Raw genomic sequence first — 144,179 nt, forward strand, 5'->3', positions numbered from 1 at the left:
GTTGGTCACCAGTCCGCGGCCTAACGCAGCGTACTACGTAGGCGAACAACACGCGAACGCGAAACGAAGCGGTGCGGCGAGGCGCGAGCTATATCAATCGTTTGATACCTATAGAAGTGTCCTACGTGGGCGATCTCGTTGCAAACGCGAACGCCTTGGGCCCGCCGCACCGCGTCGCGTTCGCGAGTTGTTCGCTTATTACGTAAGACGCAGCGTAAGAATAAAACACGGCCAGCCAGCACTTTTGGCACAGTGTCAAGTGTTAAAAATTGATCTCTTTTATTGACTGCTAGTGGACGATGATTTTGACTGCAGTAGGCACGGGGGCGTAGCTCAGATGGTAGAGCGCTCGCTTAGCATGCGAGAGGTACCGGGATCGATACCCGGCGCCTCCAACTTTTTATAATTCCTTCATTTGTTTTATATAGTTGTTTTCATAGATTCCTCAGAGACGTCATACTGCAACAAACATGCGCTAAGCAAGCGATGTGTGCCGTCTTTTATGAGGAGTCATAATTATGTAACAACACGCACTTGCACGCTCTGTACCGACCTTTATTCATCGTCTACACGGTTTTGATTTCAGATCTAAATATTTCCATATTTATTGGATCCGGAATGCAAAGGACTAACGGCTCGATTCGGGAAATGAATTAGAGATTAACTAGATACGATATAGTAAAGATATGTGACGTTCCACGGCAAAAGGTTTATGGCAGCTAGCACCGCAATTCGGGAAATGAATAAGGGATTGACTAGATATGAAATAGTAAAGATATGTGACGTTCCACGGAAAAAGGTACCTTATGGCGGCTGGCGCTTACGTCGCATAGCGCCGCAATAATATTGGAGCGGCGTTAATAAAAGCGTAAGCGCCAACCGACAAATTCAAATTCAAATTCAATTTCTTTAATGTCAAAATAACACATGTCAACAAAATCACAATAGAACTACGAAATATACAACTAACACTAAACACTCAACTACGAAACACTAACACTAAATTAAAAACACAACCAGATCAAGGAAAGAAGAAGAAAATAGCTTAAACATCACAAATACATCACAAATGTCATTATTTACGAAATTATTTAATGTTAAATTTACTGTAGAATTCCTTAACCGTAAAAAATGCCTTATCAATTAAATATGCTTTCAACTTCTCAACAAACAGGTCATACGAAGACGCCTCTTTAATCTCACGGCTCAGGCTGTTAAAGATTTTAATTCCAACTACCCCCAACGAGTTGGATGTTTTCGCAAGCCTGACAAAGACAGACTTAATATCCCTATCAGTTCTCCTTTGTTCAGGTCGACGCATCACATATTCACTTTTGTGCATATACATGTAGGTACTTCGCCACTTCAAGAATATATAACGAGGGTACCGTTAGAATTTTTAATTCGCGGAAATACTCTTTAGTCGGAGTAAATGGCGGCACCCCAGACAACATTCTAACAGCCCTCTTTTGTAGCAAAAATACTCTGTCCCTATCGGCTGCCAGCCCCCAAACGTCAATACCGTACACTAAGATTGAGTTCACATACGCATAATATGCCATACGGAGATTCTTACATGATAGTGCAGGAGCAAGCCGAGACAGTGCAAACGACGCTTTAGTAAGTCTACTGGTAAGTGCATCAATATGTTTGTCCCATTTCAAGCCACAGTCAAATTCGACACCAAGAAACCGCGTGTTCTGCACCTGTGGAAGTGTAGTATTATTTATCGTTATGCCAAGGGGTGTCGGATATAGTCCTCTTAGCCAGAAATGCATTATAGATGTCTTATTTAAGTTAATCAAAAACCCATTTACTTGGAACCAACTTGTCAATTTTACTAATGTATATAAAATGTTCTCTCTTAGTTCATCAAAGGTCTCACCAGTAATTATGGCACATCCATCATCAGCAAACATTATAAAATCGCCATCTTGAAATAAACTAATGAGGTCATTAATCATCACCAAGAAGAGGAAATTTCCAACCGCTGAACCCTGAGGGACAGAACAGTCATCAAGGGTCCTCATCTCAGATTTAGTTGCCCCCCCATCAACGGACACAACCTGTTCCCTGCCCTTCAAAAACGATTTAATAAAATTTAGAAGACTACCTTGTACACCGTACCTTTGCAACTTATGTAATAATAATCCGTGATCAACTAAATCAAACGCACGTGACAAGTCACAAAAAACTGCTGCAACCATTTTCTTTTGGTCGATATACTGAAGGACACGCTGATAGACCGCACGAGCAGCATCTACCGTAGACCTGCCGTGGCGGTATGCATACTGGCGATCGTGAAGTAACTTGTTAGTTTCAAAGTAATCCATCAACCTATTACAAAGGCCTAGCTCAGCAACTTTCGATAGAGCCGGTACTAATGATATGGGACGAAATTTTTTTTTCCTCTTTCAATCCCTTGCCCTTGTAAACTGGGCTAACTTTGACTATCTTCAATGAGCTAGGATATTCCCCAATAATAGCACATTGATTTAGCAGGGCACAAAAAATATCCATGACATTATCAGGCAATTTCTTTATAAGGTTTGCCGACATATCATAAATATCTGTCGAATGTTTGGATTTTATGGCTTTTAACAGTTGTTTAATCTCTGAAATCGTGAAAAGGAAAGTGTCAACTTTGGACACTACTAACTTAGTAGCCTCGTCCAAAAAGTCAAGCGCTTTCCCCACATCTGTTTGCCTACACTCTGATTTATTCAAGTTTATATAATAATCATTAATTTTATCAGCCAGTTGTTTTTGACCACGATTAGATCCAGTATTGGCCATCAACAAAACTTCTATTGGATCCGGTTTAATGTGATTTTTACATGTTTCAGTGTTTATAATGCGACAGAAGGTACCTTTACCCGTGGGACGTCACATATCTTTACTATATCGTATCTAGTTAATCTCTAATTCATTTCCCGAATCGCGCCGTTAATCGCAAATAATTTTAAGTGTAATTACATCTGACTGGCCAGTCTTGGAGTTTGTTGTTGGCACAAATAATATGAGATTAATTGCGAACGTTAAAAGATGTGTTAAAAAAAATTTGAAAAAGTGCAGTCACCAAAATATCCAAAGCTATCCAAGCGTAAAAAAACCATAACGTTTAAATAGTCCCACTAGCCAACCAAGAATGGTTCTAAAGTGTATTCATCCATACGTGTCTTATCATGTAAACAAACAAACGTCAAATCCGTAGAAAATCTAAACATCGTAATGTCAGATGTTTTTGAGGTGATGCGTTCGTTATTAGGATTATTGATGAAAATGTTATTAGAAATTATATTTTTCTGTGGTTATTTGGATGATTTCAATACTTTGCGAGTTTCTTTAAGTTATATAACAACATTTTAAGTGATGATTATTGAGTAATTCCAGAGGAAAGTGTGATAAGTCTTCGAGAAGTGTTTGTTCACTAGATAAGACACGTATGAATACACTGTATATATTAGTCGCCATGGGGTCGTCGGTCTTACAAATGACAGGTGCAAGCGACCCCACTTCGAAATTCCTATGAAGGGACCCTTTTGTATACCTGCCCTTGCACGCTGCCCTCTTTTTTTACTTTACCTATCTGCAGTGGGTAAAAATGACAGCGGGTAAAAATATCAGAGTGGGTATTCGATATGAATATGACGCTTGCGTCTCTCTCAGTAATATCGGGGAACGCGTAAGAGTGAGCCAGATAGTCGCTCGCGATATCGGGAGATGCGTTTTTTTTACAGATAAATTCCTGATATTTCATAGTGTTACTATTTACTTTAATGGGACTTAATCGCGTATACTTGAGCTTTAAGTAAGTAATAGTGAAGTGAATGCTAGAATTCATACGGGCAGCTTATTGGTGAGTAGACTTATACCACACCCCGGACACTGGCGATCAAATGCATGAAACAAACGCGTTCCTACGCACACAGTCTAACCTCGTGTAGGTGAACGCGTACCATGCTTGTGTGAGTGAGATAAGACGTGCTAGGGTTTCCGCCATTTTGTTGTGAAGTTCGATGACCTCAATGACTCAAAACTCATTGCGCGAATTAGGAAGAAATAAAAATCGTATTATGTTGTAAGGTGGGTATCTAGCTCGATTTATACAATAGTTTCCTATTTGAATCAGTATAAACGAAGTAACAAAATTTCTGTATGAAAATTCAGGCCACCAAAATATTACGTAAGTTGAAAACATGATTTTTTGTTCATATAGATATTGTGTTGTTTTCAGTGTGTTCTGATAGGTTTTGTAAATATTTGTTTAATATTTGAATATTTTACGTGGCCTCCGCTCTGCGCACCGCGTCGTCCGTCCTTGCCAGCCGGTAACTGTGAGGTAACCGAGAGCGGGTGGGCGGCACTTTCAACGGGAGGCAGGGAGTGTCCATACTGTACGTTAGTACTATTTATTATACTGTGCTTATACCTTGGTAATATTTTGTATATTTTTTATATTTCGTTATCTTGAAATTGGTTATGCCTTATTTTCAGTTCCCACTTACAGGTACGAATGTTCAAGGAAACATAATAATATAGGTAGGCTACAGTACGCTCCACAGCTAACTAGTTATGCCACTGCTGCAGCTGTTGGCCGATGTGCTTGCACTCTCCACGCGGCCGTGCGCAGACCCAAGTAGGTACTCATTTCTTCAGCGGTAAATTGCCTCGCGTAGCGTCGCGTCGTAAAATTAAGATACGTCAACTAATAGATCTAGAAACGATATGGATAAGATATGTCACTGTCAAAAGTGACGTTTTTGTTTGAAGAAACGTCGCATTTGGCACTGACATATCTGACACTGACGAAAATGTTACTTTTGACACTGACACATCTAATCCATATCGTTTCTAAATCTATTAATTGACGTATCTTAAAGTTCGAATCGGACAGTCGGGTAGAATGTGTCACGTTATGCCCTTGTTGTGTATTAATTTACTATTATTTTCCTTTATTTTAGGTAAATATGAGTTCATCAATTCAGGAAAGAAAAAGCGAGGTATTTGGTCTGAATCCAATATGCGCGCCGCAATGGATGCTGTACTAAATAAGAAAATGTCTCAACGTCAAGCGGCTAAATATTACGGCATACCCCAAAGAACGCTTACAAATCATCTGAAATCCGGAAAATACACCAAACAGATGGGAAGACCCAAGCAAACTAAATTAAAATAATTACCTATTTTTTTTTACTTAAAAGAATGGACTGTGTGCCTTATATGTTTTGTGGTTTTTATATCATTTGGTTGTAAAGTTTTTATCGAAATTAATGTTTTAAATTGAACTTTTTGGTTTTGACGTTAACCTATTGTAGTTGGGCACTCGAGATAAAAAACCGGCTGAGGGCGAGTCGGACTCGCGTTTCAAGGGTTCCGTCCGACACATTAAGTCTGCCTTACGCTTGACTGCACATTTTTAATAGGTTTTCCTGTCATCTATAGGTAAAGAACTATTTTGTGTATTTTTTTCAAAATTTTAGAGCCAGTAGTTTCGGAGATAAAGGCCCACCCCTTCATGAATATTTATTAAATGATAATTTTTTGGCTATTTTCTTAAATAACTTCTAACCTATTTTATATAAAAAAAATATAAGAATGCCTTTATAAAAATGCCTTTTGTTCCATTGTATTTTAAATCTTTATTTTAACATATCAAAATTGCATTAGCCTTTGCAAGTTTATTTTGTAGTCCACTAAATCTCATTGACATCATTGACAAATGACATTATAATAACTGTCTATACAGGTGAAGATTACCAAATATACGGGGAAGGTAAATCCAAGCGCCTCTTCTATCAGAACTACATATTCACTCCGCACTACCACAGGATGATAAACAACGTACTGAAGACCAGATGGTACTGTCGCCGGCAGCACAAGGGCTGTCGGGCTGTCATTTATACTGTTGGAGATATAATTACGAGAACCAGGAATGAGCATAACCACGATTCACCTTGAATTAATAAAAATAAGCGTGTGGCACATTCCAAATGCCCATAGTTAAGTACCTGATTAGCGACCTTAGCACCTCTGCATACACATTTGTATGCTAAGCTAATACTTTCGCTGACTGTACCTACCAGAAACATGAACAATGTACGACTTAAGGTTTGTATAAAAATACATTTGTAGACTTAGACTGACTGCCTTTCTAAGACAACCAAGAAATTTAAAAATCTTAGTTCTATACTAACTTTATTTTGCTGAAATGATAGCACTATATTTTGAGTTCCTAATAAGAGTAATCCTATTTAGAAGAACTATTTAGTAAGTATTTTCTAGTCTCAAAACTTACTACTTAACAGGGTATTACAAGTTTATTTAAGTCAAATGTATATTAATATTGAGTTATAAGTTTGCAAATAAAATGTACATAGTGTGTGTAGGAAAAGTACTTCTAAAATAAATAATTTAAACTAATAAAAATATTATACGATTAATAACTTCGTTTTCAATGCTTTCACCTCAAACTCCGTAATTAAATGCACATTGCATACACACACATTCAACTGTAGTGTACTGGAAAAAGTAAAAGGCAGAAATTCGTGTAGTAGGGTAACATAATCATCAACATTGTAATTGTTAATAATTTTATTTTTAATCTCGGGCACTGTAATAACGATAATAACATCAATAACTGAAAATAATAATGAAATTATTTTCTGTCAGCTGCCGTATTCATCACATCACGCAAAGGCCTCCAACAGATCCTGTACGCTGGCTACAAGTTCTCGACGCGCACCAAACGCGGGAACACGCCGGTCGTCACCTGGTTTTGTTCGTCACACCACACGCGCGGCTGTCGCGCCTCTCTGCGCACTATAGATGGCAGTATCATCTTTGCTAATTCTGAACATAGTCATTGACTAAATACAAATATGAAATTGTATTATGAATACTAAATAATTTAATGTCAAAGATGTAGGAATAAAAAATACAGTAATTTATAAGGTGGGTGAGACTAAGGAGGGTTTTGACAGAGGGGAGTTGTGACAATGAAGATTTCTCGAAAACTATGATTGTTAGCGAGCTGGAACTAGCCGGCCTAGCCAAGGTTACAATCGCTATCGCTTCGACAACTAAACGCTTTGTGTCTCTCTATTACTCTTCCATATTAGTGTGACAGTGACAGTTCCGTTTCGATCGCTACGGAGCGTAAGCGACTTTTGGCTACGCGGCCTGCGTTCTTAAGGGATAAAAGCATTCTGTTATGCTGGTTCCGGCCTTGCGTACGTCTTGCTAAGGTCTGGGACCCCATGATCCCGAGATATGAAAATTCATACTTAACAGATAAATATTAATACTTTAGTTTAAAATTGTAACCTATATACCTACGTATAATAAAATTCTATTATTTAAAAGTTTGGTTTTATAAAGTGCATATGTTTTTTGTGATATAAACAATGTACCGTTTCGAACTCAGTCTATAATCGATAGCTGAAACATGTTTATACCGGTAATAAACATTCTGCACTGCTGGTGACAATCGCTATCGCTACGACAGCGAAACGCGTTGTGTCTCTTTATCACTCTTCCATATTAGTGTGACGGTGACACTGCATTTCGATCGCTACGGAGCGTAAGCGATTGGCATGTTGGCTACGCGACCTGTTTATTAAAAAAAAGCCATAGTAATTTGAGCATTGTTTAAAGTACTTCTTTTTTTAGATCACAACCGTTGGATTGGTACACGTAGAAAAATGTCTCTAGAAGAAAAAAGAGAACGTAAGAAGTTGTCTGAGCGTGCAAGATTAGCAAGAATTAGAAGCGACCCAATACTGCTTGAACAGTACAGAGAAAAAAGAAAGCAGAGATATTATAGAGTAAAAGCAGAAGGAAAAATTATTCCGATACGTGAAATGCCACCACGCGTTCAAAAAAGATTAAGACGTAGAAACAGGGAGTCTGTTTCTAAATACAGGAAAAAAATTAAGAATAATATAGTTATAAAGTCTGTATCGTCCTTGGTTTCCTCAGAAGAAGAAATTATCACACCTTAGTGCTGTAATATTGTTAAACGTTCTTAAACCTCGAGCTGTTAGTACTTTTCTATCGCTTTCGTCTTTATGAGTAACATTCAAACTGAATATATTGGTCATTAGCATGTAAGCTTTATCTTCATATTTTCTGCAACCCAAAATATGTTTTTGCTTTGCTAATACTTTTGTGTTTATTAGCAAGATTCATTATATTTGTCAGTAGCAAGTAGAAATTTGTTAGTAGGTACTTTTCTATCGCTTTCGTTTATATTAGTAAGATTCAATATTATATTTGTCAGTTGCATATAAGCTCATTTATATATTTTCTGCGACATAAATTGATTTGTACTTTTCTATTGCTTTGATGTGTCATGTGTGTAATTGAGTGTTTTAAAACCATAATTGCACTTTTTAATAAATTTCTAAATAACATGTTGATATTTTAATTATTTAGTCGTATCAATTTTATCCTTCGCAATACCCTACAAACTCTGTCTTCCACGTCCTTCTCTGAGAAAAAAATATTTTCAGATTATTTATCGCCGCAGTATATCAAGTCGATACGAGGGAAGCGTTTGATACTGTTTAAGGGATATACTTACTTCGAGTACCAAAACACTCGAGGGCTGAAACGCCGTTAGATATGTTCCACGCATTACTCTAAGAGATGTAGGGCCACTATAACCATGATAGACGATGAGGTCATAGCGATCAATGATAAACATAATCATGAACCACCGACGAAAACATACCCAAGATAAATATTGAGAAAAATAATAAAATAATAATCTGAATATAATACATACCTATACTAGTGTAGTGTAAGTAATCTGAGATTGAATCACCACCATGCGTTGTATTTCTAAATGCTATAATTTTGGTTATGCTTTTTAGGAAATGAAATATGGCCTGGTAACCGCATCTTCGTTTAATTCTTACACAATGTGATACATTTATGTTACTGCAATGATGAAATGAATTAAATAAAACTAAAATTCAAAAGTGGCTTTTAAACATCTACCTAAAGCGCTTATGATTATGGTTACTTTTTAAGCAAATAAAATGTTTGTAATTATTTTGTGTATGTGTTATTTTAACTGCTAACATATACATGAACAACTGCCATTATTGGCTTTGATTAGTGTGTACTCTGTTTATTTGGTTCATTTTATATTGGTTCCCTTACTTGCAAAACTTGATGGAGTATTTCACCATCGCTTACGAACACGTATTCTTTTTAACTTTTGAAAATAGCACGAATCTGATGTTTGGTCAAATAAAATTCTTTCTTGGCTTAAAATATAATTAAGTATAAACCAAAATTTGGCTTCCTAACTTTTTCTAAAAATAATAATCAGTGTAGCGCTTCTAAGTGACACTGGTGGAATATCTCCCACTTAAATAATAATAATAAATAATAAATTGGGCTAAGGCCAAGCCCCGCTGCCAGCGGCAACCTAGGTTAGGTTTTATATAATGTGTTTATATGTATTTTTTATTGTTTTGTAAGTGTTTTTATATTTTACTTTTATATTCATATTATAAATAACCTAACTTAAGACGAAGAATAAATAAAGAGATAATAATAAATATTATAGGACATTTTTACACAAATTGACTAAGCCCCACAGTAAGCTCAAGAAGGCTTGTGTTGTGGGTACTCAGACAACGATATATATAATATATAAATACTTAAATACATAGAAAACAACCATGACTCAGGAACAAATATCTGTATCATCATAGAAATAAATGCCCTTACCAGGATTCGAACCCGGGACCATCGGCTTCATAGGCTGGGTCACTACCCACTAGGCCAGACCGGTCGTCAAAAACTTGCTGCTTAAGTTTAAATGACACTAGCACTTACTTAATACTTTTACTTGTTTCAGTAAAATTCATCACCTCCAGAAGAGGGTATCAATTGCTTCTCCTTAAGGACTACACCTACTCTGCTACATCGAAACTGTCCACCCCTCCGAAGATCCGGTGGATCTGTTCCACACACTGGTCTAAACGTTGTCGAGCTGCTGTTGTGATGTTGGATGAAAAAACTATCAGCGTAAATGATGCGCATAACCATCCGCCTTCAAACCAATAATAAGCTTTGTCATTAAATAACCCCCTCCAAGACTAGTTGGCTGTATTTCACCCACTTCATTCAAGTTCACAAACTTTACTTAGATAACTGTTTAAAGTGACGTTGTTCAGTATAAATTATTATTAATTATACTCATCACTGATTAATAATGATAAATGTGTGTAAAATGTTAGTAGTTTTCTATCGTGTTATTAAGGAGCTATTATGTTAAAAATATATTCTTTATGTTAACTCTTTTAATTGAAATGTATGTGTTACCTAGAAAATTGTTTGTTATGCTTAATATCCAGCTCTTCGATTATTTTCTGTGTGTATGAGTTAGTTTGTTCCTATGATTCTGAAGTCCTATCCACCTTTGAATTAAGTTCATATAATTTACACATGTTTTTTCATTAAAGCACATATTATTGCATTTTTTTTTTAATTTTATCTATGGCATGACTTAGTTGGGATTTGCATTTTTTTTCTCCCTGCACGTAGCTCATTTGAACTAAAGTGGCAAAACCTATAGGTATATGCGAGGGGTTAACAGAAAATTTTATGTTCTAGTGAAATTCGTCACGTCTAGAAGAGGTCATAAACTGCTACTTTTGAAAGATTATACCTATTCAGTTACACGGCATGGCTTTAAATCCTCGAAGACCCGTTGGGTGTGTTCGACACACTGGTCCAAAGGCTGCCGGGCTACCGTAGTCATGTTCCAAGACGAACTCATCACCGTCAACGATGTTCATACTCATTTGCCTTCAAGAAGCAACATATCTTAATGCTACCTATAAATAATATGGCTAGTGCGCACTGTATCTGAGCGAACTTTAATATGATAGGTACTTATCTCTATCTTACTCGGCTGCTACTGGCAGTAAGTCGAGTAGCCACAATATAAAAACTCCCCTTATTTGCTCCCATGTTATTATTATATTAGTAATATTCAATAAATAAAAATAAAAAAAGGTCTGTTTTATTACTTTAAAAAAATACATTGATAACTATTTCACAGAAAATATGTATTGTCTGCAGTGCTTGTTGTCACGACTTCAGAATGTGGGTACAAAAAGGTGTTGATAAACCAGTCTGTAGGTCATATTACATCCTTCTAAAACAAGACAATTAACAAGGCTCTAGCGAATTAAATAAGTTTTAATTTTATATGTAATATGAACCGTTTAAATAATCGCACATTTTTCAGTTAAATTCATCACTTCACAGAAAGGGAACCAACTGATTCTCTTCCAAGGTTACACGTTCTTCGAGTACCGACGTCAAACTAAAGATACCAACATACGCTGGAAATGTTCCACAGGCGCCAAACATAAATGCAGAGCTCGCATGATGATAGACGATGGCCGAATTATTTTCTTAAATGATCTACATAATCATCCACCGCCAAGGTTGAACAACTGGGAGATTCCATAAACAGGATTTCGATTTCTTAAAAAAACTTGTATTTTTTATGTAGGCTATAGGCCATAGCATATTTTGGACAATTTTTTTGTCCACTAAAGAGGTAATTTTTATATTGATATTTTTTATATATTGATAAACAATAAGCTTTTCATTATTAATATAATTAATCGGCTGGTGGGTGTAATGACTGTCGGCTTAGGTATTGACATTTAAGTTTTCCTTTATTTTTTGAATAAACTGTTTATAAAGATGCTTTGTTTGATCATTTACAATGATTGTTCGAAATAGGATAGTCATAAAATTATCATCATCGTGTTAAAATTTTCAGAAGGTAAAAATAAAGTGACGAATTCTTTCAGTGGACTTCGTAACCTCCGCAAAAGGCAAGCGACTGCTACGCTACCAGGGCTACACGTATTACCGGGAGTACTTGTTGACTGGAGGTGTCAAAGCGCAATGGAGATGCTCAACTCATTGGTCACGCGGCTGCCGGGCTAAACTGAAGACAAATGCTGACAAGATCGTGCGACTTAAGGGCAGCCATAACCATTTACCACCTAATTATTATAGTAGGAGCCCTTGGGAAAAGAGTGTGGAAGCTGAGTAGCGAATAAGAGATAAATACTACTTTACTTCCACATAACTTGCAGCAACTGTGAATAATTTATGAAACTCCTAAAATAACAAAGGATTACCTTTATAAAATTATTATTTAATTTATATATTAATACATTTACAATAAACGTAACAGTTTTTTGTCACATTAAAATTAACCTGACCCCCTTGCCAAATTTTTCTGCAGGGGAGGTTGTCTCCCTGCAGCTGACTGTAGGTATTTTATTCGTTAAGCACTTGAGAGTTATTACACAGTAATATAAATAATTGACTAAAATTCCAGCCAAGTTCGTCACCCGCGAGTCAGGCTCGCGCTGGCTTCTCTACAAAGGTTACACGTATCAGGTGCACACAGTCGTCGGAATCAAGACGCGTTGGCGCTGCAGCCGGCAGACTTCGCACAAATGTCGCTCCGTAATCCACACCTTAGAAGACGAGATTGTTTCTGTCAGACATGAACACACACATCCACCTTGCTAAGGGCCAGTTGCACCAACCATAGTTAACAGACTGGTCAATGTCACGCAGCAGTGATCTATGAAACTTCCCATACAATAAAATTTAGCGAAGGCTTTAACGGTGACAGACGGTTTGGTGCAACCGAGCCTAAGACTGACAAGAGTTCGATAAAACTTTCTACTACCTACTTTAACTTTTTGTCACCATAAATAATAAGTATGAAATTTCTATGAAAATAATGACTGTTTTTATGAAACTTCCTCACGCAAAAGTCTGTGCAGAGTTAGCTGTGTCTGGCTACTGTGGCGAATATGCAGCTTTTCATGATAAGATAAGAAAGCAAGCCTCTCCTTATATACCTAGCTTATCTGATAGCTTACCTAAATAAATGTTCCAAATTTCAAGGATTTGAAGGATATATGTGGCGTTCCACGGCAAAAGGTACCTTATGGCGGCTGGCGCTTACGTCGCATAGCGCCGCAATAATATTGGAGCAGCGTTAATAATAGCGTAAGCGCCAACCGCCATAAGGTACCTTTACCCGTGGGACGTCACATATTATGTTCTAAATTTCAAGTTCTTAACTTTAGCGGTCTTGGCTGTGCGTTCAGGCACACAACAATACAACAGAATAAGTAGTGACCAACAAAGACAGAAGAACAAACAGAACAGTGTCCCTAAAGTGATTTTTAGCTGTTAAGATTTTTATTGTTGTATGTAGGTATATTAAGTAGTCTGTATGTATCTATTGGTCTTAATTAAATACATTACATATATCGGTGTTTTTTATTTTTAAAATACTCAAGTAAATATTTGAATCTCATTCCAGCCTTGATAATCACTCGTAAGTTGTAACTCGGTGTAGTTTTACGCAAATTGCGCTTCCGTTTGTCTAGTCCGGTGATAAGAAAATAAATTTCCAAAAGATTCTAAAAGCCTGTTCCTAACTATTTCAGTGTCCTACAAACTGTCGAAGCGGGGCAATCGTCAGCTGGTCGTGGACGGGTACTCGTTCTCCGCGCGACCAGAGATAAACGGGAAAGTCCGGTGGTACTGCTCCACACACGTCCCGCACGGGTGTAAGGCAATTATTTACACCGTTGGAAATGTTGTTGTGTCTATGAAGAACGAACACAATCATGGTTTTCGGAAAACAGTCAGTGAAATGAAGAATGAAGAAATAAATTATACCCAATATTAGGATAAAACAATGATATTAAGCTGAAGTTTTTTTATGTTGCATGCACTTAACTACTTTAATTTCTAAATGTCAAAATAAACAATTAGTCTTACACATTGCAGATTTTTCTTTCATTATTTTCTCTCATATATCTGAAACACTGAATATGAAAGAAGAAAATAACGTTGCAACATCAAAAGGATTCTGAAAGTCTCTTTCTATTTCAGTGTCCTACAAACTGTCAAAGCGGGGTAATCGTCAGCTAGTCGTCGACGGGTACACGTTCTCCGCGCGACCAGAAAGATACGGGAAAGTCAGATGGTACTGCTCCACCCACGTTCCTCATGGATGTAAGGCATATATTTACACCATCGGAGATGATGTGGTGACAGTGAGGAACGACCATAATCATGAGTTTCGGAAAACGGTCTGTGTAAGGAAGATGAGTGAAGAATTTTTAAATTATACACAATATAACTAGCCATATTGTAATTGTATTTAGTGTATTGCAATAAAACATTGACACAGATTTGTTGTATGTTGTACTTAAATAATTATGATTCCGTTCTGGTGATGGAAAAGAAAGAAAATACATATCAAAACACTTCTATTAGATTCTAAAAGCCTTCTTCCTATTTCAGTGTCATACATACTGCCAAAGCGGGATAATCGTCAGTTACTAGTATGTTTTCTTATTGTTTGTGTTGTTAAAGTATTCAATTCGACTTTTTATATTTTTCTCGGTTCAAAGGTTGTCAGAGACCATTTTTAAGAGATAAGACTGCTTGTTGTTACCTCTATTTAATTGACTTTGTTTATGTTTCTGTACATGTATGTGCGGTAACAGTGTGCGGTTGCAGTGTCAATCACATAATTTTCCTTTTTTTCAGTTTTCTTCACAAACTCACAAAAAGGTAACCCTCTCCTAGTATACCACGGCTTTACATACTATCAGAGACCGTTACCCAGTGGCAAATCAAGATGGCGGCGTTCCACACACGAGCGCCGCGGATGTCGAGCCACCGTACACACGTTCGGAGACGAACTGATAGCTTTCAAGGGAGAACTTATATAACCATGAACCTGTCAGGCAAGATGGAAAGATCCCGTTGTAAAGAGAAATTATTTGAATTCTTGAAACTTTTGCCACGAGGCACCAGGCTGCCGCCATTTCCAAAATATGGACTTTTGAGTTCGTCGCTGTCACTCTGTTGCTTATAACGCAAGAGCACGTATAAAATGACAATCGTTTCACTTTCTATTGACGATTTATTTCAACGATTGTCGCTAAAGCACTATTTAGACGATGCGAGAACTCGCATACGAGTTTCATTACATTGCTGTTTTTGATCGGTCGGTTGAATTGGACGTAACCAGCAGTCCGCAGTGTAACTAAAATCGCATGCGAGTTCGCGCGCCGTCTTTATCAGCCCTTATCCTGGGTTATTCTGCACATCCTAAGTACATTGTTAATCCACCTAATATTCTCGAATAATAGAGCTGACCGGATTTTTGGTATTTTTTGTGAAAACTTACTAGTACTGATGGTATCTTAACTACAAGCTGAGGATGTGAATTTAACAGTTACTTATTTTTTCCAGCTTATTTCACAAGGTCTCAAAAGGGCAAGCGTCTACTGATCTACAATGGGTTCAGCCACTTCGAGAAAAGGAAGCAAGGTGACAAAGGATGGTGGAGTTGCTCAAAACAGCAGACTTTGAAGTGCCGCGCGTCCCTTTGTACAGTTAATTATCAGATTGTTAAGGTCAAGCATACACATAACCATGCGCCTAATGCATTGTCATTTAAATAATTTTCTGAGAACCATATTTTAAAACTGTTATTGAAGGTTGTTGTGTAATGTATGGCTCACAACAATGTTATTAAAAGGAACGAAAGCGCTTTGTTTTCAAGGCATAGCGCGGTGCGCATTTCCCACTTCTATGAGACACTTGAGATCAAACGTTGGCGTTCTGAATAATAATGAATAAATTAGTTGTATATAGACCATCAGCTGTAATCTGCTTTTAATAACAGGTGGATCAGATCAATACCCAATCCAGATCTAATTCTTAACCTGTTATTAAAATTGGAATACGCCTGAATTATGAATGTGGCGTGGAATCTAAGAACGGTGATTGCCCTTGACGGAGCAGAAAACGTTCGTGAGTTTCAAGTTTTTAACACACTTATTTAGGTTTTTACGTTTACGTTTCTTATTTATAAGTGACCTTAACGAGATATTTCTGTATGTTTAGTGTTTTTCTAATTAAAGAGCGCTGGTGGCCTAGCGGTAAGAGCGTGCGACTTTCAATCCGGAGGTCGCGGGTTCGAACCCCGGCTCGTACCAATGAGTTTTTCGGAACTTAATGTACGAAATGTCATTTGATATTTGCCAGTCGCTTTTCGGTGAAGGAAAACATCGTGAGGAAACCGGACTAGTCCCAGTAAGGCCTAGTTTCCCCTCTGGGTTGGAAGGTCAGATGGCAGTCGCTTTCGTAAAAACTAGTGCCTACGTCAAATCATGGGATTAGTTGTCAAGCGGACCCCAGGCTCCCATGAGCCGTGGCAAAATGCCGGGATAACGCGAGGAAGAAGAAGAAGTGTTTTTCTAATTAAGTTATTTTATTCAAATATTCAATTCATTATACCTACTGATAATCATAACGGACATTGTGTTGCCAAGGATTTTGAATATGAATGAATTGTACTAGCTTACATTGTGTTTCCTTTAATTCCCTAAACCTAAACTTGATGATATGCATAAGCGGGGCTTCGTGATACCTTTTAATGTAATAATTATTGGTGAAACCAATAAATCTCAGGAATACCATATAGGTACATTTTTCAAATTCCAATACGTAATTAATTTATTCTATGAATATTGATAACTTTAATTATTTTTCAGTCAGTTTCGTCAGATCTAAGCGTGGCAAGCCTCTCCTCGTATACCACGGATTCACCTTCTACCAAAAATGGCGTGGGAACAAAAAAATACGCTGGGTGTGTTCCAACCAGCAGAGCACGAGGTGCAACGCGACAGTGTGCACGATGGGCGACGGCGAAAACCAGGAGATATTGGTGGTTAAGGGCTCTCATAATCATGATCCACCCGCACGTACAGAAGGCTATGGACATATGTAACTTGTCGTTTTAGGTGCAATAAATTATCAAAACCGTTTAGCAGTGTTGGCCGAAAGTTAATGCAAATTGAAAATGTTGGCCATTAATCATTATAAATTGAATCGTAAACTGTAATCGTCTGTTACGGTTTAAGGTTCAATTTATAATGGTTAATGGCCAACATTTTCAATTTGCATTAACTTTCGGCCAACACTGCCGTTTAGTACATGGATCGGTAGATTCAGGTGCAGAGAAAGTGCAAAATAATTCACGAGGTATCGTATTACCGTTTGCTTGTAAAGCGGTCGTGAATCGTGAATAACATCTGCCACACCAAAATCTTTTTTATTAAAAAAAAATGGTATAGTTACCCAGTGGTATAGTTTTTCGGGCTCGGGTGCTAATCCGTTAAACAAAAGCCTTTGTTTCTTTTGAGAGCGGTCTACAGGTCGTGCCAAAGCAACCATGTCGTTTAAAGAGCAACTATCGTGATTGTATTAAGGTTCAATTTCATATGACAGCTCATTCAGAGAGCAATCCGGGTGGTCTTGTTTTTGGATATAACAAAACGTGTTATCTCCGAATAGGCCGTTTCATGAATTTGAACCATATAATTAGAATGGTAAATTGGCGTTTTAAACGGACTTGTTTCCGTTACTTATGCCGGGGCTATTATCAGTAAGCAGTGTAACCACTGCATAAAGGAAACAATACCTTTGTTTAACAGATTAGGGTCCGAGCACGAAAAAATCACCTGAGATAATCCATACTATATCTGTACTTGTACTTGCAGCACTTAGAATGTGTACCTCTTTGTATATTAAATATCTTTATTACCAACTATGAGGTTTTTATTTCTCGTGTGGTACCTTTTTTATGATCAGTAGGTATCTATATATTGTAACAAATTAAAAGTCGTGTAAATTGTCAAAATAAATACTTTTTATCTCTGCTTCCCTCTCGCGCATGAGAGGAGGCCTGTGCCCAGCAGTGGGACGTATATAGGCTGAAATGATGATGATGATGATGATCTCTGCTTCTACTAGTTTCATTATCATTATATAATAAACTATTTTTTATTAGATTGTGACGTCTTTTGGCCTTATGTCTAATGTCTCCCTCGTGTTTATTGAAACTGAGATACTTACCCTCATCAATAAATACTAATATAATGTTAAATTACTCTAATACGTTTCACAGAACGAACAAGACACCGTTTGATGAAAAAACCTGGATTTGCCAGAAAAACCAGGAGAACGTGTGTCAGTTGCTATAAACAACTGGCAGCTGAACGAGGAAGAGCAACAGCCAAGGGACACGCCCGAAAAGTTACGACTTATTGTGATACCTGTCCTCACAAACCACATCTTTGTTTAGATTGTTTTAATGATTTACATTGACAGACTCGTAACTAATAACTCGACAGTCTTAAACTTTTAAAAATTGAATACTATTGTATTATTTCTTGTTCTCATTTTTCAAGCTACAAAAGCGATGGCATTGCTCCACCCACCATCGACATGGCTGCCGCGCCACGGTCATGACCATCTACAACAAGATTGTTAACGTCAAGAACATTCATAATCATGCCACTAAGCTGACTAAATACAAATTTCATAATATTTTTTTATAGTTTACTGTTAGCATTTTGTTTAAAGAAGAAAAGTGACATTTGGATGACAAGGCTGCTGATTTACTGCTGTGGCTTAACTACTGCGGCGTTGATGCGGGAGCTGTCACTGTCAACTGTTGTTGCCAAATTGATAGTACAGTCAGCATCACGAGTAGCGGATGAAACAACGCGCCAAAAGTATCTGATATTCCGGATAACTTTTCCAAATATAGATACTTAAATCTCTAAAATTTACGTTCAAAAGTATATATCCAAGTAACCATCACTTTTCTATTAAGAAGAGACTATTTTTTTTGTACTTCAGCTGTATTCACTACATCGCGGCGAGGCAAGCGTCTGCTATCATACAACGGATACACTTACTACGCCAAGGCCGCATTAGTCACATACAACCACCAGGTACGGTGGTGCTGCTCGACGCACGGATCCATCGGGTGTAGGGCTACTCTTTACACTTTGCATAATACAGTGCTACATGAGAAACGTGGACATAATCATCCACCGCGTAAGTAATTAGCTATAGATTTATGTACATGTAATGGTTGTACGAGTATGCTTACGACCTCAATATACGCTTCTCTAATCACTCGAACTCCGACGCTACTTTGTATGCTCCGCCGTACGCGTCGCTTGACGCTCGCCTCTAACGGCTCAGCCACGACATTGAGCAACTTGCGACGGCGTCAGCGATAACCAGGTTGGAGCGAGACAGCGATCGGAACTTTCGTTCCCACCTATGGTTGTCGCTGCCGCCGTCGCCAGTCGCGTAATGTCGTGGGCGAGCCGTAGCCTGTATACTAAGTGTAAATAAATAGGGTAGCGACTACTAACAACTTGTTAGGTATTTGTTAACAATCAATTACATGTCAATTAATGTAAATAATGATAATTCAATTAGAACATTAATTAAATAATTCACTATTAAGTTTGTGCACTCATAAAGTGTCAAGTACGTAGATGGTAATAAAAAAAATACGTATGAATTGAAGCTATTACTTACTAATCTAATTAATTTATATATAAGGATTTTTATGTACCTACTATGTTTCATTATTTAGTAGTGGCAGACTCGTATAAAGGGGCCCACTGATTAACAGTCCGCCGGACGGTGTCGGCCTGTCAGTTAGAACAAAATTTTGACAGTGTGAACAACTGACAGGCCGATCCCGTCCGGCGGACTGTTAATCAGTGGCCCCCTTAAGGTTTCCGTTGTTAGTAAGTAAACAAGTTTTAATTGATTCAACTCGATTAAACTGATCAACTGACCAATCAAGAAGTTTATTTTTGGTCCCCACTTCCTTGCTCACTTCTCTTCGTGTTACTACAATAAGGCTGCCTTTCCATTTTTATTTGTTGATTCCCGGTCCGTAAATCTGTACGCACGTTTACAATAATTTACTTACTTTTACTTACTAAAGAGCTGAAGCTAAACTAAATATTTTTACATTTATTAACTCTCTGTGTGGATACTAAGTCTAGAAGTCTATGAATCTAATCTGTAAATCTAAGTACATCTTGGTACAATGCCTCAAGGACCTATTTTAGATTTAAGCTAGTTATTAATTTTGTTTAGTAGTACCACTGTATATATATTGTATGTAAATAAATGTTTTATAGTACATAGTTATCAGTGTTCTTTACATAACCCGCACCAACATTGCTTCTCTGGTTGGCCTAAAGCTTGAAATGCCGCGTAGCATCAAGTCAGCATTTGTATCTGTAATATATTTTTTACTGTGTGCAATAGAATTTTAATAAATACCTAAATAGGTATTTATCAATAGGTACTTTGTTTCAGCGATATTCACCTTATCCCGAAAGGGGCGGCGCATCATCAAATATCAAGGATACTCATTCTACCAAACACAAAAATCGCATTTCAAGACGCGGTGGCAATGCTCCACGCATTTCCCTCGAGGCTGCCGCGCTGTCATCTACACGACCGAAGATGAAATACTGACAATAAGGAATGAACATAATCATCCGCCACGACAAGATAATGTTTGAAATAATTATTTTTTGTTGTATACAATGTAAGAAAGTTGTTTTCAAATAGTTACTCGCAATTAGTTGTAAAATTTAACCTACTAACAAAGGTAGCTTAAAAGTGGGAAATAATTTACCCACGAGTATATTAAATGAATATTCATCATCAGCATTTTTTTTTTATTTTTTTTTATTTTAAGTGTTTTACCAGTATTTTAACGGTATTAATAAAGCTTTGTATTGAAAAGGTATTCTTTATAATAACGAATGCAATAGTAGCATTTAAAGACGCGGTGGCAATGTTAGCTACCTACCCAGTGAAATTATACAGGATGATTCATTAGACGTGAGCAGGACTAATCCTGCACACTCAGTAACTGATAATTGATCGATCACCGTCGTATTTAGGAGAAACAACCACACTTTTTCCTATTTTTTAACTTTTTGGTGAGAGCAAATTTAATTCTCAACAATCATGGTCACCCTACAGGACCTAATTAATAAACATAAAACCTCTTTAACCGCAATGGCATTTTGATTACGAAGAAAATAAACTGTCAAACTTGAGTGAGATACGAGTTTTCAAAAGTAACCAGACCGTGATGACAGTGATGACATTCAATTTGACACAGAATATCGGTAGTTTAGTATTCGAATTTTAGGGTGACCACGCATGTCGTAAAAAAATTAATAACTTTTTTTTTCAACACGACTAGAAAATTAACGTTAACCTCACTAATACTGATACGAAACAGTTGCTTATAATTAAAGATATGCGCAGTGTTAGTCCTGCTCACGTCTCCTGAATCACCTGTATACTTGAACATTTAATCTTCATAAACAAATTGTCATAAGTACCTACCTACCTATAGAGATTATTCCTTATGATAATCTTAAACCACCACTGTTCATTTTATTTACTTTAATATAAGATTGCAGAAATCACTGAAGAAATAATGGGATATGTGTTTCAACGAGGTGATAAGAAAAGGCGCTGCGTTGGTTTCTAAAAGAACTAAAATAATTATATTTTTTTGTATGCAATATCAATGTGTCTGCAATGTTTCAATGAAAAACACTTTCCTTCACGTTTTCAATAAATGTCACTTTCTTAAAAATTACATGGCTGTTATTATAATATAATAAAGATTATTGAAAAAAATTAGCTCTTGTTCTTTATTCCATCATTAGGTGCTAATAAATCTATTTATACTTTCCTTCTTGATCTATCTAACATCTCCGATACATGTCCGATAATGATCAAACTATATTTTTTCGGTAAGTGTATGAAAAAGTATTGAGATTTTCTTGTCAATTCATCCATACATTTTTCAGTTTTAAGCTACCTATACAGCCAGTCTCGCGAGATCTTTAGTTCAGTTCAGACCCATTAGTTTATTTTTTGCTCCATACAAAATATATATAAAAATATGATATTTTAGCGAAGAAAAAGTGGAGCAGAGCGGAATTTGTAACATCGAAGCGAAATAAACGCCTATTAAAATACAACGGATATACTTACAACGCGCGCACAAACTCAAGCAAAATCAGTTGGCGGTGCTCCACGCACAGGAAGAAAGGCTGCCCGGCTGTTTTGGTGACGTATGATGGCGTCATCGTTTCCGTAAAGAGCTTTCACACTCATCCAGTCCCAATTGATCAATCTCTGTTGTTCGACAAGGAATTCAACAGTGTATCCAGCAAAAATAAACCCTTAAACGAACGCGTATTAAAGTACTGTGGATACATTTACAACGCGTACAACGTATACCAAAGACGCAGAGTCAGTTGGTGTTGCTCCACGCACAAGGGATTAGGTTGCCCGGCCATCATTGTGACGTATGATGACGTCATCGTTTCCATTATGAACTATCACAATCATCCATTTCCAACAGATCAATAATACTCTGTTTTGCGACAGCCGAGAGTTCGACAAAAAGAGACAATTGAATACCTATTTGTGTTGTATAACTATGTAGTTTTAAATATAAAATGTATTGTTATTGGTGCAATAAAGAATATTTACTTATTAACTTTCCATAAGTCAACCTAGTCCCGAAGTAAGCTTAAAAAGGTTTGTGTATTTTCGATGAACAGATCATCGAAATGTATAATCATCATTCTGCAGGTCTGTTATTATGTTACTGGGTGATTCTTAAATTGTGTCCAAAAAAAAATTTTTTTCATAAAGTTTTTATTTTTCACATATTATTACATAAGTATATCAAAAGTACATACAAAAAGCAATTTTTTGATTCATATGGTCAAGCTTAATACCCTCATTAAAGGTAAATAAAATGAGTATATAAACACGGTTGTGACAAAGTGTCCCTCAGTCGTGACATTTCGGCATTTTGGTGGCCAACTCGGCTATTTTGATTTATATAGTTGTTTTAACATAGCCTAAGTCACACTTATGGCTACGACAAACCTAGTGACAGCTCAGACGTTGAAATCCATCAAACTATAAAGGCTGTAGAGCGTGACAACGAATTCGATACACATCATACATACATACAAGCGAAATCATTTTTTTTTTTTGCTTTGGCAGTAGGGCAATAATAGCAAATCATCTGTAGCTAATAAAAATGCATTTCTGAAAAGTGCATGTACCTCTAAATTAATCAAACGAATTAAGAATGACACGACCACGTGTATATATGTCACGAACGTGGACTCAAAAGTCCGTGGCGGTAACAGATTTTTGAGGCCACGGTCGTAATAATTTGGAACATGTTCGATATTACATAAACATTTCCTTTGATTTTGCAAATGTTAAATAATTAGCTTAATCTCCAATGTATGAGGTATATCTTATGTTACAAACAATCACGTGAAACTGCAACTTACCTTTAAAACTCTAACACGGCGGTGACACGTTAAGGTTGACCGTTTTTTCAAATGAACACAAATAAATAATTTTCGACAAAACTTCTCCCTTCAGCCATTTGTAAACCTGACAACAACACAGTGTTGCTGTTCTAAAAAAACTTTAATAAGGCTGCCAGTAGTAAAGATAATTTTCTACCGAGTACCGCATGTTTATATTACCACGCGCGGTGGTGACGCAAAAACTAATCACAAAATGTATGTTGTTTAAAAGTATATAAAATCGTTATAAATCCATAAAATTTTTAAACAGTGTTGTAGAACAAGGATTAGTGTTTTATATTTGATATAAATTATTGCAAAATCACTTCATATTTTTTTCAAAAAAAAATCGTATATCACTAAATCTGGGGAGGTCACACTACACGGTCCGTGACATTTCGCACTTGTAATTATTTTTTTATATGTTTCTAATATTCTTAGGACAATACATTTTGTTGACCTAAAACTAGAGGTAAATTGCTAAGTATATTGATATAGAGTTTACTTATTTTCACAAAAATACATGCTATTCTTACGTGCTACACAAAAAATGCATAAGAATAAGAATTACCCTAGTACTATATTAATGTAATATAAGTATAATTTCTATAATAATTAATAACCTTATAAATTCTAAGAAGTGAAACACGTACACTGCCGTCCTAGTCTAAAATGCAGTTTTTCGACAAAAGCTAGTTTCGAGATAATCGCAAAAAACCAACCCAAACATCTTTCTTGAATTTCTACGAAACGGAAAAACTTTTTCCATTTTTTCTTTTTGTATGTGGTAGGTATATATATATGTACTTATTTTAGGTATTTATAGTATGTTTCTAAACAGCTCAGTTTTTTTTAATTTTATAAAAAACACTTTAGATTAGTATTAAGCTTAAAAATGTGTAGGTCGTACTAGTCAAGAAGGCGGTAAACATGCGTTATGCGGCGTTCTAACTTAGTTACGAAGTAGAAACTAGGTAAAAACGCCGTATATGTCATATGCTGCCTTTTTGCTTAGTAACAATGAATAATTCCCACTTGAAATCCTAAGTTAAAAGACCTTATAGCAGCTATTCGGCATTTTTGGTTAGTATACTAGGAAAAATTAAGATTTTGTCCAGATTTTCGACTAGCGTGCTAGTGTAAAAAAACGTATACCACCAAAAACACCGAATATACGGTTTTATAGATTAGTATTTATGGAAGAAATGGGAATAAAAAATAGACACGTAGTTTAAATGTTTATTTATATACGAACAAAAAACGCTATACTACTAGGTTATTATTAAAAAAACGAGATCCAGCGATTACTTTTTGGATTATAATCTTAATTACCATACAAAATTAACACATAAATTGGGTTATTCCCACTAGTTACCATCAAGTTGTTACCAGTGGTAACTAATGGGATTTGTTTCCCAGTAGTTACCACTGGTAAAAGGTGGGATTTTTTCCCCAGTAGTTACTACAATTTTGTTAGGGTTCAATAAAGCCTCTATTTTTATAGTATTCTACTTATACTGTTTTTATTACTATTTAATTATAACAACTTGATGGTAACTAGTGGGAATAACCCGATTTATATGTAAATTTTGTATGGTAATTAAGATTATAATCCAAAAAGTAATCGCTGGACCCCGTTTTTTTAATAAAAGCTTAGTAGTATAGTGTTTTTTGTTCATATAATAAAAGACATTTAAATTGTACTGTAAAAAAATGTTGGTGGTAACTACTAGGGAAAAAATCCCACCATTTACCAGTGGTAACTTCTGGAAAAAAACTTTCCAGTAATTACCACAAAACTGAGTTGGTGGTAGCTACTGGGAAGAAAGGTGGGAAATAAATTCCCAGTAGTTACCACTGGTAACAACTTGGTGGTAGATACCTAACTGGCGGGAATAACCCCATAATATGTACAAAATTTTAATGTGTACAGTCTTTCTGATTTTATTTGTATCATAGGCTAGATTTACTCGACTCTACTAATGACATTACATGTACTTCTAATGAGCATGAGCAAAGAAACTTAAAAGAGTCCGCAATAAGCTCAGCCGAATTATTACTTCCCATAAAAACGGAGATTCGTACTAATTTTAAAACAACGTGTTGGATTGTAATAAATTGCACATACAATAACATAAGGTATATCTATACCAGTTCCTAATTAGTTTATATTCCAACAAAAACTAATGAAATAGAGGAAAAATAAGTTTTGTATGAAAAACTTATATTCGCTGTATTTTTTTTATTATGGTATCTGAAGCTACACATTAATTACAGGCATAGATATACCTTATTTTTTAGTGAGTACAAAGTTTTAGAGCAATCTACCTAATCGTTTTAAAATGAGAGCGTAACTACGTTTGTATGGAGATCCCAGCTTGCTGCTGACTTAAATCTTAGCAACCATCTATCTTTGTAGGTGACCAGTTTTCGCATACACGTAACTCACAATAATACATAATGTTTTACCGAATTCGTGGCATCTCTAATAGTTATTTTAGTTTGTTATCAATAGGCATCGAATCATCGAGAGTTTCATCGCACGGTAAGACGTTAGCGAGTTGTGTAGTCTACATTAGCAATAAAATTAAACTCGTATTAATTCCTGCACATACTCTGTCATTTATTTAATTCTAAAACGCATTTTAGCGGTTGTACCTAATTAAAAATCAGATTCAAATTTTAATAAAATTATTTTTCTATTAGATTACAAACTCATAGCTTTTACTATTTTAACATACAACTATTACCTAATACACAAACATACCAACTTATTTTAAAATACATATTGTTTTTTTATAAAACCCACTTAGGAATTTAATGGCCTAATATATATATATAACTCTCAGTTGGTTTTTGGATGGACCCAGGTTCCATACAAAGATGCCCATGGTCCTTTGTCCTGGTTATCTAAATACTTAGGCGGAAAATGTTATACTGTCCATAAGAATTCTCATAAAATTTCCCTTTAAAACATTTTTCAATAAGATTTAAACTCTTCGTAATGTCAAATACCTACTTGGCTTATAGGGAATTAAACCCGATACAATTAGCTCTAATATAAATTTGATTTTATTTAAATAAAAGCAGTCAAACCGTCTAATGAAAAAATAAAACTTAAACAACGTTTGCTGTAGAAAAGTACGTATGAACAATTTCATCATCACAAACTACGCTAGAAAGACGTATTTGCGAGGCAATTTTAAAGTATATACCTTGACAAAAATGATAATACTCGAAGGTACTGATATTGATAACATATGATGGTAATGCAATAATAAAGTATTATTCTTACTTTGGCGTTCGGTCAATATTTCGCGCGCAAAATGCCACCTCCGCTCGCATACCGGCAGCCACAAGCCTGCGCTTGCGGCTGACGGCTTTTACTGAGCATAAGGGTGTCTTTCGGCGCGCGGGGAGCATGACGAAGGTTGGAGCATATACTGCGTTATAGACTAGTTAGACGCACTTTCAACCATTATAAAAGTTTGTTTGCGTTTAATACGACGTCCATACAAAATAAGAAGAACGTATAACATTTATACGTTTCTAAAGACTATTATGGTGACGTAAAAAAGTTAAGTGATACTAGGCTTAAATGACGTATGAGACATTGAAACAAAAATAAATACTATACGATTTTTTAGACTAGTATCAGATCTACAATTTTGCTAAAGATTCTAATCTTAAAGCGCGTATAGCGTCTTTTACGTATTTTTAGCCTAGTTTTTGGCTTATACGTTATTTTAGGCTAGACATGGTGGATAAGATTTTACGCAAACCAGAGCGTAAAAAAACGTATAGCTGCATATACGTTGTTTTAGCCTGGCTTTGTCAAATAGTCGCTTTTTAGACTAGGAACGCTTAGAAAATTAGTGCAAATACGGTCTTTTTACGATATTTTTCTCGAAAACTAAGCCACTTATCGGAAAACGGGCCAAAGTGGTTGATGCATCTCGATCTCTACATTACGAATATCACAAAAAGTCAATTTTGGCAAAATGTCGAAAAACTGCCTTTTAGCTTAGGAGGGCAGTACATAACGTACCGTACGTTTTTACCTACCTACAAAGCTTTATTTCATCTTTCAGATATATTCAGCTCAACATTATATCATCTCTCTTCGCCGGACCCGGTTTCGGTCTTGATAGTACAAGAAAATATAACTGATAATGAAAGTGTTGATGAAAATCGGCACCTGCCGGCAGTTGGCGATGCACAGCGTCGCTTGGACCGGCAGCCTGATCATTATCCCGTTCACACGGACATCCAGACCGGTAAACGGGACAAGTATCAGCGGCGGCGGTGCAAGCGATGCACCCAGCAGAACAGACGCACGGAGGTCAACATGCGCTGTTCTAAATGTCTGGTGCCGCTGTGCATCGGCAAGTGCTGGATAGAGTATCATACTTTACCAACACTATAAAGTATGATACGCTGCCGCTCCGGTCTTATAGACCGCAGGTTGTACACCAGCGAGCAGCGAGGCGACAAGCGACCGTTCGAGGTCGTTCATATATTTGCATCAGAATATTCGAATAAATAGATTTTTCGAATTATGAAGTTTTTTAATGAATGCAAAATTTTGTGATACGGAATGTTAAATATTATTCAGAATTAAATGAAATTTATAACTTGTCTAAGCTAATCCTATAGAAATTATACTGATTTTCCTGCAGATTTTTTTACCAAGAGCAACTTTCTCTGTAGCTCACACAAAGCAACACGTTACATAGTTAGGTATAATTTATAAGAATAAAAAAAATAGACCCACCAAATTTTTGCTCAAGTACCTTCTCGAGCTGTGGTGTGAGTTAGGATCATTGCAATATGCTCTAATCTAAGAATAAAATTTCCCAATTCTACATAAACCAAATTTAACTTCATTTGCAGCGGAATACATATGAAAAAAAATTAAATACGAAGTATTTAATGATGCTAGACAATCATAAAATGCATTTGAACTTAAACTGCGTCATCAACTCTATTAGTAGAAATGAAAAAATATTATTATTTATTTGGTATATTCCATCATATATCAGTTTTCATTAATATCAGGGATCAAAAATAAATTGTTAAATGTTGAATCATCGCAAGTATTGGCTACCTTTGCCCTTAACCACAATTACATACATATTCATCAACCTAAATGCTTGCAGGTTTAAGTGTAGCTGAATTTGTGACCTCGTCTCGCGGCAACCTCGTTCTCAAACTGAACGGTTACTCATTCTACTCAGATCGCAGAAAAGCCCGCGGACCGAAACGCCGCTGGCGCTGTTCGACTCACTGCAAACATGGCTGCCGGGCCAGCGTCGCAACCATCAATGACTGCATCGTGGCCATAATGGGCGAACATAATCATATATCAAATACAAGAAGAAATGAGCCCTAGCTTAGCCCTTTATCTGCAGGTGTTATCGTACCTCAGTCGTCATTAGCTTTCGAGTCTATTACGGACTATATAAGCAAGCAATGTCAGGTAGAGCGACGTTTCTCATGGTTATGTAAGCCAATATGGGAGCGACAAACATGACCACAAGCCTGGCCGGCGTAATGTGCTCGTGGCGAACAGATGTGTCTATGACTCATGGTTTAACCTCAGTCGCAACCGTGATAAACATGGTTGCCGCTGTACGAACAATAATTACCATTTTTCATCGTCTATTTCAACCATCGCATTATACGTCGGGAGGACCTACGGGTTCCGAACGAATTGACAAGAGTAAAGTCACTCCTGACTACTGGTAGCGATAGTGACAATTATGGTTTGGAGACGGATCCATAATATGGTAGTCGAAAAATATGGTAGTGCCGTAAAAAGTCACATGTAAAATTTCTAATCTAAGTAATAATGAATACTCTTACCATTATAATTATTAGAAAAAATATAGCGCTGTCCTTTATTGTGTAATAAAGCTATTACAAGTAGGTATGTTTAATTATCTTATCTATTACGACGTTCATTCATAGACATTCATTGACAGTTTTGGGTTACATAAATATATATATGACATTTTATATAATTGTCAATTACATAAATCTGGACTGTATTTTTAGAATACTCTATAATATTTTATACTGATAACCAAAACAAATTAAATTCATCGCCGGCGATCGGAACCATATTTTTTCACCTTTAGGTTTTTGTAATTAGTAAGTTTTATTATATTCATTTATTTTTCCATTATTAATGAATAAATAAAATTGAAACTTTTTTTCTCGAGTGCAGGCTCGTGCGTCATTCAAACCTAGTGACTAGTGAAATATTAAAAGTCTCCGCTACCCTCGTTTAACAAGCTTTGTATTTCCAGAAGTAGCCGAATTCCTGACCTCGAATCAAGGCAACCGTGTTCTCAAGCTGAATGGATATATCTTCTACTCAGATCGCACGCGCATTCGTAAAGCACAAAGCCGTTGGCGCTGTTCCAGAAAAAGTAGAGGTGGTTGCCGAGTTGTTGTCACGACCGTGGGCGATCACGTCGTGTTCATATCGGGCGAACATAACCATGCCCCGGATGCTATTAGCACCAAAAAAAGTAACTTGAAAATTAAAGATGAAACATTTTCATGACTTAAAAGCTTTCATTTCTAATATAATATTAATTAATTTATTTATTTATTTAAACTTTATTGCACAAAGTATATACAAAAATGTACAAATGGCGGACTTAATGCCAAATGGCGTTCTCTACCAATTAATCTTTTTTTCTTATATAAAATTAACTGACATCAACGTAACTATGCACGACTTATATAATTATAAACTAACCTATCAAATTGCTCTTGTGTTTAAATTTATTTTTAACCTAGTGTTAGTGTTATTTTGTGTTTTTTTTTTTGACATTGATATTACCTAATTTTATGAAATAAATGATTTGACCTAGTGTTGCATGTTAAATTGTTAATTATTGTAATTTTTATTTAATTATTAAGTAACATGTCCTATAGGTATTGTATGTCCTAGCAGGGTATCATGTACCTACTGAGACTAAAATGTAAGACCTTTATGTACTGATGAGCATAACAATGGATTAAATGAATTGGTTTCGGAGTTTAGGATTCTCTGTGACCTTGTGCCTACATTTTACTAAGTAGGTACCTACGTTTATTTTTTAGTTTCTAATACCAGAAAATTGAGAGAATTGACAGTAAGATTCAAAGATTACGATAAGTTTAAAATTTATGTTGCGTTCTGCGGTATTTTGACTTTCGAACTGGTTAAATCTTTAACCAACTTAACGACTACTGTAGCAGCTCTGGCTTGCCGCGGTGTGGAATTTTTGCGGATGATCTTCTTATTTACTTCATTAGCGTTGTCTTAGCAAGATACACTCCCTAAGAATCTTTTTAGAAAAATTACCATTTTAGGTCCCGTATTTGAAACAACATCGCGCGGCGGCCGAATGATCGTCATGGGCGGCTACAAGTTCCTCAGACAAGTGACTTACGGCCCCAAGACCCGCTGGTTCTGCTCCGGCCAAGGCCGCGGATGCAAGGCGGTTATCTTCACCGTTGACGACGAGATCATCGATAGCAAAAATGAACATAACCACTATCCGCCAAATAAGATTTAATGTGTGTTTTTTTATGTGGTGGTGTGTGTTCACTTGGGGTCGGCGCAGCATATCTTTAGGTATTTAAATACATGTATTGAGTTGTTAACAGTTGTTTGCCTTAAGTCCATGGAAGCAGCGTAATTGTGAATTTGTTCAAGGTTCGGCTCTCTTTACCACTATTATAAATAAATGAGTTCAAGTTTAGTTAAGCAACAAGTATTTATGAATAGTAGGTACGAGTATTACATATATATTATATTAAGCTAATTATCAGATGATTGAATGAAACGTAAAAATTGTTATAATTATTTAAGGGAAGCAGGGAAAATGGGGCTCGCACAATAACTTAATATTGATGTAATCTAGTCTGTAGAAAAACATAACGAGGTTTGTACGAAAAATGGTAGGGTAGGGTAAATACTGAGCATCAGCAAACGACGAATATCAATTAATACAGCTACAGATGACATCCGAACTTTCGGCTTATAAGCCGACTTTCGCAATTAAGTTGTAAGAAGGGTTAAGCCTTTATATATAATAATAATAAGGTAATATTAGAAAGAAAAATAGCTAATATTACCTAATAAGTAATTAAGTACTTACACTATCAAATTTTTTTTGGTTATATAATCTCTTTTTTTCATTTAGGTCCCGTGTTTCAAACAACATCTCGCGGCTCTCGTGTCATTATTATGGAGGGGTACAAATTCTTCCGGCAAAGAACCAATGGCTTGAAGACTCGCTGGTTCTGTTCTGGCCAGCGTCTTGGCTGCAAGGCAGTCATTTTCACAATTGAGGACGAGATCATCAAATATAAATATGTTAATGAGCATAACCACAATCCGCCGATCAGAAAATAAAGAAGGATTCTATGAGTTATCCCGTACAAACACATTTTATGTCGTATAGGTAACATAATTATTTTTGTTCAGTGTCTTAAGGCGATGATTATTCGTCTTAGCAGTTTTTTATCCTTTTTCACAGTAAATAGTATTGTTATATCTGTATCCATGCAAGTTGTTTGAAAATTTTCATTTATATAAATTCGTGGAATGCTCCAAAGCAGATCCTCTTTTTTAAATTTTTTTAGAGGTTCATTGTAATTCTCTCATGGCTACGGAAAAAAACACCACTGTGGTCTAGTCCTAAGTACCTAAGTATATTAAAATTTAATCTGTGAATCTGTGTTTTCATAAGCAACTTAAACACAACGATTAGTAGGTAAGTACTTACATAGTACATAATTTAGTGGCAATTCATTCGGATGTTTTCAGGAATATATTGCGGCTGGGTTTTTTTTTGTCTTTTATATTTCTAGTATTCATCTCACACCGCCCCAAGTCTTTCGAAAAAATATATTTAGTTTTTCACAACCTTTTAGGTCCCGTATTCACAATGACGTCACGAGGTGCTCGTATCATCATCTTGGGCGGCTACAAGTTCTTCAAGCATAGGACCATTGGTTCGAAGACACGATGGTACTGCTCCACCCATAACAATGGTTGCAAGGCATTCATCTTCACCTTTGATGACGAAATCATTAAGTGTAATAATGAGCATAACCACGAACCACCAAATAGGATTTAGGTTTTTCATTTTTTTTTCAGTGTACGAAAATCGTTAACGTCATCAATGTAACGTGTAAGGTTACTTTTTTATGTTACTAAGCTTACATTTCTCGTCTGTCTATCAGATAGCTCTATCTCAATAACCGATTTAGATAGACAGAATTTTTAAGTATTTTTGCTATTTTCTATTGCCACTATACAACATAATAAAAATAAAGTAAATTTTAAAATGTTTTTTAATAAACTTAGTCACACCGGTCAATAACCTGGTATACATACATTTAATCAAGGACAGTCCGGGTCAAAGCCGAGGCGTCCAACACTTAGTTTTCTATAGAAATCGGGACGTGATCACCCATAATATAAAATGAAGTGTCATACTCGGCCTGGACCCGGACCGTCTATTCTAGCGTGAGTGTAAGAATGACCCTCGTAAGAACACTCATTTCGTTTTATATGACAGTCGTATTCATCTCACTCCGCCCCAATAGTTTATAGAAAAGTTATGTTCAGTTTTCCAAAACATTAACATTTTAGGTCCTATATTCACAACCACTGCAAGAGGTGCCCGAATTGTCATCCTGGAGGGTTACAAGTTTTTCCGGCAAAGGACCACGGGCCCCAAGACTCGTTGGTACTGCTCCGCCCATAGCTATGGTTGCAAGGCCGTCATCTTAACGATTGAAGACGAAATCATCAAGTGTAATAATGAGCATAACCACAATCCACCAAAAAGGATTTAAAGCGGGGTTTTTTGTGACTTGGAATAAATATTTTCTTTTTCATATTTTTCATTTATATCAATAAGGCCCTATCATGAGCAACCTGCCACCTTAACAGTGACGATTCGTCAGATAGTGGATAATATTATTAACACCTTTATCACATAATTCACGAATACTCTCCTGAATTCCTGATTAGGTATTCATCGAAGAATCTGGCATTTTACTAATAGCTCCAATGTGAAAAAAAATGCGACTTACTGCTGATTTTCTTTTGATGACAGCTACTCGTATTATGTAAACTACCACTACACCACAAAGTTTTTTCAGTTTTTACCTTATGTTACAACAACACAATACCTTAATATTTCAGGTCCAATATTCACAACCACTGCACTAGGTGCCCGGATTGTCATCCTGGATGGTTACAAGTTCTTCCAGCAAATTATCACGGGTCCGAAGACGCGCTGGTACTGCTCCGCTCATGCTCTGGGATGCCGGGCCGTCATCATCAGTGTTGACGGTGGGATTGTTAAGCGGAACAACCAGCATAACCACGATCCTCCAGTTAACATTTGAAGCAATATTAAGCGTTACATCACTAAATAGATTTTGCAAGAGCAACAGGAAACACAGGGTGCATACCGCCCTCATCATGAGATCATGATATATTATGAATTATGACAACCTAAACCATGATTCACTGAAATCATTCGTTTCAGTGATCGTGTGATGTATGATTTACACTTGATTCGTGTTCGTGATACTTGATTTACACAGATAAACATGTCTATTTTTTGTTTTTCCTTATGTAAGTGCGAATACCTAGGTGTATACTATGAATTTGCAAATCCTGCAAACACACTTTCTGGCAACATATTCGTTAACGCTATTTAGGTGAGCAATATACCCATAATCGAAATAGGATTTAACGTATAGCTAATTATGGTCCCGAATGCGGTTAGTGAATTATGGGGCCCGAATTAGCAGGGTTCTCCTATCACACATCAAATTTTATATAAAATTAAAAATTAACAAAACAGGAAAAAACATTTAACTTTATTCACGTATAGTCCCAATTCCCATATACAATGTAATAAATTATTGCTATTTACGTACTAATGAATTTAAACGTAATAAAATAATATTTACTCATAGTCATAAGGTGCTTCTGTTGGTTGTGCCCAATAACCAGTAGTCCAGTACTCAGTAGTGGTATATTCCGAACGATCTGATCCGATTCCAGTGATAAATCGGATCCATTCCGAATGTCTTGTGATTTTGATAAATGTGAAGAGGTTTGATTCCCAAGGATCGTTGCCCGCAACTGCCAGGCCTACAAGCTCGCCTTTGTGCACTAGAGGACTGCCGGAGGCACCCTGCAGAAAAAAGATTTATTATATTAGCTCGTATTTAAACTGGAACCAGTTTTATCATGCGAGGCTTTGCCATGTTTTCTGAATCGTCACTGTGAAGTTTTGAAGAGAACCTGCAAGTTATAAGTAGTACAGTACACATGTCTTTCCCAAGAATGTAATCGTTGTTGGTTTTACGAAGATTAAAAAAAAACATTTAATTCAGACTAAAAGGTCCATACATGGTTAGTAAACATTAAAATATAAACTATCTAATTTAAACTTAAACTCACCTGACTTAAGCCGGGCATGTTGTGATCATAATCATAGTGGGTCTCCCGTACAGCACAGATGTATTCATAAAGTCTGTGCCTATACTGATACATGAATATCCGTGCTGCGAGAGGTAAGTGACTCATGCACTCTTCCGTGTATATTGGCTTGACATCTATTTTCAACAAATTTCCCTGGAAATAATTAAAAATAATAAATGAATACCCCCTAAAAGCACTGATGACAATTGAGCGATTGATCGCTCATGTCTTAAATATTGTATAAGAAAGGGAACAGACAATTGAGCTAAATCCTCTTAAAAATAAAGTGGATGTTGGTGGCTTTTCTAAACGACTCAATTTCTGAATAAGTATTACATAAAGCATAAATTTAAGCATAAAGCGCTGACCACTTTTCACGGACATGTAAGTACCTACTGTCCAGTGTAATTCAAAAAATATTTTTCTATGCCGATAGTTATGTTGATGTGTATAGTTACCTCACGTATTCCTTTCCCAGCGACGGTATGTGTAACTCCTACATAATAATCACTTCCGTAATATCCTTTGTTATTATCACGCGGTAATTCAACTGATTGAACTGTATCGCTAAAAGTCAAGGGTTCAGCTAGTCTCAGGAGAGCAATATCGTTGCTCAGAAATTGGTCGCCAATTTTAAAGTCAGGGTGGATTATGACTGTGTCGTATTTGACTTGTTGGCTGGTTTTAGCATTGTTTCCCCCTACCCACACTGTGCCGAATTTATGGTCATCAAAACTGAAAACAAAATTAGATTTGGTAGTGTAATAATGCAAAATTTATTGAAAATAAAGGCTCGTAAGGCCTATAATACAAAATTTCCATATTTATTTATTTGAACCTTGTTCTATACATAATATATTGTATACTTTGATTTTGGACTATGAATGGCATTGCAACGAATGTGTTAGTACATTCTAATGTACATTGAGCTTTAGAAGGATAGAGGCTATCAATATTAACAAAGTTACATATATTTTCTGATTTTTTTTGTACGCGACTTGCAAAATACACCTACGTTCCCTTCAAAATATTAGGTATATTTATAAAGTTTCGGAGTACAATGGCTGTAACATATGCACAGACAGACGGACGGACGGACGGACAGGCAGACGGACATGGCGAAACTATAAATGGGTTCCGTTTTCGCCGCTTGGGCTACATAGGCGTACTAGACTGTTCACAAAATTTTACTTACGCAACGCAATGCGCGGTTGTGACAAGCCAGGAATCCGAAATGATGGCGGCGCCACAGTCCCGAAGGGCAGCAAAGTACGGAAAATCTTTTATATCTGCTCTCTGGCCAAACAGAATTCGAGATGACAAATCTGAAATTTCGAAAAAATATACTTAGGGTTAGGCTGTAAGGTTGAAATCGTTTGATGAATAAATTTAGTTAGGTCAATACAGATATTATTTAAGTGTGGCTGGCCTTTACATTGGGGCCTGTTTACACATTGATAGTTTACTATTCATACATTTCATACTATTAAGTTAAAAACTTAATTTAATTATGTAACATTTCTCACCATTTCCTACTGCGTACGGAGTCACAAATAAATATAGAAAAACCACAAGAGACAACATTTTGGCGTATAGATCGTTGCAAACTATTTCATATTCACTTCGATTAGCAAATATAAGCGAGTCAGAAACATTCTTTGCATATTTTGGTGACAATCAACTTATGGCTTGTAATTTTTAAGTGATTATTTAGTTAACATACTGGAATGTCAATAGTTTTGTTTACGTTTAAGTTTTATACACGTGCAAGTAAACAACACGTGTTAGATAAGATAAAAGTACATCGAATATATTTTTAAATCGAAAATAATAACATTATAAGTACCGTCAAGTAGCCAACTTTGAAAAAACACTATTATCTAAAAAAAATACGAAAATTGTCTTGTCTACTACATCCATTATGCATGATTTTTTATTTACACTGATAATTTTTAATAGTAATTTTATTTCCCTTTTTGGCGATTCTGATGGCGGTTAAAATTATACCAAGATATATTTTTTAATTGATTCGTTATTTCTTTGTTACGTGTAAGGTCCTGCAAACTATAATAATAAAAGCCTATTAATTATTCTGTTCCTATTTTACTTTTGTGAGATGTAATATGTGTTTATGAGAATACATAATGAGCTCCTACTTTATTTTTTATGTGGATTACTACACTATTTTCTAATCACCCTGTTGATGGTTTTGATATTCGAATTGCCTTTCCAGATTCCGATGAAGACACTAATGGTTCAGGATCTGAACCGGATGAGTCAGATGGCAGTTACTGCGATGAAACCGATGATGCTCTTTCAAACCCCAACACACTAAATATTCAGCTAGATAAAAAAACAAAGCAAAAACAAAAGCATCCAATTCTCCCAGTCCCTTGTAGAAAATGTCATAAGCGATGCGGTGAATTTTCACCCGAAGAACGCATTAACATATGGGAAACATACTGGAGCTATAAGAACTTAGACCGTAAGAAATTTCTAAAAAATTGTGTTCAATTCAGACCAGTAAAAAAACGCATAGCGTATTCAACTAAGCGTAACGTAACTAGAGTGTTCACGATGAAAAAAGATGTTCTTCACATTTCTGTATGCCGCAATTTCTTTTTAAGTACCTTAGGTTATAAGCATGACACAATTATAACGTATTTGGCCAATTCATTAAATAAAAACCATGCTGTTAATAGAAGAGGTAATCGTTAGGTACCTAATAATACATCATATATTATTCATTCATACCGCTTAACGACTCCTTGAACTCAAAAAGATGAACAAGGATTTTAATTTGAAAAATCGAAATGTTTGTAAAGTAGAAACGTACCGCAAGCCAAGCAAGCGCAAGAGAGGTTATGAGTAAAAGGCTATAGACTCTCGGTTAATGTAGACACGTTTAAATAAATCATCAATTAAAATTCGTACTATGAATACATATTTTCAGTATTTTACATACATATATTAGACAATAGTGCGTACATTTTGTGTGTTAATTGACCATTAAAGAAGAATCCTAATGAAGGTCTAATCATTTCTAATTGCCCCTTGTATTCTCTACTCACACTTATACGCTATTAAAATGTTGCTATAAATCTGGACGTCTTTTTATACCCGTTTTATACCTTACATATTTACATTACCTATATTTATATAAAAGATATATTTTATTACTTACCACTAGTATCTAATACAATTTAATCTTCTCAGGTATATTCTTTACAAAATCGCTAAAAGGCGGCCGTGTCCTCAACCACAACGGGTTCAAATACCACAAGCATCGTCAAACGCGTGGTTGCCAGGTTCGCTGGCAGTGCGCGACCCACCAGCGACTAGGCTGCAACGCTGTGGTGTACACGGTCGATGACGTCATCGTTAAGTTCACTGCCAAACACGACCATGGGCGTATTGATCCAACAGCTTATATAGCCCCTGCTCCTCCTGGTTTAGGTCTCTTGGATCCAGCTGTGTTGCTCCATTGCGAACCTATAATAACAGAAGACAATTTTAATTCATAAATTCATAATGCTTAATGTAAATTATAGGTACTCGTGGACTATGATTTCGTGTATTTATAACTTTGTTTATTGTAAAATAATTACCAAACTATGAATTGAACGTAGGTAGTAAGGTCCAAATATGCTTAGAAATGTTAAATAAGTATCGTTTTTAACAGTTTTTACCTGTTATTTGGCTAGTGTAAAACATTCCCGCACCGAAAACCCCGATGTATGCTAATGATGCGTTGTCTTATTACAATTACGTATAAGTATAGTAACTTTCATAATTTTTATAACTCTAGGAATAAAATTGGTATTTAGGTGGTTAGCACTCCGGCTCCTAGGAACCTCACCACAAATAAATATACCTAATCTACATTAAATAAATGAATATTAGCAATATGGCGTAAAATTTAAACCCTTTCACACTTATAAAAGTATTAAGTAGGCAAACTTAAGATTCGGGACTTCGTAGGCACCTAGGTATCATCGATGTGACGTTTTAATGGTGTTTATTCGCACCAACGGGCCTTAAGGCCCCTTAGGTTCCCTTCTCACTATTACTGAGCGTAAGTGTGAGAGAGATTGTTACGCGTGCCCGAGATCGCGGATAGAATGCTTTTGAATTTTAATGTTTTGTAATTTTTACGCATATTATAAATCATTGTTTCAGAATTTACTCATCGTCGTAAGCGCAAGCCATTAACATCAGCTGAAAAACAAAGAAGGTACAGGGAAAAGCTGAAACAAAATCCAGAAAAACATGAAGAGAGAAAAAGAAAAAAGAGACTGCACTATCATAAATCTAAACGGCTTGTTAAAGATATGTCGCCTAAAGAAAAGAAAAAGGCAAATGCTTTATGGAGGCAAAAGAAGAGAGTACAAAGAAATATTATGTATTTACAAAGTAAATCTGCAGCCTCATCCAATTATGACATGAATGACCTGCAAGCTATCACTATTTATAAAAACCCTTTGCCCCCTTTGGTAAAAATTGAAGAATTTAGCGAGTGACATATGTAGGTAATATAGAAAATTCAAATTTAGCTGCTTCTATGACTTCTGAAAGATGGGGTATACAATAACATGATTGGTTATTACGAGTATATTACTACAAATAAAGTTAATTCCATATACAGCGACTACATAGTCACACAACCACAGCAATGTGCAAATTGAGGGTAGTACCTTCCTACTAAGTTAGGATACTGTATCACAAACGTTACACGTTATGTACTTTAGAATGGACGATACGGTTTTAATTTATGAATTTATACAAGTAGTCTATAATAAAAACAAATCCGACAGAAACACATGAAATGGAAGCGGGACCAAGTGGTGTTTGTTGCCTGATAGTGATATCTATCAAATGACTATCTTAAATATGTTATAATCGTCTTTGTGCTAGGTCACCTATTGCACTAACTAGTATCTACTGTTTGTAGAAAGAGTTTAATTTAATGTAAGCGTATTTTCGGTAGTGATTTACTGTTATTTGATATTTGATATTTATAATGCGCTGTAAAAAATTAGGTTAGTAGTAAAAAAGCTATAGGTACTAAAATTATAATGTTTAGAACACAAGATGTACTTAATTAGTTCCCTGACTTTTGGAGAAGCTACTGGTTTCTGATGCCATTTTTTAATTTAAGTAGTTCGATAAATATTAAGTACTTTTAACATTATTTGAAGGCTTTTGTTCGAGTTCGGCCACTTGCAGTTTAGAAGTTTAATAGGATTTGATTTTTCCAATCTAAAAATTTAAGTTGTTAAATTGAAGGTTGATAATGAAAACTAATTATTCAATTGAACATTTGAATGTCTTTCATTGTGTTATTTATTTTTCCTTATTCTATAGTATTATAGGAAAGGTAAAATCTGTTTGAAATGATATGTAGAATTTTTAAGGGATAAAAACAAACTAACCTGCCATTGGTATGTTTGCAGATGATCCTGACTATAAAATATGGATTTCACTGGATGTAAAAGAAGAACCTACAAGCTTTTCTGAAGGCTGCGAATCCGATGAATTATCTGACGATGAATCTGAAAAGTACAGTTCAGAAATATCGGATGACGAGAATGAGGCACTTTTGACTGCAGGGTGGAACAACAGTTGTGAGGGCCAAAATACAAACGTATGTAATTTCCAAGAACAGACTGGTATGAGGGAGCATCTGACCAGAAAAAGTCCAACTGACTTTTTCGAAATGCTTTTTACTGAGGAATTGTTACACCAAATAGTTTGGAATGTTAATCAATATGGCACCAAAATGCGACAGTCATGTGGTAACAAAAGTAGAGCCGCAAGATGGAGCAACATAACCGTGAACGATCTCAAAATTTTCCTGGGGCTCCTATTCCACATGGGCACATACATTTCAAACGATATGAGTAATTATTGGAAATCTGACGAAATCCATGGAATCCCTATTTTTAAAAACAGCATGGGTAGGGACAAGTTCCTTCTAATAATGCAATATTTGAATTTCGAAGATATAGATAACGCGCAATGTCATCAAATGCCACAAGGATCATTTATTGTTGATCATTTCAATAAAATTATGGAGAAAACATTTAAGCCTGACAGAATTCTATGCATTGATGAATCCTTGGTATTTCTCAAAGATCAATATCTGAGAGGAAAAGAAAGCAAGGACGGAGTTAAATTACATTTACTGGCGGACCAATATGGACTAGTTCAAAAAATGTTAGTACTTCAAGAGGACAAAGATATAAAAGCAAAAACTAAAGTCCGTGTTAATGAAATCGTTCATATGTTATTAGAGGAACGATTAAACGTTGGCCATTCCGTTTATATTAATAAATATTATAATTCGATTGGCCTGTCGAAACATTTGATGAGTCGAAATACACATACCACTGGCATTTTAAAGCCTGACGGAAAAGGGATTCCTCTGGACATAACTCAAAAACAATTGAAAAAAGGAGAAAAGATTACAAAATATAGCCCCGATGGGATCTCTTTAACTAAATGGATGGACCGAGCCGAAGTTCTGGTAATATCTACAGAGCACTCTGGAGAATGGGAAGAACGCACAACAAAGCGTCAACAAGTACGCAGAATACCAACATCGGTTTCAAAATACAACGATTATAGGGGAGCCGTAGAGCGACACAAACAAATGATGTCATATTATAACTGTCAGCATAAAACAACGAACTGGTATAAGAAACTGGGAATCCACATTTTGCAAATGTTACTGGTTAATTCACATAATCTGTATAACAGGTATGGGGAAAAGTCAATTCCCTTAGCAGAATATAGGACAGTTATAATAAGACATCTTTTGAAAAAAGATGAGCTGCCTGGTACAGGTACATCCAAAACAAATTTAACAGAAATGCATACGTTGATAAAGATCGTTACAACTCCACTTCAGAAAAGAGCTAGGAAACGTTGCGTGATTTGTTATAAGAACAATAAAAGAACGACTGTACAGACAACCTGCAGCAAATGTCCCAAACAACCGGGGCTTTGCATGGGGAAGTGCTTCGAGGAATATCATCAAAATCTAAAAGAATAAGACACAGAGACACGATAATTATTTGTTTTACAGAGGGACAAAATCGTTGTTTAACTACTCGTGCTGCTAATATTGATACCCGAGCAAGCGAAACATTCCCAAATTGAAGTCGAAAAGTTGAATCTTGAGCGTTGCAAAGGTTTCAAGGCATGAGGGTTAGACAAATTTTTCCACCGAGTGAAACAATTTTTTTGACCAACCAGCCAGCATAAGGAAACATCGCAGAATTTGCAACAGTTTACTTTGCCATACACATGTGGATAACATGCAACTTTCTCACCAGTTTTTGAATAATCTAGAGAGCATTTACCAGCTGGCGTGGTGAAAAATAATTCGATTTATTAATAAATGAATAAAATATTCTTTAAGCACTTATAAGTAGGTATTAGCGAGCACTAGTAGGAAAAATCCATATGTATTGAATAGTATTTGAATAAGTTAAGCGATTTGTCAATGTAGGTAATTGTAACAAGTAGTTTAAACATAGTAACTAGATATCATGCGTAGTTTTAAGTATACCAAAAAATAACTGTACCTTCTGGGCCATCGTGGGGGTTAGACGTTCCAAAACAGATAGAAATAGGTATTAGAAACCATTAGTGCGTATTTCATGTTTATTATCCCTTCGAGTGGCATTGTCCTCCTCGAGGTCTCTACGGTAAGTGGCGGTGGCCGCGAGACGGACAGACATAACAAGCCGGTTGAGTGGCGCAGCCATTTTGGAAAAATATACGTCAAGTGGCGGCGCCTCAACGGGTGATCATCGCGAATTTGGCGCGTGTTAGAAATATGAGCGTTTTCCAAAAAAAAATTATGAATGATATATATAAACTATATATCACTGAATTCGGCATAAAATGGGTTATTTGATTGTATACCAATGAATTCTATTCTATTTATGTGAATTATGCTAGACTTGTTCTAATCTCATATTACCAATTTTTTTCTACTTTCATGTAAAAATACGTATAATTACGAAATAAAACAATTTATTGTAGAAAAAGCAGTCTTTATGACAAAACAATACATTTAACACGATTCACACAGTTTATTTCACTTTTTATCAGTGCGTATTCCGTTTGAATGTTCGCGGCTCGACGACGGTCGGCGCGTAATGGGCGAGGTGGGGCAGGAACATCACGTCATTTCTAACAAACTTTGTTTTACGCGGGAATTAGACCGTTAGGGAATACCATCCTTGTTTATTGACGAATGCATCTTGCAAGAGTGAGCAAGCAAGGCATAGTTTTAACGGTTTTATTTTAGGCGCGAAATGCAGCGTCGCACAGATGCCTCGAGACGGTCTCTGCCAATTACGGGCTTGTTATGACCGAACCTTCTCGCGGCCTCTGCCACGCAGAGGCATATTTAAAAAAATGGCCGCGCCATTTGTCCTACCGTTCAACCGGAGGTGCTGCCACCCGAAGGGTTATATACTTAGGCAAATAGAAATGTATCACATTTTTCTCTAAAGCGATCTTATTATATTCTTGCAACTGAATAAAGGTTTTAATGTCAGAATTGTTAGTTTCTTTATGCCTGGTCGTAAATGATTAAAAATAATCATTAAATTAAATTAAATATAATTTAACTTAATATATTAAAAATATAATAATATAATATTTTATATTAAATTTAATTTTTGTTCATTTTTAAAATTGAATAAGAAACAACAAACTCTTGGCCGTCCTATCACAACTCCCAATGTAAAGGATTTTGTCATACACTGTTCATACAACATCAATGGTCCTTTAACACAGATGTGTTCGATATAGGAACAGTTTAATCGTTCTTTTTAGAAAATATTTTTACACGACCATGATCTCTGCAGGCATTCACTAACATTGTTTAAATTTTCAGGTCCTGTGTTCGAAACGACCGTTCGAGGAGGCGTCATAATGTTCTACCAAGGCTACAAGTACTATCAGAAACGGAAATCAGGACTAGCGTTAGAACGTATTGTGTGGATATGTGGGACTCACAAGAGGTTCAAATGCCCCGGCTCCGTGACTACTGTGGGTAGCGAAATTGTGAGGATCAATAATGTGCATGATCATGATATTGTTAGGGATAAGGTGAATTTGACTACCGGTACGGATCAATCTGCGGCAACATTGATTAAGCGTCAAGAATAAAACTGTGTTGGTGTCTGAAATTTGTGTATATCTGTGTTTTCACATTTAATGTTTCGCCAAACCGTGAAGCTGTTTATTCTAGAATTTAATAAAAATTAGATACACCCAAAGCCGTTGTGTGGATAACCTATGTCACATACTATGCATTCTGCTAATGAATTAATTAAATATACCCATTTTAGTATTTACTGAGTGTATAGTTTGTAAGTTTTTTTGCCTAATTTTATTTTGTAAATAATTAATAACAATTAGATTTGATAGAATATTATTTGTGGCTATTTTTAACTCCACTTTTATAGAGATTTACGTAAGCATGTATCCGTCTTAGGGCCACTTGCACCATTCACTAACGCGGGGTTAACCGGTTAAACCTGGAGTTACCACGGCTACCAATTAAATTTGATTCTGGGTTAACGGTTTGACCGGTTAACCCCGGGTTAGTGTGCTGGTGCAATTGGCGCTTATCTGTCTAACAGACGTGCCTAGCGGACAAATTTGTCAATAAATATATATACTTATACTGACTACCGGTTCTTTCACATTGAGTCCAAACATACTGTTACACCTAGGCTTCGAATATGATTGTAGGTACAAAATGCTTAGGTAATGGAACTGGTTTACCCAATATACCGGTAGATGTCGTTCTTGTTGACCAGCGAATATTCTACATCGCATGAACGTTTGTTCATTGTAGAATCGAAAAAATGTTAAACTTGTTTTTGTATTTACCTATAGACCTGCTAGTAAACTAAATATTCCGATACATACTTACGTCTGTTTATAATTTAACTCTGTGTCTTTTCGTGCTTTGCTGTCGAAACCTTAGTTCAGAATTGTACAATGATTGTTCTGCAACTAAGTACATGCATTTTTCTGGTCATTAAACTTCCGATATTATCCACATGTAAGGTAATTTTACTCATTCCAGGACTCTTACCAATGTTCCAACCGGCGCAGCGAGGTGGCGTCGTAATGTGGTACCAAGGATACAAGTACCACCGAAAGCGAGTCGCAGGTCAGAAAGTGGTGTGGCGGTGTGGTATGCGTCAGAAATTTCGCTGTGTCGGCTCAGTGGTCACATTAGGGGATGAGGTGGTGAAGATCATTAATGTACATTCCCATGATCCGATTTTTTGATTAGGGAAACAAAATCAGTTGCATATTGCACATCTTTACCCTTACCACGTGTCACTGAGAGTGTCAACACTGACATATACGCTCGCATTAATATGTCAGCACGAGAGAAAATTAATATTAATTACGTAGACGTTAGCGTATATGTCAGTGTTGACACTCTCAGTGACTCGAGGTACGGGTACTGGTCTAAGATTATTGTGAAAATTATTGATTATAAAATAGCCACGTCTGAAGAATAAATCCTGCACCCGTCTCTGACATTTTCTAGATGTTCTTAAAATTTGCGATATTTTATGCTCATAATATTATAATGAATACAGACCCTGTAAGGGCACAGATATAGCTTAGAAGAAGCAAATTAAGGTAACATATAATTATAAAATCCGACATTCTATTTTTTTCGGGAAGTATCATCAATAAACTCCTACAGAGAATAATAACTTTTATCTAAAAAGTATCTATTTAAGGTGGTTTCAACTAATTTGGGTTTTGCTATTGATTTCATTGTTTGTGGAATTTTGTTACTTATATATTTTAACAATATATAACTTACAACTTACATGATCATTTTATTTCTTCGTTATTCTTTTGATAAATGAAGTACTTACAACAAGTAATTCTTTATTTCACACATAAGTGGCTATTATATCCACATACCTAAATAATCCAGTAACTTTGTCGAATTTTGTAACCTGGCTCTTTTGCGTCAAATCCGGTAGTTCTGATTTTTGGCAGACTTGTTTATGATGTTGGCCCAATGAATAATCCAAGTTTGTGACTTCGAGCGCCGAACGCAACTTAGTAAATAGTAAATATATAGTATAGTAAATATTATGAAACCAAAAGAGTTTAAATGAAGATATATGCATAATATAATTGTTTCATATTTTTGTGAGTTTTTCAATAAAAAGACACATCAATATTGTTTACCTTTATTCTAATGCTAAAAAATTTAACTAAGTATATCTAAGCTTGCGTGCTAGATAGAATAGATGACTATCAGATTAAAACCAAAATTTTTCCAAAACGGCAAGCCACAAATAATTATCTAAACACGTAGTAATGATCTTCTAACACACTCGTCCATTTTCAGAGCCAATTTTCCAACTGACCGCCAGAGGGAGCCGCATCCTGTATTTCAAAGGGCACAAGTACCATCGTGAGAGGCAGAAGGGTGTCAAAATCCGGTGGCAATGCGGAACACATCAGAAAAAAGGGTGCCACGGTTCCGTCACGACTCTAGAGGACAAAGTGATCAAAATATCTGTGCACAACCATTTTCCATGTTTCTTTGATTGAGCAAATGAGTATTCGTTACTAATATTATAGTACCTAGCTAAGAAATAAACCATTTTTAAACTACACGCCTTACCCACTGACCTACACAAAAATAATAAGTAGGTACCTACCATCCTACCAACTTTGATAGAGGCTAAAGATACTGTAACAAGTAATATTTCAAACAAGAAAATAGAGACAATACCTATAAGTAAAATTATATGTATGTTAGAATTTTGAGGTGCTTTTATTGACATGAGATTAATAAAATAGTATGTACTTATATTAAAAAAGTAATAAATAAATCTCAAAGAACGGTACAAAGTTAAAAAAAGTATAGTTTTCTTGTTATTAATACGAATACTTATATACTCGTAAGGTATATATATACCGGTATTATTATATAATTTTATCTTCTGTAAATATCTCGTAATTTTTACTATTGGCGTTATTATTATGAATTTTTAATTTCCCAGTTTTTATATCAATTTTCTTACTTTGTTTTAGTTTCATTTTCTTACTATATTTTTTAATTAAATTTTTATAATCTATTATTTTAGAACAAGCGAGGCAGCGATTAAGTATTAAATATATTATTGGAAATTTACATTTCTGGGTAATGGGTTATTTAAGTTTTTATAAAGTTTTTAGGTACTGAGAAAGTAATAAAAAAGTATTAACTCATAACTGGCTGTTTTATTTTGCCCCCTAAGAATATATTATTATTAAAATATGTATAAATAACCCACAGATTCCTTTAATTTAGTCCCCTCGTTGTATTTAGGCGTCATAAAATGCTCAGTTGGATTTAGTGAGTGAAGCGTTATGGTAACATTCCATTTCTAACCGCAGCTGCACTACCGGTACTGAACGCGTCGCTATCATTGTCAATTTCCATAGTAAAAGTGACAGTAATGCAGCTGCGGTTAGAAATGGAATGTTACCCTTAGGGTAACGTTCGGATGACAACTGCAGCTGCATTCACTGTTGCGGCGTCGATGTTGTCGCCACTATATCTGTCAGTTTCCATTTATCAAGGAAATTGACAAATACAGCGGCGGCCACATCGATGCCTCAACGGTAATGCACAGGGACGCTTAAATGGTAAAGCAGTTGACATCCAAACGTTACCTTAATTTGTCCCGCGCGCCAACGCATTCTCAATATAATATTATGTATTGTGTACACATATATATACATCGGTTAATCTATTTAATTACAACAACGGGTCTACCGCGATATAATTTCATTGTTTTTACCTTTAATTCCGACGTTTCTCGGAAAGCTGGTGCAATTCAGCTGAAACGTCGGAATTAAAGGTAAAAACAATGAAATTATATCGCGGTAGACCCGTTGGTGTAATTAAATATGTGTACAAAACGCGAGAGTTTAAAGTGTTATATCGGTTAATCTGTCGCTCCGCTCACCTGTTCAGATCGCGTTTTCAGTATTTCTACGTCTTTCAATCTAATTAATTATTTATTTATAGTTCTGTTTATTTCAATGCTATGTGCTTTTTTTTCAGCCACCTTCCAGCCAACAAAACGCGGCGGACAAGTGCTCGTCCTCGGTAATTTCAAGTACCACAAGGAGCGCCAATACGGTTGCAAGACTCGTTGGCAATGCACAGCAAGACAGAGATACGGTTGTCCGGCAACCGCGGTTACTATAGGAGAAGAAATTATGAAGCTTAGCTATAATCATAATCATGCGTAACAATGATATTAATAACTCCAAATAGGTTGCAGGGTCCAAATTGAAGCGCTTAAATTGTACAAATTGTGTACAATTGCTGTTTAGTCACGTTTAGGCAAGTTATAACTGCACACGTGTTAACATGCTCCCGCACACCTAAAGAGAAAGAGACAAGCTTATGTTCAACAACGAGCGTAACGAAGATGAAATGGTATACCTATGCGAAAATTAATCATCAAAAACAGATTAATTCGTAGGTAATGTAATAAATATTTTTGTGATTCCTACGGCCTAATTGGAACTTTAAGATATGTCAAATATTCCCTGTAGATACGACATGGATCAGATATGTCAGCGTCAAAAGTGACGTTTTAATTTGAAGAAACGACTCTATCTAATCATGTCGTGTCTAGACGTAATATTTGACGTATCTTAGTTCGAATCGGGCCGTTATGTATGAGTATAACCTAACTAGGTATAGTTAAGTAGTTATAGGTACCTATAATATCATTGATGTGTTACCTATTATTTGTGCTAATTTAGAATACGCCTCTTTTTCCTAAAAATAAATATTGTTCTAAGGTTCGAAAACTTATTCTTTATCACATTTTTGTCAGTTAAAAAGGAATGAATAGGTATTCTGAAATTGCTCGTGTGGGCATACCTATAGAATATGGGAACCTTAGAGCATTTAGTAACTGGAGACGCCTTGGCTGTCATTTTCTGTACAAAACAGTCTGCCGATTTTTGCGGGAAAGGGGCACGTCAAATGTATAGCTAATTGTACATGATTTGTACGTAATGTACAAATATCCATGTCAGATAAACGTCAGTCAATACAAAAATTTGCACGGTTGTGCAAGGTTTTCGGCAGAGGGGTAAGCTCTTAAAGGCGACTCCGGTTATTAAATGCTCTAAGATGGGAACCAACGTATACGAGTATATCGGCAATTAAATACATACTATAAGATTAGCTTTTTTTTGTTTTACTTTTTTTTAAACACGTTCATAACCATGCAACTAATTTTTAAATTAGAATTAACCACTTACCCGAAGTTGCGTTGCGGGAGGAAAGCTGGAATTATTCCGTAATAATGTAAACCTAATACTAACACTTGGTTTGTTTTCAGCACCCATATTCATACCAACCAAGAAAGGCGGTCGAGTGCTATGCTACGAAGGCTACAAATATCATCGTGAAAGACAACTGGGGATGAAAACGCGATGGCATTGCGGCACACACCGCAGATTCGGGTGCACCGGCTCAGTCATTACTGTGGATGACTTGGTTGTGAAGGCCAGTAAGACCCATAAGCATCCTAAAACTTATAAGTAGTTGGACGAGAGTACTAACACGATAGCATGGCACACACGCTTAGTAGATTCAGGTGCACCAGCTCTGTCATTACCGTGAACGACTTGGTTAAGTTGATTGTGAGGCCAGTAACGCCCTGAGACTTAAATTTAGGAAAAGAGTACAAGCAACAAATTTTGATATCAAAAAATGATAACCGTGATAAGAGAAGCATCTTGTGCGTTGATTACGAACAACATTGCGAGAGACAACGTACATACTTACACAAAAAAAAAGAATATAATATTCATATTCATTTATTCATAAAATTACAAACTTTACATGTCAAAAGGGTTATTAATTAATTAGGTCAATTTCAATATATTATATACTAGCTGTGCCCGCGGCTCCGCCCGCGTGGTATTCGGTCTGTGTCAGTAAGCGGCTAATTTCTAATCCTAATTTCTCTCCCTCTCCCCTGGAGGCGGAACGTGAAGTAAAGTTGACAGATGGATATGCTAGAGGATTGTAGTCCAGATAAAATATTTTACAGTTACCACTAAATAAAACTACACTCCAAAATCAATACTTTTTTTCGCCCTTATTAAAATTTTACACGTGATTTAAACGACAGAGTAGTAGGTGTACCTATATCGGACGATACAGTAAGGTATACGCGCGCGAGCGAAAGCGTAGCGGCCTGCCTGGCTAGAGCGCCACTCACCGTGGTCTTCTTCAGACTCCTGAGGAAGACCACGTGCCCCTTGTAACCCCAATGCGTTGCGAGACTTTCGCGAATGATGATTCGATTTTTTTCGGGAAGGCATGGAAATGCGTATAAAATGCGAGTCCCAAATCGTTTGACTCCGCAAACGACCAGTACCGGATTAAGATATTTTGATGCCCTAAGCATTTCTAGACCATGGTGCCCCCTCTCCCTAGGGTCATCAAGATTACATTGATTTTTTTTGGTAAATTGACGTTCATTGCCGCATTACAGCTGAGAATGGAAATCAGTCACATCATTTTATCACGAAAATTGACAGTGCCGCAGCAGTAACGTTGCAGCAGAGTATCTAAAGCTGCAGCAGTCGCCACCCGAATTTTACCTTTATCATATCTCAGAATGTTATAGAAAGCGCGAGCGAAGCGAGCGCGAAAATTTTTCGATATAAAAATGCAATTTGATAGACAGTTGTACATTTTTACTTTTAGTATGGAAATCAGTTACATAATTTTATCACGAAAATTGACAGTGCTGCAGCAGTAACGTAGCAACAGAGTAATGCTGCTGCAGACGCCACCCGAATGTCACGTTTGTCATATAATAGAAAGTGATTGAAAACGCGAGCGAAGCGAGCGCGAAAAGTTTTCGATATAAAAAACGCAATTTGATAGACAGTTGTACATTTTTACTTTTAGTATGGAAATCAGTCACATCATTTTATCACGAAAATTGACAGTGCTGCAGCTGCAAAATTTTTCGATATAAAACGCAATTTGATAGACAGTTGTACATTTTTACTTTTAGTATGGAAATCAGTCACATCATTTTATCACGAAAATTGACAGTGCTGCAGCTGCAAAATTTTTCGATATAAAACGCAATTTGATAGACAGTTGTACATTTTTACTTTTAGTATGGAAATCAGTCACATCATTTTATCACGAAAATTGACAGTGCTGCAGCAGTAAATTTGCAACAGAGTAATACTGCTGCAGTCGCCACCCGAATGTCACCTTTATCATGCTTTAGAAAGTTATTGAAAACGCGAGCGAAGCAAGTGCTTATTTTGCGTAAAAGGGCTAATCCGGCATTGCAAATGACAGAGGTCAATGCTTTTTTTTTTTCAAAGTATCCACCTTCGTGGCCGGCGATACGTATGAATATGGATTTGATATGGATGCGATATAATTACGATTAGGTATAATTCATGACGGAGAAAATTTATAATTTTAAATAATTATGCAATTATACGCGTGTTGATATGTGTGTTTATTTTACCACTACGTAACTATGTAAACTCATTTTTAGTTTTCTTGATTACTTAATGTTTACTCAGTTCCCCAAAAGATGGCAATGTGCAATGAGGGGCAATTAATTTACTGTCGTTTAATTTTGTTGTATTATTAAATCAACATAATTATTCAATTAAATTTGTTGATATCCATACCCCCTCTTCTAAACTTAGAGTTAATTAACTCCTTAATTAAATCCTTCCTCGGTGGCTTATTCATGTCATCACGTATTAAATTCAGCGGCATCTGTTAGTTTACCAGGGTAATCTATAGTGGTAGCACATATTTGAAAAAAGTTTGCCCCTCCTTCCTAAGTAGCGCCATAAGATTCAGGGGCAAACTTAAGTCAATCGAGTGTTGTGGGGCTACCCCCCCCCCCCTTTTAGGGGTTGAATTTTTATAGCCTATAACCTGGCCGGGGATGTTCTTGACAGATTAGTAAAGTTTGCATCAAAATCCGTTCAGCCGTTTTCACGTGATGCGCGTTCAAATAAACAGACAAACAGATAAACAGATAAACAGACAAAAATTCTAAAATCTGTTGGAACGTGTTCTGTTATCGATTCTAAGTATCCCCAGCCAACTTTTTTTCGAATATCTTCCATGTACAGACTTTCGACCCTCTTCAGCTTTATTATATGTATAGATAGATAGATAGATTCTATATTTGCATAAAAGTATTAACTACATAAATATTTTGGCACTACTTACACAAAAAATGGAACTTTCGAACTAAGTGTTACCTGTTACAAAATGTGCTCTAGGATATTGAGGAAAATTTATTTCTCTATTATTTAAGTTTTTTTTTACTTTTTGGATTTCTCAATGAGTACGACGGTTAATTTTTATTTTGTTTACAATTTTGCAACTTCCTCATTTATAATAAGGCGAAAAATATAACATAACTTTGACGTGGACTGTAAAATAAGATAAGTGAAAAATTAAGATTAGAATTTATAATATAGATTATAGTATAAGATTTAAAAATGTTAATTTTTCTTGGAGAATTGTCTTGGAGAGTTGTCATGAATGGTCTGACAACAGTGACACCAAATACTTCGTATTTTTTGGCACATTGTTGTTTTATTCGTAAGTATTTTTAAGACATTTTTAACAGCTTACGTTTAGTTGTGTTCGCCAGGTAATTAATTAACCTCAAAGTTCTATATCATCTAGTGCATTTTTCAGTCAGTCTGAGAAATTATATTTTTTTTGGTGTAATTTGTTTTATGAATAAAATAATAAAGTATATGAATTGCTCTACAATATTTATAAGCTCGACACATCTGCCCGATTCGAACTTAAGATACGTCACATAATTTCGTCTAGATGTCGGCGGCCGATCGTAAGATCAGGCATATCGTGAAATTCCTAGGCATATCGTGAAATGTGAAAATCTTTGAATCGTTCCCTGAGTCGACGGAGCCCCGCTACGCGGGGCTCCTATTTCTGGGCAGTTTGCCCTTCGGGCATCTGAAGCAACCTAACGAACCTATCCTACCTATGTATTGGTTTAACGTGACTATCGTCAAAACATTACACAGGAACATTACGATCTGCCTGATCTTACGATTGGCCTACGACATAGATACGACATGGAATATCTAAATATTTCAGCGTCAAAAGTGACGTTTTTGTCTGAAGAAAAGTCACTTTTGATTCTGACATATCTAATCCATATCGTATCTAGACGTAATATTTGACGTATCTTAAAGTTCGAATCGGGCCGTTATGAATGAGTATAACCTAACTAGGTATAGTTAATTAGTTATAGGTATCATTGATGTGTAACCTAGGTATTATTTGTGCTAATTTAGAATACGCCTCTTCATTATAAAATTAAATATTGTTCTAAAGGCCGAAAATTTATTCTTTATCACACTTTCTATAAGTTAAAAAGGAATTAATATACTGAAATTGCTCGTGTGGAGATACCTATAAAATATGGGAATTAACGTAGGTAGGGTCTGTGCGGAAAGAGAAGAGTCGTGAAATGTATGGGATCCAATACCTACATTCTACGACTCTTCTATTTCCGCACAGACTCTACTACAAGATTCGGCTTTTTTTGTTTGTTTTACTTTATTAAACAAGTTCAAACCTATTTAACTAATTGTTAAATTAGAATTAACCTCTTACCAGAAGTTGCGTTGGGGGATGAAAGCTGGAATGATTACGTAATAATGTAAACCTAATAATAGGTACCTACTTGGTTTGTTTTCAGCACCCATATTCCTACCAACCAAGCAAGGCGGCAGAGTGCTATGCTTCGATGGCTACAAGTATCACCGTGAGAGGCAACGCGGGATAAAAACGCGATGGCATTGCGGGACACACGCCAGATTCGGGTGCACCGGCTCAGTCATTACCGTTGACGACATGGTCGTGAGGGCCAGTAACGCCCATAACCATCCTAAAACTTACACGTAGTTGGAAGAGAGTACTAACACGATGGCATGGCGGTACACACGCTAAGTAGATTCAGGAGCACCGGCTCTGTCATTACCGTGGACGACTTGGTTGTGAACGCTAGTAACGCCCATAACCATCCAATAACTTACACGTAGTTGGAAGAGAGTACTAACACGATGGCATGGCAGTACACACGCTAAGTCGATTCCGGTACACCGGCTCTGTCATAACCGTGAACGACTTGGTTTTAAGGGTCATAATACTCATAACTATCCTGAGACTTAGTTGGAAAAGAGTACTAGCAACAAATTTTGCAACCGATAACCGAGATGTCCGTAATAAAATAAGCACGTAAACCGGGGATACTTTGATCAATTTTAGAGTTTGGCACAAAAATATAATAATCGGTTTTTTCTCTTCTTTCCGCCTGCCAAATAAAAAAAAATTAGGACTTATAATTTTTTCAGAAAAAAATAAAAACAACGCGGTCAAAGTTATATTGAGAATGGGGTTACTTTGAAACCACTTATTTTTTTGCTGACAATCTAAAGTAGACCCGCTGAAAAGCCCGTAAAAAATAAAAAAATAAAAGTCGGTCAAGTACTTTTTAAGTTATTTATATTTTTAAGGTGTGGGGTTACTTTGATATCATACGAAATGATACAAATTAGAAAAATTAAGCGCTTATTTACTATAAAAAACGTAGAAATTTAACTTATCATCGCACTTAGCAACAGATTTTTGAATTGCAAGCTTTTCCGTTTCAGTAAATTTGGTCTGTGCACCCGGGTTTTGATATGTTACCTTTATACTTATTATATAAAGTTCTATAAAAAATATTGTGTGCTTTCTTTATATGCGGCACGAATAGATTTTGTGCCAATGTTTGCGAATACATCATTAAGTTGTTCTTCTTGGTATTTTTTGTAGTCTCGTTACCCGATATTTTTTTTTGTAATCTATGGCATTATTTCTATAAAAAAACAATGCATATTTATTTATTGTAGAATTAATGCCCTGGTGGGCTGGTGGCCTTACGCACGTATAATAAAACACCTAAAGCAAAGCCGCAGGATAAAATGTAGCCAAATTCCACCCAGAAACTTAATTCCATACGACAACGGTATGGAAGAAACAGGTAAAAGAATATTTACAATCATATAAGCAGTTCCAGAGATCCACTCCTAGATACACATTTATAATTCGACAACCTCTAACTCTTCCACTGACTCAAACGATGCCTATTTATTACATTACTATTGAAAAAAATACATAAAAAAGTCATAAGCTGCCAAAATAATTCTTTAATCTTCTGATCAATTTCACCACGTATAAGTGATCAAAGACACCCCGACCCATGGATTCCCCGGCTACGTGCGCATGTGGAGGTTGTCGAATTCATGTATTTTTTTTATAAACTCGCGAATCAACACTGATTAACGTAAGACACTATAAAATTACATGTATTAATTATTGACACAAATACAGTCAAAGTTTTTCAACCAATAAAATCAGGAAGAAAAGCGTACCCGCCATTAATATTTTTTTTCTAGACGAAATAATAATATTACACTCGCATCCGCTTACTGCGTGGTGAAACAACTATCAGTGTTGCCAATAAAGAAAAAAATACTGCGAAGTTTTTGTTCAACTCGTTAAAACAAGGACTTTAGTAGCGGAGAGAAGTTGCTATCAAATTCGACCCGCAAATCAAAGTAACCCCGGTTTACGGCATCTTGTGTGTTGATTACGAGCAACATTGCGAGAGACAACGTAGTGTCTTGACACTATACACAGAAAAGAAGGAATTTATAATGTTTGCATAAAAGTAACTACATAAAAATGCAGCAGTACTTACACAAAAATGGAACTTACGAACTAAGTGTTACCTGTTACAAACTGGGCTTTAGGATATTGAGGAAAATTTAAATCTCTATTATTTAAGTTTTTTTACTTTTTGGATTTCTCAATGAGTACGACGGTTAATTTTTATTTTGTTTACAATGTTGCAACTTCCTCATTTGTAATAAGGCGAAAAATGTAAACATAACTTTGACGTGGATTGTAAAATAAAATAAGCGATAAGATTAAAATTTATAATATAGATTATAGTATAAGATTTTAAATGTTAATTTTTCTTGGAGAATTGTAGATAATGATCTGACAACAAATACTTCCTATGGTTTGGCACATTGTTGTTTTATTCGTAAGTATTTTGAATAGAATAGAATAGAATAGAATAAATGTTTATTGTATAACTGTGTACATACAAAGGTGGTAATTTACAAAAGTAATAAGTATCAACAGTTGCCTGCTAGGGCGTACAATTATGGTAGGCAACCTACCTATCTTAAAACTAAGCTTATAATACTAATATTGTTATCTGTTAACTTGCAAAAAATTCGTTGACATCATAAAATACTTTATCTATTAGCCAGTTCTTGAGCCTCCGTTTGAACATAATTCCGTCTAGCGAAGACATTTTTAACCGCTTTCGTTTCGTTAAGTGTTGCGCCAGGTAATTAAATTAGTCTCAAAGTTCTATATAACCTAGTGCATTTTTCAGTCAGTCAGAGATTTATTTTTTGTATAATTTGTTTTATGAATAAAATCATAAATTATACGAATTGCACTACAATATTTATAAGCTCGACACATCTGCCCGATTCGAACTTTAAGATACGTCAATTAATTTCGTCTAGATACGACATGGATTCGATATTTCAGCGTCAAAAGTGACGTTTTTGTTTGAAGAAAAGTCACTTTTGATTCTGACATATCTAATCCATATAGTATCTAGACGTAATATTTGACGTATCTTAAAGTTCGAATCGGGCCGTTATGAATGAGTATAACCTAACTAGGTATAGGTAATTAGTTTTAGTTACCTATAATATCATTGATGTGTAACCTAGGTATTATTTGTCCTAATTTAAAATACGCCTCTTCATTCTAAAATTAAATATTGTTCTAAGGGCCGAAAATTTATTCTTTATCACACTTTCTATAAGTTAAAAAGGAATGAATATACTGAAATTGCTCCTGTGGAGACACCTATACAATATGGAAATTAACGTAGGTAGGGTCTGTGCGGAAAGAGAAGAGTCGTGAAATGTATGGGATCCAATACATTCTACTCTCTATCTATTACATTTGAATAGAGTCTATGCGGAAAGAGAAGAGACGTGGAATGTAAGGAAGCTCATCCGCACAGACTCTACTAGAAGATTCGGTTTTTTTTTTGTTTGTTTTACTTTTTTAAACAAGTTCAAACCTAGTTAACTAATTGTTACATTAGAAATTAACCTCTTACCAGTTTTACCGTTGCGGGAAAGCTGGAATTATTACGTAATAATGTAAACCTAATAATAGGTACCTACTTGGTTTGTTTTCAGCACCCATATTCCTACCAACCAAGCAAGGACGTGGCAGAGTGCTATGCTTCGATGGCTACAAGTATCACCGCGAAAGGCAACGCGGGATAAAAACGCGATGGCGTTGCGGCACACACGCCAGATTCGGGTCCATCGGCTCAGTCATCACCGTGGACGACATGGTCGTGAGGGCCATTAACGCCCATAACCATCCTGAAACTTACACTTAGTAGGAAAAGAGTACAAGCAACAAATTTGGTAACTGATAACCGTGATAAAATAAGCATTTTGTGTGTTGGTTTGGAGCAACATTCTTTAGACTACACACCGAAAAGAAAGAAAATAATGTTTGCATATCAGTTACTAAATATTTTGGTACAACTTACACAAAAAATTAAACTTACGAACCATGTGTTACCTGTTACTAAATGGGCTCTAGGATATTCAGGAAAATGTAGTTCTTTATATTTTAAGTTTTTTATTTCTTGGGTTTCTCAATGAGTACGGTTAATTTTTATTTTGTTTAAGTATAAATTTGCATCTTCCTTTGTAACAAGGCGAAAAATGTAAACATAACTTTGACGTGGATTGTAAGATAAAATAAGTGATAAGTTTAAAATTTATAATATAGGTATTTCTAACTGTTTATTTTTTTTGGAGAATTGTACATAATGATCTGAAAACAAATACTTCGTATGTTTTGGCACATTGTTGTTTTATTCTTAAGTATTTTTAAGATATTTTAAACAGCTTTCGTCAGGTGTTCGCCAGGTAATTAATTATTCTCAAAGTTCTATATCACCAAGTGCAGTTTTTAGTCAGTCTGGGAAATTATCATTGTGTTATTTGTTTTATGAATAAAGTCATAAAGTATACGAATTGTGCTAAAATATTTATAAGCTCGACACATACTGCCCGGTTACAACATTAAGATACGTCAATTAATAGATCTAGAAACGATATGGTTTATAATATGTCAGGGTCAAAAGTGACGTTTTTGTTTGAAGAAACGTCACATTTGACACTGACAGAAGTAAGTACCTATATAAACCATATCGTTTCTAGATCTATTAATTAACGTATTTTAAAGTTTGAATCGGGCCGATAATGATATGCTGTGGTATTAGGAACGATATAATAAGGTAAGTTTTCTTGTTTCAGGTAAATCCTTTTCTTGTCGGAGGCAGGTATGTGGTAAAACGAGTTAGCCCTGCGAATATTGACTGCATCTGATATTTATCTTACGAGGCAGTCGTATATATGTACTTAAAAGAATACCTACCTATACTCTGTATCTTTAGGTATTTAAATAAAAGTAAACAAAATCTACCCTCAAATGGCTCCTTAAGCCCGTTGAGGGTAGATGAAAAGTTAAAAAAAAATCCACGATCAAATAATGTAGGTTAAAGGCAAGTCATTCAGTGACAGTTCCAGGCGGTTTTGTAATTCCAGTCGGTTAACCAATAAATATTATAACTACCCGGAAATGTACCAATTGTTTGTTTACTTTTATTTAAATACCTAAAAAAGATACAGACATTACAGACTATAGTACGCAACCCTAATGGGCATGAATGTGTACGATCTATGAAATGAAGAGTTTTCATTTACTTAGTTACATTACCGTCAACCGCGAATAAGGAGGAAGTTGTATAGTAATATAGTAATAAACGTTTATCTAGTACTTAACGGGTATTTCGATATTTAGTTACGAAAAAAATGTTTCCACGCTTCTACTATACTGCTCGCGACGATTAGAAATAGAAATAAGTAGTTTATTCGTGGCAAAAAATTAACAGATAAAAAAAGAGGAACAAAAAGACAAACTTACACAATAGGTAACATTACATAACATAACTAACATAACAAATAATATTAGCCACGAAATGGTCCCGACTCAGCATAGTGTTAGCCTGGATGGGCCGTCGCTGGTCTTTCGTCCGAATCATGGTTCCTATGATATTTCTTTTTTTAAAGGGAGTAGTTGTTACGTAAAATGATTGTAGACATTTTTTGGAAGTTTACCATGTTGATCTAGAAACGTAACATTCAGGTAATTAGAATACGCTTTTTTTTTGTAAATAAAGTCCAACGAAAAGAGACTTGAAGGTCATAGGGACCATCATTCGACGAGTTCGACGCGAGAGATATAAAAAGTTTTTCTAAAGAAAGATAATTTAATAAACAATATTTTTGACATATGCGATTTTTTTTATTTTCTAGCTTACTTCGGAGTATCACGACAAGGTGGCCGCGTTCTATACTACAACGGGTACAAATATCACGTGAAAAGATACAATGACTTGAGAACTCAGTGGCAATGCGGCACCCATCAGCGGCGGGCGGGTTGCACCGCCTCCGTTACTACGGTTGATGACGTTATTATAAGGTGTAATGAAAATCACAATCACTAGATTTCAATAAAAAGAATGTGTAGAAAATTTTAAACGTAAATGTATGATTTAGATAAAAATTACTAATAAATAAAAATAGCAAAAGGATTAGAGACTGTTAAACATCCACATTCATGAAATTAATAGAAACAGTAATCGTGTAATTGATGATAATGAAAAAATATTTGCGAAATTATTTGCGCTTAGCGTCCTTACTTTAGTAGTTTGGCCGGATATCGGATATCCGGATATCCACTAATCTTCCGATATCCGGGCGCCGAATATCCGGCCAAAAGTTTTGCCTAAAATGGAGCAACTCGTATAACTGTGGCATATGTTACAAATAAATTATTTGAATCATTTAAGTGTTTAAATCTTTCCGTTCTCAGCGTAAGAAACTATCTGCTGATTATAGTGATTATAATTATTGAATAGTACAGGGCCAAATTTATATTAATAGTTGTTCAGTATGACCTATGAATTCACTATTAGGTACGCAGACTATGGCTAAGGCTAATTCACTTTGTTTTGTTGTTTAAGGTTCTTCTATGCTTGTGATTATTGAAGAGCAAAAAACCGTAACCAAAAGATCGCCTGTTTGGGAGTTTTTTGAGAAGGACATGGACTATCCAAGGCACGCAATTTGTAAACTTTGCAATTCAAAACTGTCGCGCGGCGGCGAGGGCAAGGCAGCGGGGACTTCTGCGCTGATAAAACATTTGAAGAGCAAGCACGAGGATCAGTACAAGGGAATTTATGGGCTCTTCGGTTAGTGGTTCAATGCCAACAAATTTTCGACAAGCGCTCTATATCTAGCCCAGTAACCGTACGGTATAGTAAACATTAAATGAATTCGTTTAATTTTAATTTTTAAGTATAGCCATCCAAAGGGGGAACGCAACCAGCCTTATGGGAACCCTTCCACAGGGATCGGACCTGGGTGATCTAGCCTAATATAATTATACATATTGGGCTAGGTCACCCATGCTATGTTTTATTTATTTTTTAGGTATTAGTTTTAGTTTTGTAGGTAGTTTTAATTTTAGGTTAACTTTTATTGTAATAAGTTTGATATTAATTATGTTTATGGTTTTAAATAAAGACATTTTCTATTAATATTTACATTAAACAAAAATAATTTATTTATACAAAAGGTTAATGGTATATAAAATCATACAAAAATAACTTAAATATATCTAAATATTACAATATTTTAATCTAAAAGACCTCCGCGAGTTGTACCGGATGCAAAGGTGCCCATCACACTTGCTGCGTTACCACGTTGGATAGCGATGGCTAGCCTCTGCACCAGGTACGAACCCGCGCGAGCATAATTAACATTAAATTACTTTTTATACAGCGTGGCTAAAAAAGTATCTGCATTCCCGTTATATTTATATTTTTTTCTATTATATATATTTTCTTAGGGAGGGTAATTTTTTTTGCGATTTCGGGGTTGGTCCCTTATTCAGTATATAGTTGCTCAGTATAATCCCAAAACCTCCCTGGCAACGGGAATGCAGTTATTTTTTAGCCACCGTGTATACTCTGGCACAGCGACCCTGTCAGTAGAAAAAGACTGTAAAAAATGCAGGCGGATAAGTTAAGTTTGTTACTTGACACCTTTAACTGTCGAGAGACTGTTAAATATTGAGACCAGTTAAAGTAAAAGTAAGACGTAGGTATAATGATTGACGATGTGACAATGTGTAATTAGAATAACAATAAGGCTTAAATATAAAATAAACGTTTTAAAGAAAAACGTGACTATTAATTTGTACTTATTACTCCCCCACGAAATATTAATAAGAATTTAAATAAATTACGATATTGGATCAGTGCAATATCACATTTTAATGCATAATTTAATTTTTTAGCGCTTTATGCACCATCTACTCGCGGTGGTCGCATTCTACTATACAAGGGGCATAAGTATCACCTCAAAAACAAGGTGGGCATGAAAATGCGGTGGCAGTGCGGCTCTCGCGTCCGTCTGGGGTGTAAAGCGATACTTTACACACAGGAAGACATCGTAGTCAAGTTTAGCAACTTCCATAACCATAATTCATGTTTCGATTAACTTGAAATCTTAAATACATAAGGCTATTAATAAGAAATGATAATAATGCTATATCGTGTACCTCCAGAATCTCGCGAACTAAATTGACATGAGTTTGACAAGTCAAATGATACCAGGAATAGCAAAGAAAAAATAGTCACGAGTATATGTCGATAAAATGATATCGATAAAAAGATATTGCACTTAAGCGGGCATTACATTATACAATTTGCAGTGCGCTAATTAAGTGTTGCTAGGCGAGATAAAAAAGAGCTTGTCCATTACACTACACTAGCTAGCGACGCTAGTTAGTGTCTTATTTTCATTTCAGCAGTCATCATCGTTCGAATCGAACGTCGCGATTCGGTCGAAGGTCGCGTTTCGGTCGAATTCTTTGTATATTTCGAGAAGCACTTTGTTACCATCATTTCTAATGTCTTTGTTCTTGTAATCTTTATGTTTTTTATCCCATAAAAATGGCAGGTCTTTATAAAGTTCAATCATGTTTAGCAATACTTCCTTTTCCCTAGTCTGTGGCTGCGTCATTTTGAACTGAAATGCAATAAATAAAACAATAAAACATCCATACGTTCGAGTGCGTCGGTGGCGTGCCGACAACTGACCTTACACAGTAAGCGCTAAGCGCGCTAAAACCATTTACACTATGCGTTCTAGTGCGCTAGATAGCGTTAGTGCGGCAGAGCACATGCGATCGCACTAGATTGGGTCACTAACTGGCTAACTGTATTTACACTATACTAAATTAGTGCGCTAACTCAGCTAGCGCACTGCAAATTGTATAATGTAATGCCCGCTTCACTACTCATGTGATAATTATAAAGGGGTCACAAACGATTTCGATTTATATGAATGTGACGAGAAAAGTGGTTGATTCGATTGTAAGATTGTGACGTTACCGATCAAATCAGGAGGTGCGGATGCGAAATTGACAAATTTCAATGTTAGTAGTTAGGTTTGGCGGCAACTTGTTTATTTCAAGAGCTCGGTTGTCGCCATAAATCTAAAATTGGTGATTTAATTTTATACATGTGGCCGGTAGATGAGATTGATCCATAATTATTTAAATTCTGACCTAATTGTCAACTTGAATGTCCAGTTTAGGGACTGGTCTTTACAATCGAAGCAATAGGGATCACCGAGACGATTTAATTTTAGCGTCAATACCACACACATTAAATGAGAAATTAATCACATTGTACGAAATACGGCCGCCCAGACCGGGATTTTTTTTAATATTTTGAGCCAAAATCACTGTTTCTATGTTAAAGTCGCACCAAGAAAAGTCTGCAGCGGATTTGATAGCCCACGTAGTGTAAGTGTTATTTTATACGTCATAATTTCATAGAAGTTTGACGTTTAAAATGACACCTGCACTGCGTGGGCTATCAAAATCGCTGCAGACTTTTCACGCTCTGACTTTATCACCTACAACTTATTACTCTAGCTGTAAGTTTTCCTAACAAATAAAACAAAATAAAATATTTATTTAATTACAATATGTTCATCCAATATCCTTGTCTCTATTACTATAAAATTGCACAATTGTCGAAATACCAAGTAACATTTGTAAAATAACTTAAATTACTTAAAGATACATTTTAACTGACCGCGCAACAGTAGCGCCCCTAGCGGTGAATTCTCGCAATATTCTCTAATTCAAACTTTTTTGAAAATATCGATATGCACAGCACTGGCCAAACTGTGGTATCATTTGTGTACATTGACCTGTCAATTTAGTTCGCGAGATTCTGGAGGCAACTGTAGAAACCTGCATAAGTATCAGTAGAAATTAAAAGATGTACAGTGAGCTGCCAAAGTGCATACCTACTTTATGAATGCACTTTTTCAGCTACGTGTACCGATGTAAAGTCCCAACCCGATTTGAACCAGCGTTGCAAATATTAACCCAAACCCTTTTCATGCGAGAACGCATGCATTTTTAACGAATCTTTGTGTGTATATAATGTAAAAGTAATAAATGTTTTTTTATTTAAAAAATATGAGATTTATTTCCTCTTTTTTATTTTTCTGATTTACTAGTAGGTACTACTAAGATACATAAGATAGGAAACAAACTAATCAACAATACCGGCATGGAGTACAAACTAACCTTAAATTGACTAATTTACAGCAATATACACAAGTCAAGAAAAGGTGGTCGTGTTCTCTACTACGGGGGGTACAAATATCACTACCAGAGCAGCAGCCGGGCTAAGACCAGGTGGCAGTGCGGTACCCACCAACGGTTGGGGTGCAACGCGACAGCCCTCACTGTAGATGACGTTGTGATAAAGGTCACTAGAGAACATATGCATGAAAGTGTTTTGTAACGGTATACTAAAGATGGTATAATAGGTACCACACCTTTGGCTGGGGTGCAACGCACAACCCGTTCTGTGGATGGTGTTGTAGTAAAAGTCACTGGGGCACAAATACATACAACTGTTATAAGCTAAAGATGTCCTATCTTATCTACTAAATGTGGTATTTGTTTATCACTACAAGAAGTGGTATCGTTAATAAGTATTTAGTATTGTTAATAGTCATAATTGGTACCTTATTAATAAACGAGAATTGATATATTGTATTTTGTGTTGTCATTAATACGATGCAAGAATAACCATATAGGAATCATTTCCAGAGTGTAACTATATGGATATTTATTTTGTAACTAGGTAAGTCTATAATCTGGCAAGAATTGTATCAATTGAAGAAATGATGTCAATAGCTAAACAATGAACACTATGAACAGGCGTAATACGTATTTAAACTTGTCTATGGATTATTTACTTTATACATATACGAGTATTTATGTTACAGCAACATTTATTAGATCCCGGCAAGGCGACATAGTCCTCGTCCACCAAGGATACAAGTACCACAAAGTATCCAGCAGCGCCAGCGGCATCAAGATCTGGAGATGTGGTACCCATCAGAGGCTCCGTTGTCCCGCCATGGTACATACTGTGGGGAGATGTGTCGTCAAATTTCATGCAACGCATAACCATTTAATGAATGATCAGATAGAAAAATTGCGGTTGAACTATTAAAACTGCATCAGCGGCTATGTATTAGTATTAGATATCCGTCAGAAGCTTCGAAACTCCGCCATGTAGGGTATACTTAAGTACCAAGTATAATAGGCAGTCTAATATACTTAGTATCTATATATAATATGGCGGGGTTGATGACGTATCTAATGATGTTAAGATGCACTCCAAGGGCTGTCTTTGTACGGATTATTTTTCTAAGCAATTTTTCAATCATTTTTGACAGAAACAGAAAATACAATTATTCTTGTTTATTATAAAAGCTTGCCAGTGGTAATCCAATTTTATGGAAAACCCGCCACTGGTACTTGTTACATAAGCAATTAGTTAGTTTAGATAAATAATATTTTCTGGTAGTTGTGTATTTTCATTTACTTTTCCATATTATATTCATAACTTCTGGATTCACAAAACATATTACTTAATAGTTAATATATATAATAAAAAGTTAAACTAAGTTAAAAAAAATATTTTCGGTAAAATCCATCTGAATTAATTTCTCAGCCATAATATTCGGTGTGACTAACACCGGTGGTCCGTGCCTCTACTACAAGGGGTACAAGTACCACCGCCACCGGAGCAACGGCAAGAGAACGCGTTGGCGGTGCGGCACCCACCAGCGGCTCGGCTGCAATGCTGTCATGCACACAGAGGACGGTTGCATCGTCAAAGCAAACGAATTTCATTTCCACGACCGGCCTTGTTTTCCTCAACATCCGAAAACTAGTTAAAGGGGTACACGTGCAGGCAGCACTTTCGCTTCTTAAGCAAGTCTAGACTAACGCTCTGTTCGGTTGCTCTCATCGTCAAAGCGAACGAATATCATTTCCACGGCCGGCCCAGTTCTCTTAAATATCCTAAGATTATACCTACCGTGTAGGAAGTGCAAGCACATTGTCGTCAATGCTCGAGAAATTTTGCCCGGTAACGCGATGACTCGGTTGGCATAGTGGTTATTTTTTTTATTTAGAAATTTAAATCAGGCAACAAGGCCCTTATTACAAATACCTTACAGACTAACATACATATGTACCTATTTTATAAACCTAAAAAAATAAACACTATTTAGTCGACAAAACGGCGTGGCTCCGTTGCATCGTCAGCTCTTGTGCCGTATTCGGCAGTTTGCCCCGGAACCTCCGAAACACGACACCTTTCGGCCAGAAGTCGGCACACTCGATGGTCCCCTGCACTGGTCGCGGCACGCGCACCACAAAAGAGTTGAAGTTAATAGGTACCTTGAATGCAGAAGACGCTGATTCAACCCCAGCCTTGGACACTGGAGACCTTTTTCTTTATTTCGTATAAGATATCTATTTATCCAAAAACTACTTAAAGTGGTACAATACCAATTGTCACCGGGGTAATTGCCTATTATTTAAATCTATCATTAAATATTGTACCTTATTATGTACATATTTTCTAATGTTGTGTAATATTTTAGACTAGCAATCCGCCCCGGCTTTGCACGGGTAAACTTTAACAAATTATACACCTAAACCTTTCTCAAGAATCACTCTATTGATAGGTTAAAACCGCGTGAAAATCCGTTCAGTAGTTTTTGAGTTTATCGCGATTGATTATGAAAAGCAATATGACAGTCAACTTACAATCAAATGTGGATTTAGTATACATTATTAAAAGATATTCAACTCATGGATCTAACTATCATTTGTTTTACCTGCGTAAGCCTATTTTTTACCCGTCTACATCATTGAACTAACTATAATTTAGGGTAGTAAGTGTTTTAAGTGTATGTAAGTCATTTGTAGGTACGTTATTTACTTAATTTACTTGTTCCAGCCTTTTTTCAACCTACTAGAGCTGGTGGTCGAGTCTTACACTTCAGGGGGTACAAATTCTACAAAAACATGGTCTATGGATGTAAGACACTCTGGATTTGCCATGAACACAAGACCCAGTGTAAAGCGACGGTTCACACGGTAGATAACTTCGTGGTGAAGTACAAAGACAGTCACAATCATGGAAGGTCCGTTAATAAGAAATGGTTCAAAAAATTGTATGGGACACAAGATAACACTATATAACCTTATTTTATATTGATTTCGTATTCGATACGTTAATCTGTGAGCACCGCTCTTACTGTAAGTAGGTAATATAATATGTACAGGCACGAGCTTTAATTTGGGACCCACCTAAGGTTGAATATCGTGTAGCAAACTGACGCTATTTAGACCTAATATTTTAACGCAGTGTCAAATTCATTGACACAATGTTTACCATCGATATTTACTTACGTTTACCAAAAAGAATAGATAGTATAGAGGGGTCCTGTCATTGTAAATTTTGTAGTCACAGTAAATTTACTGCCATCTATCAACACACGACTAAAACTCAAAATGAAAACGTATAGAGTTATCAAAAAATGTTTATATATGGATAAATGATTTTATTATTTTTATATCATTTTGATCCATGTTCATTCACTGATATCTATGTGTTAAAATTGTTAAATATGAAACGGTGTCGTCACGCCATCTAGCCGAGGATAGGCTAAAGGTGTGTGCGCCATCTATTCGAGAATGACTTTTACTTGAATTCCGAGGCACGTTTTTTCCTTAGACTTTATTCGTCTTATACGAAGTTACATATGTCTTTGCGTTTACGTTTCTAATATTTTTGAAAATGTCACTTTAAACAGATTATAAAACCGGAGTGATAACTTTTTGCAAAGAGGATATCATTTCAAGGGTCGAATCGCTCTGACTTTCAAATGTCTTAATTTGACATTTCAACACCATCGAACTGAAGTTTCAACCTTATTGCATTACGAATGTCCTAACAACATTTAATGGAAATGGGTCCCAAATTAAAGCTCGTGACTGTACATATTTATGGCATTTAATTAGATGATATAATGCCAACATTGCCAACTTTATCGATTGTTATAAGTCGAGAGCCCATTTCGCAAATTGGTACAAGTAAATGAAGAACGGTTATAAATGCAGTGTTATTTGCCCAAACCAAAGACATATGTAACTTCGTATAAGACGAATAAAGTCTAAGGAAAAAACGTGCCTCGGAATTCAAGTAAAAGTCATTCTCGAATAGATGGCGCACACACCTTTAGCCTATCCTCGGCTAGATGGCGTGACGACACCGTTTCATATTTAGCAATTTTAACACATAGATATCAGTGAATGAACTTGGATCAAAATTATATAAAAATAATAAAATCATTTATCCATATATATACATTTTTTGATAACTTTATACGTTTTCATTTTGAGTTTTAGTCGTGTGTCGATAGATGGCAGTAAATTTACAGTGACTACAAAATTTACAATGACAGGACCCCTCTATACTATCAATTCTTTTTGCCCAAACTATTAACTTATGGTATATATATAACATTATATATGAAATATCATACTTAGCGTTTGATTCAGTGTATAAGTAAAAATAAAGACAAAAACATACATGTAGTGACTAAGAGTGGGACGGGAAAGATTCTCCGATCTCTGTTTAATACGATTGTAATCGATCTATGTATGTAAGTGTAGGCATACCGTTGTGACAATCATACTTCGCGGAGTTTCGTACCCTGCTTCTTCTTGAGACAGAATTTTTTCGACTTTGACTTCGTAATAGTAATTTAATATAATAAACATTATTTGAGTAGGTGCTGTCATATAATTTAAACGCTATTAATTGTTTACTACAAATACTATATACAATCTATTGATATCCATAACTAAATAATACGCTTTGATTCTTTTAGTGCATTTATATTGGTAGTGATATTGTTTAGAAGAAATATTGTGTGCGCAGAGTGATTGTGTGTAGTACTTTAAAGTTATATGAAATAAAAGTAGTGTGATATTAATCAAATGGTGTTATTTTTTTAGAAGTATTAGAACAAATTAAATTATTTTTAGCTCGTTCGATTCTAACCTACTGCCTTGAGGCCTTGGTCACTTTTTAGGGTTCCTAACCTCAAAAGGAAAAAAACTGAACCCTTATAAAATCACTCGTCTGTCTGTCTGTCCAACCATTCCCTCCCCCCTTTATCTCCGAAACTACTAGGTTTATTTTTTAAAATAATAAACAAAATTATATTTCATACTACCAAAACGATATTTATTAACTGAAGGATGTATCGCAAAATCATGTTTTCAGAAAACCAACAAAAGATGGAAATTTCAGCAGTATTCGGAAGGACTGGGGGAAGATTACTGTACTACAAAGGGTACAAATACTACAAGCACAGTGTTTGGGGAAAAAAGACGCGTTGGCAGTGCGGCACGCACCAGGGGGCGGGATGCAATGCTATTATACATACTATAGACGATATTATTGTCAAAACCCTTAATAAACATGAACATGAAGCAACTTCCTGACTGAGAAAATTACGAAATACATTTGTACCATACCTACGATACCATACTATTAAAATATGACCAAGAGATGTTATCTAAATCTATAATTAATAATAAGACGAAACGCGATGACAATGGGAAAAGAACTTAATAAATAAAATTTTATAAAGTTTTCTCATTCACATTTTTTTTCGACTTGATGACTATATGAAAGCCGACCACTGATTAACAGGCCGCCGGACGATATCGGCCTGTCAGTTAGAACAATAATTTGACAGTGCCGAGCAACTGACCGGCCGATATATCGTCCGGCGGACTGTTAGTCAGTGGTCGGCTTTACATAGATACCTACTGATGTTAGGCATAAATTGCAAGTTCTAAATTTTACATAGCCTTACACCTCTCTAACCACACACCTCATTTCAGTGAAATACCGCAAATCGTCCCGCGGCGCCACCGTGCTCTGCACCGGCGGGCACCAGTTCTACCGATGTCATATGGGAGACGCCGACGGCACGGGCCGCATGCGCTGGCGTTGTCGCTTCAATAAGAACAACCACTGCCGCGCCACGGTGTTCACGGTTAATAGGAAAATTGTGGTGAAGAAGAATGAGCATAACCATGACCCGCCTAAGGATGATATTTTTAAGACTAACTTTTGGTTGCAATAAATAACCAAAAAAAGATACGGTAAAACAGATACAGCCTCGTAAGTCCCCGCGTACTTGTAAAAGTACAAATTAAATTCGAGTTATAAACTCTTATTTCTATAAGAGTTTTTCTAAAATAAAAGAAAGCTCCAAATTCAAAAACGCAAAAATTGGCTTGGGTCTTACGAGGATAAACATGGTAATTATTTAAGGGGACTTAGTAATTCGATAAAGAAAAGGTGTCTTAGCGCCACTTGCACCATCCCACTAACCCTGGGTTAAACGGTTAAACCGTTAACCCAGTGTCAAATTGTACTGATAACCATGGTAACTCCAGGTTTAACCGTATAACCCCGGGTTAGTGGAATGGTGCAAGTGGCCCTTAGTGTTGTTATTGCAAGCGTCATACATTTACTATTACTTAAGTTTTATTTCTAATATTTTGTACTTATAATAGGTAGTAATTATTACAAAAGAGTGGTGTCGAAGTGTAATGGCGACATTTTCAATTTTATACTAGTATAAGTAATGTTTTCGTTTTTGTTTCCATATAATGTAGTAAGTAATAAACATACCATATCAGTGAATAGAATAAAACACTTGTATACTAAATGCGTTCACTGCTAAGCTTCTAGCGCTACGTAGTAGCCTGCAGACTAGTTTTCCCGGTGAAAATGCTTCATAGCGGCATGACGACAGTGAGTCGTGATTAGCGCTGAATGGGTTAAACGTCACCATAATAATTGTTAGTTGTAATTTAAATAGTTAAGACTTTTATACGTCGTAACTTACATTTCGTCGTCGTAGACATAAGCGATATAAATGTTCGATAACTTGTGTTCACGAACTAAAAAGAATAGTAATTATCTTTAATTAGGAGCCAAGTTGTAAGCTGCAGAGGTAAAATGTAACCTATGTATAATTTAGGTAGGTTATTTACCCGTAATATTAGGTAAACATATAATGCATGAATTTCTTAATGGGTTGAGGTCTATATAATTTGGTAAAGGTATCATTTATAAGCTGTAGGTAATAATTTTTAAGAAATCTTTGTTTCTTCAATATTTATGTATTTTTATTTCCTTTTGTTCCAATCAGAATAGGGTGTATGGCTATCGAAAATGTATTACATACTTACCTAAATAAAATCTTCCAGAAATTAGTAAATCTAGATAATTTCGTTTTCCCTGCCTTACTTTCTTACTACTTAGGTAATTTATGAGTTTTATGTTTGCCTTAGTTTAAAGTACGCAATTGTTTTTTTTTTTTCAGAATACCATAGACTGACCAGAGAAGAAATATTAATGAAACGAAAAATACAATCGCGTCTCCGAAGAGAAAGACTAAAAGCGGATCCCGAAAAATACGCCGCTGTCAAGCGAAAAGAGCGAGAGAGATACCTTGACAGAAAGAAACAGGGCAAAATTTTACCTGTCAGTGAATTACCACCAAAAGAAAGAAGAGCTGTTAGGGAAAGAAACAGGCAAAATTTTAGAGCTTTTTATCAAAAACAGAAGATGATATCTTTTCCCGAAGCACCGGGTAACAAAAGATAATTCAGAATTGTTATAAATGTTACGAGGCTCTTCCGTAGTTCTAGTATTTTAATTTATGTTAATACTTTACTGAAACACACCCAACTAGCCATCAGAAGAAAAAGGCGCAAAATTCAAAATGGGAAGTCAACTATTCGCGCCTGCATTTTTGGTCGCTGTGTACTGGGCACAGGTTAGTCATATGTTAGATTATGAAGGATTATAAAAAAAAAAATATTGGGGACATCTTACACAGATCAACCTAGCCCCAAACTAAGCAAAGCTTGTACTATGGGTGCTAGGCGACGATATACATACTTATATAGATAAATACATACTTATATACATAGAAAACACCCATGACTCAGGAACAAATATTAGTGTTCATCACACAAATAAATGCCCTTACTGGGATTCGAACCCAGGACCATCGGCTTCGCAGGCAGGGATACTACCCACTACCCACACCCAGACCGGTCGTCAATTAATTGTTTTTAAGGACTTGTTTTAATTATTTTATCTATTTACGTTAATAGTTACCTAGATTAATTGATAGTACTGAACACCAAAACATTAATTTATTATAGATTCTATTACATGACATATGAAAAAAAAATGACAATACCTTCTAGGTACATATTTGTACTGGTCATTTGGCAAAGGTGGGTAGCATCATACTCGCATACAATGAACCAGTCTCAGCTCGGTGCCCGTGGTTGATTCACGATTCCCAATTGCGTACCTTGACATGGCGCAGTCGGTAGGATAGTAAAATGATATTTATTTATAGTGTTTAACGAAAGTGGATTACGTTTGTTTTATGCGGCTAATAAATGACAGACAGTGAAAGTGAGCAGTTTGCCGATTCTAGGGAGGATATCGTCGACATTTCTTAAAAAAAAAAGATAAGAATCATGTAAATTCTTACTGGTTTGGTTCTACGTACCGGCGAATTCAATCAACTCTATCCAGACAGATGTATTGGCCAACAGCAGGGAGTACCAGATATAATTATTTCTGTTTTTAAGTATTAAACGCGTCGATCTAATGAGCATAAAATGCATGAGATACTCGTATATAGGTCGTGGCCAGATCATGGAATTTGATCACTTCATGATATGGTTAAGTTTGACTTTATTTCTGGCCACGACATACTTATATAAGCCTTGATTTTTCTGCTTGCATCAAAAGCGACTCCTCAATACAATAATATCCCATACTCCCCTTTCAGGTGCCATATACCTCCGCTCCCCCCGCGGCGCGCGCACGCTCTGCTACAACGGTTACCGCTACGTGCGTCACCGTAACCACGGGCCCAAGACCCGCTGGCAGTGCGCGACGCACCAGCGCTTCGGCTGCAAGGGCAGCGTGTTCACTGTCAACGACGTCGTCGTGAAGGTCAGCGGCGAACATAGCCATCCGTTGGGGACGGAGGTGGTCGTCGAGCCCCATGTGTTTGTGGGGAAGGGGCTCTACACGGATTAAAACAATTGGGAGAATTTAAGTATTATCGTAGGTACCTTCAGGTGGTTTACTTAAACTGCCAATATGGAAACTACAGAAATTAACTTGACGAAATCGGGCAAACTTCCTTGTGCTATAAAATGTAGAGAACAAACCAACACTATGTTTTTTTTTGAATTTCATACATTTTGTATGTGCGACATCGCGACTCAGGGGGTTCATAACCCCCGTACTTAATACATCACCCATAGCTACCTATATGTAATAATAATAGACATACATACATGATTATTTATGTCCATAAAATACTTTAAAATAGAAAATCCAATCAAGACATTTATCGTAAGAATTATTATACATATAATACAATGTATGTATTTAGTGTGATATTAATATTCTCCAATCTTGTTAGCTACTAGCTTGGTAGCTACTATATACCTTTTATAAGCGCAGATGGCAGTAGATAAATGGCAATAATGCAATAAACACGCAGGCATTTGGGATGTACTATCTATTTAAGTGTGTAGTATATAAAAGAAAATAAAATTTAAATATAACGCATTTATTTTCGAACAAATTTGGAATCCACATATTGTTAGATATCACTAAAACCGTAAACACAAAAGTATTTCTTAAAATATAATGGGAAAAGTTTCCGCAAGTACCTAAATTGTACATATTTTATACGCCTAAGGCATAAAATAGGTACAATTTTTTTTTACCTTTTTAATAATGCGGCTATGAATAAGACTTAAAAAAAATTGAAACGTGTTCTAATTGTAATAACGGGTCATGAATTTGATCTGGATTTGTTATAGATATTATTATGATCTGCCAGTATCATAAGTGTCGTCTCTGGTTGAAGACTTGTAAATTGTAATTTTTTTGTTAATATCCAGATAAAATTCATAACCTGTTATAACAATTAGAATACGCCTTATATTACATTGGATACAATCATTCTAAGGTCCTAATATTGGTTGTTTTTCAGTTTCAACAATTATTTCAGGATGATTCTTTGTAATGTGATACTTCAAGTTGTTTGACTGCACATACGCCTTGTCACACACGGGGCACTTGTGTTTTTTATCTCCCGTATGTATTTTCTCGTGGACTTTCAATAGTTTTCGAGTTTTGAAGGCTTTGGGGCAACACTGACATTTGAAATTCTTCCCAATAACGTGCTTAGCAGTGGCGTGCGCGTACAAATCCTTGTAGTTAACGAAGGCCGCCCCACATTTGTCACAGATATGCCTTTTGACATCCGAATGTCGGACCAAATGTTGTCTCAAATAAGTGATAGTTTTAAATGCCTTTGGGCATTTGCTACACTTGTAATTCTTTACATCTGAATGTTTGATTTCATGCTGTTTTAGCCTTGGTAAGCTGGGAAACTTTTCACCGCACTGGTCGCATACATATGTGAGGTTCTCCAGACGATTGTGGACCTCTCTCTGATGTGCGGACACTTGGCCGGGATAGGAGAATTTTTTGCCGCAGTCAGGACAAGTCGGGGCTTTCCACCCGTGACGTTCCTCCATATGCCTCCATCTGTTCCCGGGTTTCACTTGTTCTTTGCAAATGACGCAGGGATGCGTTTTCTTCTTCGGATACTGCAAGTGCACGGTCTTGTAGTGCGCGGTCCAGCGCTTTCGCTCGTCGTATTGTTTTATGCACAGAGTGCAGGCGTATTTTAACGTGCCTTCCTCTGTGATGACAACCTTGCAGAACTGAGCATATTCTTTGTTGATGAGAGCCACTCTGCGCTTAGGACCTAGAAGAGAAAGATATCGTTAGACTCTGCAAGTTATCAGGATACAATTTTTACATTTCAAACTTAACGGTATTTTGGTTTAGTACTATATAAGTAAACATATTAGGGTGACTGCGATAGGTATTGGCCACTACATAGTAATTGGCCGCTCTTAACAATAAGGTTTCAATTGGCTTGTTTCTTTCTGGTTTGTTAGGAAAGGCTAATTACTATGTACCTAGTGGCCAATAACTATAACAGTCACCCTATATAGGTAGTTTTAAGTTATTCAGATACTAATAATATTTATTCCCTCCACAGATCGCCCAAGATTCCACACCTCAGCAATGGGAGCTCGCGTCATGAACCACAAGGGCCACCAGTACACCAGGCACTCCGTCTGCTCCTCCAGGGTCAAGTGGCTCTGCACCGAGAGCAGACACAACAAGTGTCACGCTATAGTGGTCACTATAGGGTGCCGAGTTGTCGACTACCACCATAAGCACTGTCATCCTCCGTATCAAATAAATTTAATTAAAGATACGTAAGGTAGATAGTTTTTTTACACTTGCAGTTCAATGATTAGAACATTGATGTTGCATTGAAACGATCTCTTAGTTTGCGATTCTTAAATTAGGCGTGTAAAAAACATCTTCAAACTTAATTAAAATCATGGACGATTAAATGATGACATGAACAAATGATGTTGTCTCTGAACGCTAACCTTGTCTTGCGTTGCTAGGGGCAGTGGTGAGCCGAGCGCGCCCTGATTAATGACTCACAGAACGGTCCGGGTTCGGGCCGAGGTGTCTGACACTTGGTTTTCTATTGAAATCATCACGTATCCCCTCATAGATCACCCATCATAGAAAACGAAGTCTCGTATGCCTCGACCCGGACCCGGACTGTTCTAGCGTGATTCATCCTTTATTGTGATGTTTCACTGATTCTGGTCGATTTTAGAATGGCACGTTTAGAAATAATAACAAAATAGCTGTGAAAATAGATTAGTTCCTATAAATGTTTTATTAGATTACCAGAATGTTATAATTGCTATCATCGTGTAAATCAGAGTATTATAATTAGGTAGATTGCTGAACAGCTATATTCCTTAGTTAGGTATATTATAAAAGCCCATTTGACTATGACTACCTTTAAACAAAAGCTATGTATTTTCTTTCTCCGTGCCTTTTCCCATTTCATTTGGGGTCGGCCCTGTATATAATAAGCAAAATGAATAGATAGTATAGAGGGGTCCTGTCATTGTAAATTTTGTAGTCACTGTAAATTTACTGCCATCTATCGACACACGACTAAAACTCAAAATGAAAACGTATAAAGTTATCAAAAAAATTTTATATATGGATAAATGATTTTATTATTTTTATATCATTTTGATCCATGTTCATTCACTGATATCTATGTGTTAAAATTGTTAAATATGAAACGGTGTCGTCACGCCATCTAGCCGAGGATAGGCTAAAGGTGTGTGCGGCATCTATTCGAGAATGACTTTTACTTGAATTCCGAGGCACGTTTTTTCCTTAGACTTTATTCGTCTTATACGAAGTTACATATGTCTTTGATAATAAGTAAATAACTAATAACAATTGCTACGTAACAATGGTTCCAATGTTCTCTCAAGTTTTACGAGTATAACCAATTATTATCTACTTACTAGTATAGAATCATCTGAAGTATTTCTTGTTTCATTTACGGTGAATAATACAATAATATGGTCAAAAATGACTCCGTCTTTTCCTAAGAGATTTGTTTAAATAAATACGTATATAAATAAATACTTGCAAATTGGTACGCTGAATCCCAGCTGTATTGCAATTTCAAAATAATGCTACATCTCGCTAACATCCTTCCAACTTTCAGATATACAGTTCCTCAAAACCAAGAAAGGCCACGACGTGTTGCTGTGTAACGGCTTCAAATTCACGTACCATCGCACTCACAGCACTCATAACGGACTCAAAAAAAGATGGCGATGCAGCAAGGAGAGTTACAGAGGCTGCAAAGCCGTGGTGTTTACGACTGTCAGTAATGATATCTTGGAGTTTAGGAATGAGCACAATCACCTACCGGAAAGTAAGGCTAGGAACATGCGACACCTGCAGTTACCGACTGTGATAGGAACGATGGATGAATGAACGAATATGTCTTAATTAAATCTTCTAAGTCTAATACCCTTGGTGGTTTTTGTTGACATTTAATCTAGTAGGATCCAGTAGAAAGTAAATACAATTTGTAATACCAGGTGAAAATATTTGTCCACTAAGTAAATTTACCAACGCGAACGTGTTAAATCAGAATTTCCTCGAAAAATTCTTATATCAGAATCTCCTCTTAAGAGCCCATCAACGTGCACACTATCGCCGCAGCTAAATAATCGTGATTATTTAAATTTAACGAAAGATATTGAAAAAAGGGGGCCGCTACGTACTGTATTGTGTATTTAAGTACCTTTTGAATACATCAAACTAGTTTTTATGTTGCTGGTTTCGTCGATCTAGGAACTCAAAACAAAAACGGCCGTTTTAACATTGGACGCATAGATTGACGAATCCAGGCAACATAAAAACTAGTCTGATGTATTGTATTTTTATTGACAAATCAAGCATTTGCCTATATTAAAAAGAGGTATGCTGAATCCCAGTTGTATTGCAATTTCAAAATAATGCTACATCTCGCATGCTCACTAACATCCTGGACTTTCAGATATCCAGTTCCTCAAAACCATGAAAGGTCACGACGTGTTGCTGTGTAACGGCTTCAAATTCACGTACCATCGCACTCAGAGCTCTCATAACGGACTCAAAAAAAGATGGCGATGCACCAAGGAGAGTTACAGAGGCTGCAAAGCCGTGGTGTTTACGACTGTCAGTAATGATATCTTGGAGTTTAGGAATGAGCATAATCACCTACCGGAAAGTAAAGCTAAAAACATGCGGCACCTGCAGTTACCGACTGTGATAGGAACGATGGATGAATTAACGAATGTTTAAATGAAATTCTCCAGGTCTGATACCCTAGGTGGTTTTTGTTGACATTTAATCTAGTAGGATCCAGTAGAAAGTAAAAAAAAATAGTAATTCCAGGTGAAAATATTTGTCCACTAAGTAAATTTACTAACGCGAACGTGTTAAATCAGAATTTCCTCGAAAAATTCTTATATCAGAATCTCCTCTTAATTGCCAACCTGTTTTAAATTACCTGAACCTTAAATTGATAAGTTGTGAGTTTACTCGAACTGAATCACGTGTCATAATTCTCTGAAATAAAGTATTCTAAGAATAGTAGGTACGCATGAGGTGTTTTTCTCAACAAGAGCGACTAAAGTCTTCAACGGCAGAAGTAACCGAGCGGGTGAGATATTTAAAATAATCTGAACACCGTTTCATTAATAAGAGGGCAAGTGCCTGTTCAAACCATTTTGAATATCTCACCCGCTTAACACCTATACCCACTTATAATTACAGGCTTTTTGTGAAGTATTCTGACATTTTCGAAAGTAAAAATCCTAAATTATCATGCTGCATTCTCGGTATTAATAATTAAAAACTCTTGTTCCCAGCTATAATCATCGAAGACATGAACGACAAGCGTTACCTCCTCGTCGGCGGCTACAGGTTCAGCTTACAAACAACCAACAACGTGGGTCAGAGATGGCGCTGCGTTCGCCACTGGGACGGCTGCCACGCTGTCTGCTACGTCGATGACGACGTCCTAATAAAGGCCATGACACACCACAATCATAGCGCGGGACAAAAGCGTAAGAAAATTACCCCTTATAAAACATTTCCATTAAACACGAAATCTACGAAAGAATTTAAATTCGGGTCTAGAAAAGGAATGAAGTATAAGAAGACAACTTGACAAACCTATGATTGTTAAACCTGGCGACCAAAATTAATGTAGCCTAATACTTTCTACTGTCTTCATCAATACTTTAACTAGAACACAAGCCTTATAGAGTTTATTTAGTTATGGGACAAGATAGATTTGTGTAAAATTATTTTATTTTCATTTTCTTGAATATAAGTTTTTCGTTTTTCTATATATTTTTTTCGTATTTATGTATATAGGATGTACGATCTAGTATCAGAACAGAGAAATAAAAGATAAATAATAAACATATCTGTTAACTTTGGTTTTATTTGTAATCAAATACAAAATACAATCACTTCTTAAATATTTTTCAAATGTAACAAAATTTGTCTTTTTTATTGATGTTTTAAGGACCTGTCTTTTGGAATCATTAAGTTATATTTAGCATATAATTTATTGCCTACTACTGGAATGCTTAATAAATATTCACTAATTGTACTCTTGCAACTATTTAAACACAGGTACCAAATTATACTATTGTATAATTGTATATACTAATTGTATAAACTTCTACGTATATGAGTATGTGAATAGCTTCTAAACATTGGTGCAGTTTACTTTTTATTTATTGTTAAACATACCTATTCATAACAAAAATACCGACTTAATTATAAGTATTACATATTAAGCTACTTGTTCTTGATTTAAGTAGGTACATGAGATATGGAAAAGATGCCTACTTAAACATACAATTCCATACGAAATATCAATAGTGATAAATCACAGTTTTTAGAATAGGTAAAGTTAATAACATAACAAGACATTTTCTCAACGAAGTCATTTAACTAAAATAACATAACACTGTAATAATATAAATCCTTTAACATTATTATACAATATGAATACACAATTTAGTAACCAAAAAGCAGAAGCGGTGGTGGCCTAGTGGATTGGATATGACGTCCGACTTTCAATCCGGAGGTCGCGGGTTCAAATCCTGGCTCGTACCATAGAGTTTTTCGGAACTTATGTACGGAATATCATTTGATATTTACCACTAGCTTCTCGGTGAAGGAAAACGTGAGGAAACCTGCATACACCTGCAAAGAAGTTCAAAGGTGTATGTGAAGTCCCCAACCCGCATTGGGCCAGCGTGGGGACTATAGCCCAAATCCTCTCGTGCTTGAGAGGAGACCTGTGCCCAGCAGTGGGACGTATAAAGGCTAAATTATTATTTAATTTAATTAAATAACATTAAAATATATTTATGTAGGTACTAGCTACAAAAATATATTCACGTTACTCTACTAGACAATGGTCAATCAAGAAACAGTTTTATTAAAGCCTTTAAGTCGTCACAGTTACATTTATTGTATTTAACATTCATATTAATACACAATTGTATAGTTTAGGACCTTGAGGTCATTGACAGTAGTTGTGAACAGTAGTACCTACATTGCAATAATTATAACGTCACGGTCAAAGTTAGAGATATTTTAAGGCACGCATCAATTAGGTAGGATCTAGCTAGTGTAGCGTTCACATAGTTGTGCCTGGAATTATTATCTACTCTTTTTTTGTCTTTTTCGTGTCATTATCAAACGTAAACAAAAGCAAAGGCTTCATTAATCCATTATATAAAAATGAGATTAATATTTAACTACAGTAGAATCCGTTTATTATGACACCGCTTATACTGACCAACCGCTTACTATGACTTCATTACTGTGCGAAGTTTGGTTTTCAATAAAATTCTTAGTGACAAAGTCGGATAAGATGACTTCGCTTATAGTGACAAACCGCTTAATATGACCTATAAATCCAATTTTCATGAAATTATGTCCGGTTATAATGACACATTTGCTGGTTTTCGTGGCCGTCCTCACTTCTTTCCCTGCGAGGACGTTTGGTGCGTGCGTGGCGTGTAAGTTGTTTTAGTTTTGATTCTCAGTGACAAGTTGATAATTGGTACAGGGTAATAAAACTCATCTCACACAAAGAAATTTGAGATTAATTTGGAAAAATTAAAAAAATACGAAGTTAATCCACTATGCTTTATATGACATCCGCTTAGTATGACCTGTTTGTCTCTTCCCTTCGATGTCATTATAAGCGGATTCTACGTACTTCATATTTGACTAATATGAGTTCGTGTAACAAAGGTCTTTTATTTTTTGCGGTAGATACCTAATTATATTTAGGTAAACTGCAAAAAATTTAAGACTTTTTATGAATAAGTAATTTCACGGTTGACTGAGGACAATAAACCGCAGTGAACGCTATTACAAGTACTAAAACAGAATCGTTTTTATCAAGCTACACATAAAATCACTTTTTAAAACCTATGAGAACTGAAAACTACCGCAGCCAATCATGAAATTACCTAGTGTTAAAATGAGAAAATTAAGCCAGCATCATTTCCTTCGAACCCCATCATGATCGTGTACATTATTCAGCCTTATTATAGCGTCATTAAGCGTCGTAAGCCTGGCCTTGCAGCCTTTATCACACTTGTTGCACACCCAGTGCGTCTCGTGTTTCTGGTTGAGGTGTTTGGAGCGCTTCTTGAAGCGGTAACCGCCGAGGAGGATGATGGCGTTGCCGGCGCGCGACCAGCAGTAGCGCGGTGTGAGGGGATCTGAGGAGAAGAGAACACGCTTAATACACATGGAAGACACATTAGGTACGTGAGATAGTAAATACTTCTAGTTTTTGTAAACGCTTCGTCTGTCTATCGGTTGCTGTCGCAAAAGGAAAGTCAGAAAAAATCTTAAGGTCTTGTCACCAGGAAACGCCGCGCGCTGCGCCCACCGTCACTTTTCATAGAAACACAGCAATATTTGTGTTTTATCTACGTGACGTTATACAACAGCGTACCGGATACCAGGGCCTATAGGGTTGTATTTCTGTCACGTTCCACTCTTCTTTAATTAATTGTTATTTCCTTCGAGCAACACGGAAGGGAGGCGGCATTCGCACTATTTCCCCTCTGCCGAGGTACAAGATTAGCGCGTCAATCTAATCTAGCGCGGGTAATAAAACTAGTTGCACTTGGATTTTTCACTAGACCGAGTCCAGACGCGCGCGTGAACACTGCTGCACAAAAATGCCTGTTTGCTCGGTTTTTTGTTAAAAAAAGAGGTCGGGGACATCAAATTTACAAAAAGAAAGTGTTACATTTCACATGTAATATTTTTTTTTACATATCATACGTTTAATTACATTCAAACACAATTATTATATTTTAGTCTCATGTAATTGTTGGATTTATCGATTTTGCTCGCTCAGTACAAATTGCGGATCGGTCGAGCGACAAATCCGACTTCTCATCTCTCAGAATACAATAACATACTTCAACGAAAATTTGTTAGTGTGCGTGTTGTGACACTTGTCACTCATCCGTACACAAAAAGAGATCGAGGTTTGCAAGATTTGTCTTTGACGTGTGTCATTTCCTATGTATTTGTGTCGTCATTACAGATTGGATTTTGTATGTAAGTGTGTGAGAAGTGCGACTGTGTGCACCTTTCCCCCCGCGAAAAATGGCAGAAAGATTTGTACGGTGAGATATCGCTTGGGCCCCTCCCTTCCGATGTGTCGGAAGCCGGTGTTGCTCGAAGGTTATTTCAGAGGTCTACAAATATCATAGCGACTTTGTTCGCAACCTTAGCTGTCTACTTATAATAAAGATAAAAGGTATATTGCAAGGTCACATTAGACGTGAAACAAAAACAGCAACATCAATTGGCACATTTATTACAATAATTATTTTAATAAAACGTAATAAATACCATCATCCAACAACATGCATGTACAATAGTTAAGTCAGACTCATCGATGTATAAATAATTTAAAGTATAAATGAGATCAAGTACACTTATGAACACCACGTTTCTCATAATTTTAATTATACCTAATATTTCAAATTCAATAAAACAAGGTCACACACATGTATTTTAAGTGTTAACTAACACCTACACGACACGAGCGAACAAAAGAAAAGGGGGAACTTTCAATCTTTGGTGTCCTAATTCTGCAATAATAAAATCGCTTTAGCAATTTAGAATAATGGAATGACTGGAAAGCTGTGGAAGCTAACATTAACTTGTACGATACTTAAACCCCACAACGACAAGAAATATTTATACATGTACACCGTGGGCCTATTAAACCCGACAGATTTAACCACGCATATAACCATTTTAATCTCGGTGTATATTCTCAATATTTCAATAAGTAATCCGCCTAGCTTTCCCAAGCAGCACTAACGGATCCATCCCAAAAGCCACACACTTGTTAAACCTACAGAACCTGCACCAATACCGACTTTGCTTATTAATAGCACAAGGAACATTCCCAGTCCCAGTACAAATGTAACTAACCCGTCGACTGTACAGCACCGAGCGTTTAAAGAACTCCTTACAGCTCTTGCAGGCTCTGATGCTGTTGTAAAGGCCTCCGGAGAACTCCTCGCTGCATACAACGCATAAGTACTTGCGGTTGGCCAGGATTTCGCGAAGACCTGAGAAGGTAAGTTTGACTTTAAATAACTGCTGGTTTAAAAAACACACTAACTCACTATGAATGATCAAATGATGCAAAGCCTCGGGATTCCCTCCCTCCCAAATCCCTTTATTATGTGGTCCTGCCCTCCAGGTTTTAAGGCACCAAGGAACCAGATCTTTGTTGTTGAACGTTGTCCACCACGATTCCTTTGGTTATCATTTACTTCTTACCTGATTCGAGATAGCAAGAGCCTTCTTTACAGTTCGGTCTTCTTTCATCTCGTCTTGTTACATGCCATATCACCGAACAGCAGATTATAAGTTTTCATCAAAGAAAAGTCGGGTTGATTTGTCAGAAAAAGGGAAACAAAAACATAAACCAAACAACACAAAATAGAGACAGTTAAAAATAAACTCAGATTGCTCGCGGGAATAAGGTTTTGTGCGTGCAAATTACATAATGCTGGGTGTACCCGCTCGTCAAGTGACTCAGAGACAGGCCGAGAACGAGTGTGTAGTGTACATATCGCTCTGTTCTCGTCTCGCCCTTCTCAGATCGGGTTGGTCTGTCGAGATTCACAGCGAGAGGCTCTCGACAAGTGTGTACAGCCGACATTACGATCTAAGCAGTTGCTATGCTCTGCGCTAACTGTATTATTATTTTTATATATGAACTTTGAAGAAACATGTGACGCAGTACCCTTTATCACATTGCACACAATATGACTTAATTTTCTTCACTTTATTGTGTGCCTCTTTACTGCTGATTGTAGCGCGCAGCGTTTGGTAGCACCCCACACAAATTTTCCTTATGTCGCTTTTTTTCTCTAAGGTGTGTTTTTCCTTCAAAATGATGTCACAAGGCAGTTAATGATCTGCAAGAACAATGTGTTTAAAGACATATTTCATATCAAATAACTGTAATCAAATTTTAAAAAAAGTAGTGTTTAACTTGTAAAAAAATGGCCCAGCTATCAATAGGTACGTATAGAATTATGGATTCAACTTTGAATCACAAGTTTCATCGAGGATATATTAGTGATGGAAAACAAGATGTTGATATGTTGGGATTCGTTTTATTTCATATTATCATCTATTAAAAATGACATATGGGTGTTGTTGAAACACGAGAGGCAGTACCCTTTGCCACATTCCATACAGTATGTGTTGACTTTCTTGACTTTATTATCTGCTTGTCGACTGCTGAGTGTGGCGCGCAGGTTTCGGTAGCATTCCACACAACTTCTTCTTTGATGGCTTTTTTTCTGGAAGGTGTGTATCTTCTTTAAGGCAACATTTTGTTGACGATCTGAAAGCATTTAGTGATTATCAATTGTGACAACTAAACAATGTCTGCTCCTATATAATAAGGCAACAATTTGTTGACGATCTGAAAGCATTAAGTGATTATCAATTGTGGCAACTAAATGTCTGCTGCTATATGACCTTCAAATCTTCAAGAAAAGAGCGTTTCCCATTTTAAAGACTGACAACGTATTTGCAACCCCTCTGGAGCAGCAGGCGTCCACGGTTGACGGTAATTGCTTACCATCAGGCGATTTGTCTCTCGTTAGATCGTAAATTAAACGCAAATCGAGTAAATGATATAGGTACACATCATTATTTTATTTAACTTTTATTTAATAATAAACTTACAAATAGTTACCTTTGCCTAGTTAAAAATTTCGCGGTTGTAAGAACATAAAGAAGTTGTTAAAATATTCACAGTTTTATATTATTGCAACACCATTATATACCTCTAAGTATAGTTTTATTATGTGCTAATTATCAAGTAAAAAAGTCCCAATCTACAATATCTGCACACAGTTTGAGTTTATAGCCGTAAACATTCCATAAAAGTTTGACACCCGGATTGAAATTGTATGGAAGATCTACCGAATCCGACAATTTCATAAAAGTTGGGTCCTTTCAATTCGGATCGTCTATGAAAAGAAAATTTTAATCGAATTTAAAATGTCGTGTGTTATACTGACTGATTAAAGTAATTTTAATTTATGGTTTAACTCACTCGCTTATTTTTATTTTTAGTCACTCGCGAACTTGTTTCGGAGAGGAGAGGCTAGATCTCCATTTTCAAGCACTAACACTGCAGCGTACTGAGTGGTGTGGAGGGTTTAGATAGCTCGTGATCATTAAAGAATTTAAAATTACAGATCAATGTAACATTTAAAACTTTCGCGTTTTGAACACATATTAATACATTTATATCTGAATTTATTTTGTTACCTTTATTAAGTATTAGCGGTTAGCCGCGACCACGACCAGTGAAACCGGTGTCGAAACGTCGGAAACAAAGGTAACAAAATAAATTCGCGATAGACCCGGGTATATCCAGATCCATCTCAATGGTTATTAATAATCGAATCTTACTTAAAAATGATGTGATCATATAATTTTTTAATTCCATCTCTATAAATATTTTGTTCATAATTTAGTTTTAGTCTGCTATCACTAAAATCTTTCGCAATATCATCAGTTAAATTTGATTTTTTTGAGTAGATATTATTAAATATTGATTTAAATTGATGTATAAAAAACATTAACACTAATGGCAGTAAAAAGTCACACCATCATTTTTCTTTCACAAACTTTCTTACACTAATTCATCAGACCACCATTTCCAGTCCCTTGATATGAAAGGCACTATTTAAATTATAAAATAATAACTTTAACTACCCATAACTTTAAACATTTTATAATAATTACATTGCATAGGTATCTAAAATTGTATTTTATATTCCTTTTACTACCGTAAAAGGACCCATTACATTTTAACTACCGGTGCAATCACACTGAAATGACCCTTCGCCGTATCAAGAGGACGTCGAACGACCCAGTATGATTGCTCCGTTATATTGGTTAGTAAAATCTAGTTTATTATAAAAAGTGTATACGTATTGACAAAGTTTAAATTATATAATGAGCGTTTAGTATTTCATAATTATCTTATCGGTACTATCCGGCCGAAGTTTCGTTTTCGGCAAACTAATAGAGCAAGCAGTTTCTTTGACAGAAAAAAATCCGATTTCAGTTGGTCACTAACACTTATTGATTAAGTCAACTTAAAGCTTTTGTTCCCTTTTGACTTTCTTTCAACCAGATGCGGGAACCGAAGTTTCCCCCGGACGCCACCAATTTTGGAGGGGAATGAATGCCTTCCCCCCCTTTCCCCGGACATCCTCACCAGCTCCGTCATCATGCCAACACGCTTGCATTTCTCGAACCTACAAAAACAACACAACGCATTTATTTATCAGATGTATGATTTACAAAACACGTAGCCTTAGAGCATTTAGTAACTGGAGACGCCTTGACTGTCATTTTCTGTACCAAACAGTCTGCCAATTTTTGCACGTCAAATGTATGGCTATTTGTACATGATTTGTACGTAACGTACAAATAGCCATGTCAGATAAACGTCAGTCCATACAAAACCTTGCACAATTGTGCAAGGTTTTCGGCAGAGGGGTAAGCTCTTAAAGGCGACTCCGGTTATTAAATGCTCTAAGCACGTAGCACACATTTTGGCTCAGTAAGAGAAATGTCAGAGTGCAGCAGCACCCAACCAGCAGGTTGGGTTCAGTTATAGACAATAGATTTTTTTATCCTTTGAGATTGTACCTAATATCGTCGGGTGACAAGCAAAAGTCACTAACTAACACCATTGAAATTATTGGACAATAAACCGTGTTACAAGTGTAATAAAGTGTTACAAGTGTGTGTGTGTGTGTGTGTGTGTGTGTGTGTGTATTGTACTTTATTTTTTTTGATAGTACTTAGTGATTTTTGCTTGTCACCCGACGATATAGTTAGATTGACACACCATGTCATCATCAGATTAAGTATACATATGTATCGAGTCATTGAATTGATACAATTTAGAGAATCTATTGTATTTTTGGGCGAGGACAGTAGACTTATGTAAACAGATTTATGTAAAGTGCTCTAAACTAGTGGCTAGCCAGTCTAGCCACGCAGTGTGTGCCACAACGTAAACGCCAGAGTGGTCGGCCTAATAGGACGCGAGAAGAGCTGGTTGCCTAAGCCAAGACGAAAATCGTACATCGACAAACGCCAAACGAAAAGTAAAAATGTATCGGGATGATGCTACGAAGTCACGTGACTATTTTCATTCATTATCCTCCTAAGACCCCGACACAAAGAATTAAAATCGAAATTTCAACCTTATTGCGTCAGAACTTTATTTTTTTTTCGGGAGGTTACGATACCTTTGGTTATGAATAAGATTCATAATTGTTTGTTTTATATGTACTTTGAAAAGGACAACGGGACTCAGGAGGTTATATGTATCAACGATTGTTATCTTGAGTGTCTTCACTAGGCCCTCTGGACGGATTTCTCAACCCTTGGACAGATATTGCATATAATGGGGAGATGGAAATGCTAGCAAAAAGGATAGATAGATAGATAGCAAAAAGGAGACGTTTTGAGCCTAGATAATAAATAAATCTGAGACTATTCACTCACCTGCAAGACGGACATCTAGTCCTCGTATTGACATTAATACGACACTTATCGGTAGCCCTAATGCACATGTAGATCTTCTGCTGCACCACGCTGCGCTTGAAGAAGGACTTGCAGGACTCGCAAGTGAAGATACCGTAGTGGTAGCCGTTGGCCACATCGCCGCAGACGGGGCATGCCACTAAGCCTGTAGAATGACAGAGGTGTTATATATTGCCTGATTCTTGTCCTAAAACGTAGAAAATAACTAAGACAACCAAAAGACTTGAACTTAATGTCTTCTTTTTATGGGTGACTCTCTTAAATTAGGTATTAGGTGTTATTAGGCTTTGGCAGTAGAAATACAATCAATTGTATACATTTTATTAAACGTCTTAACTGAAAAAGTTTATTTTTTCAGTAAAGTAAAGTTTCATAAAAACAACATCACATTTATAAAATAAATTACAGTAATCATTACTCTTCAAAGAACCATCTAATTAAATAATTCTCATTGTACTCATTATACATAAGCAACAATATTTATAATAACCAGTTTTAGAAATGAAAACGACTACATAAAATAAATTTACTTATGATATATTTACAAATCTAAAACTTTTGCTTGATGTAAGTGATGTGCAAAAATTACAGGAACTAAAATAAATTCGTAATGTCAAAATTCATCACATTTTTTTGACAGTGACCCTTAAATCCGCGGTCGAACCCTGAAGCTAACAGTCTGATGGCAACTGAATTAGACACTGTTGCGACATTACTGCTGTGGTGCTGTGGCATTGATGCCGCTGTTCTATCTGTCAATTTCCATGAGGTGACCTTCGCCATTCAATCTGTCACATGTCACGTGTTTGCGAAGTGCGGGACGCCCGCCTGGATCACACTGTCGTGATAGACACACACGCCGCGTTCACGGGCCGTGGTTGACGTCGATGATGAGCGCGACGCCTTATGTGGATCACAGTCTTGCAACCGAAATAGCTTCTCCGACTGCACTGCCACCGCTCGTTGCTGTAAAGAACCTGTCCCCTGTCGTGATTGACTCAAACGCAGTCACGGACTGTGATTATGACTGGTGTTGGCGAAGTGCGCGACGCCCGCGCGCGTATGAATCACAGCTTTGCAACCGAAGTAGCTTCGTCGACTGCACTGCCATCGCTCGCGCTCGTTGCGCGTGTAGTGGAGGGAAAATCTGTAGCCATCCACTATCATGATGGGCTTCTGGTTGCGGGATATTGCGTAGGATACTGAAATTGAAAAAGTGTTTGAGGGTTTGGACGTTACGCACCTTAGAATCTAGTCAACCGTCACCGTCACTGGAAACTATAAGGTTCCTAGTTGACTACGGAACCCTAAAAAGCACGATATTCAAAATTTCCCTAAAGGGACCCACTGATTAACAGTCTGTCGGACAGTATCGTCCTGTCAGTTAGAACAAAATTTTGACAGTTCCGAACAACTGACAGGCCGATACCGTCCGGCGGACTGTTAATCAGTGGGCCCCTTAAGTGATAATCCTTCCGTCCACCCTTTTTTTAAATTTGAGAGAAATGGTTGTCCAAACTATAATAAAAATTCAAACAATCCGTGAGGACTCAGAAGATAGAACTCTATGGCTCTGCCTATACGGCGTCTTAGTTCGCAGATCTTTATGAATAACGGTTAAACAAGTCTTGTTTTCCGTGTTATTTGTTCTAACCTATGATTTTTGGGCAAACAAGTGTTTTAATACTTAAAACGAAATAAAATAACATGTCTTTTATAATAGAGTTTATTGCAATATTGATATTCCACAGACTAAAACTACTTACAGCAGTAACTGTGATGCGAATCCGAGATCGTAAGCTTCATATAACCACATTACATAGCTATCAGCTACCATACATATTCTTATAAACGTACTATTAGACTATTACTTACATTATTATGACTAATGTGCTACTAAATGCGTAAAAATGTTTGTAACGTGTGTATAATAATATATGTACCTAAAGAAGTTGCATGTAAGACGTTCTGTTATGTACAGTCAGCAGCGCGGGCGAGGTGTTCAAAATTACCTTGACACGCTCTTATTCTCTTAACAATAAAGTCGCGTCAAGATCATTTTGAACATCTGGCCCGCTTAGCAACTTCTGCTGCTGACTGTACCTATAGAAAATGGCAGGCGCTGAGGGCGTTCAATCTATTGCTTCATTCTAAACGATTCTTGAATACTATTGTATATTTAATTATTTGTGAGAAACGTATGATCTGACACCAAAATGGGATAATATCAAGGTTATTTTTACGAGTTATAATGATGAAGATAAATATATTGAAGTTTGATGTTTACCGTAAATGCTGTAAAACTTACTTATAATTTTAAGAAATAATAATAAATATCACAAGACCATGACCAGACTTTAACACAACTATTGAACAAAATGTTAACCTTAAATAACTATAAGTACAAGAAAAAAAAACCAGTCTTCTAAATATTCACAAAAATATCACAACCCAAACTTAAACCATAATTATACCTACCTATTATAAAATTAATAATCACATGTGTAACACAAAAACCAAAAAAAGTTTCTTGAATTTGCCTTCTTTCTAAAAACTTGAATAGGTAAATGACTAATAAGAAATGCGCTTTTGTCTTATTTCAGATCTATGCAATATGATTTCCTATTTAAAGCATACAGTTCCAAAGAGACACCTCAAGAATAGACTAGATTTTGACCACAACTTTCTAATATGTATATTCATTTCTCCACACACGTTGCTATGCAACTGCATCGAAGCGCAATGAAAACTGCTCACTTTTTACAAAATATCCTTACAAAGTGAGCCGTTTTCTTTGCTCCCGACTGTACACATGCAGAAAGCTGCATCCACACCGTAGTTAACTTTTGTGGACCTCTCATCTTAAAGGCAGGCAACGCACATATACAACCCCTCTGCTGTTGCGGGTCTCCATGGGCGACATACTCGCTTACCATTAGGCGATTCCTCTACTCGTTTGCCTCCTATATGAGTTAGCTATTGTTACCGTGTTGCATCACATTTATAAAGTTTTGCTTCACAAAAGTTAACTCCTATCCAACTACTCTACATCAACAATTGGTCTTCACAAGACTTCACAATAATTTGTTCCGACAGCGACAAATTCAGTATCGGCCTCCCTCTATTTATCAGAAGCTCAGCGGCATCATGGTTATGGTAGCCTTTGACTTCAATGATATTGGTTCCTGACGTCTTCACAACGGCCTTGCAGCATTTGTAGGAGTGAGTTGAACAGGTCCATCTGACGATGCCGTTTCTGACGGAATGTTTGCAGTAGGTGTAGTTCTTGTATACGATCAGTGGCTTGCCTCGGAGCGATTGGATGAAGAATGCTTCCTTGCCTGAAACATGATGCTAGTCAGATGTTGCATACAAGACCTTACCTGAGGGCCACAAAACGCTCAGAGTGTCAGGAGCGTACGCGGTCGACAACGACGTCAAAAATGTATGGCGGGCAAGCGTGCACGCTAGTGACGCTCGGAGCGTGCTTTCCATGACCGAGGCATTAGTCTTATTCGTAATATGAATACCTACCAATACACTCAAGGGCATTAAAACGCTGCAAAAGTGCATGGCCACTTTATGAATGAATTCCATTTATAGTGTGTCCATTCTGCAGCTCGCTGTACAACAACGTGCTCGTTTAGTTTTTACCAAGCAATTTCTTCAGTAGCAAACATGGATATATTTTAACAAGACTTCCTTTAAAAAATAGAGACAAACAACATATTAATACATTAATTACTTTGTTAAATATTTATTTAAAAAAAATAGATAGCAAAGGAACACGAGTATGTAATTAATACTGAATGCCGCTTTTGTACTAATTCTAAAAAATACAAGGCAAGATATATTTAAGAGATCACAATTATCAAAGCATGTATCACACATTTAGCACCTACGTAATTCTGTAATGTTAACTTAACTATTCTTAATTTATTTATACTCGAGACTCTCGAGAGCAACCAAACGAGTCACTTTGTATAGAAATTCTAACGGATAGACCACGTTTAATTGGTTTTGAGTGTAGTGTGTAGATATTTTTTTGCATTTCATGCTAGACTTTATTGTTCTGGAAGACTCCGAAGGAATACTTATGTTCAGATTATACAAATATGATACCAGCATTCCACTAATAAGTGGAAGCGTAAAAATTGATACCTTTTGTATTTAATCTGAATTTTCCTCAATAACAAAATTAAGGTCGATTTTAAGAAAGCAAATTTAAAAATATAAAATAAGCTTATAAATTATAAATGGTAATAAATGTTGAGATTCATAACTACAATATAAAATAATTGATTTTAAATGTTCAAAAAACTTTCCGTAAAGTCCAATTTTCATATCATTAATTAGAACACTATGTCTTGGCAATTAAAAACACTAGGCTACCAGTAACAGTGAACGCTAGTTGAGCCCCGAACAGTTTAGGGACGGCCAATCTGATATAGGAACGGCCAAGGTGCTCACTAGTATCTGAACACGCCTCTATTGTCAAGGTGTTAGACTGTGTGTTCAGATATTTTTATTCATCTCAGCCGGTCCGATGTATCTGACGGCGACTGTACCAAAAATCAAAATTGACGTTGCCGGCGTCAGCGACAAGCGAATTCGCAGTTTTTCGTGGCCTACGGGTTCAGGTCAAAACAATTCTTAAACAGTGTTGCATAGCATATGATGGGTTCACCTATCGTCAACAACTGGGTCACAGATGAATATCACTAAATAATTTATTATTATTGAGTCTTAAGTACAATCTTTGTCACACAAAGAACTCAGTAGGCAAATGGTTGTGCTGGTTCTTCGCGTACACCACTTTATCCTTGTCGGTGTAGACTCTAGCCGGGCAGCCGTGCGTGTGAGTGTGACAGGACCAGCTCCACTTGTCTTCCGTCTCGTTCTCACCCGTGAACGTGAAGTCTCCAAGTTTGAGGAGACGCTCGCCGTCGCGTGACGTCATGAATTTTACTGAAATATTGGAACATATTGTAATTATTTATATAGTAAGACACATTTATTTTTATCCGTTTTCAATATTATATTTCCATCGCCTATTATATCATATGATACGTAAAAGCAGTAACGGCCCAGTTTTACTGTTTAGTTTTTTCTGTGCACAACGTCGTGATTTTAAAGATACAGTCTCTGACATCATAATTGTAAATAAAACAAAAATAAAATTAAAAACAATTCATTACATTGTTAACACCACAAAAAAAATTAATGTCACTTCGCCATTCATGACTAAAACATGTATTATGTTATATAACTTAAAACCATATAATTTGTAACCAAACTAATAAGATACATTATGCGAAAGCAAAATTGAAAACTAAACTCAACTATATCTCATAAAGTATTTTCACCCTTACAAATTTTGCAACAACTCAAATACACTTTAATAACTTCTTTCGAAACATTACAATATTTGGTTTTAATTTCATTATCCATAACATCTTTGTCAGCATGAGAAAATAGCAAATGCATAGTATGAAGGACACCAAACAACTCATCCGTAGATACATAGAACTTGATACAATGGTTTACCTCATCTTTCGGTTGAACAAGTCTTTCTTTACCATTGATTTCTATAACATCATAATTAGCTAACATTTTGTAATCTTCGTAATTTTTATAAAGCTTCTCCTTGATAAGCTTTATCTCCTTTATGAAGTCTTGGTATCTTTCTTGGTTCATCAGATACACGCTGTTACTTCTCTTTCTTGATATAATCCTGTTCAGTTTGTTATTAAATTCTGTTTTCATTGGTGCTACGTAATTGGGTGAAAAGTATTTGTGAGCTGAAAACACATTGATAATTAGAAAAGTATAAAGGGTTTTGACAGAAACGGACTGTCCTGCGACCAAATAGGGATTTAAATATGAAAAAGTAAAATTGTCATATCAAGAAATAATTTAATTAATACGTATAACAAAATACTTTAATTAGTAATTTTTACAACCACCAAAAACAAGTAAATAACCCATTAACCACTTAACGCTTGAGGTTGCTTTTTTGGACTTGTAATAAAATTATTTAAACTTTTCAGCTTTATTTTTGATACGCCTAAATCAAATTAAAAAATATCGACAAATTTATCATAATATGATAAATTATATGATGCATTTCCATTCAAATCCAGATTTATGATTAATCTTGTAATATGTTTTGAATAGCATGTTGTCTGGTATTCTTTTACGAAACTAACTTGCCCGTATTGCTTTTTGTTGCACTTACTGTTGTACCTACGCACAGTTGCTGGTAGTGTCGATCGTATTTGAGGTTATTGCTCTCACATATCGATTTTATGCCCATCCCATCCCTTTCTGCTTCACGAGCTTGACCAACGTCCCGTCCCATGTCCGATGTAACACAGGCCGCTCGTGGTTGTGTGGCATACTGTTGGTCGTCACAACCCCGTCGTCTAGCCGCACGCTGGCTTTGCAACCGTACCCGCGGCGACTGCAGTAGTAGTACTTGTTGTTCTTTTTCGAGTGATACGTGTAACCTTGGACTACGAGGACAGGTCTGCCATTTTGTTTCCGACTTGACTCCATGTACTCGTACTGTAGGCCTAGAAAAAAAACATGTCGCAAATTTTTAAGTTCGAATAGGGCCAGCATTTTAGTTTATATTTAGACGAACTTTGCCAAATATTACAATAAACTGCCATTACCTACACTAAATTTCGAATCCCATGACATCAGATTTGATGACATTTGGTTGCACTTACTGATGAATATGCGGTGAATTGCTGTCACACACACTGTGTATCAATTTCAATTTCATAATTTCTAAGACAACTGGCCCATTTTTATTAATGTTAGTGGAACAGAACATAACAACGTAGAGCAACACAATTACCTAGAAGCGGTCATGTTTTTCATATTTAGTTCACTTTTCCCTACCCATCCCTTTCTGCTTCACCAGCGTCCCATCCCTCGTCCGATGTAACAAAGGACGGTTATGGTTGTGTGGCATAATGTTGGTCGTCACAAGCCCATCTTCTAGCCGCACGCCTGCTTTGCAACCGTAGTCCCGGCGGCTACAGTAGTAATATTTGTTCTTCTTTTTGGAGTGGTACGTGTAACCTTGGAATACGAGGACGGATCTGCCATGTTGTTTTCGCCTTGACTCCATAAACTCGTACTGTAGATTTCCTAAAGGATAAATATTGCGTATTGGATGGGGTCGGAATTTTAGCTTAGATTTAGACAAATACTGACTAAATGCTACAGTAAAAACTAGTTGCGAGTTTTAATACTTTATTAATTTTCGATATCTAAGGAATACGTACACACATGTTTAAATATAATAGCTATGTTTGTTAATATAATCCAAAACATTAGATACCTAATAATGAATTTTAGCACCGCAGTACATTTAATAAATTACACAATGCTCATAATTTGAAGATTACAAAAGGGTCAATAGGTACTATACTTAGAAGATTTATTTTTTAATTGAAGCATTAAAAACAAGGAACAGTTGTACCTAAACATCATTTTGTGATCTGCCAGCAAACTGTGAATTTAGTTTTGCAGAGAACTAATTAAAAATTAGGTTCTGTAACTATGTAGAAATAAAAATAAAATATCTACGACAGTTATTTAGGCACTTATTTACCGTCACTCTTTCGTAACTTTGCGTAATATATCTAATCCCTTATGTGACTGGAAATCATAAACTGAATGCCAACTCGCGAGACGAGACGGTGCGCGAACTCGCATGCGATTTTAGTTACATTGCGGACTGTTGGTTACGTCCAATTCAACCGACCGATCAAAACCCGCAATGTAATGAAACTCGCATGCGAGTTCTCACTTCGCCTAAATGAGCCCGTAGCAATAGAAGGCGAAAATTGGCGTTATTCATAGCGGTGCAATAGCAAAGAAACCGCTCAGTGCGTATGCTCAACATTAAACTTAGACAAATTATTAAACTTGTCGAATATGACTTTAGCCGGACACTGCATGGACTTCCTCTTGGAGCAGTACCAGGCCCTAGAGTTCCAGCTATTGGAGAACGTGTGGTTCTGGAATAGGAGCACCTGGCGTCCACCTCCGATGGTAAGGATCTCGTAGGCTGTGGACCAATTACATTTGTTAAGAAAGGTAAATCTTCCAAGTCACCGAAACCTAACCTCGAAATCAATGAATTGCCGTAGGTAAACGAACGTTAGTTGGTTTCCTTCGACTATCTTCGGCAGCTCGCATATTTTGCTCAATATCAGACAGTAAACCGAAAGACTGGATATACTGATAAAGTTCCTATACAATACAATAAGTTAATTACGCGAGCAAGCAGAACCCTGGCCGGAAATAAAATGTATAGTAAATTATACAATACAATACAAATCCTCTTTATTGCACACCTCACTACAGAAAACAATACAAAAAATACCTATAGAAAAAAGGGGTTAAACAACAGGTGGTCTTATCGCTACGACAATTTTAAGTTTAACTATGCCAAGTTTTATTGACCTAATATTATATAATAACTATGTACATTTATTACACTAGGTTAACCTTATAACATCCTATCCTACGAATATACATGGGCAAATAGTCAAAACCAAGAGTCAGATAGATTCAGGAACCAAAAAAATAAAGCCTGCTTTATTCTTGCACTGAAAAACTGTATTTATGAATAGGGTTTTAACTGTTTATCGTAGAACGGAGATCGTTTTTATACAATGTAAGTACGCCCCATTTTCGTTTTAACGGCTACAGGAGGAGGATGATTATGGTCAAGATCATAGAAATCGACTTCCCCCGAATCATTTAACCTAATCTTCGCACTGCATTTAAACTTGCTGTTCTTCTTACTGCAGTTCCAGTAGCGACGGCCACTCGTGGTCTGGGAGAAGGAATATTTTTGCAGTAATAAACGGGGTTTTCCATAATGCATCTTGACAAACTCGTACGTTAAGTCTGAAAGTTACACACATTTTAACCACTTTACCAACGGGGGAGATCATGGATTTTTATTTGCATTTTATCCTTTCCCTTCACACATATTCTTTGGTTTAGGGCACTCTTGATAGGGCACAATATTTTCTTTAGGACTTATCTAATTTTATCTAAGAAACATATGCGTAAATTTGAAACTATTGAAATATTTTAAGTAATTTTGAAATCTTATCAACCTTTATTATATCTTATTTATGTCGTAACGTAACACACGAGAAAGGAAATAAAAATAAAGGGAGCTTACTATTAATATTCTATTGCTCAACATCTAAAAGTTAAGTTAAGACAAATACAGCGAAAAATATTACTAATGAACTAATTACGAAATAAATAATATTATAGGTACCTGCTTGCGGTGTATAATAATTTTAATATTAAAATATTAGCTAGGAAATTCATGTGACACGACGGCTAATACTTTACACTAACACAACATATATTATAGGTATATTTAACTTACACAAATTGTTTTCATCTACAAAAACAAATTCGTAGGTAGTCGTTATCTACTGAAATATTACGATGAAAATATGACATAGTTATGTCATTGTGCACATTCGAGATTCATAATATAATAACTCGCGCAAACCTTAACCCCATTGCGCAGTGTCTTACGGAGATAGAAATCGGACCTGTTAAAATTGTACCTTGTAACAGAAATACCCCAGAACGCACATAACACTCCTCTTTGCCCAGCGATACAAAATTACAGCCGCACATATTTTCCAGAAGGAGTCTTAAAGTACGAAGGCGGGGTATGGTTGTGTGTCAGGTCATGGAACACGATGACGCCAGCGTCGTTGAAGCGCAGTCTGGCGGGACACTTGTAAGCTGACTTCTTACTACAATTCCAGTAGCGGTGGTCGCTGGTTGTCCTCGCGAACGTGTGGTGCTGCAGCATGAGGAGGGGCTTCTTACTGCTGCCTGAAGCCAGCTCTATGAATTCGAAGGACAAATCTAAAAGGATATAAAGCGTTAGATGGATGGACAACACTTGAAATAATTTTACGACTAGCATATAGTCAAAAAGAAACAGATAGAAATATCGCTTACATTTCGCCGTTCGATAAAAGTGGAACGAGATAATCGTCAAGTATCGATTAAGATTAACAGAAATCGACATTTGAACTGCACTAAAACCACCAGAACCGTAGTAAGATATATATTGATACGAAGAATTGAAAATCAATTACATTTGTGACTCTCTCAAAAACAGTTTGTTACAACTTAATTAATATATTTTCCATCAGCCGTCTTATAAATTATTGTAGGTAAAAAAAAAGAAATCTACAGTCAATATTTACTGCTGTTTTATGTTTATTTTACTGAAATACCTATTCAGGGTGCATACGAAAACTTTTGTTCATATAATTGACCGTTTGATCGTTATCATAATATGTTGGTGGGCTGGAGTTTTCCTCTACAGGTCGATCTCAACTGATTCTCGTGTAATTTCATGTGCAAGTTCTATAGTTAATTTTTTTATTATTATTCAGGTTTTTTTTTAATGGTGGAGCTATGAGGAACTATTAAAGTTATTGCAAAATTTAGAGACTTAAGGCACGTTGCTTGTAAAGACGCTGACCACAGGGGATAGGTTCTTAACTGGCGACTACGTACGGAAAATAGAGCCTTGGAAATAACCCCTACAAGCTGTACTGACGGTCTGCTCAGGATCGCAAAAAAAAGAACTAAAGACAGAAATTGAACGAGGATTCTTGTGATAGGTCTTTGAACCTGTAGAGAACACCTTTTAGCTAAATTATGATGAATAGCGCAACCAAAGGAGCAAATGTATTGTTTTTCACCTGAACATATACGAAACTAATGATCTGGCCGACTAGCCGACTAGTCGGCCATTCGAGCGCCGATTAGTCGGCCAAATCAATAGTCGGTACATCACTACTTAATATATTTTCCATCAGCCGTCTTATACATTTTTGTGGGTGTGGTTCAGGTTATGGAACACTATTGCAGTGCACCTTCATTAAACCGTATCCTAGCAGAACACTTGGCAGACTTCCTTCTGGTACAACTCCAACATATGGAGTCACGGGTGGTTTGAGTAACAGTGTAGTCTCGGAGCAGCAGAACAAGCTTCTTACAACTTGACAACTCGATGAATTCATAAGTCATGTTCATGTCTGTTAATGGAAGTGCGATTGGTTTGTTATTAATTGTTGATTAGGGAACCGGTGTACAGTAGTTTTAAAACACAGTTAAATGTGTGATCCTTTTAAAATTACAATAATAAAGTTCTTTTGTTAACCACATTTAATGCAATTTAGGAGCTTACGTAGTTTACTTAAGCTTAGCTTCTAAAATCTACGGATAGGTCATCACTTTTCATTAATTTACATAAGTTAAAACAAAAACACATACAAAATAAGTAAATAATACTAGAGTCGGGCCAAAATAACTCTGCTGGGCATTTGTAAATTGACGTCACAATCATCAGAAGAAAAGAAAAATAATTCTCAATATAGGAACCCGGTGTTGCTTAATTTCTACTAAGCGCGATAATCTTTACGTAATGCAAAGTCTAAAGTTTCGGGATTACGGGATTAATTTAGTCTAAACAAAAATATGGGCAGTGTCGATGTTGATATTTATATAAGTGTAGCTTACAAGCTTAAGACAGTTCGAGGAATGTGTACATTCTGCTTCTTAAAGCTTTATATATTGTCCTTCTGACGATTTAAACATTTTCGGAGGAGCATGGTTATGTTCAAGAACATGGAACACTGGAACTCCTTTGTCATCAAACCGAACCCTTGCTAAACAATTGGAAGAGTTTCTCTGGCTGCAATTCCAATATTTGTGACCGCAGGATGATCGGCCAAAGGTGTAGTTTTGAATTAGCAGAAGTTGATTTTTCTGATTTGCCATCTGAATTAACTCGTAGGACAAATCTGCAAGAAAGTCATAATACCAACTGAAAACATAATATAAACAAAATATAAAGCTTTAGATGGATGGACAACACTTGAAATAATTTTACAACTAGCATCAAAAAGAAGCAATTAGAAAAATCGCGTACACTTAGCCGTTCGACAAAAGTTGAACGAGATCGTCGTCAAGTGTCGATTAAGATCAAAAGAAATCAACATTTGCACTGCACTAAAACCATCAAAACTGTAGTAATATATATATTGATACGAAGAATTGAAAATCAATTACATGTGTGACTCTCTCAAAAACTGTTTGTTACAACTTAATATATTTTCCATCAGCCGTCTTATAAAATTTTGTAGGTGGATGGGTGTGGTTCAGATCATGGAACACTATTGCACCACCTTCATTAAACCGTATTCTAGCAGAACACTTGGCAGACCTCCTTCTGGTACAACTCCAATATCTGGAGTCACGGGTGGTTTGAGTAAAAGTATAGTCTCGGAGCAGCAGAACAGGCTTCTTATAACTTGCCAACTCGATGAATTCATAAGTCAGGTTCATGTCTGTTGATGAAAGTTCCATTGGTTTGTTATTCATTGTTGATTAGGGAACCGGTGTATAGTAGTTTTAAATATAGTTAAATGTGCGATCCTTTTAAAATAATAAAAAAAAGTCCTTTTGTTAACCACATTTAATGCAATTAAAGAGCTTACTTACTTAAGCTTAGCTTCTAAAATCTACGGATAGGTCATCACTTTTCATTAATTTACATAAGTTAAAACAAAAACACATACAAAATAAGTAAATGAAACTAGAGACTCGGACCAAGATAACTCTGCATGGCATTTGCAAATTAACGTCACAATCATCAGAAGAAAATAAAAAACAATTCTCAATATATATTTATATAAGTGTAGCTTACAAGCTTAAGACATTTCAAGGAATGTGTACCATCTGCTTCTTAAAGCTTTATATATTGTCCTCCTGACGATTTAAACATTTTCGGAGGAGCATGGTTATGTTCAAGAACATGGAACACTGGAACTCCTTTGTCATCAAACCGAACCCTTGCTAAGCAATTGGAAGAGTTTCTCTGGCTGCAATTCCAATATTTGTGACCGCGGGATGATCGGCCAAAGGTGTAGTTTTGAATTAGCAGAAGTTGATTTTGCTGATTTGCCATCTGAATTAACTCGTAGGACAAATCTGCAAGAAAGTCGTAATACCAACTGAAAACATAATATAAACAAAAAGCATAAGACAGGGTGGAAAATTTCTAGAGACTGAGCTGAATCAGGTTTTTATAATCGTTAAGCTGGATTAAAAAGTAAAACAAAATCATTAAATTTAAATATGTTTAAATATATCAGTGACAACCCTACAAAGTTACATTACATTTTAAATTGACACATGTATATCATGTCATTCATCGGATCTACTTGCTACGGTTGAAACATACAGATTTTTGGACTAATGTTTAACAAACTGTATCTTAAAAACGGTAAGAAATATTAACGTGATTAAATAATAAGTGAAAAATAAAGTACGTAACCTAAACAATTCCCCGTTTGCATAAAAGTCCCTCATTCTGTTCCACTCGATATATATAATGTGTTGTTTGATTCGAGTTCATGCGATGAATTTAGTCTAAACAGAAATACGGATAATGTCAAACGGTTTATGTATTAAAAAAAGATTACAAGCTTAAAGTATTTCGAGGAAGGTGTACATTCGATGTCAAAGATATGTTTACATTTTTCGCCTTATTATTACAAAGGCGGAAGGTGCAAAAGTGTAAACATATTTTTGACGTCGACTGTACCATTTGCTTCTTAAAACTTTATGTATTTTCGATCTGCATTTAAACAGTTTTGGAGGAGCATTGTTGTGTTCAAGCACATGGAACACTAAAACTCCTTGGTTATTAAAATGGACCCTCGCTAAACACTTGGAAGAGTACTTCTGGCTGCAGTTCCAATATTTGTGACCGTGGGTTGTCCGGCAAAAGGTGTAGTTTTGAATCAGTAGCAGCTGAATTTTCTTATTCCAGACCACATCTACAAAGAAAGTCACTAGATAAAGAGAAAAACACGTAAAATGTGGTCTTTGATGTGGTTCATGGGATGAATTTTTATGGGATGGATTTAGTCTAAACAGAAATCTGGATGAAACCAAACGAGGTGTGTATAAAAAAAATGGTTTTAAATTAAATTTAAACAGTTTACTGAAAGTTTACCTTCTATTATTAATCTTGACATATAATCCTTCTGCAGATTTATAAAACTTTGGAGGATCATGGGTATGTTCGAGCACATAGAACACGGGGACTCCTTGGTCGTCGAACCGAACTCTTGCCATGCACTTCGAAGACAGTCTCTGGCTGCAGCTCCAATATTTGTGACCTCCCGTAGTTTGGCCAAAGGTGTAGTTCTGGATCAACAGCAATGGGTTTTTCTGATTGCTCATCTGTATAAACTCGTAGGACAAATCTAAAAAAAATTGATATTATAAAGAGAAGAACATACTTATATAATGTCGGGTTCATGGGATTAATTTAGTCTAAACAGAAATGCGGATAATGTCAAACGGTTTATGTATTAAAAATAGATTACAAGCTTAAAGTATTTCGATGAAAGTGTGCCTTCTGCCTCTTAAAATTTTATATATTTTCCTTCCGATGATTTAAACATTTTTGGAGGAGCATGGTTATGTTCGAGTACATGGAACACTGGAATTCCTTTGTCATTAAAACGAATCCTTGCTAAACATCTAGAAGAGTATTTCTGGCTGCAATTCCAATATCTGAAACCGCGGGTTGACCGGCAAAAGGTGTAATTTTTAATCAGTAGCAGCTGGTTTTTCTTATTCCCAATTTGAATATAATCGTAGACCACATCTACAAAGAAAGTCCAAGATAAAGAGAAAAACACATAAAATCTAGTGACTGATTCGGGTTCGTGGGATGAAATTAGTCTAAACCGCAATCCGGATAAAACCAAACGATTTATGCGTAAAAAATGGGTTTTAAATGAAATTTATACAGTTAAAGGAATGTGTAGCTTCCATTATTTAAGCTTGACATATAATCCTTCTGATGATTTATAAAACTTTGGAGGATCATGGGTATGTTCGAGCACATAGAACACGGGGACTCCTTGGTCGTCGAAACGAACTCTTGCCATGCACTTCGAAGACAGTCTCTGGCTGCAGCTCCAATACTTGTGACCTCCGGTAGTTTGGCCAAAGGTGTAGTTCTGGATCAGCAGCAAAGGGTTTTTCTGATTACTCACATGGATAAACTCGTAGGATAAACCTGTAAATAAAAGTCACATCATTTATGTCATGGAGGGAACTGAAGACTTAAAAGAATAAAGTGGTTATATATAAAAAGACAAATCTCAATATTTGATAAAATAATTTTAATTCATTCCTAAAAGTTGTATTTAAGTGTTTTTCAAGTTTAAACAGAAACAGTCAGATCTTTTTATTTTAATTTAAAAATAGAAACATAAAGTCAGTTGAAGCACAATTTATCTCCTGCGTCTTATAGTTTGATATATTTTCCCTCAGATGATTTAAACAATTTCGGAGGAGGGTGGTTGTGATCAAGATTATAAAACACGATGGCTTGAGTATTGTTGAAGCGGATTCTTGCAGGGCACCTGATGTGGGTCCTTCTGCTGCAGCTCCAATAGCGCTCGTCGTTGCCCGTCAGCCTGAACGTGTAGTTTTGCAGCATGAGCATAGGTTTCTTAGCGCTTGCTAGTTGGATAAACTCGTAGCATATGTCTAAAATAATTATTGACTTAAGATTTAAATACTTAACTTACTTACCTATCTATTGGAGTATTCTCAGATACTTTTCCGACGAAGTCAGATTATAGTTAACCTTTAGATTACTCTAGACCGAGGCTCATTCTTTAAATGGAAATAGATTTTAACAAATATTTGATACCAATTCTAAAGCGAAATAAAAAAACTCCGTGCGATTATTAAATAACTTCTAAACTATTTATTTTAAAATTACAAAAATTGTTGTCTTTGGGTCACGGATTTACATATGTGTACCAAATTTCAACTTAATTGGTTCAGTACTTTTGGAGAAAATGGGCTGTGACAGACGGACAGACAGACAGACGCACGAGTGATCCTATAAGGGTTCCGTTTTTTTCCTTTTGAGGTACGGAACCCTAAAAACTAAACACTGAAAAACAAGTCACAGCCGTATAAAAATTAATTTAATTTCTCTAGTTTTGGTGGAGGATGGTTGTGTCGAAGGTCGTGGAACACGATAGCTTGATGTTCGTTGAACTGTATCTTTGCTGGACACCCAGTAAACATTCTTCTGCTGCAGCACCAGTACCGTTTGTCTTTGTCCGTCAAACGAAATGTATGCTTTTGCAGCATCACCCTGGGTTTCTTGCGACTTGCCAGCCTAATAATTTCGTATGACAATTCTGGTGGTGACGATTGGGTCAAGTCTGGGAAAGAGAGACGAAAAAAACACTCATGAAAAAAAAACTCATCATAAAGAAATTTAAAACTTAAATCATAAAAATATATTAAAATAACAAATAAAATGAAAGAACAAACATAAGTTATGAATTTATTCATACACACAAATCGCGAATCGTATAATTCAAAACAACTTGAATATTTCTAAAGTTCAGGTCAGTTATTAAAAGATAAAGAGTAAAGATAAGTTTATAAGATATTACAAATTTCCAGATCTACCTGATTCATTGCATTCTAGGTATATATAGACTTGACTATGCTACTATGCTATACTATGCTATGCTATGAACTATGCTATATATATAATCTAGTCATAGGCGTCATAGCTATAGTTCGTTTTTTTAGCATTAGAAAGAACTTGAGATCTTGACATGTCTTTTAATTGGAAAACCCTTTTTAAACATCAGTAACTATTACTTATGAAAGCACAAGAATATACATGATCGTATTAAATACATAATGGTTACATATTTGCCGTAACTTATTTTTAAAATGTGTTTTTCAATTAAAAGACACATCAAGATTGAGAACCATTTTATTTCTAATGCTAAAAAAAACGAACTATATAAAGAACGAACTATAGAAAGTGCTGTATCTCAAGCATTTATAGCATTCTAAATCTTACTGCTTGAAACGTAGATGACCTGGTTTTTATACGTACAAGTAAATACAACAAACATTTTTAAAGAAGAGGTGATTTAATAAGCACCAGGATTTCTTCAGCAAAAGCATTCTTACCGGATACAATAGAATATGTTCACACTAAATTGTTTATATAAATGATTAATTGCAAAATACGTTATAATTAACACAATTAACTACATTTTGATATATTTCCCTGCTGCCGTCTTAAACAATTTAGGAGGAACATGGTTGTGTTGAAGCTCATAAAACACCACAGCTTTCTTGTCGTTGAACCGAACTCGAGCTTGGCAATTGCAAGAGAGCTTCTGGCTACACCGCCAATATCTCTCGCAGTTGCCATTCATTGCAAAAGTGTAGTCCTGGAGGAGCAACAGCGGCTTCTTTTGACTTCCTAACTGAATGAACTCGTAGTTCAAACCTGAAAATGTTTTTTTTTTGTAAAAATAATAGTGGCTAGACACCGCGACCATAGCTTTACTTAATAAAGCTTGTGTTGTGGATACCAGACGAAGATATATATTAATGATTAATTGATATATACATATTTGTAGGTATAATATACACTAAGGTAATATTAATATCTAATAAACTATATAAAGGATGAAACGCAAAAATGGATATTATAAAAAAAAACGTTTATTAACCATAAATCATTTTACAACCAATAAGGACTATCTGGTGGATCCCAACGTGCAGGATGGTGGTCTCTTGGGACCCGGAGCGCAGTTTACCCAATATACATAGGTCATACTGAAAGTATTAATCTCAAAACCTGTTCTAACTGTAGGTAGGATTTTTTTTCTTGACTCATTTGGATACCTAAGGTTGTTTGAATTGAATCTGCTGATATGCGATTTTTTGGAACTTTTTATCATTGAGCAAATGAGCATACAACTGCGATTCTCTTCCGTAAGATTAATACAAAAGCGACTAAGCGATTATACAAAACCTACTTCACACACCGCACCAAAAAGGAAACCTCACAACTTTTGATAAAAAGTTATATTTTCCAACAATAAAATTTTTCTATCACTGCTTGATCTCTCAGTGGCTCATTATAAAAACTTCTAGTATTACCCATGTACTTTTACAGTAGGAATTAATATTCACTAAAAGTAGGTCAGTATGGAGAAGTCAGAAACTATAAGAGATAGCGAAATCTGTTCTTAGGAACCATGGCGTCGATTTTAGATTTAATAATAATGGCATTCAATTTTTTTTTAAATCTATCATACATAACCGGGATTCGAACCTGGTCAATATTCTTGTTGTTTGTTTGTATGGCAACTTTTAAATGATGCGTGATAGGTGGGGGGTGCTCGACCAAATATCATAGGGGGCCCCGAGACAAAACAAACTACATAAAAAAAATCAAAATGGCTGACTTTTTTTTTATTTTCTCAAATTGGCCCGAGCGCGCTGAGATATGGCATGCGGCGAGCCTGGGGGCCCAAGATTACCATGACAATTTTTTTTTTTTGGAAAAATCCAAAATGGCGGCGCAAACGGGTAAAGTCAAATTTCCAAGTAGGTTAAGCGAGCCCGAAGGCCGACCCTGGCGGAGGGCCGAAGGCCTGGAGCCTCCACCCCGACTCCCAAAACGCGACTCCCAATAGGAAAAGTGTTGGGTCGTGTTTAAGCTCCAACTTCCCCCTCTCGTGTGACGTTTCGGCCCTACGCGGAGTTCGGCCTTCGGCCCGCCGGCTTCGCTCATCAAGACAGCTGACTTGGTAGAACGCTTGGAAGCACCGCATTCACGCAGCTCGGCCTTCGGCCTCGCGTTTTGGGAGTTGGGGTGGAGGCTCCGGGCCTTCGGCCTTCCGCCGGGGTCGGCCTTCGGCCTCCCGTCCTGAAGCTCGCCCTTCGGGCTCGCTTCACCTACTTGGAAATTTGACTTTGCCCGCGTCCGCCGCCATTTTGGATTTTTCCAAAAAAATTTTTTTGACATGGTAATCTTGGGCCCCCAGGCTCACCGCATGCCAAATCTCAGTGCGCTCGGACCAACTTGAAAAAATTAAAAAAAAATCAGCCATTTTGATTTTTTTTTAATTTACTTTGTTTTGTCTCGGGGCCTTCTATGATATTTGGTGGTTTACCCCCCCCCCCCCCACCTATCACGCATCGTTTAAAAGTTGCCATACAAACAAACAACAAGAATATTGACCAGGTTCGAATCCCGGTTATGAATGATAGATTAAAAAAAAATTGAATGCCATTATTATTAAATCTAAAATCGAAGCCATGGTTCCTAAGAACAGATTCCGCTATCTCTCATAGTTTCTGACTTCTCCATACTGACCCATTTGGATTGATCACCCTGTACATAGTGCGTGTTCATGAATACGTTTAAACAATATCGTTATTCATTTTGAGACGGTCTAATCTTAACATGAGAAAGTACCTCCTTTACTAAACAGCACCCGTTTTACAAATGACAAGCATTTTAAACAGTTCAAATTATAGGTCACTAGATTTAATTACAAAATACTTATTTTGGATAGACCAATGGTAACAAGCGGGCGGGCGGGTGCGGGTGGCGCAAGACCGGTCATTGTGGCACTCTTTGGGGGAGGCCTATGTCCAGCAGTGGACGTCCTCTGGCTGATATGATGATGATGATGATGAATGGTAACAAGTGGTATCAAGATACCAATTAGCCATGAAATCATTATTTTCATTAGAGGAGAGGCATAATAGTATGGGTTCACAATTTTTTTGTGGTCATTTGGTCAGTTTAATATATTGGCCGTCACATCCTTTAAACAATTTAGGAGGAGGGTGGTTGTGTTCCAGGTTATAGAACACAATTTCTCGAGCATCGTTGAACCGGACCTTAGCACGGCATTTAGTATGCGTTCTTCTAGTGCAGCTCCAATGGCGCTCTTCGTTGTTGGTCATCCGGTATGTGTGACTTTGCAGCAGTAACATTGGTTTTTTAGCATTTGTTAGCTGGATAAACTCGTATGAAAATTCTAGAAAAGATAAGTATAAAGTCAAGTGGTCAATGCAGACAAAATCAAAAATGATTAACGCATTTTTTAAGAATTTAAAATTACTCGTGCTTCTTATGAACAACATTTAAAAACAATGGAAAAATAGTGGTGTGTATGCATAAGTTTTATTGTACATGGAAAAAAGAACACTGATTTAAACTTTCACGATTATTAAACATTATCAAAACTACACAACGGGACTTAATCGCGTATTTAAGTTTTAAGATTTACCTCCGACGTTTCGAGGACGGCGTTGTCCCCGTGGTCTCGGAGAAGACTGGCTCAAGTTGACATCAACATCTTCTAGCCGCGCGAGTTTTTCGAACTACCCGCACTTGGTCTTGTTTATCAGTTTGAACGTTTTGCGCACTAGGGACGTCACTCTGTCGACACACAACACTAACGATATTCCATTTATCGACTGTCGATATTCGTTTCCGCTTACATTTACTAATGACTGGATTCCATGTGGATGAGATCTTAAAACCCTCGTCCCGAGTCCAGAGTGACATCCCTAGTGCGCAAAACGTTCAAGCTGATAAACAAGACCAAGTGCGGGTAGTTCGAAAAACTCGCGCGGCTAGAAGATGTTGATGTCAACTTGAGCCAGTCTTCTCCGAGACCACGGGGACAACGCCGTCCTCGAAACGTTGGAGGTAAATCTTAAAACTTAAATACGCGATTAAGTCCCGTTGTGTAGTTTTGATAATGGAAAAAGAATCACGGGGAACACCGTTACACAATTAATCAAATACAACAAATAAATAGTGGTTGGACAGATTTCAAAATAATGCCCCGTAATATTCCAATACCTACAACTCCATTAAGTACCCGATAATCATGAATATTTGACATATATATTTTTTGTTTAATTACTAATGTACCTAACAACGTTTTTGGCGGCCAGTTGGTTAAAAAACCCTCCGTACAATTGTGTAATGATTGCATTACACCTCTAATTTCCATAACAGAAAAAAGCCAAACAAATGTTTAAAAACCACATTCTTCAAAATTTTACCCATATCAGTCGGACACACACTCCGTGGGGAATTTCTAATTATATTTTATTTTCTTTATTGGAAAAAAAAACCAACAAAGGCAGATAATACAAAAAAGAGATCACTGGTTTTTACATTAATAAGTGCAATCTATATCCTGAGACAATTCCCACTATGAATGCATTGTGCCCATTATCTAACACTTGATGTACGTTCCGACTGCTGTTTTATAAAATTTTGAGGGCGGATGATTGTGGTCTAGGTTATAGAATACGACGGCCCCAGCTACATTAAACCTGACCCTCGCTTGACACTTGGTCATGTTCCTTTTGCTGCAACTCCAGTATCGTTTATCATTCGTGGTCATTCTGAAGGTTTCTCCCTGGACCATTAGCAGGGGCTTCTTTGCTGTGGATAGCTCGATGAATTCGTAGAGAAAATCTAAAATAAAAACAGTATCCATTGGTTGCCACTTCAAGAATTAAACGAGATACCCACACGAGAGATTGCCAGATCACAAATATTTAATAATTAATGCAACGAGCAACATATGTTAAAAGCAATATTTGATACTTACATTTTGCAAAATGATGGCTTAATTATTTTGTTTGCAACGAGTAGGTCTAGACCTAGAGTCAGACCGAGAAAAGTCTGCAACGATTTTGATAGCGCAGTGCAAGTGTTATTTATATGTCATAATTTCATAGAAGTTTGACGTTTAAAATTATGACGTATAAATAACACTTGCGTTGCATATGCTATCAGAATCGTTGCTTTTCTCGGTCTAATTTTTAAGTACGTAGCTACTATGATAAAAAAAGGATGTTTCGTCTTAAACACGCCATATAATATTTTAAAAGTTGTATTGCCAAAAAAACACAAATTGATTTAGAAATATACACATTGTACTGCTCGAATAAACTCCAACTTCCAAGTTATAAAAAACATCTTAAGGTAAAATTAGACACATAATTACATACGCTTAATTTAAACTAAATAATATAATAATGCAGAGAAAAATATTCAAAAAAAAAATGTTAGCACATCATAAACTGAAATAAATGTCATATACTAAGAAAAAGTGACCAAGGCCTCCAGTGCCCCAGGCTGGAATCGAACCAGCGTCCTCTGCTATCGCGGCAGGTGCCTGAACCACTCGGCCACCGGGCCACAGCGACATTAGTCAAATTTTCCAAGTATATGCACTTCCTACTGAAGGCTTGTGGCGCCCCCTGGCCATCTCTAAGGTAGAACAGTATGGTTCGAACCTTCTATCTGGATCATTCTCATGATGATACCGAGCTAGCGAGAGAGATGGCGCTGCCAATCAATACTATGAAGTATTTGAACAAATTAAATTATTTTTCAGAAAATATTTTAATTTGTTTTTATCAAGTAGAAACACTACTATATAAATTATAAACTGAAATAAATGTCATATACTAAGAAAAAGTGACCAAGGCCTCCAGTGCCCCAGGCTGGAATCGAACCAGCGTCCTCTGCTATCGCGGCAGGTGCCTGAACCACTCGGCCACCGGGCCACAGCGACATTAGTCAAATTTTCCAAGTATATGCACTTCCTACTGAAGGCTTGTGGCGCCCCCTGGCCATCTCTAAGGTAGAACAGTATGGTTCGAACCTTCTATCTGGATCATTCTCATGATGATACCGAGCTAGCGAGAGAGATGGCGCTGCCAATCAATACTATGAAGTATTTGAACAAATTAAATTATTTTTCAGAAAATATTTTAATTTGTTTTTATCAAGTAGAAACACTACTATATAAATTATAAACTGAAATAAATGTCATATACTAAGAAAAAGTGACCAAGGCCTCCAGTAGCAGAGGACGCTGGTTCGATTCCAGCCTGGGGCACTGGAGGCCTTGGTCACTTTTTCTTAGTATATGACATTTATTTCAGTTTATAATTTATATAGTAGTGTTTCTACTTGATAAAAACAAATTAAAATATTTTCTGAAAAATAATTTAATTTGTTCAAATACTTCATAGTATTGATTGGCAGCGCCATCTCTCTCGCTAGCTCGGTATCATCATGAGAATGATCCAGATAGAAGGTTCGAACCATACTGTTCTACCTTAGAGATGGCCAGGGGGCGCCACAAGCCTTCAGTAGGAAGTGCATATACTTGGAAAATTTGACTAATGTCGCTGTGGCCCGGTTGCCGAGTGGTTCAGGCACCTGCCGCGATAGCAGAGGACGCTGGTTCGATTCCAGCCTGGGGCACTGGAGGCCTTGGTCACTTTTTCTTAGTATATGACATTTATTTCAGTTTATAATTTATATAGTAGTGTTTCTACTTGATAAAAACAAATTAAAATATTTTCTGAAATATAATTTAATTTGTTCAAATACTTCATAGTATTGATTGGCAGCGCCATCTCTCTCGCTAGCTCGGTATCATCATGAGAATGATCCAGATAGAAGGTTCGAACCATACTGTTCTACCTTAGAGATGGCCAGGGGGCGCCACAAGCCTTCAGTAGGAAGTGCATATACTTGGAAAATTTGACTAATGTCGCTGTGGCCCGGTGGCCGAGTGGTTCAGGCACCTGCCGCGATAGCAGAGGACGCTGGTTCGATTCCAGCCTGGGGCACTGGAGGCCTTGGTCACTTTTTCTTAGTATATGACATTTATTTCAGTTTATAATTTATATAGTAGTGTTTCTACTTGATAAAAACAAATTAAAATATTTTCTGAAAAATAATTTAATTTGTTCAAATACTTCATAGTATTGATTGGCAGCGCCATCTCTCTCGCTAGCTCGGTATCATCATGAGAATGATCCAGATAGAAGGTTCGAACCATACTGTTCTACCTTAGAGATGGCCAGGGGGCGCCACAAGCCTTCAGTAGGAAGTGCATATACTTGGAAAATTTGACTAATGTCGCTGTGGCCCGGTGGCCGAGTGGTTCAGGCACCTGCCGCGATAGCAGAGGACGCTGGTTCGATTCCAGCCTGGGGCACTGGAGGCCTTGGTCACTTTTTTTTTTTTTTTTTTTTTTTTTTTTTCTTAGTATATGACATTTATTTCAGTTTATAATTTATATAGTAGTGTTTCTACTTGATAAAAACAAATTAAAATATTTTCTGAAAAATAATTTAATTTGTTCAAATACTTCATAGTTAGCACATCAGCCTAGTTTATACAACTTAACCAACATTTCATGGCTTTTTTTAGTAGAGTATAACTTTGAGAAAGAAGATCACCCTGGCTTCGTCGAAATTGATCCTAGCCTGGCATCTGACGATAATAGTGCATCGGCCTTAATTCCAGTAGCGACTATCCTTGATGGAGTAATATTGCAAGACCACACGGTCTTGCAATATTACAATCTAACCAACTTCCCATCTTGAGAGGGCTTGTATTTGGGAGGAGGATGGTTATGGCTGAGGTTAAGGAAAGAGATCTCCTTGGCCTCGTTGAACCTGATCCTGGCCTGGCATCTGGTGATGGTGCGCCGGCTGCAGCTCCAGTAGCGACTGTCCTTGGTAGTCTGCCGGAAGGTGTGGTCTTGGAGCATTATCAATTGGTGCTTACTTGTGGCCGGTGTGAATAGTAGGTAAGATACCTCGCCGCCCGCTAAAAAATAAGGTGTTTATTGAGAAACATATCTTAAGAGAGCATATACTTAATTAAGATAGATTTTAATTTACACAATACAAGATTGAATAATATTAAATTTTGTTAAAATGTATTTTATGCAACCACTTCCACTCACTTTGTTAAAAAAATGTTCCGATTTTGTTAAAGATTTGTATTTAATTTATTGATACAAGTATTGTAACAAAACACTTAAAGTAAGCACATATAGTAATTGTAACAATATAAGTAATTTTACTTGTACTCATTCCGTCACATATAGCTATTATGAATACCAAATAAGTGTCACGATAAATCTAAAATAGACCTTATCCAATTTATCCAAGTAATAAACTTTTAATCTCAAATTACGTCATCCTTTTAGTTTGTTAAATCTAGTTTACATTTTACCAATCAAGTACCAATGCAGCATAATTCACCTAGCATTTAATATATTTTCCATCAGGCGTTTTAAAATACTTCGGAGGTTTATGATTATGATCTGGAAAGAATTTAGAGATTTTATTATCTTGGTCGAACAAAACCTTGGCTTTGCAGTTTCTAGTATTCTTGCTGGAGCAGTTCCACCATTTGTAAAGTTTGTTGCCCCTGGAAAACGTGAAGCCCTCTATCATGAGGAGACAGGTGCCTCTTTCTGACTTGATGAACTCTGCCTTAATGTCTGTAAAGAAGAATAAGTCTTCGTTGTTCATCTATTCGCGAGAATTCAATAAAAGGGCTGGCTAAATAATTCTCCTGTTCAAGCAAAATAATACTTTTTACGCCACTGTTCGGAAATGTGGCAAAAGATGGTCTAAAACCAAGCTGGAAAGTAGGCAATAGCTGTAGCACCTGAACCACCACTACTACAATGTTTCATTGTTATCATCATCTGTCATTGGTGACGGTTCACTACAGCAATGAGTATCATTTAAAACATAAAAATCAATAAAAGGTGTTTTTTGGCGCAACTTTTTCCTTCAAAAATAAAATTAGGTTAATTATAGGACCAATTTCTTGTTTAAAAAAAAATAAATGTCAAAACCATTCAGTTCATTTTTTTTTTAACCATTATCCATTCAGTTCACGCTTAAGGCGTTTTTTTACTTTTGTAGCTGTTTGTGGTTTTTTTTTAGCAAAAACGCTTCTAAGTTTAGAGTCGGTTTGAAGCAAATAACAGAAAAACGCCTCTTAAAAGTGATAAAAAAAGTAAAAAGGCGGGATCTGAAAATACTTACTGAATTGGATAGTGTAAATTGAGTTTGACTAAAAAATACAAGAAACACGATCGGCTGTCCCATTTCAAAACCTAGTAAGGGACAAATTTCTCAAAAAGAGTTTTTATGTTGTGCTAGACTAGGTGGATCCAAATAACATAAAAAACTCATTTTGAGAAATTTGTCCCTTACTAGGTTTTGAAATGGGACAACCGTCGTATCTACGCTCGCTATAAAAATGAGTTCTTCTAGTGAATAAAATGATATTCTTACGCTGACGCCTACCGAAATTCAAGAGACAGCCACAGGCAGTGGCTAGTAATTTGCTACCAGAGAAATCGCGGGCTAGTACTTATAGTTATGCAAATGTTTTCTTATTTCCTCGCAGTAGTCGTGAAAAGCACTATGTAATGCCTCGGCCGGAAACGCTAAAGATGGACTCGTATTATTTGAGGGCCTCCACTAACGTGTCGGCCTTCAAACGACTCGTCCATCTTTTAGCGGTTTTTCGTCCTCTTCTACAATGTACTATACAATCAATCGGGTGTGATCTTGCGACGTGTCGGGATGTCAGTAATTAAGAAGTTAAGAACAATAATAAATAAGCGTAAGATTTACAATACAATTTTTTTTTAAACAAATGCTTTTGAGCAAAACCATAAATGGGGATACAACTATCTGGCCGATTTATTATGCGAGATATCTCAAATATTTAATGTTACTAATAAGATAGAAAATATACAACTCATTGAAAAAAAAAGATTTATTTTATAAATTATACAATATTATACATATACTGATTAATTTCATTTAGATAATTAACATAAGTTTCCTATCCTCTCCTTTCGACAATCGATAAACCAAGGCACTATAAATTATTACTAGTACGGGATAGTATACCCTAAGCCTGAGACTAGTACCAGCACTTGAGATATTAGAATGTCCAAACGGATCGGGTGGGTCTTGTCATATTATGCTTTGACAGTGAGATTTACATTCAAAGCCACAGTATCGGATTGTACCTCACGAACATCGTACATAATAAGACTACATTACAATAATCCTCATGTGTCCAAGTTTGAGATGATTTTTTGTATTTCCGAATTTCAAAAGAAAACTTCAACTTAATAAGTGAACTATTCCATTAAACCGTAAAATTCAAATTTGCTTGTAAGAAAATTGTTCTAATAATAATAGGTATCAATTCATAATTTGAATAATAAATTATAAATACAAAAAAAATACTTATTGTGGATTATAAAAAAATTGAGCAACATATGTTTATTTTTAAATAAGGCGGCACGATGACCAGTATTTGCCATTTTAATTGCAACTAACGTTTTGATTGAGGTATTTTATATTTATTTCCTCGTAAGCGTGTTCAAATCCAATTACATAATCGGGCGATCCTGTGTTACACAAGAGATTACTATTAAAATGTAGATATCTAGATTACAATTTTGCACATAGGTATCCCTATTAGCACTAATATAATTTTAGTCGAGGTGGACTTCTATAGACGCAGCTCTTGTGCTAACATCATCCACTCTTATAATCTGCTTCTTTCCTTTTGGTCACGGCAATATGGAATCATAATAGTTAATCGGTTCAATGGTTTCATAGCCATCGTTGATTTTTGGAGGTTCATGATTATGATCTAGTCTATACCGCCTGATTTCATAATTTTCAGTAAGGGCTAATTTAGCAGGACATTTTTTAGCCATTCTGTTTGAACAATACCACATTCTGGAGGTCTTATTAGTTTTGCAGAACGTGTATTCATGCAGTAGAATGAGTCGACATCTTCGGCGTTCTGAGTAGATGAACCGGAATTGCAAACCTGTAAAAATAAAACTTTTAAAGCTCACACAAAATAGTTCATGGAAAATGGATTCCAAAATATTAACTTTATTTTCTTCTTTAAAAACGATATTATTTTTGTAATTTTAATTTCACAAGCAACATAAAGTGTGCAAATAAAAAATACTGTGCAAATCGTCCATAAATCGATTTCAATAAAACGCGTTCATATTTAGAAGGAAATGTTTTAATAATTCTTACTTTACCTCATTTATTTAGCATTTCTAATGTTTTAAGTACAATAGTTATGTCGGTCAGAATAAGTCGCGCAAAATTAAACATGTCTAAAACAAACATGCATTATTTATACCCATTGTTTGCCCCCTGCACGTACGTACTAACTTACTACCTGACTTATTTTTACTATTTCGCCTCTATTCGGAAAAGGGTGATTGAAAGACTATGACATTTTATTTGTTTGTCGAACTTTTGATATTCCGTTTTACTCTTTTAACAACAATAATATTTATTTAAGCATTGGTCTTATTTTTCATAACTTACACTAATGTAATTTACTTATAAACACACTTCAAAACTACCATCAAACTCCCATTTCATTCTCGCTTAGCACCAATTAATTTGGGTGCGCAACTTTTTCGGCTATTGTGGGGTCAAAATTAACGTGCTTAAAACGTAACACATACTGTTTTTAAACGTAACGTGTTTAAAAACAGTATGTGACGATGAACTACCAGTATTGCTGCTGCACGGACCGTATCAAGTTGCCATCGTTTGCTCTATAGATCAGAGGCGGAGGGTGGTTATGTTCCAAGTAGCACTTTCTTATAGCACCACCAGCACATTCCAGGTCCAATCTCGCTTTGCATCCAAACCTTTTCATGGTTGTGCAACTGAAGTTAGTCTTGTGCCTGGTCTGGAAAGTATAGTTTTCAACTAATATTCGGATTGGGTATCCAGCACGTCCAGTCTCTCCGGATCTGGATAGGACTTCGTATACCGGAACACTGGCATCTGAAATTATGTATAAGCAATAGGAACGCTAGATTAAAAATATTTAGAAGCTATTTAGATGGCGATAGAAACAGAAGGCCATTTGAAAACCACTGCATCGTCAACGAGTCTGGGGATCGTTAGAATTATAAACTGAAATACTTAAAGGAATAATTGAAAAAAAAAACTAATTAAAATATTTTCTGAAAATAATTTAATTTGTTCTAATACTTCTAATAGTATCGTTAGAATTGTTTAACGTCCGGTTAACGTCGTCCGTTAACGTCGATGGTTTCCTTTTTTTTCCATGAAAGACTTTTTTTCCATTAATAAGAAATTTTCTACTAGCCTATTGTGTCCGGGTTTTGTGGCGTTATCTGCAGTCAGCAAAACTTAATAGGTAATGCTAACCACATCTACTTAAAAAAAACTTCAAGTGACTAATAAATAAACGATAAAATAAGGAAAAACATGTTAAAAAATATATACCTATTTATTGATTAAATTTGTTTTACAAATCTCATAAGCAAATAATTTTAAAATAAAGTATTATCTTAATTAACATAATAACAAAAGGCCCTAAACATAAAACGCGACCTATGTCCACCTTCCAGACCGTTTGTAACGTATTTAAAGATTTTAAAGGTACCTCACGCTCACCGCTGCGTTTCCATGTTAACATCACATTCACTGCCCCCGACGCACATGTGCGTCCACCGTCATACAAGTTTGTTCCTAGGCCACGCCCCCGGCAGTGAATGCGCTAAACCCCGATGGATAACCTTTGCGTTCGAACCAACCCGAGCGTGGGTCATGGTCTCTCGCTCATAATAAGCGTCGTCCCACTTCCCCAATAAACACATAGCTTGCCTAAATTAACATCAATTTTAATAACACGTACAGTCGACGTCAAATATATGTTTACATTTTTCGCCTTATTATAAAGGCATAAGGTGCAAAAGTGTAAACATATCTTTGACGTCGACTGTACTTTCCTTGTGATATGATAAAGATTTCTTATTACCTACAGAATATATAGGGACCATTCTTGAATTTTATGTAACTGTTGATTAACAGTTAAGACTGATTTAATTATTTATAATAACAAAGATAAATAATTTATGATTTATATTTACAAATGGCTTATGACCAATTATTTTCCTACTTCATCAGAACAAGAGTATTATACCTAAATACGGAGTATGAGACTGTAAATTATACTTAGAACTATCCCAATTTGCCAATTGGTTACAAAAAATAATAACCGTTGGCCGATACTACTTTTTATGGAATGCGTAAATTAAAGTCTAACACTAGTTATCCGATCCCACAATATTGACACAAAAGAAAACGTAGTTAATGTTAAATTCTTAGCTTGAGAAAATATTTCTAAACTTAATAATTATATTTGACTAATGAGCATCAAGACGAAATATTTTGCGTCATACGGCTCAAACAACGATCCATAGGTTTACGCATTTTACGACGCAACATATCAATACAGGCACTTTGTAATTTTTTGTAAGAAGGCTTAACATTACAGTTGACCCCCAAAACACTCAGAAGATAATTTCCTTATAACTTATTTACACATTTTGTTAACTTATCAGTCAACTATAAAAATTCAGTCATTAAAAAGAAATCAGTAGCCGAGCGAATTTGTGTTGCATTCTTTCAATCATCAACACGATTGCATTATCGGTACTCCAAGTTACTTCCGACGTATGCGTACACGTCCATACGTCCCACAGTCAGACTTCATGTAAATAGGTGGGGGGTGATTATGTCTCGTATCGGCGAAGGAGATGACGCCATGGTCGTCGAGCTTGAGCCTGGCTTCGCAGCGGTTGCTGATTTTCTTGGAGCACTGGAGACGGTTGGTGCCGCGCTGGTGGTAGCAGAAGGTGAAGCCTTGGTACATGATGATCTGCCGGCCGCTGTTTAGTGTCAGATATTCGAGGGTTTCTGAAATAATTGTTAATGAGTTCAAGAGAGTTAGGATTAAGTACGAAGTTAAATGTTTCGAATAAAACCTCTCACAATATTTGCAACGTCGAATGATGCTCATAAAAGTGACTAAAATAATTCGCAAAGTTTAAAACTTATTATTGACAAAGCATCCCATAAAAATGAATAATAACAGGCTGCATAAACCAGACATATTTGGCGTTTTTCTCCAGCTAGTTGAATCCGTACTGTCTATCAAACAGAAATTTTATGGAAGTGAAGTAGGGGAGTATAAAGTAATGGTTCTAAAGGACTCCCATGCAAAAGGGAATCTAATCATCATCAAACGTTATAAATCGCATAGCTGTACATACATCGTTGTATCCTATTCAGTGAGCTTGTGGCCGAAAGTAGGTCTATATTTTATTTTGTCCACATTTTAAAAATATATACTTAGACCATATGTAAGTACTTTTTATATCGAGGAATAGTAGAGCTTTTTCATTAAATTATTATTTTTGTCTGTTTATGAAAAATATAGGCATTTATTCGAAATAAAATAAAAGGCACATTTTTGATTAAATTTTTATTAAATAGCACAAATGAGTGTAGCATCCTTAATTTACACTTAAAAGATACCCGTCTTGATCACATAGCTAAACTTTATTAATCATATTTTTTTGACAAAGTACATATTAAAATAATTAAAAGTATGCATTTAAATAAAAAATTAAAAACACCCATAGTAACACATCCATTGCTATAAATGTTCATAATAATATGCCTTTTATTTGAGTGGAAATTACTAAATCATACATCAGAATAAAATATAATATCGTTGGAACGATTTTGCCTTCTTCTCTGTTTTTGTTGCCGCATAATATTTCGTTCCCTTATTTTTTCTTGTTCGATTATTTTTGCAAGTTTGTTAATTCGTAATTTTCTTTGTGAGTTTGCCTAAATTTTTCTATGATCTGAACTGTCTAAAATCTCTGTAAGAAATTTCATAAGATGTACCTAGTGTGATAAAAATTATAAGGGTTTCTAGTTGACTACGGAATCCTAATAAAGCCAATCACTAATACTGTAATATTAGAGTTTGTGCCGAAAGAGAAGAGTCGTAAAATGTATTGGATCCCATACATTTCACAACTCTTCTAATTCAACTTAAGAGTTCGGCACGCAGTTTTTGTATGAAACTAAAATAAAGTAAATTCACAATTTATTTATCAACTTTAAACGTATACACATGAACATCAAACATTAACGTATCTATTTAATGCATGAGTGCTTTGCTATTTTGTCTAAAAAATACATAGACGCACCTACAAGCCTTATGAATTACTAATATTATAAATTAATTACAACTTAAGATAGTATTAGACTTTTCAAAGCATTGTTAGCCTATGAATAACAAGTGCAACTTCTAAACCGAGAGTCGTGGGGTCCGATCTCCGGCTCGTACCTACCAATAAAGGTACCTACAAGTTGGAACGCCGGGTCATGTGGCTGTGGTAATTTCGAACCCGGCTGCAGAAGGGTAGCGCCATACGCAGTTGGTTCCGACTTTCCGAGTAGGAATGAGAGAAGCAATCTGCGGTCGGGCATCTTCGAAAGTCATAGAAATACATGGAAACCAGTCGTGTCGCCGCGACATGTCGTCTGCAGTCGCGACACGTCGCCAACTTGTACCATAATTGTAACAAACGAAATCGGCTACTCTTCATCAGACGTGAAAAGGAACTGTTACAAGATGATTTTGTTAGATAAATATGCCATACATATAATAAAATTTCATTCTATTATACTTTTACCCCCTTCTTCATTAAACGCGCTACAAACCTCAATTAGTTAATAATCGGTTGTCTTCATCTGTCATTTTGACTTATGTATTTGTAAGAAAGGGATGAAACATAATTTAACTAAATCAGGCCCGTAAAGTTTTATGAATAAGGGGGTAGCGTCTACCACGTATGTAGAAGACGCTGGTTCAGACCCAGCCTTGGGCACTGGAGATATTAGTCGTTTTTTTTCTTTCGTGATATTTATTTCAGTTTATTCGGAAACTACTTATAGAAGTACCTACAAATCCGTCATCGGGGCAGTTGCCCTTTAGTTACTTAAATTATAAATAAATCTATAAATATTGTACCTATGTATTTTCTTATGTTGTGTAAAGTTTTATGTATAAGGGGGTTAAGCTTCACTTAGCTTACTCTATAACTGGCTACAATAAATAACTAGGCATCTGTCGCGCAAACAGAGGACGCTGGTTCGTTTCCAGCTCTGGACACTGGAGGCCTTGGTCATTTTTTCCTTCGTCTTCTTCTTCTTCTTCTTGGTCGTGTCCTCATGTCTGAGGGACGTGACTCCTATGGGGTATTCTTTCTATCACTGCTCTCCAGGCCTCACTTTTTCCTTCGTATACGACATTTATTTCGGTTTATAGTAAAAGTAACTGATTACATTACGACCAAGGATGCTGCCACCACAGCATTTTCTTCTGTCTGTTCAACTTCATCAGTTGCCGCTGTTTTTCGCGAACTTCCTGAAGCTTCTCCGGGTTGTTCTTCAGACGCTCCCTGTACCGCCTCATTTTTTCAGCCGAAGTCAGTCGTCTTTTCCCTAAAAAAGCTGAAACAAGTGAACAGATAAATGAGATACGTAAAAGTATTGTATATCGTCGCCTTGTACTAAGTAAGCATAGTAAAAGTATTGTCAATTTAGGGACAAAAGAGGTCAAGGTTAACATAGGAAAAAGGCAAAGTGTGTACACATGTTGTTGACCAAACATAATAGGTTCAAATGCACAGTCCGCTTCAGATTTGACTCCGTCTCCTTCTTAATACTACCTGCAAGAAAAAGAAGGGTCGAACGTCTGTATAGCGATGGCACATAAGTAGAATAAAGGAAGTGATTTAATATTTACAATTTTTGTTTAATATTTAAAAATAATAATCCTAAACACTAATTTTTATTGTTACAAATATGAGTATAATACATAGGAACAAAAAGTGTCCAATCACAATAATAAATTATATACACAAAAGTAAAGTAATTCCGTTCCATCTTTCGTTGTTAAATACGGAAACATGAACTAAAGTCCTATCATTGTATCTGCATTCCAAAACAATTCAGGCTTCAGCTCTTGATTATACCTCTAACGAGTATTGGAAATGCTTTATTTATACCCTTTATAGTTTAATATATTGCCCATCAGAAGTCCTATGCAGCTGCGGCGGCGGATGGTTATGCTCATGGTTGGCATAAACCACTTCCCCCTTCGCGTTGAATTTGACTCGCGCCTGGCAGCGCCCTCTAGCGCGCCGTGAGCAAATCAGCAGGCGGCCGGTAGAGCCGTGGTACGAAAACGTGTAGTTTTGACACATCACCACGGACTTATTGTTGCGGAGAGGCACTACGTAGAAGTCGTTAGCTGTAAAAGGAATAGTTTGTAGTAAAAAAAGGCACGTATTTAACCGGTCAACTAATTAATCGAATTTGGGTAGTTTAAAATAATATAAATGGGTACTAAAATTAATAGTTTGGCAACTAAAACGGAGCCTTAAAATATATCAATATGACTTATATTTTAATGCCGTTACGTCTTTTGTTTATTAGGCAGGTACCAAATATTTATTTGGCAACTGAATTATTATATTGGAAACTATTTATGAAGCACATTTTAAAAAGAAAACGGCTATCTATTAATTTAAAAATGAAGTTCTTTTAAAATATTTTGTTTGGTCACTACACGGTCAACCTAACACGCTCCTCCTCGCTTCGCTCGTCGTCGCATCTATCTTTTGACTCTGGCAGAATACAGTGGTAACTATTGAAATTAGTAATTAAAAATTTAAAGACCTTATGGTATAATGGCCATTAGGTGTTTCATGATTAGGAATTTCGACTATAAGTATAGTAAGTATAAGTATAAAATAATAATATTATACGTAAATAATTTGTGGTGTTTTGTGGATTAGGAAATTTGTCAATTTAAAGTAGTAGGTATGCATATATTATGTTTAAATTTAAATTATTTAAAAATGGAGTATTTAAAGCTTATGTATATAGGAATCTTAGGTATTCTGTATATGTACAAAATATATAACCAAATTTTATGATCGCTTTACAATATTAGTTGCCAACTTATTATTTTAGACGCCAACCTATCAATTCAAGTTCCCTATAATTTTCTTGGGTGGCTTGATTTTGCTGCCAGTTTTTTGATAATATGATGCTTAAATTTGAGGCTAAAGTAAATTTATTGGTGCTAAAATATTAATGCACGGCCAAATTATATTATTATATGCCCAGTGAAAGATCCTGTTTAATATGTTAGTTGCCCGGTTAATAATAAGCCCTAAAAAATACGAGTGAACCTTTAACGCCAGAACAAATATAGGTCACGAAAGATAGAGTTCTTTGCTGTCACAGTGACTTCAACAACTTTTTAATGTGGCAAACTCCTTCGATAAGAATGGCTACTTCTTTTATGGCAAACAACTCAAGCACTTCAAGCAATTCTTTCTATTTTAGAATTAAAAATAAAGTAAACATTTTTCTTTAAACATAGTCCTTTATTTAACGTTATTTACCTTCACCTTGTCTATAAGCTACAAATATTTAATCTTATTTCGTCTTCTTCTTCCCACACTTTATCCCATTTACTTCTAATATTCTTACTAAAAAATCTTAACATTTAAAGTGGCCGCACAACGAATACGAACACCTAAAATAATTTACTTAATTGAAAAATTACATACCTACTTCTACCTACATATTCCAATTATATTATCAAATACTATAAATAGTATGATTTAGTACATGTAATCACCAATTAGGTTGTTATTATTAAGGTGAAGTCTAGTAAGATATGTACTATTTATACCTACTATCTTACATGTAGTATACCTCCAACATAACGCAACGAAACATTTTTTCAGGAATTTTGCATTTCATGCTATATTCACATTTGACTTAAAGGTACCTACTTGGTACTTCTAACCACGCATACAGATCAGAAAATGAGATCACACCATCACAAATACCGTGGCAATCAGTATAAGATACAAGAGGAAGAAGCTAAATCAAATCTTTCATCAATGTCTTATATCAATTTATGCATTGAATGGAATTCCTCAAAACATTTGCCCTGACACAATCCTGGAGCATTCGGACATTTAGGACAATAACTAGCTGTGTCGATCCTTTTATTGGTCATAGTCCAGCAATATACGCACCTCTTCCTTTTGATCCTATTGCTTTTTGGATCTCTCGGTAATTTATATGGTGTGTGCAAAGTAAATGACTCGGCTACAGGAATAAACTTAACGTTTTTGTTATCAGAAACTAAAGCATCGATTAGCGCTAATCTGAAATCCTGAATTGCAAGAGGCTTGATGGAAGACTTGTTATAAAGGATATAAGCGTTGCAGAACATCATATTTAAAATATGTAACCCCAATTTCTTATGCCACTGTATCTTCTTATTTTTATACACAGCCCCATAATACGATACGAAATGATGGTGTTTTTCTATACCTGTCATGTGTTTATCATACTCAAGGAGAAGTTTTGGTTTGTACTTGTTTCCTGTTTTCGTAGTATAACTTTGCCACGAGTCGTCGTGTTCCGTTGACAATCCCATAACTGTTTGCCGCCCTTGCCATTTTGTAGAACAAATTCCTTCTTTTGAATACAGTGTAAGTTTTTCATTTGGATTCAACTTGACGTCATTCAAGATCTTAGGTAAGTCGTTTTGCTTGAGGCACAAAATACCTGTTACGTGCGTATTATTCAATACTAAATATTTAGCCAATTTCAACGAAGGTTTTTCCATGTAAACTGCATGTCCAACTCCCAGTCTTTCCGCAAGCAGGGTTTTGGCAATTTTATCAACTTCTAGTTTTTCTGTACCTGCATAGATTTTCAGTATATAACCATTCTCATCAGAGAGCAGATAAATGTTCACCATTTCACGAGATTTGTTTTTACAACGAATGCTTGTCTCTTTCCAAACAGCTTGACTCTTATCGATGCATAATACTTTATCTGGTTGATATGCTATGGCCATATTGTTGTTGAAACTGTTTATTAATTCAGTAAGTTTATTAAAGTCCCCATCCTTAACTTTTGGATCAAAATCAATACATCGCCACATTCTCAAGAATAAATTGCGTGCCATATGTTTAGTGAAGAAATTAAGTCCAAACTTTTCGCCTTTGTTCCAATAGTCACTCATTCCGTGCATCTGAATTATGCCCATGTGCAGGTACAACGCCAAAAATACTCTCAAATCGTTCATTGTAAACGGTTTCAACTTAGTCATTCTATCAAACGCAGGATCTTTGAGCTGGAACAACTTTAGTGCTTGATCGTTCATATTCCTTAGAAGATCTGTTAGAAAATTCTCTGTAAAGATGATATCGAAATAGTCCATTGCCTTATTTGCTTTTATATCCTCGACTTTCAAACCAGCTTTGTTGCTAAAAGGACGTATATTGCATTTTATCTTTTCTTTACTCCAGTCATCGACTGAATCTTCTTCCTCGGACTCTAAGATTTCGACATTGCATTCGAATCCGAAGTCAAATTCGATATCAGATTCACCTTCGGAGTCTTCGTCACTCGCAACGTCACCATCGGTGCTGTCAGCGTCAACTAAAAGATGAAAACATCGGTTAGTCATTATCATCTGAATCAATAACTAAAAAAAAGTGTATAATGATCTATTTTTAGTCAAAGACATATGATTGAAAGATTAGATAAGAAAAATATTATTTATTTAACATACCCCTGTTTTTTTATCTTACACGATTCAATATTCTTAATACAAAAAATATAAGTTCCCCACACCTTTTAATTAACGAATTTATTGACTCTGGTGCACTGAACTTTATATTTACCTAAATTTGAATCATGGTTAAATTTCAATTTAGACTGTTCTCTCTCTAAAATCTAAATTTTTCATAGACACTGGTATATTTCCTGAGGCGATACAGCAGGCATCAATGCGGGGCGGCAATTCAGTAGCAATTGGAATTTAACCGATCGGCGCATATGAAAAGCTTATAGTCAGACCGTAAAAAGTCTGCAGCGATTTTGATATCCCACGCAGTGCAAGTGTCATTTTAAATGTCAAACTTCTATGAAATTATGACGTATAAATAACACTTACACTGCGTGGGCTATCAAATCCGCTGCAGACTTTTCTTGGTGCGACTTTATAAATATGAATCAGAAAACATATTTGCTAAATTGGTTCAGACTTTAGGGTAGTGATATACACATAGGTAGGTAAGTATCAGGTTAATTCACAACAAAGTCCAGCGGTGCCCTGTAAACTGATCACTCGAATCACTGAGTTCCGACTACTCATACTACTATATATAATTTTATTATATGATATTACTCTTTGCATCGCTCGTAACAATAGTTTAAGCACAAGAGCGTGCGCTGAGAATGATTATCATATACATAAGTACGAGTATGGAATCAATTAGGTACCTACAGATTTAAAAAAATCAGAACGGCGCTCTAGATCAGCTAATATGAGTAGCCGAATATGGTTTAATAAATACCAAAACTTAATCTGATCAATTTTTCAGTTCTAACCTAGGATTCAAGTTTAATGTAAGTTCCATCTTCGCTTCTCATATAAACTGGAGCTGGATGGTTATGCTCGGTGATTGCGAAAATTACATTAAAATCGTCGTCTACTCTCAGCCTGGCTTTACATTTCCCCCTAAATGCTTTCGAGCATCGCAAGCGATATCTCGTACCACTGCATTTGGAAAATGTATAGTTCTGGTACATCATAACACTACCGATGTTCGTATCAAGAAATTGGATACCTGTAAACATAATTTTACATACATACTATATTATTGGTAGGTATTTGTTTTTTAGAGTGAAGAACATTTCGATATCACATATTTGTTTTATTTATTTGTTTATATGTGTTAGGTATTTGTACTGATGCGATTTATATTATATTGTTAAACGGTATTCTAGCCACCATAAAATAAGAAAGTAATACGGGTACACCCGTTTGCAGTTTGTTATATCAGATATACATTGATGTGCTGATTACATATGGTATTCAGTCGTATTAAAAATATATGCATTATTTGTACATATATTTATATAAATATGTAGGTACTAGCCTTACCACAGACCTTGATAATTAATCATGCCTCTATATTACGTAGGTACAGTCAGCAAAGTTATTAGCTTAACATCTCTCCATACAAATATGTATGGAGGTGTGCTATGCGAATGCGACATAAAGCTGACTATACATTCGATAAATTCTATTATTACGGTAATCGAATATAAATAGAAATAAAATAAAATTCGAGACAAGAATGCCATTTAAAATTTATTCCTCAATAAATCACAAATGAACTATTTAATAATAGTATACGCAATAAATCAATTATTACTTAGTTATACTTATACGATATGATTCCCTTATATACACTAAGTACCTACATAGCTACATTTTCGAAGTTTAATTTTTAAATGAAAGATGCCTATGTTGGTATGTATGTGCATTATTAATTCGTGTGTGCAATTTACATCGAAAACATTTGGGGATTACCCATGATGCTAAGGGCCACTTGCGCGTTCCAGGATTAGTCAACTAAATCGGAATTAACCGTTAATTCAGGGTTAAACTGTATAAACGGTTAACTTTTTAAGATTTTAATGCCTGAACATACGTGAACTAACGAATATCTTGCTATCTAGACCAAAAAGAATTACAAAAAGTGGTTTGGGGTGGCTAGCGTGAAGACAGCCACCCCCTTTTGTTTTTAAAAAAGAATGATGTTAGAATCGGGTCCTTACGATTCTACCTACTGAACAAACGTGAACTAACGATGAACAAACGATATAGCTATGCCATTTGCGGGCAAACGATATGGGGTGGTCAACTTCACGAGCATCCCTTATACATACATTCTGTGGAAAATGTATCTAGTAAAAGTGTAGCTATAGTATTATATTAACTTAAAATGAACATAAGAAATCACTCTAGACACAAAAGAAACAAATCACTTGTAAGGTGTATTCGGGTATTACCGAATGTCGGATAATTCCGAAATTCAGATGAAAATCACCTTTAATTCCATCATAATAAAAGTCTCTTTTCGGAATTATCCGACAGTTTTCGACATTCGGAATTACCCAAGTAAACCTTACTCGTAAGTCGTGTTACTTTGATTTAGCCAATTTTAATGTATTTTCCTCCAAAATTTTTATACATCGGCGGATCATGATTATGGTCCGTATGGGCTTGCATAATCTGTCCAAATTTGTCCAAGGTAACTCGAGCCTTGCATTTGCTAGCAAGGCTCCTTGAGCAATAGAAGTACCTGCCGTTTTTCGGCCCCCTTTCCGAAAATGTGTATCCTTGGTACAACATCAGTTTGGTTTTTCCTGTGTCAATAAATTCATACTCGTACTCATATTGAACATCTGAAAATCAGAAACAATAAATGGATGTTCATTTTACAACTTACTGAAAAACTTTTAAAACCTGGAGGATATGAAATACTAAAAATAATAAAAAAAACCTTTACTATATCGACACTTTAGATTTATATAGAAAATCGAACAAAAAATTTACAAATTGAAAGATCTACAATACTTGTATATTAAGAGTTTGGCTAAAGAAACCTAAGGCCCTGCCGCGAAAAATGAAAATCGAAATTTCGCGATAAGGCCTGTGGGTTGCAACGTGATCAAATTTGATTTCGTTTGGTAAAATTCCTGGTAAAAACTCATGCAATTTTCACGTGTATTCCTCCTACATGCGTATACACAGGCGGAGCGTGATTGTGCTCTGCCAAATCGTGCGCGATGTGACCAAATCTGTCCAAAATTAGTCGGGCCTTGCACTTAGTACTGAGAGATCTCGAACAGTAATAGTACCTGCCGTTCTTTGGCCCCTTTTCCGAAAACGTATAGTTTCGGTAGAGAAGCAGTTTTGATTTCCTCGTCTGTATAAATTGATAGTCAGCTGGAAACCCAAATGTAAAAGATTGTTAATGTATATTTGTAATAAAGTTCTGTTAAATAATACGTCTGTTATTTCCATGCATACATCAAAGTCATGAAACACTAGAACAGAAAGTTTTATTTTAAGGCAAGTTTATTTTAAATGCACCTATTAACAGTTTCTTCAATCTAAATTATCAAGATCTTACATAAGTACAAAAGTCTTCTCACAGGATACCAATTACTTGTAAAATTTTGAATTATAATTCTTATGTATTGATTACCAATCTTCTTATAGACCAGTTGTTTGTGGCAGGGATGTAACGGATGTGGTTATATCGGAACCGAAAACGGAAACAGATGTTTTCAATTTAGTTTAACAGAACCGAAAACGGAAACGGAACCAAAAACGGAAACGGAACCAGAATCGGAGCCTGACTTTTTAACGATGTAGTCGTTTTCCCCTTTCTAGAATAAACCTTCAGACAAAGTTTACACTTAGCCGTGTCCCCACTAACTTCATCAAAATAGTTCCAAATCGAACTTGATTTCGGCTTCATTGTGCGTTTTTTTTACACACTAACATTCACCACACACACTACACACAGTCAGTAGTCAGTACACAAAAGAACACATACGATTTTAATTTTAATAACACGAATAAAACAAAGTATACAAACAAACAACAAATTAGCGTAGCACGTGGCAAGCGGGGCGATGAGCGAATGACTGGTATGCACCTGTTTGTTTTTGATGTACGCCGCCGCCGCGCGAAGCATTGACATCCGTTATAACTTCCGTTTCAAACATAACGGAACCGGAACAGAAACGGACGTGTAATACCAAACGGAAGTTCCGCCTTAACGGAAACGGAACCGGAGCTCCGTAACATCCCTGGTTTGTGGTTATGCTCCATGAATGCTCTCGCGATATAGCCAAGTTCGTCCAGCCCACTTCTCATCCTAGCCAGGCATGTTTAGTCACTTGTACTACTACGGAGTAGTAGTGAGATTTAAAGTACCTACTAATAAAAAAATAATAAAATTAGGAAATTTTTATATACTGATCACCGATCTTCGTATAAACCGGTTGTTTGTGGTTATGCTCCGTGGAAGCCCTCGCGATATAGCCACGTTCGTCCAGGGTGATACGCGCCGGACACCGGCCACTTATCATCCTAGAACAGTAGTAGTGTCTCCCGGTCTTCGGCCCTTTGCTGGAGAACGTGTAGCCTTGGTATAGAAGTAGTCTTGACTTCCCCACGGTTATAAACTCGTAAAATTGATCTAAAAAAGTTATATTAATTGAACAAACTTCAAAACGATTGAAAAATAATTTTCACCACACCAGCTCGGAAAGGCTTACTTTGCACTTCAAAAACTGATAGCAAAGTTGCATTTTATTCACATGTGAGGCAAAGTACCTAATCAAATGCAAATTTTGAGTTGTTTTCTTATGTTTGCTGGTAGTATTGACTTTTAAATGATGATTTTGGATGATAAATATTTAATAATATTCATTTGGATTTGATTTTGTTTGATATTTTACATTTAATATTTGCTTCGGGTTGGTGTGGTGAAAAATGTTGTGTTTCACTCGGGGGCAAATTTTGTTTAACCCTCGTGCTTTGAAACCCTCGCAACGCTCAAGATCCCACGTTTCGAACCATTCGCTACGCTCGTGGTTCAATTGTGGAATCTTTCGCTTGCTCGGGTATCAATATTAGCACGAGCGGTTAAACAACAACTTTGCCCCCTTGTAAAACAAATAACTATTGCAGTTTTGTTTCTAATAATGACGATTGAGAACGTTATTGAAACGGTTACCAAGGACTCATAAAAACACAAGGGCGCATCTTTGAGGCTATTACGTCCTTTTATCAAGAAGAATTTTTTTTTTGTACTGCGTAAATGATGCGTCAATCTACGTAGGTATTCAATGTGTACTACATATACATATGTAGAAAACAAATGTCAATTTTTTTAAGAATTATGTCTTTTTTTATGAAATTAAGAACGTATAATTTTTGGTAGGTTCAAAATATTTGCTTTCTTTCTATTTTTTCATTATTTAAGTATTCTACAAAACAAATCTACAATACAATTAAAAACTTCTGTAATCTTATAGTCTATTTATTACGAAATTTATAACATAACATAGGTGTACCTACACTTCAAATCGTATGTGTCCACATAAATATAGTTTATAGGCAACTAGGCATATTGCAATGTGCTAATGAACGTCAAACAAAGCTACACCGGCTCTAATCCTACACCTCTGCCCGGGAAGATTCCCTCCTCAATTCGAGGAAGGTATCCCAATATGGGACCGGCAAGAAACTCTACAGGACACATCTTATAATTTAAACATGTATTAATTTATAAAATACAATTTACGCGATTTAAATATCTGAACTACCATTCCACACACTACAATATTCACCAGATTCGCACAATCTGTAATTATGTCAATATTTCATTTGATTTTCACATACCACGGCCCGCATTTCTTATAAATAGGTTTCCCGTGATTATGGTCAATACAAGCCTTCGTGATTTTGCCCTCAGCATCGAGAATAATGTGAGCTGGGCACAGATTGCGCCTTTTCCTCGAGCAATAGAAACCTCTTCCTTTTTTAGATCCCAGGGAATAAGAGTAGCCTTGGCACATTAATAGTGTAGATTTTTCCGTTTTTATGAATTCGTAGTGCAAACCTGTGAAGAAATTATTATTATTAAATTAGCATATAAAATATTAGAGGAAAATATCTACATTTTACAAGTAACTTGTAATTCTGTGTACCTAACCTACGACCATATCCAATATACGCAGCACTCACAAAAAAGGTCAAGCACAAATAGAAAAAATCGAATGTATAATTGTGCTTTTTTATCGGACGGGATTCGGGAGCGGTAGGATTTTTTACCTTTTGAACATATGGATCAACCAAGAAATTCAACACAAACAGCCAAATTTCAAAGCCGTACACGGCGTCACCGTACAGCTATCATTTCAAGATATAGGGGGTGATAAATAACCTTATATAACATGTCGCTTTATTATTCGAGCATTGTGTATATCTACTGCTTAATAAAATCAAAGATTACACATATATTTTTTAAGGGTCTCAGGTGCGGTGTGTATAAACAGCTTGAAAGGTTCTACCATCTTGACTTGTGGCCAAAATCGAAAACATAAACTGGATATTGACACAGATGTCTATATCCAGTTTAAGTTTATCCAGTAACTATATATATTTATGCTATTTTCACATGCAACGGTCCGCATTTCTTATAAACAGGTTTCTCGTGATTATGCTCAACACAAGCCTTTGTGATATTGCCCTCAGCATCAAGAATAATACGAGCTGGGCACAAATTGCGTTTTTTCCTGGAGCAATAGAAACTTTTGCTGTGCTTAGATCCCAGGGAATAAGAGTAGCCTTGACACAGTAACAGTGTAGATTTTTCCGTTTTTATGAATTCGTAGTGCAAACCTATGAAGAAATTATTCTTATTAAATTAGCATATAAAACTTTAGAGGAAAATATCTACATTTTACAAGTTACTTGTATTTTTTTCTGTGTACCTAACCTACGACCATATCCAATATACGCAGCACTCACAAAAAAGGCAAAACTGCCGAACTTAGTTTAGTTTGTGTGCGTTGTGTCTTTAGATGTGACCGTAGGTACTTTGAAGGAGCGCGTCCTGCGCGTCGTTTATACATACATGGTTACTAAAACGATTTTTCTTCAATACGCTCGGAAATGTTCACTTTATTGCAGCAAAAATAGAACAGAAGGTTATTCATTATGGTCAAACTCAAATATAAAAATCTTTAATTTATAATTGTGCTATTTAGCGGACGGGAGTTTTTACCTTTTGAAATGGATCAACTATGAAAATCAATACAAACAGCCAATTATTAATTAATTAATACACGACTCATACAGCTATCATTTTAAGATATAGGATAAAGTGAAATAGGGTGATAAATGACGTTACATTACATATCGTTTTATTATTCGAGCGTTGTGTATGATCGTCTGAATATCTACTGCTTAATAAAATCAAAGATTACACAATTTTATATTCTTTTAAGGATCTCAGGTGCGGTGTGTAAAAACAGCTTGAAGGTTCTATCGTCTTGGCTAATTGTGACCAAAATCGGAAACTTCTTGATATTGACACAGATACTTAATGTAAATATACTTATTTATGTCATTTTCACATGCCACGGTCCGCATTTCTTATAAATAGGTTTCTCGTGATTATGCTCAACACAAGCCTTTGTGATATTGCCCTCAGCATCAAGAACAATACGAGCTGGACACAAATTGCGTTTTTTCCTGGAGCAATAGAAACTTTTGCTGTGTTTAGATCCCAGGGAATAAGAGTTAAGACCACACTACCACACAACCACATTAACAGTGTGGAATTTGGCGTTCTTATGTACTCGTATTCGTAGTGCAAACCTATAAACAAATTATTGTAATTTTATTCATATTTGTCTAGGATTAGGATCTTCCTAGATATATCGACGCGGAATCGGCGAAAGCGAATAGCTTCATGGCTCGCATCAGTCGCATCAGCCGACGTCTGCCGACGGACGCTGCAGCGTGTTTTTGTTATAAATCAAACCAAAAGCACGAAAATCGATAACTAAGTATATTGAAAAATTAGGGAGATACTTTTGACTGTTAGGTATTCTAAAAACCAAAATCATCAGTTCAAGTTTCAAGAATTATAAAACCTTTTCATTATGACAGACAAAGGAACTGAATTGCCAAAAGGGCCAAAATTTGTTTCAAGAAATTTTTATATACTGATCATGGATCTTTTTGTACACTGGTTTTTCATGGTTGTGATTAGTAAGAGCTTTTATTATATTGCCATCCACATCTAGGGCCAAACGCGCTTGGCACTTACTTCTCGTGTTCCTTCTTGAGCAGTAAAAGTTTCTGCCCTTCTTTGGCCCCTGATGAGAAAATGTGTATCCTTTATACATTAGTAGTTTTGTCTTTCCCACATCAATGTATTCGTAGTGCGTGTCTATAAACATAAGGTTAAGGTTATAGCAAAAATATAATAGTTTACTTAATTTCAGGGTGGAAACAGAATTTAGGGTAAAAATTGAATTTAATAATATGTACATGCACTGCGCTTACTAATAAATCACTTGCTAGGTACGTACATAATAGTACATTACTACAGAGGCCGGGACGAAAGGGGTTGCCGGCCGAAGACATATAGACGGCCGAGCGAAGCGAGGCCGGATAGGTCTGAGCGCGGGCAACCCCATTTCCCGCCGAGGTATGTATAGTGCTTTTCTCAAACATGCAATGAAATAAATAAAATAAAAAATCCACGAAACCCAAGTTTTATATATAGAAAAAACTAAAAGTAAACTACACCCAAAATATAACCAACACGTAAGTCAAATACCTATATCATTATCACGCGTATGTTTTACACGAGTCGTGTATTTTTACTACCCGTATATTTTCATGTATCTTTGATTTTTTTCGCCTTGTATCCGTCTGACTGTCGTTTTCGTCACATAAGTTTACATAGTCTTTCATGTTGATATCATGTTTCACATACATCGTTGCTTTATGCATGGAGTAAATAAGTATAATTTCCACAGTGTTGACGAGTTTGTAGTTACATTCATTTAAAATATGCCACAAAACTGTTTCTAATAAACTGTAAGCCATTTTTCTTAGTTTCTCAAATAATAAAATTGCCATAAGCAACCATATACATACTTCGTCTTTGAATTGGCGGCAGAGGCAGCAAGTTATTAAAATTCTGCTTACGCTGCCAATTCCAACACCTACGATTACAATTAATATTAATTTCATTATTTCGTCGGAACTCATATTAAAGTCAAAAAATCAACAACGCACCATAAATCCAATAAAACAGAATGAGTATTTTTCAACGTTACCTCCATAACAATTTAAAAAATATAACTACGCGTGTTTGAGTAGACCTTTTTACCGCTAACGGTTAGATGAAATATTTTAAATGTTTTTATTTGTGTAGTTAAATTTATAATTTAAAATTATAAAAGTGGCAGAGTGTCATGACGAACCATAAAGCAAATACTGCCTCTAGTTTTTTTTAATGGATGAATGCCACGATGCTGTGTCACAAATATCTGTGAAATTAAAATAAAAAAAGAGGACTTTGCCGGCCTAGGCCTGCAAGATGTGTATGAAATTCCATTAACGACCTTTTGTCCTAGCCGCACCTGAAACGTCATACTTCGCAGCCTATTATAAGGAACATAACATCAATATTTCATTGCATGTTTGAGAAAAATAATATACACGACAGTTTAAGTAATAAGTTTAATTAAAATACGAATACACTGGATGTTTGTTACATTTGAAAGTCGGTAACACCACGCTTTTAAGCACATGATTGTTTACCTTGGCATACTGCAGTGAAACATGCGTCCCCATATACTTAATATATTTTAGCACACAAAATGAATACAAAATAAAATGCGAAAGGATTTTAGGAAATTCTTATAAAATGACCATCGATTTTTTTATAGACAGGCTTTTCATGATTATGATGAGTAAACGCTTTTGTAATATTGCCATCCAGATCTATTGCCACGCGCGCCAGGCACTTGCTACTAAGTTTCCTGGAACAGTGAAAGTTTCTGCTGCGCTTGGGCCCTTGATGAGAGAATGTGTATCCTTTATACATGAGTAGTTTCGTCTTCCCCACATTAATGAATTCGTAATGCAGGTCTAAAACAAATATTTGCATGTACACATGAATATATAGCACAATTTTTATACACAATATTAACTTAGGTGAAATAAGAAAAGTGCGAAGATTAAGACTTATTTATTTCATGATTTTACATTACTTTTATAGATTTATATTATGATCGTCAAGTAGGAAAAATAATTATTGACGATATAAGTAAAACTGACAAGGAATATATTTATACTTATTTATTCAAGAAAAAAAAATACACAGAAAAAATACAAAATGAATTTAGGAAATTCTTATAAAATTATCACCGATTTTTTTATAAACCGGTTTTTCGTGGTTATGATCAGTATCCTCTCTTATTATATATCCACTCTCATCCAAGATCACCCGAGCCTGACATCTGATGCTTATCTTCCTGGAGCAATGGAAACTTCTACTGGATTTTGAGCCTAGGCGTGAGAATGTGTATCCTTTATACATTAGCAGTTTCGTCTTCCCCACATTAATGAATTCGTAGTCCAGGCCTATACAAAATATTTGATATAATATTTACACACAATATTAATGGAAGTTTTAGGTGAGAAGATTAAATAATACATGCATTATAGGTAAATCAAATAAAATACTGAAATAAAAAATGTGTATTTAATTCTATAAGGACACGTTTGCACACAGTTGAATGCTGCATTCGACAGTACATACAGTCACAATTTTTAAACATATGAGAGTTTGTAAAGTCCATCATCATTATTAGCCATAATTTTTTGCAGATTATTTTTGCATCGTCGGTTAGCGTCAAGGTCAAGGTTGAATCATGTTAGAAGTTTGGAGATGAATGAAACGTATTCGATGACTGAAGAGTGGATTCTATAGCCATCTAATACGTTTTCCGTATTTTGGTATCGGGATACCAGAAAGGTACTTTCAGTCAACTTCTTCTAGCTGTGAGGTTGGATACTAAAACAGGGGGTCCTTTTTGCAGTAATCCTTGAAACTTATCTCAGACGTCCATAAGTACCGAGCAATTTATTTAAGAAAACAAAATGCACACAAAAAAAATAAAAGCATGTTAGGAAATTCTTATAAATTTATCGCCGAATTTTTTATAAACAGGTTTTTCGTGGTTATGATCAGTGTCCTCTTTTATTATATAGCCATCGGCATCCAAGGTCAGACGAGCCTGACATCTAACGCTCATTTTCCTGCAGCAAAAGAAACTTCTACTGCGGATTGAGCCTTGGCGTGAGAATGTGTATCCTTTATACATGAGTAGTTTCGTCTTCCCCACATTAATGAATTCGTAGTGCATGCCTATAAATAAAATATTTTTTGATAGGTACAGAATATTAAATGGAATTTCAAGTGAAATATGAATAGCTTGAACACTGAATAACACAATACATGCATTGTACTCACTAAGTAAACCAAACAAAAAAACCTAAAGAAAGCGTATTTAATTAGATAAAGAAACATTTGCACTAAGGTTTATAAGTTAATTCTTCATTTTTAGCTATGATTTTTAGTCTCACCTCACCTGAATCTCTCAGCTGTGAAGTAACTAAAAATCGTTAGTTAAGTATTTTTTTTGAAAAATAAATACACCGAAAAAAAAAACAATTTTAAGAAATTCTTATAAAATTACCACCGATTTTTTTATAAACAGGTTTCTTGTGATTATGATCAGTAAACTCTTTTCTTATATATCCATCCGCATGCAATATCAGACGAGCCTGACACCTACTGCTAATTTTTCTGGAGCAATAGAAACTTCTACTGTGTTTTGGGCCTTGGTGTGAAAATGTGTATCCCTTATACATGAGTAGTTTTGACTTTCCTGTGTTAATGTACTCGTAGTGGACGCCTAAAACAAATCAATTCATATAAAATGACAATTTCAGTTTTGTCAAAAAACGCAGTACAGCTACAGCCAATAGTTACACAAGTAAAAATATAGAAATAAAAATGTAAAAAAATACAAGCATTAATAATTTAAATAAATTCCTAAAAACTAAGAAATAATATAGCAATTAAGAAATCATTTTTAAATTAATTAGATTCCCGAGTTGCAAGGCTGCTACGTTTGTGTAATGTATAAACGATACATTCTAAAAAGGCATATACATTTCTTGTATATATTTCTTACGTTATAGGAGCTAACTAAAGAAGGAATGAAAGGTAAAGATAGGTTGTCTCATGGGCATTGTCAATGAGATTATATTGCCTATTACGAAAATAAGTGAAAAAAAAAACAACACAGTATTGTCAAGTTGAATTCAATCGTCACATCTGTAAATTGTGATTTATTAAAATATTAAGATTAAAATATTCATGCAATCCTTATGTAACTATCGCCGAATTTCTTGTAGATAGGTTTTTCATGATTATGCTCAGTACAGACTTTTGCGACGTTTCCATGCACGTCAAGTATGACGCTAGCTTGACACTTGGTAGTAGCCCTCCTGGAACAGTAGAAGATTCTGCTGTGTTTGGGCCCGCGATGAGAAAATGTGTATCCTCGAAACAAGAGCAGCGTTGATTTTCCTGTCGTTATGTATTCGTAGCGCATGTCTGTACAAATAATTGCATATTAACATTAAATATCATAATAGTCATACATAGTTAATGCAAACAACCATAGTATGAAAATGTAAGGTGAAAAATTTAACGAATTTTGAAAAGTTAGAAATGAGTACAATCAAACAAACTAATTATTTGTAATATTTAATGAGCATAATGCGTACAATAATAATTATGATAATAGTTAAAAGTTGCAGTATACTGAATAGATAACACGATAATTTAATTATTATCATAAAAAGTGAAGGTCCTAAAGTAGTTCCTTGTGCAATTCAAGCTTGTCGGAGTACCTAAACGCTTTGAAAGGTTAAGGCTAATGGCGTTATTCTTAAACAGGCTACAAGCCTCAATTAACTAGTAATAGTTTGTCTTGATCTGTCATTTGAATTTGTGAGATAGGAATAATCAAGCTAAGGCTTGTAAAGATTTATGAATATGGGGGTAAAAATAATCCTAGTTATTGTTTCGTCTAGGAACGATGGTGTTCAGTATATCACTGACGCGGCTGACAGGATTCTGATGTCTGGCCGGTTCTGCTGCAGGCTCCGGTCTCAGGAATTTATCCGGGTTCAAGTTCCGGTAACGTCTGTAGTAGCGAAGAAAATCGTCGTCGTCCAAATCTGCAAGTAAGTACGAGTACATGGTTACAGTAAATGCTTACTGCATCATATGGTTTAAGATGGTTTTGTTTATATCATTGAGACCGATTAAGATTTAAATATGTTTTCACTTTTACACACCAAAAAGAAGCATTCATGTTACATATTTGACAAGAAAAAGGCAGAACAACGATCAGTACACAGCTTTATTGAATTACTATTAGGTACTTTACACACATTAACTATTTAAAATATTATTATTAACTTATTACTATAAATATTAAGAAGTTAAATTTACTATACTGTATAGTTATACCGTGTTGATATCAGGTACAGGTACTTACATAAGTTTAATTACTTACATAAATTCTACAAGCAGAGCTATGGCAATCAATAGCTAGACTATAATACTTATAATAGTACACATTCCCATAAAAAAATAAAAATATTACATTAAAAAAGCTAATGGCGATATTCATAAACGCCAGTCAAATCTAACAAGCACTTTGATATTCGTCATTTTGACATTTGTATTTGTTAGAAAGGGCCAAATTTTAACAAAGGTTTATCTTACCATTGTTACCTCTATTATAGTAAGACATAATATGAACGCTTTTGTCAAATATACCACCGGAGAAAAGTAACAACTTATAATTCAAAGTTTTGAGCACTCATATGACATACTTACAGGTAGGTATAATCCACAAGGCTTAAACTCTAAACACACTTCCATCAGCTGTTCTAAACAACTTTGGCGGCGGATGATTATGGTCGTTCATTATCATTTCAAACTTAAAATCGTCCTTCGTCGTCAACAATATTACTTTGCACCCGGCTTGCCATTTGGAGCAGTACCATCGACTATTGCTATGCATCTGCGTGAACATGTATCCCTTGTATATAGCTGACAGTTTGCCGCGTTTTGTGGGGATGATCTCTACTTTGTGGTCTAGAAAGAAAATCTGTTGTTAGATAAATGGACGCTATACATATGCCGGTTGCGCAACATTTCCAAAAAGTTGGAAGAGTCTCGGATATTTCAGGATATTTTCACAAGGAATAAGGAAAGTTTCCATTTTGGAAATGGAAAATATAAATTGGCATAGATACAAAAATTGCATGTGCTTTGTGGAAGATTCGCAATATGGAAACATTCCCTCAGCTCATCAGTAGGTACTATGGAGTCTAGCGAACAAAATGTGCCATCCTCAATCAAAAGGGTACTTGTCGGTTGTCAATAAGGCGCATTTCCATATGGCTTCAATTTGAAATCAACCGTATCGACAACCGACAATGTGGTGCTTTTTGATTGAAAACGTCACAAATATTCCCGGTTTTGTATCGGGGGATAAAATCCGTTACCTACATTTAAAATAGTACCTCCACACTGCAACTTTAATCATACTGATTGTTTAGCTTTATATTGTTTCTTTAATCATGTCAAACTCTTCTGGTTTTAGTATTTAATAAAACGCAAAAACAACTATTTGTTTAAGTTTGTATTCAGTGCTTTTCACATTGTGTTTTTCTCACTACAAGGCGGTATATTTGTACATACCGTTAAGACGCACATTAGCAGACGCAGACGTACATTAGCACGTAGGAATAATGGAAAAAATACCGAGTCGCGGACGGGCCTGCGACTCTGAGATACCAGCCCGCCATATTTCAAACAGTGTGGTATCGTTAAAGTCTCTGCTTGATACATTTTTGTCATTTATTCTATCCTCACAAACGAATTATACTTCCATCTGAAGCCCTAAACAACTTCGGAGGCGTATGATTGTGATCGTTAATTGTCGTATTAAATTTACCATCCACCGTCGTTACAAGTATGGCTTTGCAGCCAGCAGCACATTTAGAGCAGTACCATCTTGTCTTGCTGTTCATCTGCCTGTACATGAATCCTTTGTAAATGGCTGAGAGCTTGCCTCGTCCTGTTGGGATGAACTCTATAATGTCTTCTGAAATAAAATGTTTTCATTACTAAATTGATTTATGTATACAATCAAATAATTTAATCTCCGTACCATTTCGTACCTTGTCACAGTGACAATCAATATTAAAGTCGCTAGGGACCTCATAATATTGTCACTGTGACAAGGTAAGAAATGGTACTGAACTTAAATTCCTTGACCGTACAAGCGTTGCTTGTTGCTTGCTTCGAAGAGAAACTACCTGCTAACGGCAAAAATTTCGAAACAATAATTATTTCGAGATTTCGTTCATAAATTCATACATGCGCCAACGAGTAGAAACAATATTTATTTTAACTACAATAGGTATAGTTTCAATAAAAATAGGCATTCAACTATACGTGCGAAAAAGATTGATCGTATATAAATAAGTACCTATTAAAAATAACATTTCTGTCATATATGTTTATTTCATATAAAATATATTTACAATAATACAAAGCACAAAAACTAAACTATGGCCCTTCTAAGCTTTTCCACCACAACATAGACATGTGCGCCGATGGCAAAATCGTCGGCGGCGGCGTCCGATGATATTTTGACCGGCGGCGGCGGCGTGATCGGCGTGAAATCGGCGTGGCATATTTTTTGATACTGCATAAGGACGTGGCTGTAGAAACTCTACATTAAAGCCTTCTGAGTATTTACGAGGCTATTCAAAACATATTATGTGTGTTTTTTAAATTATTGCCGAAAATTATATCCCATCATGTCACTTGGCATTCTTGGCAACCATTTCTTACGAACCTAACAGTTACCAACGGTATGTTTAAATATTATAATAAAAAGGACAAATTAAAACGCTATATTTTAAGGGAGATAATGACTTTGTAAGAGTAATACAAATATAACACAAAAAGATTTATTTATAAGTAAAGTCGTAAGTTATAAAAAATCTATATTGGCTTTTCTCAGCCGCTGCCGCCTAACCTATGATTTGTTATGAACAAGGATCGGACAAACGCCCGTCATTTGGGTGGTATAACCCTGTTCCGTACAGTAGAGACTTCCTTATGTTAGTAAAAAAAGCGCTGGTGGCCTAGCGGTAAGAGCGTGCGACTTGCAATCTGGAGGTCGCGGGTTCAAACCCCGGCTCGTACCAATGAGTTTTTCGGAACTTATGTACGAAATATCATTTGATATTTGCCAGTCGCTTTTCGGTGAAGGAAAACATCGTGAGGAAACCGGACTAATCCCAATAAGGCCTAGTTTACCCTCTGGGTTGGAAGGTCAGATGGCAGTCGCTTTCGTAAAACTAGTGCCTACGTCAAATCATGGGATTAGTTGTCAAGCGGACCCCAGGCTCCCATGAGCCGCGGCAGAATGCCGGGATAACGCGAGGAAGAAGAAGAAGAAGTAAAAAAATATATTTTATACATTTATTGTACCATAATTTATATCCAAAGAAAAAGTACTTAATTATTAACATTCCTAAAATTACTTTCGCCAGTAAAATAGAATAACCATTACTTTTTCTAAATTTTCTTTTGTGAGCCTATAACGACGTGAATTGAGGACCCATTTATGCGTTGAAAAAGTCCGTTCACAGTCTACGGACGTCATAGGGGCATATGTAATCGTTGACATTGGTATATTGTTCTTCCAATATGCTTGTGCCTCGGAGATAATTTTTTCATGAATTTCTTTCACGGTGACGTAATCAGGATTCCTATTAAATATTGATTGAAATTTTGATATAGCTCTAGATCTAAAACTCCCGGGAATATTTCGTAAAACAGTATGTATGTCTTTAATAATTTTAAATGAATCTTTTATGTGTAACTTCGTCTTTTGTAGTTCAAGAATTTTTTGTGGAATGACTTGGAAATATCTTTTGATGAACAGGAAATCTTTTTTTAGACTTCGGATTTTTATTAATTTCTTAACCTTTCGAATCGCGGAAGATTCGTTTTTTAAACCATTTATCACCCTTTTTATTTGTTCAAAGTATTCTGCATAGTAACATGCGGCTTCGATCCAAGTCCCCCATCGAATAACTGTTGGTTTAGGTGGTAAAGCTAAACCAGGACATTGTTCTCTGAAATATTTAACTCTAGAGTCCGATTTTAAAAATATTTGTTTTATATATGCAATCATCTTATCCGCATTTAGAAATCCATTACGTATTTCTTCACTTAATCGATGAAGGCCATGTGCGAAACAAGTTACATGCAATATTTGAGAATATGCACGTTTCAACAATTTTCCAGCCTTTAACATGTAACTGGCAGAATCCGATGAAAAAATAAATACTTTCCGTTTGTAATTTTCAGCAGAGTCAGTCCATAGCCAGTTCAGTGTATTTTCATAAAACTGATAAATAGTTTCACCATTTACCGTTTCCAAAACCTTGGATGCTATTAAATAGAATCTGTTACCAGCGTTTAAATTCAAAGGCATCAATAGAAAATGTACAATTTTTCGACCCAAACAGTCACGCGTTTCGTCAATAGAAACCCAAAAACTATCAGCCTCTCGTAATTCACTCCTTATATTTTGCATTGTCATTTTATAGGCTTTTTCCAAATAAATTTTACGTATTACTGATTCACTTGGAATATCGCGGACACCACAATACTTTTGCAAAAAGGTATTAAAATGATAGTTGCTCAGTTTAGACCAGGGAATATTAGCACATATCATCATAATTGTCAAATCCATATAAAAATCTGTGTTGCATTCTGAATTACTCCGGTTCTTCAGGTGATTTTTTGACTCAACATGACCCTGAACATCAGATTTCCGGTAGGTTCTCAGGCGTTTATCACAAATACGGCAACGTAATTGAAATCCGTCGAAAAATAAATCTGGATAGGAAGAAATCCATGATCGTATACATTTTTCACTTGCCGGACGTCTGGGAGGCATAATTTGTAATTAAAAGAAATTATATTGCTTAAAGAAAATACGTTTCTAAAGAGACAACGTCAAAGTGTGACAAGTGTGATAGAAATATTACGTATTTTATCTAAATGGCCAGTAGTAAACAATGTCATTAAAATTAAGTACCTATGTGTATGTATTTATCTGGTGTGATGATATCCTATATTAATTAGGTAAATATCGATGAATTAGTAATGCTCAATAGATGATATTTTGTGTTAAATTGTTATTTAATAAATCTTAAAAAATAAAATATGTTAACATCATAAAACGAGGAAGTCTCTACTGTACGGAACTGGGGTATGTTACCTAAATGACGGGCGTTTGTCCGATCCTTGGTTATGAAATAATGATGAACTACTTTACATTTGTCTGAACTGAAGTTTATCAGAAATGTATGTTGGAGTAAAGATATCGTCGTTTTCGAAAGTAAACGTCTCTGGCAGGTTGATTCGCTGTGGATTCGCTCATCCCGTGTCGCATGGCACTTGCAACACGCAAAGCAAACTTGCACGCTGCATATGATGACCATAATTCTACATATCATCATTCTAAGTAGAAAATAGGGGGTCATCCATTAATTACAACACACGTTTAGGGGGGGAGGGGGGTCAAGAAAATGTGACATGTTGTGACAAGGGGGAGAGGGGAGTCACAAACTTTGTGACGTCACTTTAACTTCATCAGTAACCAAAATTTTATTTTAATCATTTTATTTACTGTACAGTTCAAAAACAAGTTTTTGGAACGATAATCGTTTTTATTGGTTTAATTTTTTTTCATAATCAGTTTTGGGTTATAAAGTTACTAATATTTTGTCAAAAAATTAATAATACTTAATTCGATTTGCCGATTTCGTTGAAAAAATGTGACGTCACACCAGGGGGGGAGGGGTTTACCAAATGTGACCAAGTGTGACAAGGAGGGGGGGAGGGGTCAAAAAACCTTCAAATTCGTGTGACGTAATTAATGGATGACCCCTAGCATGTTTATGTCCTAGGATATGAACCTGCTATTTTCTTGACTTTAGTGAATGTAGAAGAAAATGCGTTCTATAAAAAATCTGTGCGATAAAATAGGTATCAAATAATAACCTGTGATCCAGAAACTAGGTCTTGTTTAAATTAACGCTAAATCGTTATCACAGCTAACACCGCAACGACAAAAATGATAAGTACTAATTTGTTTCACTGGCAAATTATAAGCGAAAGATTTATAAGGTTCTTTAAATTATACCTCTGACTATCTACTAAGTACGCAACATGCAATAAGACACGATAGTTATCAAAATTTTCCACGCCGATTATACGCCGGTCAAATTTATCGGCGGCGGCGGCGTGGAAAAATCGTCGGCGGCGGCGGCGCGGCGGCGCG

General features: G+C 36.0%; 2 protein-coding genes, 1 long non-coding RNA gene and 1 other non-coding gene across 4 annotated transcripts; 1 reads left to right on the forward strand and 3 right to left on the reverse strand.

Moving 5' to 3' along the window:
- Window positions 1-322: 322 nt before the first annotated feature.
- On the forward strand, window positions 323-395 carry Trnaa-agc (transfer RNA alanine (anticodon AGC)). The gene has a single exon. It is a non-coding gene; the product is annotated as a tRNA-Ala (tRNA).
- Window positions 396-6,953: 6,558 nt separating this feature from the next.
- Window positions 6,954-112,770, reverse strand: LOC134806082 (uncharacterized). The gene is made up of 3 exons (XR_010146460.1): window positions 112,596-112,770; window positions 111,785-112,050; window positions 6,954-6,964 (listed from the first exon to the last, which is right to left on the reverse strand). It is a non-coding gene; the product is annotated as an uncharacterized LOC134806082 (long non-coding RNA).
- LOC134800559 (trypsin-like) lies at window positions 33,600-36,518 on the reverse strand. The gene is made up of 6 exons (XM_063773050.1): window positions 36,399-36,518; window positions 36,068-36,197; window positions 35,331-35,607; window positions 34,852-35,025; window positions 34,356-34,582; window positions 33,600-33,765 (listed from the first exon to the last, which is right to left on the reverse strand). The coding sequence occupies exons 1-6, from the start codon at window positions 36,454-36,456 to the stop codon at window positions 33,600-33,602; spliced, it is 1,032 nt and encodes a 343-aa protein (XP_063629120.1). The 5' UTR covers window positions 36,457-36,518.
- Window positions 112,771-129,034: 16,264 nt separating the features above from the next.
- On the reverse strand, window positions 129,035-136,636 carry LOC134800569 (uncharacterized). Its single transcript, XM_063773061.1, has 3 exons — window positions 136,410-136,636; window positions 135,058-135,294; window positions 129,035-129,316 (listed from the first exon to the last, which is right to left on the reverse strand). Exons 1-3 carry the CDS (start codon window positions 136,585-136,587, stop codon window positions 129,075-129,077), a joined length of 657 nt encoding a protein of 218 aa, XP_063629131.1. The 5' UTR covers window positions 136,588-136,636; the 3' UTR covers window positions 129,035-129,074.
- Between the last annotated feature and the right edge of the window lie 7,543 nt (window positions 136,637-144,179).

Source organism: Cydia splendana, chromosome 2 (assembly GCF_910591565.1).
Source record: "Cydia splendana chromosome 2, ilCydSple1.2, whole genome shotgun sequence".
NCBI classification, from domain to species: domain Eukaryota; kingdom Metazoa; phylum Arthropoda; class Insecta; order Lepidoptera; family Tortricidae; genus Cydia; species Cydia splendana.

What these genes read in the sequence shown, in the direction of transcription:
- LOC134800559 (XM_063773050.1), bottom strand. Translation starts at nt 36,456, where the DNA reads ATGTTGTCTCTTGTGGTTTTTCTATATTTATTTGTGACTCCGTACGCA. An exon ending in TCCGTACGCAGTAGGAAATG is followed by an intron (nt 36,198 to 36,398) that starts GTGAGAAATGTT and finishes TCGAAATTTCAG; the next exon opens with ATTTGTCATCTCGAATTCTG. An exon ending in GAAGCACCTTATGACTATGA is followed by an intron (nt 33,766 to 34,355) that starts GTAAATATTATT and finishes TGTTAACTGGAG; the next exon opens with GATCGTGGTTATGCTGGTTG.
- LOC134800569 (XM_063773061.1), bottom strand. Translation starts at nt 136,587, where the DNA reads ATGTATAAGGGATACACATTTTCACACCAAGGCCCAAAACACAGTAGA. An exon ending in TTATAAAAAAATCGGTGGTA is followed by an intron (nt 135,295 to 136,409) that starts ATTTTATAAGAA and finishes TATTTTGTATAG; the next exon opens with GCCTGGACTACGAATTCATT. An exon ending in TGATAATTTTATAAGAATTT is followed by an intron (nt 129,317 to 135,057) that starts CCTAAATTCATT and finishes TAACTTTTTTAG; the next exon opens with ATCAATTTTACGAGTTTATA.